This window comes from Erigeron canadensis, chromosome 9, assembly GCF_010389155.1.
Source record: "Erigeron canadensis isolate Cc75 chromosome 9, C_canadensis_v1, whole genome shotgun sequence".
NCBI classification, from domain to species: Eukaryota; Viridiplantae; Streptophyta; class Magnoliopsida; order Asterales; family Asteraceae; genus Erigeron; species Erigeron canadensis.
In genome coordinates this window covers 2,758,694-2,884,322 of record NC_057769.1, presented here as the reverse complement: position 1 = coordinate 2,884,322, position 125,629 = coordinate 2,758,694, and the positions used below count along the sequence as shown (strand labels likewise).

The following is a 125,629-nucleotide window of genomic DNA, read 5'->3' as shown; positions in this document are numbered from 1 at the left end:
ATCAATATTAAATCTTCATATATAAAACTCGCTTTTGATTTTTAAGTTAAAGAGACACAGTAAATTGTTTTAATTCAAATATGTTATGAAATAATAAAAAGTAAAATATATGATAAATGGCATTAGAAGCATATATTCTCCTGTATAGTGATTGCTGTTGTGTTTAAGATAAAAGTTGTATATCGATCTATGTTTACGATGTTATTGTGTTTAGGGTAGGATCTAGAGTTGTTTATATTAGATATTAAATTATATACTTATATCTATAAATATCTATATATAATGTATATATTTTAATTAATATTGTGTAGGAACCGATATGGATTAGGATACACATGGTAAGTATCAATTTTTTATTTTAATATTTTCTAATAATGTGATATTTATCTTAAGGTTTTTTAATTTTAATAGCATCATGGTCGACATTTATGTGTTTTTTTTATTATATATAATAATAAAAGTCAATAAAAGTCAAAATTAAAATTTAAAAAATTGATAAATATGATTGGTTGATAAGTTATTAGAGCAACTGTGTTTTAGTATAAAAAGATGGATTCTATTCTTGTAATAATGTTGACTCAAGTCATGCGCTTATGCGAAGTGTTGCATAATCCATTGACGAAAGTCATATTGTTATAAAGATAAAATATATAACTTTGGCTAAAATTTTGTAAATAGTGACTAAGACACAAGGGAAAAAAGAAAAATAACATGTTATTACCGAATACTAGTAATCTAATGATTTTTTTTTTTAATTCATCTATCCATTTATTATTATATTATTGTTGTTATGGTTATGTTATTTATGTATCAATTTCATTGTTTACATCAGACAAATATCTTTACTTAATTATAATAATTATTTGTCTTTCTTTTTATGGAAATACTTTTTAAAAAACAAGACATTGTAAGGCGAATTGGAGTGAGACTTACGCCTCAAAAGTACGCCCAAAAAGTGTACACCGCCCCAAGGGAGTTACGCTCCAAAATATTTGCTCTCCCGTTCATAATTGGACGCCCGCTCACTCCTTGAACTTGGCACCCACTGCTATTAGACCACCCCCAACGCTACTTTTGATTTTCTCTTTTTTTAACGTTTATTCTTATATATCCGACATATATTTTACACATTCACACACGTACATTTATATACACACATACGAACACGCATACTACCTGAAAATTTTAGAATTTTTGTCATTCTCATCATCAAGCGACACTGAGTCTTATGGATTGGACGATTATGATGATGTTGCTGAGTGTGCAGTTGCTATGACTGTTAATTTAGTAAAATATGGGTGCTATATAAAATAATAAATTAATTTGTCTTTTAGAAATATTGTAAAAATAAATTATTATATCCTATATAAAGAGAATTCGCGTGAACAGTGAAGCAGCTTAGCTGGCTGCTGGAGGCTGCTTGTTTTTTTTAGTTCATGTGGTTTGTAGATATCAACTTGCCTTCTTTTGGTTTCTATTTTTTTTTTTGACTTATATCATATTTGCTTCTTTAGGCTTCTATATATATATATAGGAGAGAGATCAAATAACAAGGTGTGTTAAGGAGAGAAGGTTATATTAACCAATCAGTGTGAAACGTCGTTTTTTTAAAAAATTGCACGGTGGCATTTTTGTAAATAAATCAAACTTTTGGTCAGCCTGGGTTCCGGGTCAGCTTGGGTTCTGGGTCAGCTTGGTCAGCCCAGGTTCTGGGTCAGCTTGGTTGGTCAGCTTGGTCAACCCCAAGCTAACCCACCCCAACCCCAAGCTAACCTAACCCAACCCCAACCTAACCCAGAACCTAAGCTGATTCAACCTGACATAGACCCGAAGCTGACCCAACGTGACCCAAGCTGACCCAAAACCTATAATCTACATTTGTGTAGATTATGTGTAAATTGTATCAAGCTAACCCAACCCCAAGCTGAGCCAACCTGACCAGACCCCAAGCTGACCCAACCCAGAACCTAAGCTGACCCAAAACTCATAATCTACACAAATGTAGATTATGTGTAAATTGTGTCAAGCTAACCCAACCCCAAGCTGACCCAACCTGACCAGACCCCAAGCTAACCCAACCTAACCCAAGCTGATCCAACCTAGAACCCAAGCTGACCTAACCCAGAACCCAAGCTGACCCAAAACCCATAATCTACATTTATGTAGATTGTGTGTCAAGCTGACCCAACCCTGACCCAGACCCCAAACTGACCCAACCCAAGCTGACCTGACCTAACCTGACCTGACCCCAAGCTGACCCAAAACCCTAATCTACATTTGTGTAGATTGTGTGTCAAGCTGACCCAATCCTGACCCAGACCCCAAACTGACCCAACCCCAAGCTGACCTGACCTAACCTGACCTGACCCCAAGCTGACCCAAAACCCATAATCTACATTTGTGTAGATTATGTGTAAATTGTGTCAAGCTGACCCAACCTGACCAGACCCCAAACTAACCCGACCCAGGGCCCAAGCTGACCCAACCATGACCAAGATGACCCAGACCCCAACTGACCAACCCCAAGCTGACCCAAGCTGGCCTAAACCTGACATGACCCCAAGCTGACCCAGACCCAAGCTGACTGATCAAACTGAACCAAACAAAACTGATCCAACTCAAGCTGACCCAACCCACTGAGATCCCAAGCTGACCAAGCTTCACAAAACTTTCATTTATTTACAAAATTGTCACCATGCTTTTTTTAAAATTTTGCCATATGTCGCGTTCTGATTAGCTAATAGGACATTTTCTCCCTTCTCTCCTTAAGACACCTTCTTCCAGAATCTTCACCCTATTATATATATTTTAATATTTGCCTTCTTTAAGGTTTTATCTTTTATTTTTGACTTATATCATTAATTGCCTTCTTTAGGTTTCCATTTTTGACTTGTATCATTATTTTTAGGGTGATAACGTTTTAGTGTTTCGTACTTTAACCACTAAATCTTTTAAAACTTTCTTTTTACCTTTAAAGTTTTATGTTTAAAAATTCACAGTGATGCAATGTTAGTCTTTTTATTTTCACCGTCAAAGTTTTTAACTTCTTATTTATACCTTTCAAGACAGTTTGCAATTTTTTATTTCGCAACAAAGGTTTTTTGTCCTAAGAACTACATTGTAATGTTTAACGATGTGGTTGACATACTAAAATTAAAGACTTGGATTCAATTGTATGTCTGGTTGTTATCCTCGGCTAACGGCCGGGTATAACACTAGTTAATTTAAAAAAGTACTCCGTATTAGGTAACCTCTAACGTATGTATTTTGAATAACGGGATCACAACAAAACTTCTTAAAATTTCAAACAGCCCCTCTCTATAACGGCCATAATTCTCTTTTTCAATTCCCTGATCCTCTCTACTTCTCTCTCCCTCTCTCTCTACTTTATTTTATTTTATTATTTTATATTTTAACCACCCAAAATAATATAAATATATAATAAAAACTTCTTTTTATATTTGTACACTAAATCTAAATTCACTTCACAACAATTTTCAACACCAACAAATTCCATTCAGGTTTTCTTTTCTTTCATATTTCATATATTATATTATTTATTTTTCAGCTCAATTTGTTAATTTACTGTTTTATTATTAATTTTCAGATTTATTTTTGTTTTTCCGTTTCACCTGCATTTTCTGTTACATACTACAATATTTATTACTGTTTTTTAGTAGTACTAATTGACTCAGCTCAATGAGTCAAACTTGGTATCTATAAATTTTGTATCTTTTTAATGTTCCAAGTCAATGTATTATGAATCTTGATCTGGGTCATTGTTATTTTGTTTGATTTGTGTGTGTGGTATATATATACACACACACACATATACAATTTGATATATATGTAACTTTTTATTGATTTAAGTTTATTTGAAGATTTAATCTGTATATATATATATATGATGAACATTGATGTATATGAACATTTAAGGCTTGTAATTTGTTATGATTTAAGTTACTTGCCTGTGATTTGAAGATGCAATCTGTATATATATGATGAACATTTTTAAGATAAATATATATACAATATATATAAAAAGATTAATGATTTTTTTTTTTTTCAGATTTGAAATTAGTTGATTGTGATTTGAAAAAGTACAGAAATGGAAAGGAAAGGAGGAAATACGATACCGAGTTCACCGTCACACACGCCGAGGTCTACGGACAAGGCAGTAAGAGATCTAAGGCATACAGATGGAAATCTGAATGGTAAATATGATAGTACTAATAATAATAATAATAATAAAGAAAAAGGTGTTAACATTCAGGTGGTTGTTAGATGCAGGTGTGTTACTCTTTTACTTTTTTTTTTTTTCCATAGCTATTAATGATAATAAATGAGTACTATTTGAACATTTGATTATGATTTTTTTTTGTTTTGTGAAAATGTCTAGACCGATGAATGGAGACGAGGAGAAACTGCATACACCGATGGTTATTACATGTGCCGAAAACAAAAGGGAAGTTTGTGCTGTTCAGACTATTGCTAATAAGCAGATTGACAGGTCTTTTGTGTTTGATAAGGTTGTTTTCTTTGTTTTATTTCGTTTGTGTTTTGTTCTTAGCTACAAATGGTTAATCTTTATCACAAAGCCGTCTTCTTTATTGTTTGAAGAAAACAATCTTTACGAAATTTTTGGGTGTATTCATGTACTGCAGATGTTTGAAAGATAACTTGGATTAAATTTATCTGTTTGAAACTGTTGAGTTCTTCTTTGTGCTAATATGGTAAAGTATATAGGTATTTGGTCCAAAATCCCAACAAAGGGATTTGTATCACTCAGCTGTATCTCCGATAGTTTTGAAGTTCTCGAGGGATATAACTGCACTATATTTGCTTACGGGCAGACAGGAACTGGAAAAACGTACACCATGGAAGGAGGAGGGAGGAAAAAGGTATAATTTTGGATCATAATGTAACGGACCCTTTACCCTTTACGTTTTGGCCTTTCAATGCATTGTGATAATGATAACTGTTATTGTGTTCAGAATGGGGAATTCCCGAGTGATGCAGGTGTAATTCCCAGGGCTGTTAGACAGATATTTGATATATTAGAAGCTCAAAGTGCAGAGTATAGTATGAAAGTTACGTTTCTAGAGCTGTACAATGAGGAAATAACAGATCTTTTGGCTCCTGAAGAAGCTTCAAAATTTCCGGAAGATAAATCCAAGAAGCCGATAGCACTTATGGAGGATGGAAAGGGAGGTGTACTTGTTAGAGGCTTGGAAGAGGAGTTAGTTTCCACTGCTGATGAAATATACAGAATATTGGAGAAAGGCTCTGCTAAAAGGCGTACAGCAGAAACCCTTATGAATAAACAAAGTAGTCGTTCTCACTCGATATTCTCTATCACAATCCACATTAAGGAGCGTACTCCAGAGGGCGAAGAGATAATTAGATGTGGAAAGCTCAACCTAGTTGATCTTGCTGGTTCTGAGAATATATCGAGGTCTGGTGCAAAAGAGGTATGAAGTAGCACATGTCAGCAAGCTTGAACTATTTTGATCATTTTAAATCTCTTGTTTTTTTCCACTTATAGTGTATGGGTGTATTCACTATCGGATGTTTTACATATTATAAAGATGAACAATAACTTTTTCTCTGAAGTCCTCATAAAGTTCAATTGTTGCAGGGCAGAGCAAGGGAAGCTGGTGAGATAAACAAAAGCTTGCTTACACTTGGCCGAGTCATAAATACATTAGTCGAGCGTTCAGGACATATACCATATAGGTATTATTCTATTTACAGTGGATATTCTTATTAGATATATCAGATATTACATATTTGTACAAACCTATAGATGGAAAATGTCAACAATTTCGAGTTTGTTTCTGATGATAGGGATAGTAAATTAACAAGATTGTTGAGAGATTCACTGGGAGGGAAAACTAAGACATGTATTATTGCTACAATCTCCCCCTCTATCCATTCTTTGGAAGAGACACTCAGTACATTAGATTATGCTCACCGTGCGAAAAATATCAAGAACAAGCCTGAGGTTCGTGGAGATAAGTTTAGTTTGTTTGAGTATTGAAAAACTTCTCCTATTTTAGCAGATGACGGTGACTTGACATTTTCTTTTTGGTGTTTCAGATTAATCAAAAGTTGATGAAATCTGCAATGATGAAGGACTTGTATTCAGAAATTGAAAGACTTAAACAAGGTTTTGAAACTACTTAATTACTCGTTCATCCAAGTTCTAATAAGATAGCCCATAATTAACACACTGTTATGCTTAACCAGAGGTCTATGCTGCTAGAGAGAAAAACGGGATCTACGTACCAAAAGAAAGATATCTTCAGGAAGAAGAGGAGAAGAAGGTACTTCTCATGAAATTGCACATTATTTTCCATGAACTTGCATCATTTTAGTAGGTTTATTTTATCTTTATTATTTAAACCAGGCAATGGCTGAAAAAATAGAGCGAATGGAACTTGATAACGAATCCCGGGGAAAGGTACAATCAAAAACATACAATTGTCATTATTTTCTGATTTTTGTTAGCACCTGATTTTCTATCTCGATAAACAGCAAATGATGGAGCTTCAGGAACTATATAACTCTCAGCAGCTTATAACCGCAAACTTAACTGATAAGCTTGGGAAGACCGAGGTATGATGTTTTTCATAATCCAAGATCCATGATCAGCTTGCAGCTTTAGTTCTCTGAAATTAGAGAATCACACTTTCTATTTTTGCCTTCAGATAAAGCTGCAAGAAACTGAGCATTCATTGTTCACTCTTGAAGAAAAGCATAGACAAGCAAATGTAACAATTAAAGAAAAAGAATATCTTATCTCCAACCTTCTCAAATCTGGTAAGTTATCCGACCTGCCCATTTTCCCACCTCTCGCAAGTTTTTATTTGGGAAAAGTGGTCGAACTTGTTTATGACAATGGTCATTTTAATAAATTTACAGAAAAAGCACTTCTTGAGCGGGCATTTGACCTTCGTGGGGAACTTGAGAATGCAGCATCAGACGTAACTAGTCTATTCACCAAGATTGGTAAAAACCTTGAGATATAATTTGTATGAATATCCTTTGGTGCAAGGGGCCAGAATTGATATTGATTTCCTTATTATGTTCACTGCTCCAGAGCGCAAGGACAAACTTGAAGATGAAAACAGAATTCTTGTCCAGCAATTCCAATCTCAATTAACCAAACAGCTTGACACTTTGCATAAGACTATAGCAGCCTCTGTAACTCAACAAGAGCAACAACTGAAAGGCATGGAGGAAGATATGCAATCCTTTGTATCTACCAAGACCCAGGTAAATAATGAGGTAGAAAAGTGTGTGGGTCAGGTAACAGGGCGGGATGGCTTGATCTGAAACACCTTTTGCACGTGATTTAACTTTTTAGTAATATGATTTATGAAGTTTTATGCATTTAAATTACTCTTTGGGCGACTTTCCACCTGTTTGGCCTGTACACATTTTAGAGATAATGTAACTGCATTGACCCATTTGTAAGTAAAGGGGTGGAAAATTGCCACCTCTATGTAGAATCTAGTAAGTGGATTCCAAGGCATGAACAAATGAATAATAAATCTACTACGTGGGGAGTGTAGGCAACTGAAGAACTTCGTGCTGCCCTGGAGAAGTTAAAAACAATGTATGGTTCTGGTGTTAAAGCTTTGGATGATATTGCGGATGAACTTCATGGGAATTCACAATCAACATTCGGAGATTTAAATTCTCAAGTCTCGATGAATTCTTCAGCTCTTGGAGAGGTATCTATATTTCAATTCTGATTTATATTATTAATCATTTTTGTAAGTATATAATCTAATCTAGCTTTATTACTGTCCAGCTTTTCAAGGGTATTGCATCAGAAGCTGAGAAATTGCTTGGTGATCTTGAAAATATTCTCTACAGCCAGGAAAAGAAACTAACGGCATTTGCACAACAACAACGAGAGGTTAGATTTCAAACTGCCATGATGTATTTTGACAACTTTCATTGTAGAAAAAAAGTTCAATCATTATTTTATTTTTTTATACATGGAATACAACGAGAGGTTAGATTTCAAACCAGCATGATGGATATTCACAACTTTCATTGGAAAAAACAAGTTCAAATCATTCTTTTGTTTATACATGGATTAAAATATCCCCTTTACCATGTAATCTGCAGGCGCATTCTAGAGCAGTTGAAACATCACGATCAATATCTACCACTACAATGAGCTTCTTTGATAAACTAGACGTGCATGCAACAAAATTGACCAAAATTGTTGAAGAGGGTCAGACAGTCAATGACCGAAAACTATTGGAACTTGAAAGAAAGTTTGAGGTATTAGAATCTGTCTATTACTCATTAATTCTTTCTACTATTAAAACATGTATCACTCGTCTCACTTAATCTGTTTTTAGGAATGCACTGCAAATGAAGAAAAACAACTTCTAGAGAAAGTGGCGGAGTTACTTGCAGTTTCAAATGCTAGGAAAAAAGAATTGGTAGGGCCAACATGCAGATTGTTGATGTTCTATTTTTTGTGGCGGTGTTTGGATTTGTGTTTCGAAGCTGACTATTTAATTATATTCGCATAGTTTTTCAAGTTTGGATCAACGATATAGATTCTAAAAGTAGAATGACCTATTGCGCCTGACTTTACTCGCATTTCGTACACTATCTCTCATTTTCTTCGCATAAATGTCATTTTTTGGTCCTTTTTTCTTATTAATTTCATACATAATCACCGTTTATAAACACTCTAAACATAATAACATATAGATAATTTAATTGTTAGAAGCACATTCAAACACTGTCTCAAATTTTATTTGTTTAAATTTTTATTCTGAAAGACTAATTAATAAATTATAATGATACTATATAGGTTAAAACCGCGGTGGATGGTCTACGTGAGAGTGCAGCTAGTAAAGCCAACAGATTTGATCAAGAAATGTCAACAATGAAAGATTCAAGCTCTTGCATAAGGAATGAGTGGACAAGCTATGCTAAAAAGGCTGAAAACCACTATCTTGAAGATATTGCAGCAGTTGAATGTGGAAAGAAAGACATGGACGGTGTCCTTCAGAATTGGTATGTGCATTTCATACAAATATCCATGATTTCTCTTTAACTGTCAATTTTGCTTATTTTAGTTAAATATGTAAATATGTTACAGTTTACAAAAGGCGAAAATCGGGTCACAGCAATGGAATAACGCTCAGGAATCCTTGCTCAGCTTAGAGAAAAGCAATGTTGCATCTGTGGAAGAAATAGTCAGGTAAAAGAAATAGTACAGTTTAATTAAAAGATAATTTGTAACTGCTGCGTCTTATTAACCTTCTCACCTTTTTTATAGGGAGGGATTGGAAGCCAATCAAAGTTTGCGCACACGATATTCAGCTGCTGTGTCGTCTGCACTTGATGATACAAATGTTGCAAGCAATAACCTCCTTTCCTCAATTGACCGTGAGTATCTAGTTTACAAATCAATAATTAAAGTTTGAATATTTTGGTGTCATATAATTTACCCTATATGAAACAAATGAATTGCAGATTCGTTACAACTGGACCATGATGCACGCGAAAACCTTGATTCCATAATCGTTCCTTGTTGTGGAGAACTGAGAGAACTAAAGGGTGGACACTATCATAAGATCATAGAGATTACTGAAAATGCTGGAAAAACTCTATTAAATGACTACACGGTTAGTTTTCTCACTCACTCAACCCATGTATATTTTAAATATTGTATCCATTTGCCCATTAAATTTTATGCCCTGAGAACAAGACATGGGCCAGGTAACGGGTCAATAAGAGTTTGGGTGATTCCACAAACACATTGTACCCATTTATATAATTAATTAGAGCTGTTATTAAGATTACAAAAATATAGTCTCAGTAATAACCTTAAGTTTCAAATAAATTTTAATTTAGGAGTTTGTGTGTATCAAAAGTCTGACTTTTGATTGATGACTTTCAACTATACTTGTCCATGAGTCCAGTCATAAGTGAAAACTGAGGATTTCTTCGAGTAGTTAAATTTTGTTACAAATAATTTCAGGTTGATGAGCCATCATGTTCAACACCGAAAAAGAGGCCATTTAATTTACCAACGATTACATCGATTGAAGAACTACAAACTCCATCTTTTGAGGAGCTACTAAAGCATTTCTGGGATTCAAAATCTTCCTCAAAGCTACCAAATGGAGAAATGAAGCACCTCGAGACTGCTGCACAGTCGCCCAGAGATTCTCGACTGCCCCTCACTGCTATTAACTAAAAAATAACTAGAAACTTGTACAGGGTCATCTTTGGTTACCAGATTCAAAGTTAGGTTTTGAATCTGGGGTAATTTTTTCATTCTTGGTGATCTCATATTATTAGAGTTCATAATTGTGTTGGTGTACGAATGTTGCTATATCATATTTCTTGTATATGTAACAAGCCACATTATCCCGTTACTAGGTAAACTTGGTGTTTGTTGAGGTTTTATATAAGAGTAATGCTATATTCTCTCTTTTTTATAGAACCAATACCAGCATATACCCCAGCACTTGGTTGTTAAACTCTATTTTGGCGACGATACTATAGGTAACATCCTGTGGAATAATGAAATGTGACTCCATTAAAAACTATCATTTTCGTTAATTTAGAGGGCCTTGTTCGTATTTCATTCCAGGGGAAATTAATTTTATATTCTTGTAAAAGGGAATGATTTTGGAACTAAAAGTAAATGAAAATGAATAAAATTTATTTCCTATTCCTTCCGGTATACCATAAGTTTTTTACTCTAAACGAAACTACGATGAACTGGAATGTTTAAGCTAGGATGGTTGCAGCTTGAGTGACTATGGCAATCTCCGTTTTAAAAATCAAGCAGAACATATTTTTTTTTTGGACAGCAATTAAGCAGAGAACAATATTTAGATACAGCGTCTCATTTAAAAAGTCTCATTTAAAAAGCTTAGACTGACAAAATGGTTGGAGTCTCTCCAAAAAGAAAAGACTCTCCAAAAATAGGCGTATGCCACTTGAAAGCAGCGAGCACACGGTATTCTTTAGTAAAAGGCGAAAGAATAGTTCGCTTTGTGCTCACTACATGGCTGCGTGAGGATCCATGTTCCCATCTCTTTTCATTTTATAACCACTACCACCCTTCTTCTTTTCGTCACCAGCCGATGTGGGATAAGCTCAAACCCCAACTTTCATTTCTTAATTAAATATAACTTACATCTACATTGCATACATATATTTAATCCAACTGATTTAATCCGTGTCACCTTCCATCATAAAATATTTTTACTTTACAACGCTGAGTGAATTATCTCAAGAAGCTAGAAGGAAAACTTCACGAGTACATGTATTTTTGGATTTCGTTATCCATGTCCTTCGAGAAGAAGTTGCATAGGCAGTATTGTTTTGAGTATATTTATTCCTATTACAGTTTGTTAACTGGTGAGCTTAGTGAATTTAAGGCGAATTGTGTGTTGCTTTTGATATATATAATCACTTTAGTTAAATTAGATGTAACATGACCCTAAGATTTAACAAAAAATCTGTCAATTGTGGTTGCGGTTTTAACTATAACTGCAAAATGATATTGGTAGAGATCCCATGGGCTTTCTCCCCAAAATTAATACTTCGTAAAGATCATGAATCTTTGAGATTAAAGATCTTTGTGACCCACATTATCATAAGATATAGAATGGGTTACAAATAAAAAGAGGTAGACCGAACTTTTTTTCTCAACTCGTCCTGAGGCTTATAATAAAATAGTCATAAAAATCCAAGCTTAATATGAATTCGACTCGTTTAATAGATGAATTTTTGTTAATATATATTTTTCATATAAACATATTTTTTACTTATAGTTTAATCATAAAAATACATACATTTTAATAAACCCAACATACTGATGCAACACTCGCTTGTACAATCTATTGTGAAAATTGTACAATATGGTAATATAATCAAAATCAATGATACATTTATCCTCTCTGATATACTATGTTACATTTCGGTACATATATAATACGTAACTATGTAATAATATATTACATTTTATATATATACATGTAAACAAAAAGCTTGTAAGCCTAATCGAGGTTGGTGTCTAAAGCTCGCGCTCGCTTATTTGAACAAGATTTAAATAAGGCTCGAACTGTATAAGCTCGTCTTGAATCGAGCTTTTAATAAGTTGAGTTCGAGCTCATTTGTTAAAACCATAAGATGTGATAGTGCCATGTCAGCAGATTTAGTTGCTGTTTTTTCCTTTTCAGAAAGCCACATCCTAAGAAACAAGAATAATATCATAAAGGGAAGAATCAACTTGACGTAAAGCATTTAGTGTCATGATTTTAATAAAAGGATATTGGTTATGCTAAAATGGATTTCCAGATATTTATAACCTGTAATAGCATGCTATAAAATGTATACATCTCATAAATACTGCTGATATGCCAAAAGGCAAAAACATTAGTTCAACATTTTATCCAACCCTTAACATGGATAACGCCATATCAACAACAAAGGGAGAAAAAAAAAATGTGCTTTTAATGGGACCTATATATACCAAGCTACATATTGAAAGTTAAGACTTCAAGCATGCGAACCTTGTACTCTTCTATGTCAAAAATCCATCCGTTTCTGTGCATTTTATTATCACACGGCTCACAAATCATGTCTCGAGTTGATTTCATACCTTGGGACACGAATAGTTATTGACTGTTATATTTCTCAAAAAAAGAAAAGACTACTATCTGAGAGTGCAACGTAAGTAGTAATCGAGACATTACCTTAGGAAAATTAATCAAGATACACTCGTGTTCAGGAGCTCAACAACATCTGCCTCATGGCCATCATCATTGTCTTGATCAGTAGAATTCTTTTGACATGATAACACGTTATCCAACCCATGAGCTTCATTGATGCCAGAAGGTTCAACATTCAGGTCAGAACTCAAATCTACGCCATTAGCTTCGTTGATGCCCGGCGGTTCAATATTCAGGTCAGAACTCAAATCCAACCCACGAGTTTCACTAAGGCCAGACGGTTCAACACTCCTGACAGAACTTAAATTCAACCCACAAGCTTCACTTATACCAGACGGTCCAACGTTCAGTTTAGAACTCAGATCTAACCCACGAGCATCATTGATGCCAGAAGGTTCAGCATTCAGATCAGAACGCAAATCCAACCCACAAGCATCATTGATGCCAGAAGGTTCAGCATTCAGGTCAGAACGCAAATCCAACCCACGAGCATCATTGATGCCAGGTAGTTCATTGTTCTGGTCAGAACTCAAATCAAACCCACTTTGCTCACCGGTTCCTTGACAAGCCAAAGTAACCACACCGGGATCAGATGGCTCAACTGGTTCTTTTTTTTGTCGTTTCCATTTTTTAGTGGACGAAGTTCCATCATCCTCAAAATCTTCTTCTTCTCTGTCCCTATGCAAATACACCCATAACTTCCTTTCCCCGTCAAACTGAACACATGGATCCCGTTCATAATGCAAACGGTCCAATGCACCACTAACCACTTGATTAACTTGAGCATCAGACACGTCTTCTACTATATATTGGGAGTCCCGAATTAACGTACAAACATCTGCCCGTGTCCCAATATTCCCAGGTAGCCGTGCAGCCGCGTCTCGAACCAGGCAAAGAATGGTCACATGGGGCGGTCGATCCTTTTTCAGCATAAAATGGTCACGTGCTTTGGAAGTCGGTTTTCCTGCACCCTTTCTTGATGGAGCAACAGTTGACTTTTTACCATCAACTGCTGTATATGCAAAAGCCCGGTCAGGTATTAGATATCTAAGAACTTCTTCTTTTCGGAAATAATCTCGAACCTCATCAGAGCTTGGGCTTATCGTGTTGAGACTTTTCTGCGCTCGCAAGTCTCGAAATCGCTCTTTTTCGTCCAAATTTTGTTGCATTAAAGCTAAAGGAGGAGGAGGAAGACTCCCGATTTGCTGCAGCGTTTCTTGACCACTTTTAAGCCAATTAGCAAACGAGTCCACCAATTTCACAAGCGTTTTGTGAGGAAGACCCCAAGATTCTGGAGATGTTACCTCCTCAACAATCTCGTGATCTGATGAAATCTGAGAAACAGGCCCAACCCACGAATAGCTTTTACTTGACTTATTATATAACACAAGTGCCTTCCATGCCTTTGCTCCCAAAGGAGCGGTTTTTGAAGAAAATATCTTCAGAACCCCTCTCACCAGATCTTGAAGTGGTTCTTGTGTTTCAAGAATACACGGGTCTCCAGGGTTTGACCTCACACGGTTGACTACATCCTTAACTGTCAAAGAAGGGACTTTTGGGTTTGCAATAGCATCAGAAGTAGTTACACCTTGATCTCCATTAGCAACTTCTTGTTTATTATCATCATTTCCGGTATCTTCCGGAAGCAGAGTGACCATTGCCATTCTTACAGCCGACAGTAGGTGTATAATCGAGAAAGAAAAACCTGTGTGAACAGTGGGTGTTATTAAAATGAATGGTTTTTTATGTGTTTTGATTTCCAACTCTGCATCTTCCTCTGTTGTGTCCATAACAGGTGCCTCAGAAATTACACTTTCAAAAGGAATCTCCTCTGCCCATTTCCTTTTCCCAGCACTTTTCACATACCCGCCATCATCATATTGACCTTGACCATGACCTTGGTAATCGTAATCATCCAAGTATATTAATTCATCTTTTACTTTACGCTTCTTGGATCCCAAATTGCACCCTAACAATCTTACATCCACCATTTCATGACGACCTTGACCATATGCTTCCCTCATTTGACTTTTTTTAGAAAACTTTCCAGGTTCATCAGGAACATAACTGTTTATGTGTGTTGGTGGAAGGGCAAAATAGTCATGCACGAATTCCCCTTTCTGCTTCTTCCCACTGGGATATGTATTTCTCAAGGGTGCTTGAAACATACCTTCAATATGACCATCACCATTAAAATCATTCACTAAAATGCTACCATGTGTTTTACCCTTCTGTTTGTCACGAAAATCACCATTTATTCTTGAACTTTGAGCTGACCCGTCAAACTCTTTATTGGTCTTGTAATTCTTCTTACCACCAACTTTGGATTTTTTATTATTTGGGGCAGATTTCCCAGATACACCACTAGGGTAAGCCCACTTGCTTCTCATTAAAGGATTATCATCATCATCTTCAGCATATTGCTCAGATGAATCCGACTCTGTTTCCTCACCTTTTGCTAACATTTTCATTCCTTCTGCAGCGATCACCACTCGTCCTCCGTTTTGTGTAGAAACATGCCTGCCTTTCTTCATCCCCGGCCTACACTCCATATAAAATAAAGTCGTTGAATTACAAATCAACGTTTTAAAAGGGATTATGCAACTTTGATTGGAGGCAGATAAAAAATAGGTTGTAGGAGGTAATGTTTGGTTATCCACTTGCTTTCTTAAGTTGTAGAAATCAGATGGTAAATCGTTTGATTTGCAAGAAAATTTTTGACTATTTAAGAAAGTAAATGACTAACAACAAATTCTTGTGAAGAAAGATACATTATGAGATATATATCGTACAAGTCTCTCATATGAGGTAAAAGAAAGGGTGATTAAATAATGTTCCACCATCGTATCAGTTTCGATGCAACTTGAACTGAACTAATATTCAATCCTTCTATAATCAGAAGACAAATCCAAACACTCCAAAACTATCTTTTATGTATAACTATTGAATATTCAACATACCTGTACGGAACATCTATGGGTTCTCCTTGTAATTGATTGTGCCAAATTGGTTCACCAGCGGGATACATATCTTGTTGGTTATCTATCTGTGAAAGATTTATGCCTCCTGGATTCCTGTACTTGAATGCATCACCTACACCAATTTTCTGAATATTCTCTGGGCGTTTGACCTTCTTGCCATAATCATACTGATATCTTGAGTTGGATGGTTTTGCAGTCAACACTTTAATGTCTGACAACTGATTTACAGTCCGATTCCTACCAAAAGTATGTATATCAGTCTGCAACGGCACAGGCAAACCAATGAATGATTCAGGATATTCTTCACCTCTAAACCCTTTATACTTCTTCCCCATTTTATCTATCATATTAAAATCTCGATGAACAGTAGCATCATACATTGATTTTTCTTCATAATCTCTCGTCTGTTTATGATTAAACGGTGATGAGCCTGAAGGCCCGGATTTTATTTCAATAGAAGAATATGGGCCTTGTTCTTTGGTTATAGACATTTTTGAGCCTGCAACCTTTAGGGTTCCTTTCGAATTTGGCTTCCCAAAATTCACAGGTTCAAAAGCTAATGTTTGACCAGTATGATATCCGGGATAATGAGCCCGGCCCTGTCCCTGAAGCTGACCCTGGCCCTGACCCAGCTTCTGTTGATGATCTTTTATTTTCTTATTGCTCCACACACCATCTGCGGATTCTTCTGAAGAATCAGTTTCCAATTCTTCCATTTTTTCATACATCAAGCTCTTTTGACTTTTCATGATATTCAAAACACGAAGCTTTTCCTCAATACTATAACCACGACACTTTGACCAAGCATCCCGTATCTGAACTAGGTTATTAACCATGGTGTTCTGATGCTTTCTTATTACATGATAATGTCGTTGTTTCTGAAAAAACCCAAGCCCTTGTCGGTAAAGTGAAACTCGTGGTTCACATAAACCTCCTTTCAACATCTCGAAAAGCTTATTTACCGGAACCCCAAAATGAAAATTACTCCCCGTGAAAAGCTCCTTCATCGTTCTCATAAAATGTTCCTGGTCCATATCAGGAAGATACTTCGTCAGACCTAACCGTTCATCTTCTGTCAAAATGTCGTTCCAAACATCCATCGACAAAATATCGTCTAACCCTGAAAGATCATACAACTCAAAAGGAATGCTACACGTTTGATCCCCGATTTGACAAAACTCCTCGCCCGTCTCACCCAACTCAAGCAAATCGAAATCATCCGAACCCGCACCCGAATCACAATCATCAAAATCATCATCTTCCTCATCTAACTCTCTTTTACCAAACTCAACGACATCCTCACTAGACATACTTTCTTCCTTAGTTCGATACGAAAACTCGGAATCTAATCTACTACTTAACACAGCTTTAAAACTATTCTTTTCAATCGCCATCCAAAAATCCAAGATTTTTATCAAGATTTCCTCAATTCATCACACAAACCCTAAATCAACAAAATTTACAAACACCCATCATTCCAAATAACAAATTATATACTAAAATCATAAAAACAAATACACCAACATAAAAAAAAAATTCAAAAAATATGGAAAAAAAAAAATACAAATTCTTGAAAAATATATAATAAAAAATTAGAGGAATGAAATTAGATACATTATTTACCTTAATTAAGCTAAACCCACAAATCTGAAGCTCAAAAGATGAGTAAAATCCAATCAATTTGTTTAATTTTTCATGAATTTTGAGTGTGTGAGGAAAACCCTAGAAAAGGGATCTTATAATAAGGAAATCAAATTGTGTTGATGACGATGAGTGATTGAAACGTGGAGAGATATGGGCTGTTGGATATTAATTGAAAAGGAATTAAAAAAAAAAAGGGGCAGTTTTTATTTTAGGGTTATAAAGATATAAAGATAGAAGCGTGTAAGTAATATTGCAGAAAAGAAAAGAAAGAAAGATAGATGGAAAGAAGGAAGATGGTGAATTTTGGTGGTTTGTGTTTTGGGGTTGGAGAGGGAGAGAGTGAGTGAGTGAGTGTGACTCACTCGAGTTATTGTTTTTTTTTTAGTGTTTTGAGAATTTTGTTTAACGTAATTTAGCATTGTCAAAATTGGTGTTTATGTTTTTCTATTAATTTTTTTGAATATATATATGTCCCCTATTTTTAGGGATTCTTTGAATTCTTAATTGTGACTTGTGACAAGGGTTTGTGAATGTATGTGACATGAATTTATAATTGGATATGATTTACTGTCGTATTTTGGTTCGAATGTTAGCTCCGTTATGGGGGAGACGTCAACGTTATATAATTCGATACTCGATTGCAAGTGTTGGCTAAATGAAAGTAGTGAGCTAGTAAAGTTAAAAAAGAAGAAGAAGGTAAGTAAGCTAGTTAGGTACGAGAGAGATTTAAATTGTTTTTAAGTTTGATTTAGCCTTGAGTCGACTATCCAGAGTTAAGATTGCTAAATATATATATGATAGACAAGTTTTCTTCTTTTATAAAGATAATTATTCACCTATAAACACAAAATTCACACATGATTAGACCCGTTCGCCATAAAGTTAGAAATCACTCCATATAGAGGACGGATTACCTTAAACGTAAAAAGACCACTCTTGAGGTCTAATTGTCAGTTTAGGAGTCAAGCTTTGATTCTCTTGTGTCGCGTTTTTCTCAACGTAGATTGGAGCACATGCTATTATTAAAAATATATGTGTTTGAAAGATTTTGGTACTCTTGAATCTTGATCTCTTAGCTAAACCAATTTATGTCTGACTTATCCTTTGGGGCTGGCCCAACTAAATGACTAATTGGCGCTTCCCAATTGGGCCAATTTTTATATTATCTGGATGGATTACAGTCCAACAACATAACATGTGAATATGTGATAATCTTTTTCCCTTTACGCGTATATATTTATCATTATTGTTTATTATGACCTAGATTCGATCATCGGTATATTTAACCACAATTTATTTCATACTTACAAGTTATGTATGAGACATATTTGAATTTCTTTATAATACAATCTATTTAACTATTGTACATCGTACGTGTATTAGAACTAGTATTATTACAAAAAAGGAGTGTTATGCTACTCTGTGGATGTAAGAGCAACAGATGGAACGAAATAGTACATGTTAATAGATCTCTTATATAAATAAAACAGGATTGTGATGACATCAATATTTTTTAAGAAAATCTTATTTGACATCACTAGACTTTTTCTTATTAATTATTTATTTTATATCTAAATAATTATGACATCATCTATGAATTTTAATTTTTAGTCTCATCATTTAAAAGTTTTTAAAACTATCAAGCCTATTGTAAAATAAGCCTAATGTACAATAACTTTTTTTTTATGATGTAGTAAAGGTTGAATCTTCTCTTTTTATTATAACAACATTGATAACTTGCCATTAAAAATATAGACATCTTTACCTTACGGGTTTTTCTATGCTTCATTATGATAATAGACATGTATTTACGAAACTTGTTTAGAATATCCGGATTGAACCCGAGCTAATTAGCTAGTAGATAAAATAAAAGTTGTTTGTTTTCAACGTTGGCATGATTAATCGTAAAAAAAAATCCCACTCATTTAAAATTTTAGGTTAGGTTTGTTATCTAAAATCGAAAGATAATTAAATATATTTGACTCTTTTAGATACTCATCCTTTCCTCATTTCCCCCCATTTCATATAGGAATGGGAGTTTTATATCCAAACCTCTCCGTGGTCAAGTTGAATCACTTTGTATTATATTCATTTATTTGATTTGATATTTTGATTCAATTTTATTTCATTGAGCAACCAAACATAACAATGGAATTGTAATAGTTTTCATTCCATTAACTATTACCCACAATTGCACAAGGAAATAAACAAATGTTGCTTCCTCATCATCATTATCGTCTCCAAATTTTGTCGTTATGTTGTTCAATACAACCAATATATATATATACAAGGGATAAAGAATGTGAGACTATTAGGCATCTAAGTTGGGTGAAAAATCTCTCACATGTTATTTTTAAACCATAAAAAACATGGGGCCCCAACATTTATTAAAAATATTAAAAAATTAGTGTGTGAGGGGTTTTTCACCTAAGTTAGGTGCATAACAGTCTCATATATTAAAGTAAAATAAATAGAACGAGATCTTGACCCTTAGATCATGGTTAAATTGTTGCATGAAGATTTATGAAGCAATTGATGTACGATGATTTTCATAATGCACAGTGATTTTCCGTGAATAAAACCTATTGTTTTATTTGTTTTACTTTAATACTTGTTTTATTTTACCTAAAACTTATATATATATATATATAGAGAGAGAGAGAGAGAAGAGAATATATGGTTATTAGATATTTAAACTTAAGTATAGAAGTATATATGAAACCTTACTATTTTTTTAATATTTATTATATAATAGTAAATGATTAGGCCCCATGATTTTTATGAATTAAAAAGTCAAAATGTGAAGATTTTTACACTCAGGTTTAGGTATCTAACAGTTATATATTTACATAATTCACATAGAGTCAGGATATTGCGAAAACCAAAAAATTGTCGAGAACCATGAAAATTATTCTAAACCTATTTATTAGGATTTTTTCTTTCTACCTCTATTATTTCAAAAATCAAATGCATATATGGTTTTGAACCTTTTGGTATTTGATATTTTATCCCCTCCACGTTCCAACATCCTAACAAAATACTTATAGGTACATTATAATATAAGAACACATAAAGCTTATTTAAATAATGAAAATCATAATAACAGATTAAGGGTTGTCATTAACAGCTTATTACATGCATAAAAAATAATACTTTATATATCAATAACTGTCCCCTAAATTTTCGCAAGACAAAGTACAAGTTTTAATGCATCAAATTAATTAAGGGCGTGTTGTCCTTAACAAAACTCTTTAAATAATTATAATGATGGAAAGATTACACTAATATATAATCAATTATGTATATGAAAAAAATACGCAAAATTATAATATTTAGAAAGTGTAAACATTCAGAAAAAAGAGTTGGTACACATATGTACACTTAAAATTTTTTAATAAAATTTCTTTGATGGAATACATGTGTACATTTGAATAATTCAGTAACACCCCGAGCTAGGGCTCGAAATATTACGAAAATTATATAGCACACAGTGGAATTAGCGTAGAACATAAACTACATGAAATAAAGGGATTCAGTGAACCCAAACCAACATTTAAGGTGCCAAATGCAAGGTAAACAAAAAGTCAAAAAAATAGATTCAAGACAAGACAACTGAATTCATAAGGTCCTAAGCATAATCGCTAGATGGACAAACGGATCACGGATCCATGAAAGTCTCAGTCCCAACTCTAGCAAGCTCAATAAAAGTCATCAAAGCTCCAACTTCACACTAATACCTGAAAAGTGCACTAAACAAGGTCAACACTAGGTTGGTGAGTTCGTAGTTATGGATCACATGGAACCATCGTCAACAATCACGATATGTATAAGGAAAAGTAAGTAATGTCTTACAAGTAGCCTTTATAAGGCACAAGGTCAACCAGTATATGTAAACTGATAGTAAACCTCGACACATAACAAGCCAATAATGTATCAACAATGATGATGAATATAATGTATTTCACAATTATGCATAAGTGATGTCCATATCAAAAAAATATGTGTGACAATAAGGATGTATGAAGTAAACGGACATGAGATATGACCAAGCAATGTATGAGTGTATATCATGTGTGTTTCAACAATCATCAAATGCAACAACTAACGTAAGCTTGTGTGTGAACCACACAATAAAAGTATGTTTGTGTGTAACGCGCGTAAATAAGTATAATTGCACGTAAAGCGCAACGGTATGTATAGTTGCGTGTAAAACGCGATAGACCGACAATATGTATAGTTGCGTGTAAAACGCGATAGACCAACAGTATGTATAGTTGCGTGTAAAGGGCGACAGTATGTATAGTTGCGTGTAAAGGGCGACAGTATGTATAGTTGCGTGTAAAGGGCGACAGTATGTATAGTTGCGTGTAAAGCGCGACAGTATGTATAGTTGCGTGTAAAGCGCGACAGTATGTATAGTTGCGTGTAAAGCGCGACAGTATGTATAGTTGCGTGTAAAGCGCGAAAGTATGTATAGTTGCGTGTAAAGCGCGACAGTATGTATAGTTGCGTGTAAAGCGCGACGGTATGTATAGTTGCGTGTAAAGCGCGACAGTATGAATAGTTGCTTGTAAAGCGCGACAGTATGTATAGTTCAATCCAAACACGATCCAATAACCAATCATTCCACAACACAACCCGTACCTACACTTTAGAGGATTATGCTTTCATCAAGTCCTCGATGCTTATATATAGGGTCACCCGCAGCCTTCCCACCACATCTAAAACCCTTTGAAAAGCATAATCGACTTTCATGTAGGCACAACTATCCTAAACAATCATAATATCACAACCATGCACAAAACCAACCAAGTAATGGATAAACCGCCAAACAAATCAATAAGACAATAAAATAAGCATGTATGTGTACACTTTTCAGCCCGAATCTCAATTGAGCACCTTGATCAGCAAAAGCAAGCTAATATCGGGTTAGATCTGAGTTATAAACGCTCAACAACCGCCACATAACCACCACCTATCAAAGTATATCATAATATCATCAAAGTCAACTCTATAATACTAAACAAATCGGTCTAGTTAGTTTAAGTCATGCCATGATTCCTAAGAAGGTTTGAATAAGTTCCCGTAACTCATTGACTCCCACAAATCAAGTACGAAAGTTAAACGAAGAAAAAAAGTTAGACTCCGGATAGTGAGCCTCACCAAAAAGTTGGTGGGGCGCACTAGAATGATACCTGATCAAAATCAGCAGCTAGTGAGCCTTACCATAAATTTGGTGGGGCGCACTAGAATGTGCCTGATCACAAAAATGAAGCGAGTGGGTAGCACCAGAAGTGGGTGGGCCTCACTAACCCAGATTTAACCAAAAATGGGTTTTGACATCAAAATCGACCGAAAACTCATTTTCAAGGTTGAATAGACAAAATTTAACATAAACAAACATAACCCAGTATATAATTTCCGTAATATTTCGAGCCCTGGCTCGGGGTGTTACAAAATCATATTTTTTTCAAGTTACATTTTATGTAAGTCTATGAATATATTGGATTTTAAATATGTATAAGTGAACATTAGTTTCTATATATTAATTTCGATTTACATGAGTGAAAAGAAAATATGAACAATTATGATCACGTGTGAATATTAATTGCATACACATATAAACAAATATGAAAGAAATTTATTATGATTACACATATGGACTACATCATTTTAAAATGTTCATTGCCGTCACTTTTTCTTCTATACTATTCGTTTGAAGGTGTGCATGAGTGCACAATCTATATATACATGCAAACAAATATAACTTTTTTAATACATTAGCATTTGAGGTGTGAAAATATGAGTTGAAGATTTTGTTTTTTCACTTTTGATATTAGTTAACTTTGCAAAATTATATGTGAATTTGTGCACATATAACAAAAAATAATATAAGTTATACACATACGAACTTTTAATAGAATTTATTTGATGAAGTGTGCATGTGTACATTTTAACAAATCATATTTATTTACAGGTTATACTTTTATGTAATATATTGGGTTTTAGTCGTGATAAGTGAACATTCAATTTCTTCAAAACCGAAAGTCTTTAGCGTATATATACTAATTCCAATTAGCATATGTGAACGAATATGATCACATGTGAACATCAATTGCATACTTATGACTTCAAATTAATGAAACTCTAAATATTTCGCGGAATCGAACGTCCTAAGAGGAAGATTTCATTTACTTTCTGTTTCGTGACATTATTCTCATAGCAGGGAAACATGTGTAACATACAAGAACCCACCGATGCACCAATCAATTATTTCTTAAAAATCAATTATAGGCATTTTCTATATGCAGCCAAACTTATTGATCAAATTATTGTTATCAAGATAATGATGACTACGATTTCGTTAATAATAGAAAAAAAATTAGTCTTGAAAAAATTATGTATATATGGATATTACTAATTAATGTAATAATGTAACATGCATAATTGATTATTTAACGATATTTAGTTTTGAATTTGATAGAAGGAATGATGATAAAAAAAAAGATTCGGATTGATTCTAGATTATGTTCTTTCCGATGAACTCTAGATTGTACTTTACCTTTGATCCCTAGCTCCTCGCTAGTGGTCATTAATAATATAATTTATTCAAGTGGTAATAATTATAAGAGAAAAAGGTAACATATGCATCTAAATCGCGAGTCAAAGAGAGAAAAATAACATGTAATGGTTACTACACTTTTTATGGAACGACATTCCTTAACTACCCTATTCCTATAGCAAAATAGTGTATTAAATTCTTTTTAATTAATTAAAAGTCATGATTAATTGTAACCATTGATTTATTTATTTAATGGTAAAGATTGGTTCTCATAGTTCTCGACATATTTTTAGTTCTCGATTTATCTTTTTAGAGTATATATATATATAATACTAGCTAACTATTCCGGGTTTAAAACGAGATTTTTAATAAAAGTTTTATAAATAATGTTTATTAAAAATAACTAAAGGTTTTTTTATGTTTAATGGAATTTTAGTATGAATAAGAATGAATGAATGCAATAATAATCAAACACTATAAATTAAATACTAAATTTACGATAATCTTATGTGACTTATTGATATATTTTGTTGTATATAGTTATATTTTTTTCTTTTATACTTAAGAAACAATATAATATATTCAGTTATCTATTTAATGATATATATCTTTCTTAAGTTAATTATAATATATAATGTTTAAGGTTAAATAATAAAATTATAAAAAGTAAAAAAAGAAATAACAAATATAATGTCACAGTTTTTAAAAACACTTGTAGGAAGGGACATGAGCTTGCCACATTGGAAAAAAAAGTTTCTAGAAACAATTCTCTTTTATTAATATAAGAGATTTCACCACTTTTTTAAAATTTTTTTCAATTAGCTAATTAATTCGGATTCAACCCAGATATATTAATAAAAGTTTTATAAAAACGTTCTCAACTGAAGTTGACACAATCCAACGGTACTGATCATGACCTCGAAATAGTATACTTTATAATTAGCTTATTAATTAAGCTGCATAATATGTGGATAATTTAAAATTATGTTATTACAAAATTAGTTAGATGATGAACTTAAAGATCATGGATAAATTATTAGAGGTTTTGAAAGAAATTAAAACATTTCTTTAAAAAATAACATCATAAAAAACAAAAATAAAAATACAAATTTAAAAAAAGGAAATAGGTTTGTGACATCATAAATTAGATGATGAACTTAAGATAAGGATAAATTATTAGAGATTAAAAAAAATTAAAACATTTCTTTAAAAAAATAACATCATAAAAAACAAAAATATAAAAATACAATATTTTTTTTTAAAAAAAAGAAAGAGTTTATGACATCATAAGTAAATTAAATAAAAAAATCTAAATATTAAGAAAGAATTGGGAGGTGACAAATAAACTATTTTTATAAAATGATGATTGTTTTTACAATCCTTATCTATCTATATCTATAATCTATAATCTATATCTATAATCATTTATAAAAGAAATTAAACATATTTTTTCTTCCCAAAATACCTCTACTAAAATTAACATAAAACCTTTGTATATCATCTTTTCCCCATTCTCAGCTCTCTAATCATTACACACTCTCATCGATCTTCTATCACCCTCCACCGTCTCCCACTTTCTCCACTGTCTTCCTCGATCTCCACCACCACTTTCCTTTTATATTATCTTCACCTTCTAGCTGCCACAACATGCGGACACTATGCTCATTTATTTAATATAAAGATTAATTCCATACACACTTCAAGATAGAATTCTCAAATATATATCCCTGTAATCCCTATACAATCTCAATTTATGAGAAATTAATTGTCATTTTTTTTCATTCCATTCATTCATGTATATACACACACACAGTAGGTTTGTACTCGTGCGATACATGACTCGATTTGTTATGATAATATATAGTCGATAAAGTATATATACAATACTATAAATTGAATGAAGAATAAAATTAAGATTGGAGTAGTGTAGATAGAAAGAAATTGATCCTTTAAATAGATATAGAGATATCTATATTTTGTGATATGAAAATATGGTAAAGTTAACTATATACAAATGACGTACATGTTAGATGAAAATTTTAAAATGACGTACATGATGTAGAATTGTACAGAAGTAGAAAATTATGAGTGTACTAAATTCGGGTTGTAACAAAAAATTCTCCTTATGCTAAATAAAAATGCTTTAAATGGTCATACCCTACAAAGAAAAAAAATTATATATCTATTTATTTAATACACTAGTTAGATGAAAATATGTAATTTCATTAGATATATGAGTTTTTCTCTTTCTTAGACACACTTAATAACTACGTACACACCTACAATAAGGTTACTTTTCCACCCAACCTCCAATTTTTTTAACCGTTTTTCTCTCCTAGTGCGTGACACATATTTCTCGTCGAGCGGCTTCAAAATCAGGAAGGCCATCAACGAAGAGCCCATCGACGGCTGCTAGCATTAGCTTCTTCTTTGACGAGATTGTCGAAGAGGCGCCGACAAGGATTACTAAGAGTGGCCTAGCTAGCTTAGTTTAGTATATATATCATCGACATTATGTCTTGATCGGTTGATCTGCCTAGCTTCTAGAATGGAGCGCCCTTCACATTTACATTGCGTAAATAAAGTTTGTTGGTTGTCGTTTGGTGAATATTTTATGGTCCTCAAGAAAAGAAAAAGAATAATGAACAAGCACTACGACTAGCTACGTAGTATGAATATTAGATGCATTAAGTTGATATATTATTACTCTTATTAGATATTAAGGTTAAGATTATGTTACAGAAACTCGGATAGTTTATGATTATGTGACAGAAAGCGTGAGTATTAATGCAATGATGTATTTGTGTATTTGATTTATATTTTAGGTAAAAGGAGTACTCGGACAGTTGCTAATTAATTTCTTATGGTTTGGCCCAGTTATTCATTTTTAGTCCCTACTTTTTAAAAACTACTCTGTAATTCCCGATGTATATAATGTTGGAACCATGTTAGTGTGACCGTCACTGATCATGTATTATTCTTGATATGATAATTGACGATAATTGAAATCCCTATGTCTAGTAAATATATAATGGGCTTATTTACTCTTAGAGATGTAGTATAGGGTTTCCAGTTAGGTAATTGTAACTTAGAGGACTAATGGTACACACATTAAACACCAAAGGGGTTTAAAGTGTAAATACTTTCCTTATATATAGAGAGTCATTAACCCTAAGTTAAGGTTAATCCCTACACACATAATACCCTAATTTTCGTGTATCTCTCCTCTCTAAATTCGTGCATCATGTTCCAGCCGAATTACTCATCCCATTATTACTCAATCACCTTGTTATGGGAACCTGAAATCAATAGCAATTATGCTTTAATGCTCTTATAGATTCCACAGGACGATTGAGGATGTTTTATCACTCGAATCGAATTATGTTTATTCCAACATATAAGGCCTTTGCCAACGCCTCCGCATGGACCTCGGCATGACATATGCCTCAACTCTTCCTGGGTTGGCACGCCGCTCTTCTTTGCTCTTCCTCCCATTGCCGAGTGAGGAAGAGCCATGCGGGCCAGGTTTCAACTTAAAAAAAAACCGTTTTGGTTTATATACTATTTTTTTTGTGAGGAAGAGATGAGTAAGAGGTAGGGTCGGTAGTGAGTGAGGAAAAGGTGATTTTGGAGAGAGAAAAGCTGATGTGTCAGTGAAGAAGAGGGAGGAAGAGCTTTAGGGTTGACAGAGGCCTAAGAACCTTCACTACGGCCGGTCTCACTGGGATGAAATTGGGGAAAACAATGACGATTACGAGGAGTAATTTTTTTTATTGATGTCAATTTTTCTATTTCAATTCATGTAATTATCATTTTTTTAATATATGTTTTTAATTTTTTTTAATATACAGTTTTAATTAACTTATCGTATTTGTTAACCGATAACAGAAAAAATGTAAAATAACGAAAGAGGCAAAGTGGTATTTTGATATGAGTGTGCCAGTTAAAAAATGTTGTCATGAAGCTAATGTAATAAAAATGATAAAATAAGTAATATGGCCTATATATATACTATATTATTGGGAGTGGTCTTAATTATATGATGAGTCACATATTTTTCTTACCCATAATTGAAAATACTCAAGTTGATCAAAGTACACATATACATCGTTAGGGGTGGACGTATATGTACACCATAAGGTGTACAATTAACTTGCAGATCCTATAACCACTCTTAATAGTGATAAATAAAAAAATTTCAAAGGCTTTTATAGTTTGATTACTTAATACACACTAAAAAAAAAGGTAGATGCACATCCATTAAAAAAAAAGAAAGAAAATAAAAAGAGATCAATAGCAATCAAGGAAATTGAAACAATCAATGTGTGAAGTAACATATATATATATATTATAATATATATATATCTTTCTTAGTGTATTGTAACTTGTAAGTGATGAAGATATGCATATACCTATGAATTTGATCATCAATTATATATACATACTATATATTATCTCTCTTCTCTTTCTTCTCTTTTTTCATTGTGATTGTTGATTGATGGCTACTAGCTAGAACAAAGGTTACAACACTTTACCATAAGATTATTCTTGTGAATTTTCAAAGAGTTTAAGTTTTTTTTTTCTTTTTAACTTCTTTGTTTTTCTAGCAACAATTGAGGAAAAAATAAGAAAAAATGGTAGCGTCCGAAAAATAAAATGAGAATTTTCCTAATGTTTGTATGTGGATAAGTGAAAATATACTTCACTCACTTTTTTAATTTTTAACCAATTGAGCTTGTATGTTATTATTATATATATGAACTTAAATATAGTAATTCTTCTGAACCCAGGAAAACAATAGTATTTTAGGTTAGAAACAAATACTCTATATATATTTAAAAATACTATTAACAAAGGATTTTATAATGCATGAAAATTAGATAAATTTTCATCCCAACTAGTTAAAAGTATAGGTAAGATTTTTGACTTTTATAAAATCCATTTAAGTTTGAGTCTCATTCTCTTAATTTATGAAAAGAGATTATTAAGAAATTTTTTTTAGATATTTTAAGTTATATACTAGACATTTTGTGTAATTTAGTTGTAAGGGTAAGGAAATATATGCGATTTTATGATTTGGGTAGAATGTTGATAAAAAAAATCCGGCCGGAACCCAAAACCCCCCCAAATATTCGTCAGATTTTACACTTAATTATGCATACCCCGTTAAATTTCTAAATCCGCACCTCTACATTGTATATAATTATATGTACGTATATCAGAGTTATGTTTATGAGTATACGAGAGAAAGTTATTCGCGTGTTGCGGCGGTGATGGAGGTGGCGACGGGGTGATGATGTAATGGCGGCGGAGATGGTGGCGGTGACGGGTGGTGGTGGGGATCGGCGGTGGTGGCGGCAGAGATTGGTGGTCGTTGGGGTGGTGCCGGTGAGTAATAGAAGTTATTGATATAATGTGACTATGAAGTATGGTATATCATGTATTAAAATGTATACATTGTTGAAACTTAAAATTAATATTAAAATTTTAAGTTCAATGTTGAAAATTAAAATGCATCTATGGTTTTTCCCACAGGTATTGGGTTCAATTCTTACACTGTATTCCTGAGTTTTTATTAAAAGAAAAGAAAGAAAAAGATTGGATAGGGAAGAAAGGATAGAAAATTACATAAAAAAGAGGCATTCTCGAGTTGAAAGAAAAGAAAAAAAAGTTGAGAGTTGAATGTATTCTTGAGTTAGAAGTGAAGGAAAAGAAAGGATAAAAAGATACAATTTTACATTTATAGCCTTGTAATAATTAAAATCTTTATATAAGTTTGAGGGGTATAATAATAATTTCACCATTTTTCTTTCTAAATCTTGCCAAAAGTGGTAGGAAAGTTTTGGGATCAAAACACCCTCTTTTTTCCTTTCTTTCCCTTCCTTTTCTTTTAAAACAAAAACTCAAGAATACAAAAACTAAAAGTCTCTTACTCTTTCTTTTCCTATCCTCTCAAAATAAAACTCAAGAATGGAGCTTTAGGAGTGACAAGTCTTTGGATTCTTTCCCTGAATCACCTGTAACGGTTTATGGTCTATAGATATATTATAGTTTAGAATGTGTGTAGGATTTCACCATTATGCGGTGAGATGTTCTTTGATGTCGAATACCGACTAACTGTTAAAAAAAAAAAACGAGATTTGTTTTATAATGTAATATTGAAGTATAGAGATAGTGGCATTTGCATGATTGCATCCGATAAGAATTGGCTTTACTTTGCTGCTACGTACACTCTTGTATATAAGAGAAGTAAATTAATAATACTGACTTAATAAAGACACGTCTATGCCAAATCATAAAAGACTTGATGACCATCTGAAACTTTGCCACCAACCTTGGGTACTATATGTTTGTATGTCTCCTTATTATCTTGTTTATTGTGTCTAGTGATCTTAAAATTACAAACAATACACAAACACACAAACAAACAAGTTTTGCCAATCCCACTGCATATTCCATGATCATGAAATAGACACTTTATTAAAATTTTCATCTATTCTATAAAAACATACTGAATGCTAGTTTATAATTAGGCAATTCAGATCTTTCATCTTTCTTTATATGTAGTACTTAGTTGCCCTGCCATGCAAAGGTCTAGTGACATAACAGAAACCCACTACTTATTTTTAACACCTAGCTAGCTACACGTACTCTAACTTACTTTTTATCTTTTACTACTACTACTACTACTATTTATAACAACATATATATATTAGAATTGAACCAGGATTGACTTTGAAACATGCATGGGTTGGTTAGAGTAGCTAGTCTCCTACACTTGAAGCTAGATTAGCAAAAAAGTCAAAGTAGCTAGTTTAGGGTTTGAAGGTGCATGGTGGACTTGTCATCATCTTCTTTGAGATTTGTGGTAGTGAGTGGAAAGAGTTGTAGTGTTTTTGGTGGCAGTCTTGTGCAATATGGAGATGTACCATCCATCTTCATTATTGGCATAAGTGGGCAATCACACATGAGTTTGCAGGTTTGATTAGATGGGAGATCCACTGCCTTCCAGCTGTTGATCATTGCTTGATATGTTGATACATCTTTAACTACTTCATCAACCTACACATATCATATATTATACACACGTGAAATTATTAGGGGAATTTATGTGAAAGTTAATACATGCCTTAAATGATACTCTATCTTGAATTCTTCCCAAAAATAATTATCTACATGAAGGATGCAAAATGTTTTAGAAGATGTCTAATTATTACATAGGGTTTTGTCGATGACAGCCTTATGTGTTATTATTAATCAACGGTGCATAAATTAGTTATATTTCTATCATGCAGTTTAGAGGTTGAGCTTTGTTATAAAAGTTACATGTTTCTTTTGCAGATTATTGATTTGAAAGATCCAATTCTGGTAGTAAGATCATAGTAGTATCTTTACTTTTTACATAGACTTCTATAAATTAGTTTTTAAAAATGTTATATCAAGGATAAAATGGTGAAATTAACATTATATTTTTGGAATTGGACACTTATTTTATGACATATCAAAAAAGATATGTAGACACTTATTTTGATGCGGATGAAGTAATAAATATGTATTGAAAGCTAACATCATGTATACACAAAACAGGTTTTGCTAAATTAAGTTTTAGGGCGGTAATTAAAATGCATTAAATAGTTATATATTTATCATAAAATTTATAGTTGAGTTTTTGATACGGAAGACACAATTTAGCACTAAAAATTTTGAGAAAAATAGTTATACGTACACTTATCATAAAATTTATGGGCATTTTTTCTATAATAATAATATAATTCAAAAATATTCCTCCACGGCTCTACTCATAAACCTTTACGGGAAAAACGGGCTATATATGTAAAACAAACAAATTCACTTGTATGCATGTCTACTTAAGAAGTGAATAAAAAAAAATCTAACAACTTTTATAACAAACTTAGGGTACGCATTTGTCTTAATCATCGTGGTAATTAACCCGGAGGTCTTAGAAGAGACCCGAGTTCAAAACCTCTCTGAAAATGAGATTTTAATTTAGTTGCATTAGCCTCTTTTGCTTCCCTTTGGTACCGCCCTGCTTGATTATATGGTGAAAATGAGTGTGTCCAAGTCTTTCGTATTGTTTTTTGTAGTTAACTTTAGCCAAAAGTCAAGGATCCAAAAACATGATTATACGTACAACCCTAACTAACGATTAATATGAAGCTGGATAGGAATTGAATTCTACCTGATTTTGAGAAAGGGCATATGGATGATGAGTAGGCGGGTAAAGTTGATGTTGTTGATACAATGCCATTAGTTTCTTTCTAAGCTTTTGCCTATCACGAGCTTTATGATTTTGAAACCAATAGAATACATTTTTCCCTTGAACTTTTCCGTAGACAGATAATCTTGCTGTGATTTGTTGTATTTGAGTTGCCGTTGGTGTTTTAAGGCCACCTCTATACATACCCTCCAACAACATCACTTGCTCCGGTGTTGGACACCACCTGCTTCCACCACCAACGCCGCTCGTTGCTACTTTCACCGGGTGTGATGCCATCTTCATTGTAGTATATAATATTATTTTTTGGATACTTTTTTAGTTTGAGTTTTTGTGTGTGTTCATGCGAGATATGAATAGGGATGTGACTTGAAGTGCTATTTATAGAAGGGTGATCGGGGGTTGAATGAGTGAAGTGATAAATAATTGAGTAGATATGATGATGTAATGTTCATCTATATATATGTACCAATATGATATGTATATATGTTTATACTTTTTGACACACAAATAAATTAAAATTATTGATGGAACAATTAATGGATGTACGTGGCCATGCAAAGTTTTAAATTTTGGAATCTTTCGGTACCATTTATGTTATCTACAATGTTTCTATGGAGTTACTTTAGGTAAATGCGACGTCTAATATATGATGATGACCAATTACCAGTTTAATTAACCGATCGATTAATTAACTTGAATTTTTAGGTGTCGATCAAACGTACTTTCGAAATCTGTATCATTATATATAGGTAATGAATTTTCAAACATATTAATTATAGGTAGTAAACTTTCAAGTTTATTCCGATATATATGAATAATATATATTGTTAGTCTCGCGTACTAACCATATATACATATATTAAAATTTTATCCAATAAAAAAGTTAATGAATAATATTGTGTGTCGCTATTAACATATAAAGTTCATATTTGTATATTGTAGAGTATATTAACCACCTTAAGATAAAGGGTTTAAGGTCTCAAAATATAATTACTAGACATGAATAATGTTTATATATGTATATTGTAAAGAAGGGTAACACTCCGGTGAGAACAACCTTAAAATAAGAATGGTGAGAATACTTAAAAAACATCATTTTGATGCATTAAAAGTACATAAAACTAACATAGTGCATAACTAATTATCATCATTTAAATGTTTAACAACACATTGATCCGTTAAAATCGAAAAAATCATGTTTTTTGGTGGATGCATCATTTTGAAGAATATGCATCCATCTATCCAAGATGGATGCACAAAACAAAAAATATGATTTTCTTGATTTTGACAGGCCAATGTGTTGCTATACACTTAAATAATGATAATTAGTTATGCACTATGTTAGTTTTATGGACTTTTAATGCATCAACATGATGTTTTTAAAATGTTCTCACCGTTCTTATTTTAAGACTGTTCTTATTTGATTGTCCCTCTTGTAATGAATTACTCAGGTGTCTACTTTATGTTGTGAACTTTTAAATCCCGGCCAGTTATTGTGTGTACCAACGTAATGTAGCAACTGTAAAAGCTGTCACGTCCAATATCATGTTCTCAGTTCACATATTTTTGATTGGTCCGATATATCTAATAACTGAAATTTGAAGGTTCATTACATGAAATAAACAAAATTTATTACTTATATATATATTCAAAGCCATTTACTTATTTGTAGAAACATATATCGATGGTGTTGTTTTGAGTAGGGAAAATTCCATAAAAAGTTAACCTATTTACATGAAATTCCTATTAAAGGCAACCTATTTTGTTTTCGTCTATTTAAAGGATCTTATTTTCAAAAAATTCCTAATAAAGGGTATATCGTTAGTTTTTGACAGACGAAACTCGTTAAGTGCCACATCCCCGATGCCACGTCATCAGTTTTGATGACGTGGCACTTGACTTTGACTGACTCATATATATATCGAAATTAGGCCAGTCAAAGTTAAGTGCCACGTCATCAAAACTGATGACGTGACATTGGTGACGTGGCATTTAATGATCTCCGTCTGTCAAAAACTAATGATATACCCTTTATTATGAATTTTTGAAAATATGATCCTTTAAATAGACGAAAACAAAATAGGTTACCTTTAATAGGAATTTCAATTAAATAGGTTACCTTTTTATAAAATAAACCCTTTTGAATAAGGATGAAAGTTGAACTATTATTAACTATCATTCATTAATTCTCATTTTGGGTACTACAATACACAATTATTCGTCAAAGTCAGATAAAATAAAAACTAATAGTAGTTACATATTTTTCAATCAAATCCATATTTTGGTTGATATTTATGTATTAAACATGAAAATGCAAGTTAACGGTATTTTGAATTGAATAAAATGTACATACTATAAAAGGTGACATAAAATAATAATGCATTATTGTTATACGTAATATAATTCATACAGGTCACCACTTAATTATAAACGTGTCGTCATCGTATGACCACATGTACCTATATATATGATTTCTACTACCATTACCGTTTTTCTCATACATGCATGACAACGTTATATTTTATATCTATACTTGCATATAACCTAACATTAATGATGCATATGATCAATATATTTAAGTTTAAACATGCATGTATAAAAAGAAGATAAATATACATAAAGAAAATAAACAATTCTATTCATATATCATTAATTAAAATAGTTAATACTCCGTAATGTTTATACTTGTGAATTTGAAGTTACTGATGATAATAATTAAATGAAAAGGATTGTTTGTTTGGACTTTGGTCTTTGGGGTAAAACATATTGATTATCAGACTATCTCCGATGTTAAGGACGTTCATCTTTGGGCTGCCACACCATATCCTTACAAATCCCTATACATCCTTACAAATCCTTCAAATCTTATAATTTTATCTCCAACCATACAAACATCCTTACATATCCTTTTACCTCCACTAAAAACAAAAATATATTAGGTAAGAACAAATAAGGACATGCTCTTAGGTAAGGGCATCCTTAAAAAAATCCTTAATTTTGAATAAATTTAAACGGCAAAAGATATCCAAAGGCAACTAATGACACTTCCATTCGAGCCTTATGGAAATAACATAAATTATAGAAAGTCAATACGTACTAAACAAAACTCAGAAAAGTTAAAAGACTCTGATTGGTAATTGATGTATCATAGTCCTATGGCAGGGGGTGGATTACTAGAAATTTACCTCGCCTGTAGAGTCATTCTATTTCGCAGTTTCTGGCTTTCAGCTGATACATACCATATGCCTATCTTCGCTTACCACAGCTACTATACCCAACCTACACACCGAAATTGAATTCTCAAAAAGTAAAAACAAACTATACACCTTAATTTACACGTTTTTTTATTGGTTAAACCTCTTTTAAAGTAAAAACAAACTATACCCAATACACTATAGTTAATATGCAAAATGGAGACTTACACGATAATTATGAAAATCTATATTAAAAAATATGAACTTTTAATTCTGCACATTTTTTAGTGTAGATAAATTTTTTTACATTTTTAGTTTTACATATTTTTATACACATAAAAGAATGATAAAAATTTTAAATTTTTCATACTAACTAAAAATGTGGACTAATATACAGTATACAACATTATTTTTAGTTAAAGTCACGTGAGGGATACTTTTGCCTTATTACCCATCTTCATCTTCCCTAAACAACAAAGCCATAAATCTTTTAGAGTTAACTCTTGGTTTGTTATTTAACAGTTTTCATCCTCGCCGTTAACAAATGCATGACAACTTTTCATCCTCAACTTTCAAACAAGAATTTAATCTAAAAACAAAACAAACTTAAATCAAAAACCTATATATACATACATATAAGGATCTAGTCGGTCACCTTAAAATGCAAACACCTAAATATGAGGATCTGGTCATTTTTCCCATTTTAACTTGCATTGGAATATGAAGTGAGTTTTTGAACATAAAACTAAGTTAAAATTGGGAAGATAACCGGATCTTTAATTCATATATAGGTATTTGCATTTGAAGGTGATCGACTGGCTGGATCTTTATATGTAGGTATATATAGGTTTTTTTTATTAGAGTTTGTTTCATTACAAGAAATATGTTGATTAGTGACGAAAAATATTTGGTCACTAATTTATCACAATGACCAAATATTCGTCACTAACAATCAAAATTTGGTCGCTATTGTGGTTAATTACCAAATTTTGAGTGGTTATTTTTCATCACTAAAGGTTCGTCATTAACTTCGATTAGAGACCAAAAAATGTTACTATTTTTTACCCACTAATTTTGTCTAATGACTAAATTCAGTGACAATTTTTTTTAATGGTAAATAATTAATGTTATTAGTGACTAAATTTTAGTTGTCACTAAGGAAAATGATCACTAATCCACATTTTTTTGTAGTGTTTTGTTTATGGATTATATGCTTGTTTGGAGGTAGAAGATGAAAAGTTCTCCTGGTTTTGTTAACAGCAATGATGAAAACTGCAAAAACGAAAAACCACATGGATGATTTTTTCACTTAACTCAGAAAGACTTATGACTATGTTGTTTGGGGAAGATGAAGATGGGTGAAAATACATAAATGTCCCTCACGTACCTTAAGTTAATGGATCCAGAGACGAAATGCAAATCACGGGATGATTTTGGTTAAAAAATAACGGCGAAAATAAAAACTGTAAAAAAGGCGAACCATCTAGACGGTTTTTGCACTTAATTACTCTATAGAAAAACCTGGCCTAAAAAAACCAAACGGTACACTTTCCGAAATCCGCTCGAACCAAATTTTTAATAAAAATTTAAAAAGCCAACAAGAACCTACTCAATGATGATATTAGACTGAATATTATCATGTTAATTACATACGAGTAATGATTTCTATTAAATATCTTTGGTAAGGCAATAAAAACAATCGAAGCTAGCTAGGAGGACAAAAATTGATATGTGCAGTGAGAGACCCTACGCACCATATTTGTCCAACCACCGTATCTATTGTAGTAAAATTCTATACGTACATATAGGTTTTTTTGTTCAATTCCTTTCAAGTTTTTGTTTCATTTCCAATACATAGTCGAGTATTCTAGTCCAATCTTCTAAGAAATGTTACAACAAAAAAATAATAACCAATTCAACGAGGAGAAAATGAAGATACAGTTAGAAAACATCTATACTATATTATAAAAGAGATAGTCCATTTTATTTATGAAAATGTTGAAAATATGTAATATTTTCACTTAACATCTCTTAAAATATTTCAACATACACTACCGCATAACATTAATGATTAATTTACACTACCAATCATTTATTCTTTAATGTAGTTTCATTAACCATTTACTATCAATTATCCACACAACTCGACGTCGTCTCCACCACCAACACTCGCCCCCCCACAACAACGGCATTGTCACGACTACCGCCGCATTGCGCGGGTAACGTGCTAGTTTTTTTTAATGTAAATGTATTGTTTTCTCGTATAATGTATAAAGTAGTTTATTGGATATTTACAGGTAAACTATTCGCGTTTTATTTTTAAAATTAAAGATGATTACTCGTAATAAAATATCTTTAGAAATTATTTAAGATAAATAAAAACGTACACAAGATAACTTTTGAACGTAAACAAAGGTGTAAAACACGGTTTCAATTCTTTGACTCTGCTTAACTCTTTAACCCTTTTGGAACACGAGACTAATCAAATCTGTGACTCTAGAGACCCCATACAAAGTTGTAAGTATACAAATAAACATTATTATTAGTATTATTTTTTTTCGTTCAAACCACGCCAACTCTTTGGATGGGGGTTGGCATGGGTCACATTTCATGTGAATTTTGATTCGTTTTTAGATACCAAATCTAATAAGTAGATAGATATTCTTCAAGATCTCAAAACTGTTCTATGGCGAGGATGCATATTGGACCACAGGTTTTAGTGTTCAATGTTCATACATCCCCCAACAAAACAAGGACCCGTTTGCCTATATTAATATATGGATGTCAAAAGGGCCTACTTCAACAAAGTCTTCCATTTGGGCCCATTTTAAATGTTAAACACTAGCTACCACTTTTACTATTACTATTATATATGTTGCTCTACTTACGGTAGATTTTTTACTTTTAAATTTTAACATGAGTTTTTGACTTTTAAATGTTTACCATAAAACTTTTTAATTTTGTGCTTTCATCACAAACTTTCAAAAACTATAGTGACTTTTTACCACAACTTCTTACCATAATAATTTTTCTCAGCTTTCATATTTTTACCACAACTTTTTTGACTATCTTACTTTTAACATAAAACTTTTGAATTTTATGTTAGCCACAAACTCCAATTTATTTTTTTTAAATTTAATAATACAATAACCACTAACTTTTGGATTTTCTAACTTTGACCACCAATTGTTTGGATAATGTTAGATTTATGTTTACACAATGTGATGACGATAGTGGTAGCTGTGGTGGTGTAGTGATGACAATGACGCGGAGTGATGTTGGTTATTAATGTAAAGTTAGTTGATGTAATAAATGTTAGTATAATTATTTTAAGAGTTGATTTGTATCTTTTAAATAGATTTTTGCATCACTTTTTATTTTATTGTACGTGTTGTACTTTTTTACATTTATTATGGTATACTTTTGTAATATACGTTAATCGTTTATATGTGTCAACCACCTTATACGGGTTACAAATTTTACATATTGTTAAGTTTTGCCCGGATAAAAAACTAGGTGTACATATAGACAAATGCCCGTTCAATGTAACAGTGTGACGATGACGAAAACAAGTGATAGTAGTAGTGGTAGTGGTGGTGACGGATGGTGACAGTAGCGGTGGTGGGAGTAGTATACCACAAAACACTCATTCAATTGACACAAAAAAAAACACTTATCCATATAACAACAAAAGAAACAAGTCAAAAAACTCAAGTTGTAAATTAATGGACCTTTCTCTTCACTTTTTGTTGGCACCTATATGAAATGTAAACAATTGCTGCACACGAACATGAAGAGAAAATACAAAGATAGCACGTAACACGTTGGCAATTTCAGTTTTTAGTAATTAGAAAGGCATAAACGTTACGTGTTAATATTATATTATTATATGACATCAAGGAGGCCAGCCTTGATACATTTTGCAACGTAACATAAATTTAATTGTTGCATAATACATGTTTTGAAAACACCTCATTCAGGTTATGTTTTTACAGGGACCGACAATCATATAATTCCATAGCATGCTACCCGCGTAATGTGGTGATAGTCATGACGGCGACAGTGTGGTGGTGGGAGCGAGTGTTGGTGGAAGAGGCAGTTCTGAGTTGTGTAAATAATTGATATAGAAGTAATTGATGTAAAAGGTTAATTGAGATATTTTAAAGATAAAAAGCTGATAGTATAATTTAATGATCAGGGACATTTTAGACAATTACAATCATGTAACTTTTAACAAGAGAATGTCTTTTTTATAATATAGTATAGTTACTTGCCTATAAATCGTCTACATATGAAAAAAAAAAAATCACAATAGATGGATGCATTTGGATCTTAAATAATCATCGATGCAAGAACTAATGATCATGTGCTTCATGAGGTAAGCTATCTAATGACTTCAATGAAAGTTAAAGATCTTATGTTCAAGTCACACGTGTATATAACCAATATGGGTTTTTTTTCCACCTATGGTGGCTATCTATTTATTGGATGGAGATGATCGGGTGGTTTAGTGATCCGTCAATGAACCTTATTTGTCGTTCATATTAAAAGAAAATATTTTAAAAAAAGGGGAAAAAACTGAAACATTGAAAAAAGTGAAAACTTCTCAAAACTCATTAATGATAATAGATAGATGTCCGTCAATGAGGCAGGCAAAAGGTGATGATAGACAGTGTGCGAGATGCTTGAATTTGTTTATTTCAAACAAAATTGTGTAAAAAATTGATAATATAGTGCCATAGTTATTGATAAAACTATAGAAGAAAGCGAATAAAGAACTCTTTTTTTTTAATCATAAATTTAATTAATAAGTTTAATAAATTAAATTGACAATTTATTAATGTAATTGTATATAAATGGAAATTTGACAAAACGAATAAAGAAAGCGTAGTTAATAGATTAATTGGGATGTTAAGTATATCAAATATACGGTAAATTTTGGGATTTTCTAAACATTGCCTCCAAGTCAATGGTTTAGTCTTCTATATATGGATAATATTCTTAACCATTAACTTTAATGTTATATATCTAGCATTAATTTACTTACTATTAGATTCAACAATTGAAATGTTCAATATTCAAGCATTAATTATAGAATTAATTTACCAGTGAAACTATAATTATAAGACATACTAAATTAAGGGATTGAAAAACGAATGAGCATATCTTTTATTATACTATAGCACAGTTACTTTAATAACTTATCGACCAATCATAACTCTCGATTTCTTTCTCAATGACTATTGTTTTCAATTTTGAATTTAATTTACACTTTTTTGTTTTCTATCATAAATTTACACTTTTTACCTGATAACTTTAATATTATAAATAAATAATAATAGCTAATATATCCAATAGAATAATATATATTTATCTAATAAAATAATAATTAATATATATCCAATAATATGTTCAATCATATATATATATATATAATTAATTAATTAAAAATAAATTATATTTTATGTAAATATGTTAAGTTTTTAATAGTAAAAACAGTTAAACTAATGATTTATTGACCAATCATATCGCCCGATTTCATCAAATTGACTATCGTTGATGTCATCTTTTAGTTTTTTACATCATTTTATGTAATTAATACAAAACAAATAACTAAAATAACTATTTTTACAATGTTATTAAAATTGGTTTCTATCTACAAAGTCCAGTTTCACACACGAACAATTGTACATATATTACAGTATCTCGAGTTAAGTCGAGAAAGGGCTTTAAGTTGTTAATATGTGACAAATATGAGAAGACAAAAAACACTACAACAAATTTCATTCATGATAGAAATCTTTCAAATGATCAAGGAGGGTAGATGTTTCCAATGTTCTTTTATTACATTAGTTTTTTTTTATTAACTTAATATTTTAATTTGACATTTGAATTGAATACTTAGTATCTACTTATATCTTCAACTTTGAATTCATAAGCTTTTATGAGTTACATGTAGTAATGTCTAATATTAATAATGTCGTAAGTCTCGTGTCCAGTGTTGGACACGGGTATAAAATCTAGTAGTGTAACTAATTACCAGTAATTACTATGAGGAGAAAAACTTGAAACATCAACTCTAATTGAAGATATATTTTGTTCAAATCCTGCTTCATAATAAATAAATTTGTTAATAAAATTCAAAAGAAATAATCAAACTAAAACCTTTTGAGACTCAAATTTGTTTAAGTGGTTTTTTTATCTCCCCGATGACAATACAAATCAGTATAACAATTTTATCATTTTTTTTAATAAATCGATCTTGGCAGATGCCGGATAGAAAAACTATATTTTTGAAGGCATAGTTTTTATAGAAAATATGTGTCTCTTCAAAGATGGAGAAAGTTTGTCCAATAAAATGTTCACAACCAACTAAAATTTCATCAACTTACTCAATTGGAGGTTTGTTCAAATCCCAATTTATCGTGATTACTAAATATTTTGCAATAGCAAATTCATAAATATTGTGATACTAAATAAACATTTTAGAAATTCTTAAGAATCATTAAATTTCATTTTAAAAAAACTAAATAAACAAAAAGCTAAATTGTTACCTATAGACAATAAATGTCACACTATGAAGATGACATCTTTCCGTTCATGTTCATCCTTTGAAATGCAAAATGAATTTTTCTTTTGTATTTTTAAATGTCACACTATGAAGCTGATGACCTTTCGGTTCATGTTCATCCTTTGAAATGCAAAATGAATTTTTCTTTTGTATTTTTTTGGTAAAGATGAACACATATAACACTTTAAGAATCTAAGGACAAATTTGTGTAATATTTGATATTTACAGAATTGATTTGATCGATCATATATCTTGACTATCATAGAAATTAGTGATTTTAATTAGGTAAGTTAATGCTAAAATTAATGTTAAAATATATTAATTATTAAATGATGAAGACTATCCATAAATAAAGAATATTTTTGAAATAATGAATAATGATGAGAGGCAATATGGGCACATCAACTATGTAAATAGTAATTAGTGAATAACGATTATTGTGTAATTGAAATGAAATAATATAACATAACTAGTTTATCAACACGGGTAATACCCGGACATTATTATGATAATTTTTTATAAGCTTTAAAATATATAATTGTTATTAACGTCAATTAATTGAATAAAGTGATAAACTAAATGTCAAAAATCTTAAATATAAAACAAATATTAGATTATATACTAATTAAATTAAGTCTTTAGCTAATTGACCAACTCCATTTAGGTGGGTTGGTTAAGGGTATCCTTTAAATTCACTATGTGGGCCATAGAGGTGAGTTTTTCCCCAAGGTCCCGAGTTCGAGTCTGGGGTTCGAGTCTTAAAGTATTTTCCATGAGTTGGAGTTGAAGGTACAACAAATCGCTAGTTAAAATTTTCTCATATACGTTTGATTCGAAACTAACTATATTTATAAAATGTTGATGTCATTACAACTTTGTTTTATTTAATATAAAGATTGATACGGCTTTATATCGTAATAAACTTTAAATATTTTTTCATTATCTTAGTTTTGATATAAGTTCACTTTCAATTAAATTTTTTTTTTTATTCTTTTCTTAACTTTTGGTATGAATATCAATTTGTTATTTTAGTACCACTTTCACATATATTTTGAATCTTAAATTGGTAAATATATAAGTTTAACTTCACTGATTTTTTTTTCTCACGTTTTTGTATGTTTTGTTAACGAGAATGATACTGACGCAATACGGCGGTAGTCATGACGATGATACTGTGGTGGGGTGACTGTTGGTGGTAGAGGCGTCTTCGAGTACGTGTTGTAGATAATTGATGTAAAAGTAATTGATTTAAATGGTTAATGGAGATATTTAAAAAAAATAAAAGACTAACTTAATCATTAAGGGTATTTTAGACAATTTTTCTCATGTAACTTTCAACATTGTGCTATATCTTTTATAATACTAGCATGGTACCCACATGTTACGGGGATACAATTGACACCACATGCATCATGATGATTTTTTTTTGAACGTCATGATGATTACCGTCAATAGTATTATGTGTTGTGTTTTTCTTAGAGAAAACGATACTATTTGTTTTGTGTGTGTGCTCGTTTCTAGGTAGTGGGTTGTGTGTGTTCAATGGTAGGGAATAAGAAGGGTATAAGTGATATGTGTAATTTTTAATATTTAGGAGAGAAAGTGTTATTTTTTTTGTAAAGAAGTATAAATAGTACAGATAATAGATATAGATGAGTATTTTCTTATTTGCACTTTATAGTCATGGTAAATTAGTTTCCAGTTTCATTATTATTGCCTGGCCACAAACAAACAAGTTATATTTTAAGATTCATGTATTAATTTTTAACAAAATTTATAATATATACGATTCATGTAGATGCTTAATTTCTAATCTCTTATAGATTTAAAATAATTGTTTTTGTTTTTCTAAATAAACTTTTGTCATAACATATACGAATTAATATGTGTTATCTGTAATTAGTTTTACAAAGTTGATATGAAAACGTATTCAAACCCTAATAATAGTAATTAGTTATCTGTGGTGGCTTCTAACCGGTGTAGCTAGCTAGAGAAGGCATTTAACTGTTTCTGTATTTTGTACAAATATTTGCAGTTGAAGGAATTTCAATCCTTTTTTTTTTCCCTCTCAATTATTCCATAATATTTCTCCTTTGTTACTCGAATAAAACATTTAATTTGGAGAAGCAGGATGCTTTTGAATCATTTTAATTATGTGTGTAGCTAGCTCCCTTCAATACTAAAGAAAAAAGAAATTATATCCTTATCATTTCTAAAAATCTATTATTTATATTTGTCAAATTAAGTACAATATTATCAAACAGAAATATTAAAATAATTTTTTACAAGTTTATTTGCATAATACGTGATATAATAATCTTGTTTGTGTAAATTAAAAGTACAAAACTTAAAATATTTGAATGTTTTAAAAGACTTCTCGCGCGGATGTTTAAATGAGCCAACCAATTAATATATATTAAAGTTTTTGTCATTAACATATTTAACAACTCAATGTAAAACATATCGATAAATTCAGTAGATGACTTACAATAATACCCATGTCCTCGTATCTGAAACATGTCAGTCAAGTGCAAGCTACACCTACATGGTACATATATACTAATATACAGTTTTCCCTTTTTACTATACTCGTAGTGTGAAAGGTTCCAATAGTGGGTATTAATCAGTAATTACATGAAGGATTTGGCAGCCATTCATAATCATATGGGACTTGATAGAAGGAGGTAAAAAGATTTTTAAGAATATTGTTAATTTGTTATGGTGGTGTGTTAGAGTATATAAAAGGCAAGGAACGAATTGAATATAAGTTTTCAGAGACGGATATAAGTGTTGGAAAGATTATTTTTTGTATAAGTTCAATGTTTTTTTATGATACACTAGTAGAACTAGAGTTGTCATGAGAGAATTGGTGTAAATTTAACATAAATTAATTGTTTTGTAATGTTTTAACCCGCAAGTTTTGACGGGATATGTTAATAACCTTAAATAAAAAATTAAAAGCTCTACTCCTACTTCCTAGCACGATTTATTTATGTACGTAAAATGATTAATTCTTTTTTTCATTTATCTAAAAGAGTTAACTTGCTCATTTTTAGTTAACTGATAAAGCATATGCATATCATCTCCCTTCAACTTATATAGTTAATGGAAAAAAGTTAACCTTTATCATTGTTTGAAATCTTAACCATTTTCATTTTGATAGTACCTATAAGTATTTTTATTAATTTACAAATTATACGTTTTTTTACTTCTTTAGTCAAATCCACTTCTTACACAACGAGGGTTGGTACGTACCCGCACGTTGCAACGGTTAAACGATGATAATAATACAAAACAATGGGGGAGGAATTGATATGCGTGTGTGTAAATAGGAAATACAGAAAAAAGTGACTATGTGTTAGATCTTGGTAGAATGGTAGATCATTTGTTTGATTGTGTTTAGAGATATAAATTTAAAGGTAATATGTGAATTAAGGGCAATATGAGGATATTGAAAAAAGTGCTTAAATTACTTAAAACGAGAGCAACTACCCGCGCGTTGCGGCGATGAGATGATGGGGTGATAGGTCATAGAGTGTGATAGCTAGATGCCTTAGCCGTACGGGTTCCGCCCTCGGATTTAAAAATTTGTTGAAAGTATATCGAATGACATCTCTAATGAAAGAGCATGAAATTTTAAGAACACCCATATAACTTTTATAATTTATCGATGTACGGTTTTTGAGATAAAAGATTTTGAATGAATTGGATGAATAAATGATTTATGGAGGAGAGAGAAAACAAATGATTGGTTGAGATTTGAGGAGAGAGAAATGGTGTTAGGTAAATATAGAATTGAAATATGGGCATTTTGGGAAAGTAAATGTTGAAACTTAAAATGTAAACAGGGGAGATCTGCTTTATAATATAGTATAGATGGAGTTTCAATATGTTTTTATAAAGGTTTATAGATATAGATTAACTTATTGCCCTTAAGTGAATTTATTACAGAAAAACCCTAAAGTTGGTCATTTTTTCACTTTTCAATCCATGACTAACAACCGTCTATTAGGTCTGTTAAGTGAGGGGTAAATTCATCATTTCACCATGATCCTTTATTTTTCTTCTTCCAAACGTAAACACAAACCCAGATTCGTCAAGTTTCGCAGAAAACGAAATGTCAACTGAAATCACGACGGCCGGAAATTTGAAAATCTTGCCGGAAAAATTAAATTTAGATTTATCTCTTGTTTCTTCGAATCATGACACGAAAAAAGTTGCAATCGACTCAAAAATCAATCGCGCACGAACCCTAGCCAAAATAAATCTGATCTAGACTTCTCCGGAAAAACTTGACTCGCCAAAAAAACTTGTTTGAATTGAAAAGAAAGACAAACTAAACAAAGCAATTGCAATTCGAATCCAACCAAATCTAGACAAAACCGATCCGATCCAAGCAATTCCAAATCAAAAAACCCTTGTTTCCAATCTCAGATGTGTGTGTTTGTGTGTGTTTCCGAGTGTGTGTGTGTGTGTATGTGTGTGTGTGCCCAGTATGTATTATTCGGTTACCATTTCATTTTTCGACCACCTTGATTTTCAAAATCTGGGTTTGTGTTTGAGTTTGGAATAAGAAGAAGAAGGAATTACGGTGAAATAATGAATTCGCCTCACTTAACGGACCTAATAGACAGTTGTTAGTTAGGGAGTAAAAAGTGAAAATATTGACTAGTTTCAGGGTTTTTTCTGTAATTAATTCACTTAAGAGCAGTAACTGAAAATCTTGCCAACTTTAAGGACCAAAAAAGTAATTTTCTCTAGTTGATTTTATTTGTCGTTTCTTTGCAATCAACCCTTAACAAAACAAAACTATTGCAAATTTTTTTTAAACAACATATATTATTACAATTACGAAGCTAAATCTAACAACATCCCTTTTTAGTTCTCCCAAAGAAAAGAAGGGTAAGTACAGAACACTAAACCCAATAGCCATATACTTAGTCTCATACTTAACAAGTTTACATTGTGCCGCATAAATCACCACACAACCAGACACAAAATCCGCCATCTTAGTTTGCGTCAAAATAATGACCCGTTTAAATCAACACAAACATCGAGCTCTCTATCCAAAAATAAAGTAACATGCCGTTGGACTGGGTTTGTCACGTCCACCACCAAACTCAATCATAACTTTTTTACTAACTAAAATTCCAGACAAATGTCAAATGTCTACAAGGGTATCACCCACAACATTTTGTCAAAATATAATATTAACAAAGGATTATGACCTGGGAATGTAATTAACTATGCCAAAATATTTATATTATATAAATAACTACAAAAACGTTTATGTAATATAACAAACTACCTGTTTTCGTATATAGTATGTAAATTACCGGTTACCATTGGAAACTAACTGGTTGTGTAAAATACGATAATATAAACTGCATATATATATTAACATTCTCCATTATATAGACTGCGTGTATATTGTATTGCATAAGATACACTGCATGATTATCTGCAAATACCATCTGTCACTTGTTAATTATATGGACCAGACTACACGTATATAACCAACCTCCATATAATCAACTCTGCCTGCTAAATATAAGAGGGACACTGTATCAAAGTAACCAGTAATCCAGGTTTATAAGCACAACCGGTTAGTTTCCAATGGTAACTGGTAATTTACATACTATAGACGAAAACATGTAGTTTGTTACATTGCATAAACGTTTTTGTAGTTAGTTACATAACATACACATTTTGACATACCTAGCTACATTCCCGGGTCATAATGGTGACCGGCTACATGTTCAACCGGTCATCCTATACATACTATAGACAAAAACAGATAGTTTGTTACATTACATAAACATTTTTGTAGTTAGTTACATAACATAAACATTTTGGCATAGTTAGTTACATTCCCAGGTCATAATCTCTACTAACAATATCAACTAAGGTTGGAGAACTCGTGATTTGGACTCGACTTGGCGGAGGGAGAAGTTTTTGGAGACTTGGACTCGACTCGCAGAGAACTCGGATTAGAATTTTATATAGAAACATAAGTATTTTTGAAACTATATATATATAATAGACCTTTAAAAATATATTCCAAACTTCAAATTTTTAAAAACAATAACATAATAATTCAAAACTTGAAAATTATACACAAGATTAGTTGATAGATTCACGCATCATCATGTTGTTCATATTGAGGTTGGGGAACTCATAACTCAAACTCGACTCGGCGAAGTGGAAAGTCAGAAGTTTATTTTGGGTACTCCGTACTCGGCCGACTCAGATAGTTTTACAACCTTGATAACCCACCATACAACATGGTTGCTATAAATATCCCCAACAAAGACGTTCCTGGAGGAGGCTAAACAAGACTTCGAGACAGATTACAAGGGGATACATAATCGGTAGCATAAAACACATATATAACTATACAAGTCATCCACCCATGTGCTAATCTTGGGTTTGATCCCTTCTGCCTTCAAAACTTTTCGAAGTAACTTCAAAGTTGAACCAGACCATATTTAAAAAAACCTGTCCACCAGGCCAATTCATTGTACGACCAGTTAGACCGGCAAGTCCGGTTTTCAAAACAGTGGTTTTACCCATTAAAATGAACCGAACTTTGTCGAGCTTAAACTACTGAAGCCCAGAAGTCGAAATTGAAATAATTATTGCGTCGAGACGTCGAGTTCGAGCTTATAAATGCACGTACGTCGTCAGATATGAAAATTTAATTACTTAAATAAAGCCATACTCCGTATTTTTTTATTTTATTTTTTATAGGTACTTATTACTACAACTTTTGCCATATTTTTGCCTCTAAGGTGATAGCCTAGTGGTTAGGGAGTTTTCAACTTTGTGATTTCTTTTTAAGGGTCATGGGTTTTAATCTTGCCACATGCAAATGTGGTGAGGGGCCTTAGCAATGTTATATCCATCTACACATGGGAGAGCAAACCCTTTAGGGCATTGTCAAGATTCGAACCCAGCATGGGTGCATTAAAGTTGAGGATGTTAGTCATTTATCCACTATGCCTTTAATAAAAAGTAACTAAAATTTTTGGTAACTTTTATTCTTATTAGACCTGATTAGATTGGATTTTGACTTAAATGCCTATTTATGTATGTTATGTTTTTTTTTCAAAGTATTTAAATTAAACTAGTTTTTTAACCCCGGACGTTGCCCCGAGAAACATAACGATATGTAAAAATTGCAATGTGTATAAGATGGGTGATACATACTTAAAAATAAGCGCACATTGTATCATAAATTTAAAAAAACAACATGAATAATAAAAAGTAGTCAAAAGTACTATTTAAAAAAATACTGCATCATAGTATCACGTGGTTATTTAGTCGTTGGTCATGGAAATATATCAAACTATTTTATTATTTAAAAAACCCTTGAAACGCCCGTACAAACTAATATATTAGTAAATGAATAAAGAACAAATAAAAGGTAAACGTTATAATCGTTAGTCGGGGATTACCTGAACATTGACCGAAGAAATATTAGTTTTTTTTTGTTAGAAAGACTTTTTATAAAAATAATTACAAATTAATATACTACTAAATGAGTGAAAAAATAAATGAAAGATTGGCGTTAGGTAAAGGAATGACAAAAAAGGCTAAAAAGATATAAATAAAGTAGGATATGCAACAACATATCAGTTAGAAGATAAGATGGAAGACGATTTAACAAAACTTTACAGGATATTACGTGGACGAATAGTAACTCGCTACGTAGGTGAGTTACTATTCACGTTGCCATTCCCTTTAGTAAAATTCGAATGAAAGTTTTCAAAGTATTAGGTGAAACCATAAAGAAGAAAATGTGCAAAAACCAAATAATGGTACATAACGTTACTGGATATGACCATAATAAAGTTCCAATATACTGTTTGGAAACTCAAATGGAAAAAAAGGATGAAAAAAACAATAAGTAACCTGTAATATATGCCCAAACGGGATGAGATGTGGCAAAATCCAGATAACGGTAAATATAGGCATAATAAAGTTGCAATATATTGTTTGAGAACCCAAAAAGAAAAAGAGTATGCAAAAAACCAATAAGTAATTCGTAAAAAAGGATCAGACTGAAGATGATTTAACAAAACTTTATAGGATATTACGTGGACGAATAGTAACTCGCCACGTAGGCGAGTTACTATTTATGTTGCCATTCCCTTTAATATTATATATAATATAACAAAAAGTAATTACAAAAAAATCAATAATTACCTCGTAGTTTGATGCCCAGACAGGATGCGATGTGACAAAATCTTAATGGTATAGGTGTAACGTGGACGAATCATAACTCACCACGCAAGCGAGTTTCTATTCATAAGGTACATAATGGTGCAGGACTTGGACAAAAAAAAATAGTCGAAATATATTGGTTGGAAACTTTAAAGAAAAAAAATGTGAAAAAAACCAATAACTATCTCGTAGTTGAAAATCCAAACGAGATACGATATGACAAAATTTAAATAATACTTTGAAATGCACCGCGGACGAATAGTAACTCGCCACGCATAAATATAGTTTCAAGCTTTTGGAGTTGAACCCAAATCTCCGATGAATATCATTCGACTAGAGTTTGCATTTCTATGATGAAACTCGATTGATTAATTGAGCCGTGCTTGACCTTAATTACTGGCTTACTATAAGTTTCTTGAGTCGAATTTTATCATTGTCAAGCACTCAAGCTCAAGCTCGTTTCAGCTGATTAATAGCCCTAATTACCACATAGGTAACAACCAAAGAGAGACTAATTAACTATTCCCTCGTGGTTGATTTCTAAATCGAATCATCATCATACAAACAAAATCCAAAAAACAAACAAACGGGAGACATAATAAATAGGTAAAATAAATTTTATTGAACAACTGAAATAATGTATTCTACCATTTTATGCTTTTTAGACCCATATGAATTATGATGCTGAATTATTTGTGAAATTTTTATTATTATAAATATTTTAATAGGACAGACAGCATGACATTACGTTATTGAAAGATTTACAGAAATGAAATGAATGAAATTAACGATCCACTTTAATTACATCCATTATCATGTCTTATTTTTTACTTTATTTTTAGCCAATGAGTATATTTCAGAAAATTTAAAGAAAGGTTTTTTCCCCATTTACCCAACAATAGTACTTAATATATTAGTTATGTATATACACACAGTTAAATTAAAATAATGATGTATAAATTAACACGGTACCCTCGCAAATGTGGTAACGATGGCGGTGGTGGTGGTTTAGGGGTGGTGATGGCAGCAAATATTGATGGTGATGACATCGAGTGGTCTAGGTTAATGTAAAGATGATAGTGAAAATATTTTAAAAGATAAAGACATAGAGTGTGAATAATTAAGATAACAATTTAGGATGTAACTTAAACATTTTAAAAGCTTTTAGTTTAAAATAAAAAGCTAAAGCTCATGAAAAGCTTTCGAAAAGCTTGTGCCAAACATAACCTAAGAGTAAATTGAGTAATTTCTGATAACTCTTTTCATAGATGGCGTTTATTAAGAGTTTTCGTAATTTCACAACTAACTATTGTGTAACCATCTTTAAAAATAAGAGTAAAATGATTTTTATCAAAGAATAGAGATATATAGATTTTCAAAAGATTTTTAAAAACCTATTATACATCAAAAATAAACTCCTAAATAAATGGAAATACAAACATAAAATCTTAAAAACTTTCGGCAGAATATTATTAAAGTAAAAATCAACATACAAAATATTTGATAATATAAATAAGTATAATTATTATTACATTATCTAGTAAAAAAAAGAAGAAAACATGAAGTGATAAAACAGCAAGGGATTCTTAGATATCTCTTAAGACCTAAACGACAAAGATTGCAAAAGGATCAAAAAACTCACGCCAAATACTACAAGCGAGATACCAAAAAAACATCACCCATAGAGGTCGAACTACCGATTTTTACTCTGTAGTGTTTTCGATACGATCTTAAATAGGCCCCAAGGAAAGGCGAACAAAGCTTACAAAAAAATTGAGTGGGTTTTGAAACCATCATCCCATGTAATACAAAGCTTTCTACATCTATTCACAAAGCTTTCTAATCTATTCGCTATGTAGCACCGAAACGGATACGGCAAAGGGGCACGGGAACGGGAACGGCAAAACCAAAAAATTTAGAATACGGTTACGGCAAAGATACGACGATTAAAATATAAAAAATAAAAATATGTTTGATTTATATAGAGAGAGACTTGAGACTTGAGAGATTAAGTATAATTATATATGCATAATTTTATAATATATGTTTAATGGTGACTGATGATTATGGATTAAATTTTTACTAATCAATTTTGGAATAGCTAAAGCCTGATGGTGATCTCAATTGTATATTTAGTTGGTTTGTGTTTAGGGTATGCATAGTCGCAAGATGACAGTCGTTTTGTAATATAATAAACTCATTGAAACCCTAATATTAATTAGATACGGTATGAAAACTTCATAGAAACGTTTCGGTATATACGGAAACTTTATAGAAACGTTTCGGTATATACGAAAACTTCAAGGAAACGTTTCGTACGCGTTTCGTATGAGTTTCCGTTCCCATAGAGTTTCCGAAACGGGTACGACTACCTATTTGGAGTATAGTCTATTCGTAGCCCACAAATAGGATTGAGCCACAATACAATCAAACAAAAAGCCCGTATGATTCTAACCTAGGAGAGAAAACTTGTCATTCAAATATATCCAAATATGTATAGCTTCAATACATGACATCTTCTTGATGGATTTAATGTGCATGTCTTCAATACGTTGGAAAACACCTAAACTTGAAATATCAAAAGGTTGAAGCTCAAGCCATGTAAATATCAATCTCCACAGTTTGCTTGCAATTATGCAATTCAAAAATAGATGAAAAGTAGTTTCCAGACCATTCAAAGACAAAGGACAAATAACCGGAGGAATATCAATACCTTTCAAAGATAAGTTTATTCAGGAAGGAATACGATCTAAAAGCACTCTCCAAACTAGAATAGTTACCTTTCTAGGAACCAAACAACTCCAACAAGTGGAAAGTCCATCAGGTAGCGTATGTCAACATGTTCACGAACATCTTTAATAACAAAGTCTGAAGAGTTTGATAAATTCCAATGCCATCTATCGACACTTTCATTCAAGTGATTTAACACAACAATATTGAGAGACGCGACTAATATCATCCATTCACTTTCCAAACACTATCTGAATAACAATCGGGTTAACAGATAGGGATATAACACAAAGCCTACCTTTACAGCTGGACTGAGGATTAAATCACCAATAACCCAAACTCCATTTGCAGGATGGCAAATCAGCATTAACTTTTACCTTTACGGGAACCGGACTAAAGATTGTGAACAGCTTGCCGAATGGGAGCTTGGTTTAAGAAGGCGATAGGCGCACAAAAGAACATGACTTATTTGTAACTGATAAGCATACATATAGGTTATATATATTTAGTTCTTATAAACATAAGTAAACTTTCTTACTAAACTAATACTTAAAGGTACACCATCTACTTGCTACTTATTATCTCCAAAAAGGATCCTACAAAAATCAAGAAAATGGAATAACAAGTTACATAAATCATGTAAATAAGCAAAAAAAAAAGAAAAAGGCAAATGTCCAGGAACCCTTTAGCTCTGTAGAAGAATTTTTCCTCTCAAGCTAGCGACCATACCTCTTCATATGTACATACTAGCGCTTCGAATATATGTATATATATATTTTTTGAACGGTTGAACTAATCATTTGCTTTACCCTAGAGCTTCGAATACTAACACAAAGTTTGTAAGCCATAATCAACTAGGGTAATCACACACGGTTATCTGCAACTGGGGTTCAGCCACTGGCTGCCTGACAAAAGCCCGCCTCCACCAAATCTCAAAAGCTCTCTGTATATTTGGACAATCGTCACCTTTTTCAAGAAACCGATCAAACCAACTCATCAAGAGAGCCTGTTGTTGAGACAATGGTAATGTAAGAATAATCTGGCTAAGCCCCTCTTCAATTAACCTCCGGTCAATCATTTTTGACCCACGTTTGATCCAACCAAAATCATCATATAGAGCTTCCAACCATGTCGAAAGCAGAGCCAATCGAGTCTCTTTTGGCACCAAAACATTCCCTCTACCGATTGCAATACACAGTTGTGCAGTGATCCTGCTGATTTTATGCCTATACATTATTGGAACCTTTGCATGAAGCAAAGCAACCTCATTTTGATCAGACCATAGCTTCACAAATTCTTCACAAATCCTTTTTTCAATCAAGATATCAACAACCCATTCAAGATTATCAGCTTCTCGGGCTATGTCACTCATCATCCCCCTGTTTTCATTAGAAGATGTTGCTTCAGATAAGCAAAGTATAAGCGAAGTGAGACATTTGTGACATATAGTATACAGAGTGTCTTTGGAGATTTCAAGTTTATTGTGAGAATAACTATAATCTGAACTCGATTGCTCTTCTTTAAGTAATCTTGACACTAGTGCTTTCATTTCTTTACGGGCTTTTTCATCTTTCCCTTGTAAAACACCAGTGAATAAGCTCAAAAAAACGTCATCAATTTTTGAAGAAGACGATGGCTCCGAAGCTACTCTTTGTAAAACTTCATGATCATTATGAAGGTGAAGTTCATTAAGGTTCAAGATTACTCGCTCTTCATCTTCTTCTGACCAAGGAATCGCTTCTAAATACTCTAAACATGATGTTATCCCATCATCAAACTTCAATGCATCACACACCTACAAACAGGAAGAATAATACAAATGTCAAGGGTTGGCCTTAATCTGAGATGGTAATTCTCCAAACACAAGTACGATAATCAAATGACTGACTAAAAAAAAGGACCTAACATGCAATCCTATAACTAGTCTACTGGAACCGATAATAATCGGCTACTCATCCACTAGCACAAAAGTAAGGATCCTAATTTTGACAGAGTAACTTCTGGATCTGCTCCATTGACCCATCCGTGTCTAATTCGACCCGTTTCTTTCTGTTTCGAGAATAGTTAACATAGGATATTTATCAATTTTGGGCCCAAAAGTCGACTTGTCCTCAAGTTGAAAGGAAGGAAAATGCTGTGACAAGAGATCATAATTTCCCATGTAGCTTCTTCATTCGGATGGGTTGCCCATGTGATTAATACTTCCAAAACCAACTTATCAGCCTCGTGAACCCAGCAATGATCGAGAAAAAGCTGAGGTTGAATGTCCAGCACCCAATCTTTAGTGATCGGTAAAGATACTGGTGGGGTCGAAGGAATTTGGCCCACATCTGGTTTCAACATCAACATATGAAACACAAAGTGGATTTGGGACTGATACGAACCCATCCCATAATAGGCTCGTATCATGCTACAAGCTAGGTGTAGAACTCACTCCCAAAAGCTAGCTCAAAGGAGGAGGGGACACCTAGGCTTATAAACCACCAACCAATCCCATACTTGGCCGATGTGGGATCATATCAATACCCCACCCTTTGAAGAGCCAACATCCTCGTTGGTCACGGCTATGTTGGTCACGGTTGGCACCCTTCCCTTGGGTCCAAGCCACCACTCCATAGGCCACCACTCCGAGCGTTAGAACCTCGAAAGGTAGGGCTAGCTCTGATACCAATTGATACGAACCCATCCCATAATAGGCTCGTATCATGCTACAAGCTAGGTGTAGAACTCACTCCCAAAAGCTAGCTCAAAGGAGGAGGGGACACCTAGGCTTATAAACCACCAACCAATCCCATACTTGGCCGATGTGGGATCATATCAGGGACTCTGGTGGTAATTCCAATTCATAAGGAACAAAATCCATTCCATCCAATCGGCTTGGATGGTATACAATGTGGCTAACCATTGAATACCCCAAACCAAATCAGCCACTCCAATAGAAAACAAATAAAACTCCTGCATCGCCTTTAATCAGCTATTTGTACTGAGACATGTTTGCAGATTTGACCACAACGGATAATGTCTCCGTTACTGATTTGTACCCCGAACGGTTATACTATGCTGGTGATCAACTTGAGCTCATTTACCAGGACATCAAAATAACATTGTGGGTTGATCCCCATTATTCAGAATAAGTACTTCAGTTGACTGTAACATGCCTTGTACTTTCATTGTAGTCGGCTGGGAATTCCCTAAAATAGCATGTAAGCTGATTTTCCGCATATCATCCCCCTGTTCTGTGTGTTGACTGTTGAGTACTTTCAGAGTGCTGCTATTTGGGAAATTTCATCCGTTCCAAGTACCTTTAAGGTGACGGTTTTGCATCGGTGCCCCAGGCCATACTTGTCCGCGCATCAGAAGCATTCTCCTTTAAGATACCGAGCTTGCCTATTTGTACCGGAGATCCAAAGAGGTAGTTTGTTTGCCACAGTTATGATCGGTTTGTCTTCAGGTTGGTAAATGTTGGGTTAGGGGTGTCCAGGTCGTTTGCTTCACAGGTCGTGCGTGGCTAAATTTGAATACAACTCAAAGGCTATGCTCATGGCCTTATAGACCGTCCTCGGTTTCTGGATTCGGACGTTCGCCTTGAGTTCTTTTAAACTGTTAAGAAACATACCCAATAACCAATGCTCTGGCTAATTGGTGACCCAAGAAGATTGCCTGGCCAATCCCAACCTATAAGTCCCAGTTTGTCGAATACTGCATAAGTGTTCGTGTCTGTGTTTTAAAATTCAGCTGAACTGAAATTCTTTAGCATGTCCGGAACCGGTTCCTCCCAAAACTTGATAGTCTGATACTCTGATCGGCGGATAACCACAAATAAAAACCCGATGTATCCCCTTCCACGTGCAGGGACGCCACATCAACCTTTCCGTCTTTTGGAATGTGGTAGTAACAAAAGGACTTCTCAGCCTTGAGGATCAGAGTCTCCATCGCTGGAAGTGCAGAGATGCCACCTTTTGGCGAAGATGACTCGCCAACGTCATTTTTTCCAGAGACATTATGTGATTTTCTTTCGATTGAGATTTTTTAGTTGGTCTACATCTCCCTCCATGGAATCGAGTTTTGCCATAAACGCTGCAAACTGAGTGGTTACCTAACATTTGATCCTATAACTACGCTACCAGAACAAATAATAGCGTCCCACTCAGCCACATTTTTGACCGAGTAACTTCTGGGTCTAATTGGACCCGTTTCTCTCTTTTTCGAGAAAAGACTAACATAGAATATTAATCAGTTTCACTGTCATTCAACTCAAGTCACTCGCATTTTCTTGTTCCAAAATTATCACTCAATTTTTTAGATCAATTATCGTTTTATAATGTTAAAACTTTTTGTTAAAAAGACGATATGCAAACCTGGTTATATGTTCTCACATGGCACACCCTTTGTGTAATAAGTTCATACAAAACTCATGACTTATGACACCAGATCAGACAATATATACAATTGGCATGCCACATCAACATTTATAACTGGTAATATACGTGGTTGGTCAAATTTTCACATAACTGAAACAAAATGGAAGCTTGATTGGTCAGATTAGTGGTATTGGCCCAAGAATGATGCAACCTCGTTGGACTCTAAGGTTCAAAAGGACCATGTTTTGAAATTTGAATCTATAATTAGCATGAACCTTAAACTTACTTATCTAACACTTTTGTTAATGGCAGTATAACTATAGAAGGGTTTAGAGCATCAAAAGATAAGAAACTATCCATGAATGTACATTGTGTGTAACCAACTTCAATTTTGTTCATTTTATGTATATAACTTGTTTTTTTATCCAATTCGTGTAACATTTTACCAGCTAAATAGTTAGTCGGTTACCAATTGACTTTTGTTGAATTAAACCTTTGGGATTAGTGTTTCATAATGTAAGAAACTATCCACAAATATAATTGTGTGTAACAAATTATGCACAAATATTCCTTTGTATGTGGCATCGACCGGATTTAGCCGGTTTATTACACGAAAAAATGTTACAATGAACAAAATTGAAGTTGGTTAATTTAGAATCTAACATACCTACTACATGTTTGCACCAAAATGAGACAAATCCACATCAATATATACAAAACTATAGCAAAATCTCAAAAAAAAAAAAAAATCACAAATGCATGTATGTATAGATATATATATACCTTGAGCAAGCCCAAGATCTTAGAAACAGATTCACCAGCCATCTTTTTTTTAGGATCATCACAATACATTAAAACCAAAGTCTCAATATAAACCTCAACATCATCACACTCACAAATCTCAACCGAATGATGGGCCCCACTTCTCCGACCCAACTTATCCTTAAAAAACCGGCTCCGACCCATCAACACTTCCTTATGAACATCCATTTCCACACTATACCCATCACGTGCCGTGACCGTGAGCTTCACATCACCAAAACCCAAACCACACACACCCGGGTTTCTAAACGGGGCTTCGGATAAGACCCGGTTGACCCGTTCTTCTATTCGGGTACGGGTCGGGTCAATGGGTTGGGAATGTGGGTTGGTGGTGGTGTTATTATGGGCTTGTTCTTCTGACATCATTTCGAAAAGGGTCGGGCTGGGTGAAGATGTGGGTCGGGTCGGGTTGTCTGATGGTGGGGAAAGGAAGTAGTCTGAGATGAAGCCTTGTTTGAGCATTGTGGAAACTTGGTTTTTGGATTTGGATAGATCGGATAATGATGCCATTTTGATGTAAAATGACAGCCAACAATTTTGTTCGACTGTTTGGTTTTTTCAGTACTGTTTTTGAAAGTGAAAGAAAGTGGAATCCTATGATCACTGAAATTGTAGGTTTGCTTTATTGAAGTGTGTGAAAGATGATAATATGGGGTTACTTCATATATGGTCAAAATAATTGTCTCAGAGACTTAAAACATATTCCGTTGTAGTCTAGTTGGTTAGGATACTCGGCTCTCACCCGAGAGACCCGGGTTCAAGTCCCGGCAACGGAATTAACTTTTGTTTTGGAATTTTTAATTTTTTAAAGGTGTGAAAAAAAAAGTTGTTGTGATCAAGCTATACATTTTTGGTTTTAGTGATCATCAAAAACTACAATACTAAGTTAATCAAGTTGAAGAACATCGACACAATCAGCTATTTCAATAATGTTCATGAAAAGGGAAGTGTAATAAGGATCTCGCGAACCAGCAACAACGGAAATTAAAACCAACAAAATTTTGTCTCTGGAAACAACAACACAATTAGCACTGTAAATATTGATGTAACCCAAGTATTATGTCACAAAATTGATAGATTCAGTTTTTTTCATTAACAACTAATTTGGATCATCGCCGATAGACTATAGATTTAAGTTGATTTTTAAGTTCATGTTAGAAACTATCGAAATTATAGTCATACTCACCAACTAAAATAAGGTGGCATTATATATGCTACTTATAGCAACGCATTGTTAGATTGTTTGCTACCCACTTTGTGAATGGTTGCAATTTTTGACAACTTACCTACTATGATCTTCTACTCAACAAAATTTGTTCATGATATCTTCTTCCATATCTTGATCCATTTTCACAACTAAAAAAGATTTACTCAACCTATTGCCATGATTTCACATTTCTATTTTGCAACAAATAAATGGAATCCATTTACAGTGTGAACATAAATTGTAAAATGGAAGTTACTAAAGCTCACATAAAACAAAATTTACAAAATGTAAATAACACAAATAATGTTAATTATCATTTATTTCTTTAAGCTATAATTCCATAACAAAAAGTACTTGAAATCCCTTTTTTACACCCTTTGACTGAAAATCATAAACTAAATTAACAAAAAAACACACACAAAATGGCAAAATGTTTCCACAACTTTTAGAAAACATTATTCTCCAAATCTTTAAGTCCAGGGTCAACCTCTTTGATGTTTTGATCTGCATTTGCTCCAAATACTGGAGTCTCCAGCTTAGGAGGATTCTGTAAGAATCATAGAAACAACATGAATGTTTTTTATCCAAACACCGGCGACAAGGATAAGATACTGAAAAAGAGATTCAAGGAGAAATTTTTTGTTAATAATTTTACCTGACATCGAATTAAAGCCCAGTTGATACCACGAAAGAATGGGTGTCGTTTCACCTCACTTGCACCTTCGTGTGAACCCAACCGGTTCTTTGGATCTCTATGCAACAATCTATAAATCAACTGCTTGGCTGGAAGGCTTACCTGTATTATTACATTCATGTTCTTGTTGGTTTCTTGATCTTATGATATCTTATGATGTAGAAACATGAAAAAACACGAGTGGACTATAGGTGGCAAAATGGATGGGTAGAATGGTTTGAAAATGGTTGGACTGGCGTGCAAACACATTTTTCTCTTTAAACTATTGAACATTATAATTAAGTAATGTGTTAGATATCATCCAAAAAAACCTATATTACTAAGATAATAATGTTAGTTTTCTTCTAAAAAACACTATCAGGTTTTCTACTAAGATAATAATGTTAGTTTTCTTCTAAAAAACACTATCAGGTTTTCTACATTCTGAATACACTCTGGATAACTTTTAACCCGTTTGTTCAGATTCAACTTTAGCTTAGTCTTTAAATTTACCCATTTCACCTTTCGAAGAAAAAACAAAACCAAAACTGACTAAAAAATGCACTTATAAGAAACGCACCGCTATGCTACCAGGAAACTTGAGATCTTTATGAAGAACATTGGCAAATGTTCTTTGCCTCGTCTTTCCTCTAAATGGTGTGTACCCGTAAAACATTTCATATAGAAGAATACCTATAAATTTAACCAGAAAGCCTTAGATTTCTCAGAACCAGACGATTCTCTATATAGCAACTTATAAAAAATAAAAAGTATTACCAAGCGCCCACCAATCCACTGCGCTAGAATGCCCGGCTCCACTTATAATCTCCTAAAGATTTCAGAAAACATCAGATAATATTCCAAGAGTTGAGGTAAATGTAAGTGATAGGGAACTAAACAAACCGGAGCTATATACTCTTCTGTTCCAACAAAAGAATTGGAAGCCCGCACTGGCTCAGCCATGAAAATGGGATTCTGATGACCTTTATGATGCTTCTTCTTCTTCTTTTCACTTATTTCTGGAATCAAAAGCTGAATCACGAAGTTAAAAACTTACATTAGCATACAAATTAACCTAGCTAGAGCATAATCTAGACATATTACATTAAATTGCAAATTATGAAACTATTGAAGCTTTCGGTTATTACTGTTTGTAAATCTTATGAAATTCTAGATTCTCATTAATATTTCGTTATTTTATGTAGATTTTAACTGTAGCTTTAAATATTCACTTTAGGCCGAATTGAACCTGCAAATATTGTCGTCTTGTATAAAGAACCCATAGTATATTGGAGTATGTATGTAATTGATCGTCTGTAAAGTAGTTGTGTTGCTATCATTTACTAAAAAATACATAAAGAAGTGAACGAGAATGTAGAGATACCTGAGGCTTGCAAGATGTCAAGCAAGAAAGGTCAAAATCTGTCAAAGCTACATGTCCGGTGCTTTGTATCAATACATTTTCTGGCTTCAGATCTCTGTATATAATACCTGCACCACCAATTTACGACAGTTCATTTCTGATGACGAGAGATATATATCGGTTCAGTTAAAGTGACAGTTGAGTAATATATCAGATAATTAACTGGTGTTGAGAGGATCTAATTATTCAGGCACATTTCTATTAAAAGTTAAAATGAAGATTCAGATAGATACTTTCAGATGTCAGAACAGACATACACTACTTAGTCGCTATAAGGAAAGGATCGTTAATATGGTAGTTCATCTGCTAATAATTGGAAAATATGGTGTACCTTGACAATGAAGGTATTCTAACGCCACAAGCACCTCTGCAGCATAGAATCTGCAAGGATAAACATACGTGTCACATTTAGCTCAATTTTATGTTATTACAATCAAGATGTGTGACTAAGATTAGTGACAGCCATCAATTTGGTGACTTGAACAGCTAGTGACTACCCAAGTTTGGTTAATTATTAGATGGCAACCTTTTGCAATTGGTCACTTAGGAGAATCACTATGGCAGCTAGTGAAGGCCAAACTTTCCATTACCATATTTTAGTGACTACAATTCTACCTAGATTGACCAATGAATAGGATAATTACAAGTTTGATTTTCATTGTATACCTGACGGCATCTTCCTTCAAGACCTTCATCGGTTGTCTATCTAAAAGCATAAAAAGTTCCCCGCCAGGACAGTAGTCAGTGATCAAACAAACATGAGTTGGAGTCTGCAAAGATTTTCATTTGACTATAATTACTTTCTGGAAGCTAATTACACAATATAACGACTTGTAAAAGATGACAGTATGAAACAGTTGCAATAAGTAACCTGAAATGATGCATATAATGCTGGAAGAAAAGGATGGTCTAAGACGTCTAAGATATCTCTTTCTGCGCAAGCTCTATGCACCTAGTTCGTTTGAAATAGTATACAGTGTTTGTCACTAATAACGACGACAAAAAGTTTATAGCACAAATGGAAGGAAGCTACACGAGGGAATATTGTCATAAAAAAAAGTTTAATGCTCTTACTTTGTTACGGTTGATCATGACACCTTTATCCATTGCTTTCATAGCAAAAAGTTCACTAGTTCCACATAACTCAACCAAATGAACACTACCCGTATCACCAGATCCTAGAGGCTTTATCGGCTTAAAATGCTTCAGTCCTAGCTTTTCTCCACTCTCCATAACCTACAAAAACAACAAACAGATAATATATCAGTATCGATCACATAAAGTTCTAAGGACCACTAGACATTTTACTGTAACAGTACCTTTAAAATAGCTTTCCAAGCTGATGTATCCTTTCTATGAGGCTTCGGGTGAACTGTATTCGAATGTTTTGCCCATAGATCTTCTGGGGTCTGTGTAAATATGGTCAAGAAACTTTAACGTGTATTCTACAATTTAATAGAGCTAGGAATATTCTTTTAAATAACTAGTGTCTTACCATATTAGCATCTGGAAGTTCTCGTACTGCTACATCAACATTTTCTGCAGTTTCTTTCACCTGAAATGGCAGCAGATACTTAGCAAACACTAAAAATGTACACGCTGACTTCAAATTGTGATTGTAGTCTGGCAATTATCATATTGTGATTACCAGAAGTGCGCCATCTTTAGCAGTAGTTTCAGGGATACAATTGTGAAGTGGCTCAACATGCTGACTTCCGTCTAATTGCACTCCTATGAAGTATTGTACTTCTCCCTACAAAAAAAAAGAGAGAATAAAAGAGATAACATTATATATTTGTTTGTAACGTTTTGTTGAGTAAGTAGGAAACTTGTGCGTGTATCAGATAGTTGCACCTTTTGATCACGCATAGGCTGAAGATGAAACAGGTTCCAGAATTTTTTGCCTGATTGATTGCCAAGAAAGGAAAGGGTTTAGAAACATATAAATAGACTTGTTTTTCTTTAAGACCTATAGGATTCACGCAAACATATAAATCATGTAGAATGTATTTAGGTGTTGTTGGGAAGAAATTCCCATTAAAAAATGTAATTATAATTGTGCTCATGGTATGTAGTCCAGTGAATATAATGTTGATCTTGTGATTAAACAGTTAATGCTTGAAGACATGTCATACTTGCTAAAGTGGGATTAGCTATCATGTCACCGAATCAACACAAGACAACCGAAGTTGGTCAGAGATTTTTGACAAATCACTTGTTGACCCAATGTACTCATTGACAACATCACAAGTGTCTGTCACTTGTCCATAGGAGGGAAATGTTAAATTGCAGGTTGGGCAGTAAAAAGGTTTCTGCAAGGTAGAACATGTGTGATACAACAAAAGTAGTATGGATAGTTGTCTCGAGCCTTGACCATAACAAACCCTTTTAGTAAAAGTTGGTGGGGAAAAAAAAAAACCTTTTAAGGGAATGTTTGTGTAAGTACAAGGAAAGCATTGAATGTTCTAGTACGATTCCTTAGGATGTGTGACACATTGAATGTCTACTTATATATAGAGAAAGTTTGTCAAAGGTTTAAGGTATCGAATCACATCTGTATTCTAGCCTATGTAACGTGAGTCGTTATTATACTCCGTATAATAGTGATCAGTGAGCATCTTATCTTGAAGAGAGTGTATAGTGTTCTATCTTAAACATTTAAAGTGTGTCTTGTGTTTAAGAATATGAGTATCTTATTTGTCATTCAATCAAGTGTATTTTATGAGTTGTACATTAAAAAGTAATACTTTGTGTTTTGTATTCTATTATGTTCCTCTTTATTTATGAAACTTGGAACTAACAGGTATGCAGCTTCCAAAATAAAGGATAAAATGATCTATACCAGTTTTCGTATAATTGATGAGTTGTACAGTAACCTCTCTTTGGTTATCAATTGCTTCTCTTATTTTCTTGACAGTTGATGGATCAGTTTCAGGCCCTTGAAGAAACCTTCAGTAAATAAAAAAAATGACAGATACACATTATAACCCGTTGCGAAGACTTAGTCATATTTGAGTCATTACTACTGAAAACTTGTGCTAAATGAGCTGTTTATTAGAGAATAAAGGTTAGTTCTAAACATTTGTTTCAAATACCTGCAATTTCTTCCCAGAATCTCTTCACGACTATACTCAGTTAACTCTAAGAAGCTATCTGATGCGAAAATCTAGAAAGCAAGATCGATCATGTAACTGATAATTAGAGGATTTGACTTCACTTGTGTAACAATTAATAGGATCATATGATTTATAGATAGTTATAAACATCCATATTTTATAGGGGTAAAGACAATACAAAACCATTAATTAACAGATTTTACTGAATATTTGAATTAATCCACCCAAACCAAATTATCCGGTGTAATTAACCAATGTTAATTTTGGTTTTAATTAAAGATAGCCCTTAACACACAGGAAAGTACAGTTGTACTTCCAAACACTCCTACTTAAGTTAGAAGACTTACAATGGGATTATCGGGAAGTCTTGGATCTGTAATGACAAAGTTTTTCTCTATACGTTCAAGTGTTGTCGCTAAATCAATACCCTTTCTCATTTCCTTCTTTCGTACTTTGTCGTCTAAACTTTCAGGCCTTGAATCGTCCCTTTGAGGCTCAAAAGCATCATCATCATCATCACCCTCACCATCAGTATCTTGAATATTAATGTCCCCGTCGAATCCATCATCAAACTCATCACTACTTTTACGGTTTTTCTTCTTAATCCTATATATCATGAACAAGTTCAGTCAAAATATTGTTTAAACCGTCCTCGGTAAGGTGATGATATGTAGACCACCATTTTTTAGCCGTAGATCACCAAACATGTTGTATAAGTGTTGTATTGTACAATCATATAAAACATGTTTGATGGTGTACAGCTAAAAAATGGTGGTGTATAGATCAAATCCAATAATAATATTATTGTACTAATCAACTATATATTTAAGATATTGTTACGTACCCCATGAAAGAAATCCGCTTTGATTTTTTCTGCTTCTTTTCTGGTACTTCATGGATTGACTGCATGGTGGTGATTGTTCTGACTCCAGCATGTGAATTCCGGCGATGAGGAGGTGGCGGTGGAGGAAACATAGTCTCAGCAGATTTTCTCCGACCAAAACTTAACACGTCATTTTTCTCTTGGTTGGTTTTGTTTCTTGAATCCATCGCAAATGGGTGACGATTGGTTGACTCACTTACTGATCTTGGTCGTTTCACTGCCTCCACCAACTCGGTCACTGAACTCGTTGCCATATCTTTTTGCCTTGCTACAAGAGTTCCACCAAATCACAAAATTAGTATAAACATTACAACTAATTTAAAAGTTGTGCATATTTTTGTTAGATTTTCTTTTTTCGCCACATTTGTAAATAAGAAAAGATTGAAATGAGTACCATCATATCGAATTAATGATTCAGGCAACCCGTTTGGGCGTAGTGTTTTCTCTTTCGTCCCTTCTGTATGCTTGGACACCTCCACTTGCATTCTGTGTATAATCAAGATGAAAACCGAATGTAACCAAACAAATTAATCGGTGACAGAAATCAAATGTACAATAGTTTCCACCTACAATACAACTTAACACACTTAAGATCGTAGTTAAGAACACTATAATAGCTTAAAGTCCATATGCTTGTCACAACTAGCTACACTAACAATTAAACGTTATGCTTTAATTAGTTTTTTTAAAGTTCCTTTTTGTTTTTGCTTTTTTTGACTGGATATGTAGCTTAATATGTGCAAAACTTCCACACCATAGTAAAGTGCTAAGTGTGTAACAACAAAGAGTTTGCGGTTACAAATCCCGAAAACAGAGTTTAGTTGCAACTAGTGGGGTTACAGAGCCAATCTAACCATAAAGAATGATGTTTTTTTTTGTTGCAGTTGACAATCCAGCTGTGGGAGAGCAGTTCAGGTTTTGCATGTTCTGGTTAGCTGGAAAGGACTAGTTTCTTGACTCAGATGTACACACCCTAACCAGGATAATTATGTTACCGTTTTCAAACTCTTTCCCTGGCCATCCAGATCAATGTTTAGTTACGGAGGTTCGGGCCTGATATCTTTTGTAAGGACATCAAAACACCTTACCACTAGGCCACCTTGGAGGTGTTTAAATCCTAAATTCCATATCAATGCAGTCACTAAATTGGGTTGGTGCCTAAAACATAGCTAAATTAGTCCATATCATAGTTTCCTCACTAATTGTAATTTAAGTCTACGACAAGTTAGTACAGCAGTCAAGATTGGCCTCTAGAGCGACCGTAACAAGTCGAGTCTAAAATTTTGGACCATTTGATGATCAACATCAATGAGCATGTGAAAGCCATCCGCTGAACTTTGGACTGTTTGTGTTCAAATAAAATACTTGATAAGATAAATCATATAAGTCAGATTAGAGCATTATTGAGAAGTTGGATTAATTTAAAGAAAGGTGGACCAGAGTCATACATATAGATAACAAAGACTAGACCTTTAAGACCCATCACCTCACAATGTGGTGCCCATGGCTCTAAATTGACCATGTCCCTCCCTCATCCCCTTACCTAATGACTCCAAATACAGAATTAAATGAAACAACTATATTTGTGGATATTTTTGGCTATGAATATTGTAAGAAAATGTATGTATCGTGTTCATCGCCCGAACACTCATATGGTTCTTGACAAAAAGATCTATGAAGGCAAGTTAAATACTTATCTAATAGATTTAGATGGTCTTATAATGAAAACTAAATGTCAAAATTGTACAAGTCATGTGGGGCTTGCTTTGAATGGAGCTCACATTTAGGCTTGAGAAAGAATTTTTTTCTGTAGATATATATATGGTTGAAAATGAAGTATCAAGATGCGTGTCAACATCATATAGACATATACGACCATACAGGTTCAGATACAAAATTATCATTTTTAACGACCTCAACCGATATAAAATCTCCAAAAGAAACATAACCTTGAAGGCATAATACACATAGATGTGCCAAATTGGCAACTAAATGTATATTAGCTCATGCCCGAAAAAAACGTATCATTACTCATAATCTAATTATACGAATACAATCATAGAACATTGATGCTTGAGACTGCTATACATTTCGGATTAATAATGCATCTAGCCAATATAAATATTTAACATGTGCATTAGTGATTTTCTCTTTTTCTCATATAAGTTGAGTGCTCCACTTTGTGTTAATTTTTTATGCATGTGTCTATATATATATCTTCTATGGTATATACACACTTTTTGATTGTCATGTATTATATAAACACATGACAACTAATTAACTTTATGTTTGTCTCTAACTAAGTTGCATTCAAAGCAAAAAAAATATATAGCTAGAACTTTATACAAACTTCTTTACAAGTTGAAATACCAACACAAAACATTTATTTACATAATAAATATAATCAGCTTATCGATAAGTAAAACACTTAGTGACCTTAAAGTAAAAAAAATAATTACTTTAATTTATCAATTAAGCCTAGACTCACATGTGAAGTTTTAAAGATGTGGTTTCAATCATTTGGGGTGTCCAGATCATGTGGAATTATGATTGAGGTATTGTACCGGAATCATATGACTCATACATGAGGTATTAATACTCTTTTATAAGATATAATTTTTTTAATTTATGATTTATCCACGTATGAGATAAAAGTTTCCTAAGACTAATATTAATGGTACTATTTAAGAAGAAGAGGCGAAGATTAAGTAATAAGATTGAAAAAACTAAATAATTACCCGATGAATTTGAGGGTCTTGCCAGATTCATCCTTGATGGGTGAAACGGTGAGAAGGTTCCAAAAAGGGGACCCATCTTTCTTGTAGTTGAGTAGTCTGCCGCAGTATGTCGTACCCTTTGACAGCGCATCCCTGATTTTAGCCACATCTTCCGGGTCCGTGTCTGCACCCTGTAAGAACCGGCTGCAACCCAACCCAAACCCATTCTTTTCAATCAAATCCTTTTCTTTCGAATAATAATTATTCAAACATATAGTTTAAAAGCTTCATTTAGAGTTAAGTTAAACATATTTAACCGACTCAACCATTTCACTTTCAATGTTACATGGGTGTTGATCATATTTAGACTTGTGAATTTAATAAATTTATGTCTGAACATTCCTAATTGACTTATAACGAATTAAGTAATTTTTTTTTCCCGTTAAGCCTAGCTATTAGGTTCTAAATAAACAACGTTATAATTACGCGATATGTACGTACCAGTTTCGGCCGATAACTTCTTTAGAAGTATAACCAGTCATTTTGAAGAATCCGGCACTTGCATATAAAATGGGATAGTCGGGTTTTGTGGCATCAGAGACCACAAATGTTTGTTGAAATGTCGATAACGCATCCTTCAAATCCTCCGATACCCTTGGGAATCCTCTTTCTTTACCTACATATATATATATATCATTAATTAATTGTTACATTGATGATCAATTAGGAAGCTAGTCTATACAAAAATAATTACTAATGGTAAATATAAACGATCAAATTATTTGCAATTTTAATCAAACAGTAGTAATAACTTACTCGATGTCAAAATGTTTGGAAATGAACATCAAAATAGTATGATTTTAATTTATTCATACTCATTTTGGTAACAAACAGCAGCTTTTTAAAAGATACTATATATATCTTTAAATCCAGACTTTATAAATAACAGTCACTAAACTTAGAATAGTGACTCTTTTCATATATCACTTAAACGACTTGTTTTTTTTTCTTCTCTAAAAAAGTGAAGTTATTCTGATATTACAATTACTCACAATACATTTTGGAAACGAATCATAGATTCTAATTGTAGTAAGTAATCAAGTAATAATCAATACTCACCTAATCCATCATCTGATATATCACTAGAGCTCTGAACCGAATTACCCGAATCCCTCCTATTCGAACCCGGTTTAGCATTCGAATCCTCACCAGAAGTTCTTACTTTCACTCCTTGAGGCTTACCGGTCTCAGTATCTTTTTGTAAAACCAGACCCCATTCAGCCGCCCTTTGTTCTGCGGCACCCATTACACCCCCTGGTGACTGTGGTGCCGCAGCAGCAAAGGACGGCAGCTGGGGCGGATAAGGATCTTTAAGGGCCATCCATGACTTATTTATCTCATCAGCTGGCAATCTGCCTGAATGAGAAGCTGTTAGGCCCACATTATGATCATTAATAATTATATCTGCCGATGGTGGTGGCGGCGACGGTGGTGGTGGTTCTGGGTTGTTTTGTGGCGACTCCGCCCATGATCGCCATGCGGGTTGTGACCGAAACGGTGCAGTAGTTTCATGTGATGATGGGTTGAATACTTCAAGTGAGCCACGAACGTCTCTTTGAGCTAGTTGGAATAATGGTGTTGGCTTGTTTTGTGCATGTTCTTTTTGCTCCATTTTCTTTTATCTATTTGATCAACATGCAAAATATTATATATCACATCTATATCTATATATAACTACATATACTTAAATGGAATAGGAAAGTAAAAGGAAATAAAGAATATGTAATACAAACTTTAGAGAAAAGAAAGATGAGATAAGGAAGATATATAAGTGGTTAGTGGTGTGAATGAACAGTATAAAGAATTGAAGAACAAAATACATGCCCATATGGTAGGATATTTTCTAGTGTTGATGTTACATTTGATAGTAACATGAAATGAAGTAAGTGGTCGATATTTAATATGCAAGGGTAATATTGTCTCTTAGTTAATATAGTTTTGGTGAAGTGTAACTTAATGACCACAAGAATTTGGAAAGGAAAAAGGTGGTTTGGAAAATATGTGTTAGGAAGACAAATATACCCTTAACAATATGTTCTATCATCATTAATTTAGCTTTTTGTGGGACTTAAATTACTTATATTGGTGATATACAAAAATGCTTTTTAAATAAGAAATAAAAATGTAGAGGTGTCAACATTGTATGTTAATTCCTTTTATTTATTAGGAAGATCATATGTATTAAAACAGAAAAAGACACTCATGTTTGGTATCAACTTAAAAACATAGCTATTTGTTTAAGTATCTAACTGTTGTATCTACATAATGACTTAAAGGGTGAGAGCTTATTTTTTCTCTTTTCATTTCTAGAATATGGAACTAAGCTTGCATTTGATTGCAAAATTAGTAATCAAAGTTTTCAGCTTCTTAAGTTGTTCTATATATTGTTTTAAAAAACAAACAAATAATATATGAATTATTTACAATTAATCCACATAAAAGACCTTTTACGTACATTTTCCTTAAAAAACAAAAAAACAAAAGGAAAAGGAAAAAAGGTCCAAAGAAACACAATTTACGACATCAATAAAAACAAAACTTTCAATCTAAATATAACTTTATTCAAAAAGAAAATATATATCATATTATCCTGATATCTTTTGGCAAACCAAAAATGAGCACTCTTATAACATTGTGTCCAATAAAGTTGTTATGGACCATGTGTGTATGCTAGCCAATGAGATTGGTGGAGGTTATGTTGTGACATGGGGGTTGGAAGGACATTTATTTGTTGAAAAGAGCAGAAAACCGAATCCAATATTTAAACAATATTGTACTCCGTATTACACCATAAATATCATGATAAGTTACATTTAATTACTTGCATTATTCTTGTTCATTTTTTTAGAACGGCTATTATATTCTTGTTCTTAATTTTATATTATTCGACAATCAATCAAAAAGTTACCCATCATATACATGAAATTTAAGGTAAAAGCAATAGTGTGATAGAAAAGGATTATTTGTTAAACTTTATTTTGAATGGTATGGTTCGCCTTAATGATATTGACTCTTCATATAATTAATCTTCAAAACCGAAAGAAACATCATTATTTTAAGAAAAAACTTTTATTTTCAAACTGAGTAGCATTTTACTCAAAACTTGATATTGAACTCAAAACATTAAAGTCTCAAGTCCGATAAATATCAGTCCATCTATTGATAATTGATTGATGGATTATTTGTTATATAACTTATCTAATATGTATAGAAACTCTTAGAAGTAAAATGTATGATAAAGATGTATATTAGAGTCAAACTAATGGATAAATTTGTTTATGGCTTCACATGATATTCCAAAATCGTCGAGGTAATGGATTAATTTGTTTATGGCCTCATATGATATTTCAATTTCAAAATCATCTAATAGTAATCACCTGCATGGCTACATTATTAATCCATGCATTGTATAATAAGATATCTTGTACAAGTAATTAACTAATATATAATACGCTATTACTTAATTAGCTTGATTGTATTCATAAACAAATTCTATTGCTATAATTGTATGGTTTGTTTATATTAATTTGTCTAGCAATTAATTAAATTGCTTGCTTGCCGTGAAAAGAAAGTAGCGTAAAAGAAAAGTACGTGTGATCGAATTGAACAAATAAATGTCGATAAACACAAATGTACGTGTACGTGTTAGTAAAGAAACCAACTAAAAAGTAGGATTTACCTTTTTTTAGAAATGAAACTTGCTGATCGATCGAGCTTCAAGTGAAGTTTGACTACACTTAGTCACTCACTTTTGTATTGAGTAGTCAATTTTCGGTCAGGTAGTATCTATGATCCCTTATTAAAAAGACTGGTCATATATTTATATACATAAATGGCGAAAAGGATGAGACAGATGAAAGCAAAATGGTGGCATAGCGCCCATGCTCGATAATGCCCCATCACATACAAATTCACATGCTTCTTACACCATTTCCAACCAACCCATGCCATCATCAATCACACACACTAGCTTATCTTCCACCCTAATATATATTATCAACTATAATTATATATGCCATGATCGATTATATGTACACATATAACGGCAATCTTTGTTTTTCCACGATTATCTTTAAAATGTATCGGCCCACTTTTAGTAGCTAGTTTAATTAATTTAGAACGTTAAGTGAGTCTATCATTTAATTTTGAACACGTTAAGAGGCATATCTATTAATTAAGTCGATGATAATCATCCTACCTAGAATTAATAACGGTCGTAAGGGGTGTTAATGCCCCCCTTTTGGGGTTCTAGATAGCACCCCGACCTTATGTATGACGAAATCCTGACTATAATTAGCATGATTTGGATGCTTCAGAGTATTACTGGGAGTGATTTTTATATAACAAAATTTAGTCATTTATAACAAAAGTACAAACTGTATTATGCAATAGTTGTTGTAACTGACTAAAATTTGTTGTAGCAACATCACTTTCCGAGTATTATAGAGATTATATCATTAGTGATTTAGTGAGTCAAAGGACTAAGTAGCATATCGCCCTTAGATTTATGTGGGTCAAGTTCAAGTCGAGAGCTATAAATGGTTCTCCCTAAATTGGAAATTGGTTCTCCCCTAAATTGGAAATTAAGGTTGGAGTTGTTTTGATGTAGCTATTGGTGTCATTGAGTCATTAAATGCTTAGTGTATGAAGTGATTGAATGTATAAATAATATTTGTATATATCTATACTACTAATTAAAGAAAATACCCTCCATGTTGGAAGTTACATGGGGTGAAATGTTTAAAATGTTCTCCCATGTAATATTTTCATCTACCATCCTTAAAATGTTTAATATTTTCACTTACACTACCCTTAACATTAATGATTAAATTACACTATCAATCCTTTATTTTTGAAAATATCTTCATTAACCATTTACATCAATAATTTACATCAATTCACGCTTCATCTACCACCAACAATCGCCTGTACAATTACATCATCGTTGCCACGACCACCGCTGCATTGCGCGAGTAACGTGCTAGTTAAATAAAAAATAGATACTGACAGTTATTTTTATTTATTAAATAAAAAAAACATATAGTTTGACTGAATGTATTTTAGCTATTAACTTTGAAGTCTATTAAGTATAAAAGAATTGAAACAATTCTTATGTAGCTTATGACTTTTTTTTCTAGAACTGCTAAAGAAATTTATTATTAAACGACAAACTAGCAAGGTGATAGTCACCAAAAATACAATTACAAATACACATTCAATCTGGAAACGAAATGAAAAACAACAATCTCTAGATTCATCCCGAATATTGATTCTTATGTAGCTTATGGCTCTAGCAACTTTCTAGTACGTTATGTATAAAAATAATTATTGGCCGATAAAAAATTGACTAACTTGAACAATCAATATTCTTGTTAGAACGTGATGTTGGAGTAAACATGATTCGATTCGAGTTGATAAAACATCACAAATCGTATTGTAGAACCTGTAAAAGCATTAAGCATGATTGTTATTGATTTCGGGTTCCCAAAACAAAATAACTGAGTACTAATGGGATAAAGATTCGGCTGTAACGTGATGCACGAATCTGATGAGGAAGACACACGAATTTAAGGAGGGATTTAGGTGTGTTATGTGTGATTATTCGTTCTTCCATTAACCTTAATTTAGGGTTAATAACTCTCTATTTATAATGAGAGTATTTACACATTCAACTTCTCTGATGTTTGATGTGTTTAACATTAGTTTTCATAGTTTAAACCATCTAATGGGAAACTATGTAGTATATCTTTAAGAGTAAATACGTCAATTATATATTTACTAGATCGACATGGGGATTTCAGTTATTGTCAATTATCATATCATGAATGATAGATGATCAATGTCGTTTACACTAGCGTGGTTCCAACAAGTGACTCACTTTTATCTAACCAACCATTTGGATTTTTTAAAACTACTACTGTATTAATAAATGTTTCTAAACACATAACAGTACATTTACCCAGTTAGGTATCCGTTGTTATTGAATAACTTATGTTAGAGTTTATTGTTGGAGTGTGATCATTTTATTATAAATAGCATGTCCGGAAATAATTAAGACTACGGGGTCACACGAAGACACGGTAACTCTATATTATTAATTGATATATTAAAGTAATATATTAATTAGTTTGATTACGAAATGATTAATTAAACATAATTAAATGGTTAATTGTATTTAATTAATTAAAGAGGGAGATTAAAATGTGAAATTTAGAAATTGGTGTTGGACACTAAAATTAAAGGGGGGCGGGTTTTGATTAAGGCTTTGTAAGCCTTAATCTAACTTGTTTTCCAAGCTAAGATAATTTAAGGGTTTTTCTCATTCTTTCACAAAGCAAATTCTCTCTTCTCTCCCTCTTTCTTTAGGTTCGGCCGAACCCTCTTCCAAAGGGTGTTTCGGTTCTAAGTTTTAGGGTTTTAAATAAAGGGTTGATTGGTTCGTGATCGGGTACTAGCATACATTATACGGGGTGTCTAGTGTGCGATCGTAGAGGAGTTTTGCTTTAAACCCTATTTAATAATAATATCATTATTATTATATTTTATTGGAGCTTTGCATAAAGTACACATCTCAATTCTATTCTTTATTAAATAATTTGATTACATATTTGTTTTGATTCTTCCATTACTCGTGATTATATGTTTATATATACATATTCTAAACATTTATAAACTTGAGTCACCCAAGATTATATATATGAATGAATGAAGCATAGGTGAATTGGATAAGTTATAATAAGAGTGGAATGATTTAATGTAGATTTCCTTTTTCTAAATATTTTTCTCTTATCTTAATACACATATCTATCTGGATTTTGATCCGTTATTTTATTATATTTTCTACATCCACCGAAAGGTATATATATAGATGAAAGAAATGGGGCCATGCCACGTGAAGTCGTGAACACACATATTTTAGGATTTCTTCATAAAATTTTATTTGAATGTTTTCTTGAGTCATTATTTTCTGTATATTAAACGTGTGTATATAGTCTTCTTTTTCAGTTTTAGATATAGTACGTTGATCATAAAACAATAAATAAAAAAAATTCCATGAATTTACTTATACTTGTAGGCAGGTTAAAGGGCCATTTTATTGACTAAAGCTCTCATTTTAAAGTTTTTGTCCTTAACTTTTGTATACTGTCTTTCTACGATTTCAATTAATTTACAATCTCTTTTAATTTATGAATCATTTTCTATTAGATCTAAAAACCTACACACTATGCAAGATTATAATACATAATTATTTTTTATATGTATAGATAGATATCGTGATGATATTTGTATAGAACTATAGATAAATGAAAGTTATTTGCCATGGGGATGATCAGATAAATCCCTCCAGCATAAGCCATGCTGGATTGCTGGCCCTTTATGTTGCTTCCTTTTCGAATTACCCCACATCCACCTCACTTCCCTTTCTTGTTTTTAAATGTGAAATATGTGATTTTCATTCTTAGATTTATCATGGAAAAAAAAAAACATAAGCTGGGGTAGAATCCATTTTTCTACACCCCTACAGTCACTGTAGTAAACTAGACATGGCTTGGAGCCATTCAATTGTAAACTCAATAAAACTTTGTTCCCACACCAGTTTGAAAGTTTTATTTTCTTTTCAAACTTGTACCAAGCAAACCAACTTTTGCGCTATACTGGGATGGAAAAGAAAGGAGAGTAGAATGAAAATCAAAAAATTCATTCTTAAGAATTTTTTAAATGTAAAAAGGAAAGATGTTGAGACGATAGGAGGGAAAAATATCTAGTTATTTTTGTTTTAAATTAAACTTTTCTTCTCATTTTTGATGTGATTAAGAAAGAAAACTTCATCTCCCTTTTCTTTCCTTTCCACCCCTGCACAACATATTTTGACCATACAAAACAATATATGCATCAAACAGTTATACAATACAACAGCAACTGTACAACTGTTTGATGTATATGTTGTTGTAGGGTAAGGTTCATGTGAAAACTATTCACATATGAACATATGTGATTTCAATTATAATTTGATTTGTTCATATGTGACAAATTTGTTCACAAACATCATTCACATATGAACATCAAGTTATAATTTAGAGGTTCTCATGCTTCTTTTAATTCAAATGGTTCTCACATGAATCTTTTCTTATTGTTGTATATGTTAAGTTTATGTTGTGTATGGATCATTTTTCTTAAGTTAACTAAACAATACAATATTAGATTTTTATCACGTTTATCTTAACTCGGTTTTGACATTTATCAAAGGCTACAAAATACATTAACATATACATGACATATGTCACGGGATCTTATATATGTTTTTAACTTTTAAGACCTTTTTATCATTGAAGTGGAAAAGATTCACTAGCCAAGATGCATTGACTAGTCAAGATTTAATTTTCACCTCTTTTTTTCTTTTTCCCCTCAATTTATGTGTCGGTCTACTTGGCATAATTGAATTGAAAGTTATGGGAATATCTGGTTATTAAAACTTAAAAGGTATGCATATATTGACATTGATATAATTATAAAGACATGCATAATGGATTATATAAATTGATGAGATTTTGGATGTGGGTTAATGTTTACTGTTTAGTTTCTTCAATCCAACCAGCAAACATACGCAGATCACCCACAAGAACCCAAAGATATTAAAACATTTAAATGGAATACTACAAATCAAATGCTTTGTGTAGGAAGGTTGTTAAACGCATGTTTGATACACAGATTTTTTTTTGCAAGGAATGGAATCGATTGTCAGAAGAATTAAAATCTAAAAAATGTTTTCTGAAAATTAAGAAAGTAAATGAATATATTACTTCTCAAGCGGCCAAACCCCTAAAGAATGAAAATTTCATTCAATCGTACTGATATTTTTTCATTAATTTGACAACCAAACATAATACAGATCGACATGCAATTCCATTTTCATCATAAACGTGACCTAAGCGTTAACGATGTTCCAAAAATATTATCTCAAGATCAAAGGGATTAACCCTCTTACCAATAAAAATGATGATAAGTTGATAAAAGAAAAGAGGCAGAAATGATAGTTGACGATTGATGATGATTATGGCTAATCCGAAGGGAAGATTATATATATTTTTTTGAACGGCGACAATTTTATTAAATAACAACCATCTAACAAGATGTTAGAGGCCGGAATACAAATAAAATTAAGAAGACATCATGCTAAGAATCTAAAGTGCAAGGAAGCTAGAAAACCAACAAGCTACAAATACTAAAAAGTAGCGTGTTGTTACAAGAATTCCATGGGGACATAACAATCTGAAAGTAGCGATCCATAGATGAAGGAGCAGCATATCATATTCCAAGTAAAGATCTCCATCACAATTAGTGTGCAGGACAACAGATATACCATCAAATAAGATCGAATTCATTCATCTGCTCTATCACGACTCGGGCCATGAGAAACCAAAAGACGATTTTTAATCCAGTCCCCCCAATCTATTTTTCTTTTCTTGTACCTGTTGTTGAACCACAAAAATGAATAATGAACAATAGCATCGACGAGATCGAAGTCTCGTTTCTTGGTGGGATTGAACACAGCATGGTTTCGAAACTTCCATAGTTCCCACCAGGTGACGAAAATAATGGAAGTGATAATATGATTCCCTTGCATTCAATTCGGACACAGTTACCATCCAAAGAGTCGAGAACGTCTATCGGTTCCATGTGAGCCTGAATATCAAAGTCCAGCCACTTACTGATCGCCGCCCACACCTCCCTGGCAACTCTACAGTGTGCCGGAATGTGGTGGAGAGTTTCCAACCCGTTACCACAAATAGGGCAGATGATGGAGGTAGTCTTAATGCCACGAAACCAAAGGTTGCAACGAGTAGGAAGACAATTTCTGAGAGCACGCCATACATGTGTATGTTAACCTTACGAGGCAGAATTTTATTCCACCTAGTACTGATGTGATGAGATGGAAGCATGATATCATCAAGCTGCTTACGAAGGCCATTAACATTAAAGTCAAGATTATATACTTCTTCAAATATACATTGCCATCTTATAGCTAGTATATATTATACTCCTGTGTTCCACATTAGCTCCAAGCACTTTGCATAAAAATGACTTATAATATTTGTTGGTTTTAGTCCCTTGGGTCAATTAACAATTTAAACTTGACAATTTAACAGTTGGCTTGCCCATAAGTTTAGCTTAGTATCCCTAAAATCTGATGATCCAGTACATCTATAACTCTAAGCTATAAAAAGTTTCCAAAATTGGTGATTATATTTTATTGGAAAATGATCCATATGAATTTACCTATTTTAGGTATTGTCATGTTAAAAAAAATTACAAATTAAACCTTTGAATTTGCTAATATACATACCCCTCAATTTTACATAATCTCCCCCTGAAATACACAAGTTTTACCTAAGATAGGTATTGTATGTTTTACCTATGCTTCTAGTAGCATGTATTATACATGCTTTCTCCACACAATTTTTTAAAAATTTAAACATTGATTTCAATCACATGGCTTAAGTTTAATCTTTTTTAAATGATTTGTGAGAGGAGAAGAAAGCATGTATGATATATACTTGAATACTTCTATTATATATGATTTTTTCCTTGATGCGAAAATTTTATCGGATGTTCTAATGTTCTTTCTAATTTTTATTTGAATGACGGATCTTTATATACTTATCATTATCAACAATTATTACAAAATATGTGACTAGCATGTATATTCTACTAAATATATTCCTCAAATGCAAGATGATAAGTTGATAACTAATAATTCTAGTACAAATCGAAACTAAGGTAAAAAATGTAATGTTGACTCTAAAGTCTAAACAAATGTTTGTGCATTCTGGCTTTTTAACTAACAAGCATTTCCTATATCTTTTCAAACTAAAATTCTTATGACCATCAAAGTTTTCGTATTTTTTTTTTATCCATTCCATCTTCTGGTATTGCTCAAGAGATCAAAAAATCTGTATTTCTCCTAATCGGGTACATGCACGACATGCATTTTGTTTTTTTTACTGCTTTTATGTCTTGGATCATGAGATCTAGTGGCTCTAATGCCAAAAATATTAAGCATCTATAAAAGAGAAAAATAACTCGTATAGACTCAACCTTTTATCTTTTTGTCATTTTAGTCACCTATCTTTTACTTTTGTTAAAATAGGATGCAACCTTTACTTTTTTTTACCACTATAAGCACTCACTTTTTATCTTTGTTAAAATAGGATGCAACTTTTCACCTTTTAACATTTTAGTTACCCAACTTTTATTTTTATTAAAATGATAACTAATATTTTATCCATTGTCTATTCTCTTTAACATAAAATCAATACCTATTTTAATTTTAGCTTTAATTATTGGATTCATAAAAATAATATATAAAATATATATGATGTATAACATAAGATAAATCATTTATTCATTAATTAAAGTTAAAAAAATATTATATAAACAACAACGACAATGACTTTATATACAAAGATATTTACAAGGTTTTCGATTCCTTTAGTTACAAAAAAGTTTTTGGTTAAAAAAAAGAAACGGTAAATAGGTATGGATGGATTTAATAATGGTGTTGATGTGTCATCCTAAGTTTTGATGACAAAGTAGTTGTTTTAAGTGATATGATAAGCTACGTGGAAACTAAGATGTACTCTTTATAAGTTACCTAACTACATGTTGATGTTCAAGTATACTTTAATACCATTTTTCAAAAAAAAATTATAATGTGAGATTTTAATGTAAAAACTTATCTAAAGGTTAGATCCCATTTTAAAAAAAATAAAAGTTGAGTGACTAAAGTGGTAACAAAGTAAAAGATAATTGACAAGTGGTAAAAAAGTGAAAAATTGCATCTCATTCTAACAAAAATAAAAGGTAGGTGATCAAAGTGACAAAAAATTGAAAGGTTGAGTCTATATGGGTAATTAGAGCCTAAACATATATTAAGTTTAAATGACTTGTGAATGACTGGATACGAAATCTGTGAGGAAAAAACATCTTAGAAAAGTTACATGTATTCAAGGGCATATTCACTCATTGACGACAATTGTGTGTTGTTGGATGAGGATCTTCTAAAATTGCTTTCAACTTTATAGTAAAGTTGAAAACATCTTGACCTTTTGATTGAAATCAAATGTCATAAATAATCTTGACCCTTGAATTTAATTCAAAGGTTAGGATTAACAACTTTACCAATAAAGTTATAGATAACTTTAGAGGATCCCAATCCGTATTTGTTTTGTACATAGAAAAATTCGAGGATATTAATGAGATTCATGAAAGAACGATGATGAATAAATGATATGTATCGAAGATTATTAGTATTATGCTTATTAGTACCAGTCGCCACTTTCCAGGAGAAATCCTGGATTCGAGTCTTGCCAAAGGCAAACTTGAGATAATCAGGGGATTATTAAGTGGTTGAGATTCACCTGGATACTAGCCTAGCTAGGGGATTAGTGGGTACAAAATGATACATGAGATTATGAGGCTCCCATCCAATTATCCTTTTTTTTTAATTATGTTTATTAGTGGTTTGCTCCTCATGATATCACAGTTTTGAACATCTATATGAGTGACGATCATTTTATCGTACCAAAGTATATATAATACTTAGGGTATGTTTGTTTTTTTATGTAACTGAATAAATAAATAATATTTATATGAATTAAGTTAATATAATTATTTTTTATTAAGTTAAAAAACAAACACTTTTAATGATTTAATGAATTAAGTATTTTTATTAAGTCATGTCTTATTTATTAAGTTAATGAACAAACACCACCTTAGTAATCAAATAAACATTTTATACCATGATGATACAAACTAAAAAGCACTTACTTTGACCACTAGAGGCAAAATTCACCCATATTCTCTTTTGAAATCAAGGCTGGTGTACCAACTATAATCAACTGCTCGCTTATTGCTTATGTGTTTATAATGGCTAGAGATTTCCTCAAGTTACAAATAACTTGATAGATCAAGTTATAAGAACCTTAACCCTTGATTTTAAATCAAGGGTCAAAATATACCCAGTCAAATTGGATAACTTGAGACAATCCCTTCCATTTATAATAGGTTATTATTTCCAAATATCTTTATTATATAAACATATTGTGATTATTTATGTCATAAACTTTCAAATATTGGTTATTAGATGTACTTAAGTATATGTAGCAACTATATAACACATGTAAATCTAAATGTGTGTTTAATAAGAAATGATCAACAAAATATCAAAATCAATGCTAATATTAAGCAAGATAAAATGTGTATCTTTGTGTCTAACAATTGAATTAATTAGACATATTTTTAGACTATTGTTTAAGTCTATTTATCATTACTCATTTTAATTTTAAATGGTTATGTTCTTATAAGAGGTGTTTTGCATTGCGATTTCAAAAAGGATTTTTGTTTTTAAAAGTGTGGTTCGAAAAAATACGACTCTATCTGCTTTTTCAAAATCACGTTTTCTCTTTAATTATACAAATGTAAATAATACTTGTAGCTTTTACATTCATATATTTTATCTGATTATTTATATTCTACAGACACAATAATAATAATTAAATAATTTTTCTAAGCGCAATTATTGTTATTCAAATAGCAAATTTTCTTCCACAGTTATAGTTTCCGTTTTTATTGTCGCGCATTGTATATATAGAATTAAAATCCGTGCAAGCATTTTCGTGTCATCTCATATTCTTTTATTTTTTTGTTAATTTGGTGGGACCCACATGCTTCTTAAAGTTTTGTCCCTTTTCCTCTATTCTTTTTACTGCTTTTAGTAGGACCCACAATCTTCCTTTCCTTTTTTTACTTTTTCGTTGCTTCTTAGGGGAGTGGGAGTGGTTACCCTAAACCCAATCTTTACCTCAAACTTTACCAATTCACCCCAAATCACCCCAAAATGGTGGCGCCACTCACCCCACCCCAATTTCCACATCATCTTTTTTATTTTCATTTATTTTTACTCCACAATAAAATCACAAACTATATTAAATTAAAAAATATATTAATAAATAAAAACATACACATATATTGTTGAAAGAAAAACTAAAAAAAAGAGGGAAGGACTAAACCGTAAACAATAATAAATACATGTAATAAGTTTTCATATGTCAAAACTATAGGGTCAAAACTATAAGGGCTAAATATATAAATAAATAATTATAAAAAATTTAAAAAAATTGGAAGTGGTGTACCCCTGCCCCTTGCCCACTGTCTCCTACATATGTATATACATATACATATATCATGTATATATATGTATGAAACTGCAAACTAGTCTATATATATTAATAAAAATTTTAAAGAATAGTAAAAAGAGAAGGAAATCACCGTTGCAGGCCCACACTCGCGTTTCTCTCTTCTCAGTGAGACCACCCCAAAATTCATCCCTTTCACCCCACCCCGAGCTACCGGCGGCGGTGTGCCCGCGCGGTGCCGGGGTTCCCCGCACACTTCCCCGCAACCACTCCCACCCCTCTTAAGGTTCTTCTTTTCCTCTATTCTTAACTATATCGTTGCTGTTTTTTTCAAAACACACAACCTTTTCTACTTTAATGCTTTTGTGGGTCTCACTTTGAGGTTTTTTTTGTCTCTTACATTTTTTGATAAGGAAAGTGAATTATACTAAATAATAATATTTTGATGTATCTACTAATATTTTGATATATTTATTATACTGGAAATACACGTTACTATACAGTATAGTAAATATTTTATTGTATATGTTTATAATATTTATCTTTCTACTTTTTGTCATATAACTTACGTTTCTTTCATTTTTTTGTGCGAAAGTTTGATTTTATTTACTTTTTGTACTTTTATTTTTTCTAGCGTTTGGCGCGAAATTTTCATTATCTTACTTTTCACTACATAACTTTGTTTTCTTTACTTTTGCCAACCAGTAACTTTTTGACTCTTTCTATTTCCGCCACGAAATTTTTTAACTTTTTAAATTTTGTCACTTAACTTTAATTCTTTTACTTTAAGCACTAAGCCTGTGTTCTCGAGTTTATATGTAAAAGATAAGGGAAAAAAGAGAAGAGGGATGAATAAAAGAGAAGGGGTGGAGTTTCCTTCCTTCCAAATCATCCCAAAAGTGAGAGGAAAATATCTTTAACAAATTCTATAGAATTCTCTTTCCAAATCTTTTCTCTTCTTCCCTTAAATAAAACTCAAGAACCCAAATATTTTTAAAATCCTTTACAATCTTTTCCTTTCCTTTTAAAACAAAATTCAAGAACATACCCTAAAGTTTTGTTTTATTTAGTTTTTAAACTTTTAACTTTCTAATTTTTACCACGAAAGTTTTATTCTTTTAATTTTTTATCACAGAAAATCTTTAATAACCATGAGATATAAATTTTACGTGTTATTATCTTTCCCGGGGCAACGCCCGGGTTTAAAAACTAGTTTGTAATAATGACTAACAAAATCAACATCAAAAACAACTTTCTTTTTTAACCAAAGCAAAATAAATAAAAATTAAAATTAACAAAACCCCTCTTTTTGACCCAACCCCTTTTGTTCTCTACAATGGACATCACTGCAAAAGCTATGGCGCAGCTACATTTTGGTTCATCCTATTTCCTCTCAGGTTTCTTCTTTCAACTCTTAAACACAAACCCATTTGCCCCGTTATATTATATATGTATATATATACACACACACACACAAAATGCTCCCACTAGTTGTTTATTGCTTTATTTACTCTGTTAGCTTTCTACTTTCTTGCTTTATTTTGTTCAATGTTTACTTATGTTAGTAATGTCACATTTGGGTTCTTTTTTTTTTTTTTTTTTTTTGCATTTTGTTTAGTTTAAGCTGCAAAGTTATTAACTTTATGTGCTAAGATTTGTGGGTTTTAAGTGTTTGTGGATATTATGTTATTGGGGTTTTATAATTTGTTAAGTTGTGAGAGTTTAAGAATCAAGTTTGTGATTTTTTTTTTCTGTAGGTAACCAATATTGGTAGATAGTTATATTTGGTTTTCTACGAAGTTATTTTCCGGATTTAAAGCTATGGCAACATGTGTATCAACGTTTTTAGTACTGTTAGAAGCTCGAGATTCAATGAGGGGGGTAAATGTGTTTGGAAGAAGGGTATCAACCTTGAAGGTGAACAATGGGAGACATAACAATGTTGTGTTGTATACACCGAAGATAACATGTTCTGCGGTTAATAATTACAATAACAAAGATTCATTTCTCAATTTAAGGCCTGAGGTTTATTTGCTTAGAGGTGAAGGAAACAAAACAGTAATTAGTCCAGGACATGATGATAAGATTACGGAAAGTTTGAAAGATTCAACAAGGCCTGTTAATTACAATGAGGCTAAGATTAAGGTGATTGGTGTTGGAGGAGGTGGGTCAAATGCGGTCAACCGGATGATTGAGAATGCAATGAAGGGTGTGGACTTTTGGATTGTTAATACGGATGTTCAAGCTATGAGAATGTCGCCTGTTTTCCCTAATCAACGGTTGCAAATCGGTCAAGAGTTGACCCGTGGACTCGGTGCTGGTGGTAACCCTGATGTCGGTATGAATGCTGCTCAAGAAAGTAGACAATCCATTGAAGAAGCTCTTGAGGGTTCGGATATGGTTTTTGTCACTGTAAGTTTTGTTCTTGTAATCCATTGCTGTGTAGCGTTCACCTATTGGTCATTTATCTGTCAATCTCATAACTTTATAGAATTTCGCAAACACTCGAAAACATCGGATATCTGATTATTACAACTTCAAACAACATAAGGATTATCAACTTTGATATTGTACAACCCATTATTTTTACATTTTAACTTAACTTCAAATACTATAAATGTGTGCAGGCGGGAATGGGTGGAGGAACAGGTACAGGTGCGGCTCCAGTCATTGCAGGGGTTGCAAAGTCAATGGGAATATTGACTGTTGGTATTGTGACAACTCCTTTCTCTTTTGAGGGTCGGCGAAGAGCAGTTCAAGCTCAAGAAGGAATTGCATCTTTGAGAGAAAATGTTGACACTTTAATTGTTATTCCAAATGACAAATTATTAACTGCAATTTCCCCGTCTACACCTGTAACAGAAGCCTTTAATCTAGCCGATGATATTCTTCGACAAGGGGTTCGTGGCATCTCTGATATAATTACGGTATGAAATTTACAAGAGGGGTAAAAAGTTAAATTCTATAGTACATTCTGATGGTAAAATGGGCGGGTCAGGTAATGGCCAAAAAGAGGAACTATTGGAAGGGTTAAAATAGGTTTCACTGGGTTGTCCAGATTCCAGAAGTTATTTTTGCCCCAAATTGATACTTCCTTGCTATAATTATTCGGTGTGTGAAATATGATTTCCAAGAATTATAGCATTTCTATAATATTTTTTTACGAATTGGTTTGTTGCAACAAATTACACCTTTTGAAACTTTTGACCAGTTTCTGTTTAAGCCAATTATTTTATTTTACATACCTTTTAAAGATGAAATGTAAGCTAAATCAAAAGGCCCATAAATAAACGGGTCAAATTGCCACCTCTAGTATTTCATATTATGTGTTTTTAACTAAATTTGGCATTTCAGTGGCTTTTAAATGATGATGGAATACTTTCTAGTTTTATATATGCAAGCTTCTGAGCTTCTCCAAACAGTTGATTTATCAGTTCAAATTAGTCGTATGGAGTGGTTTCCACACACACAAAAAAACAGATCAATAAAATTAAATGTAAATTCATTAAATGATGTCAATCACTTTCTTGCAGCTAAATATCTGATTGTGATTCTTAAAAATCATAATAATCGCTTTAGAAATGCTTATCCAAGCATCCCCTTGACTAATTTAAGTGCATTGTTCACTATAAGCATGACTAGCTTCGTGGTTGATACATGTTCCGTATGTTTGATGTTTACTTATTTGGATTATGAAGATAGTGTCTTTCACTTGGGGTTCTTGTTTTAACCTTTTTGATATACTCACACGTATACGCAGACTTCTTTATTATCTTACATTTATCTAACCAAATCTAAGAACCTTTTTTTATACTTACGACATGAGTTACTTGAAATTGCAGATACCAGGTCTGGTTAATGTGGATTTTGCTGACATTCGAGCCATTATGGCAAATGCAGGCTCATCATTAATGGGGATAGGAACTGCAACGGGTAAGTAGAAACTTGAAAGCACTACTTGCTTGAACATAATTGGACTGCATTTTGTTTCTCCACGAAGTTTGATGAGTATCATAGAACTTTATTACTTTTTACCTGTTCAAAATAGATGAATGGATTGTCAACATGCAACATCATCCTAGCAAAGCTCCCATTGTCGATTATTTATTTGATTTTGACCCAGAGAGGAGAACAGTATAAAAAAATAGAATAGTGAAAACCCGATAAGTGTATATAAGAAAAATATTGTTCGAGTTCCTACTAAAGCTTTTTGGGTGAATAATTAAAAGCCAAATTCATCACTGACAGTCAACAAATACAGTTTATAATGATCGGTCACCTGTCTATTGGATTGTCTATTTGATCTCCAGATGATGCTTTTTTTTTTTGTTTTGTTGAATCACATAGCCATATCATATTTGTAGGCTCACTAGAAGGGTGTGGGGGTGAATAGTTAACCTTTGTGTTAGTGACCTCTGTTTAAGATCCCTACTTGTTAACAAAGTATTGGTATTATGAAAGCTCTACGTGCTTTACGCAAATAAGTAAGATGCAGGATATATAAATGAAAAAATGTAAAGAGGGAGGGTAAGAAAAATAAACCCGTGTATGTTGAATTCCATGTGTGTGCACACCTTTTTTTAACCAAAAATGGATATTCGAAGAGTCAGTTCACCGATATAATTTCAGATATTTGCACCGAGCATCCGAGATTTGAAAGGGAAATAACATGATGGAAAACATGGGCATAAACAAAAGCAACTCGGTAGTCAGTTATAGTTCTAAAAACGAAAGAACTTTTGACAATATTATCACTGGATTGCTACTAGCATAGGCTATAGGCATGCCGCTAGGGAATTATTATCAGTGTCTTGCTAGTAGCATAAGCATGCCATTGGGTCTCACCTTGATCTGGCTTCAATCTTGTTAGTGCACAATCACATATCTAATAATGCACTCCTGTTATTTTGATGACAGTAAATAATGAACATGTTGCATCTAATGATATGTTTTTTAGTTAAGGTATCTGATTTATTTATACAACACTCGATATTTCTGTTCTCATGTGTTTGTCTTGCTTTAACTTAAAAATTGTTACAATATCTTTTTTTTTCAACTTTGAAGTTGATATAGATATATTTCGTTACAGGAAAGACTAGAGCAAGAGATGCTGCATTTAATGCTATTCAATCACCTTTGCTAGACATTGGTATAGAAAGGGCTACTGGAATTGTTTGGAATATAACGGGTGGGGCCGATCTAACATTGCTTGAGGTCTCTCTCTCTTTAAAAGTTCTGTTATTATTTTATAATTTTTAGTGCCAATACTCTTTATATTTATAACTTCTATTCTATTGTATATTTTTAAATCTAATTATTCTTAAAGGGTGCATATATCAGTTATATACTTAAAGTTGTCTGTTTGAAAGTTAAAGTCAGCGTATAGTATAAGGCTTTAAGCATCATGCAGGTCATCGATAGTCCTATAGTGGAACTTTCGTAATCTTAACTGATTAAGTTAATGGTCAATTAGAAGTTTCTATCAGCATATTGTATTTTCGTGTCGTTTGACTTTTGTGGTCATACGCTCATGCCTATCACTAACTTCACCTCGCGAGAATTGTAACATTTTTTGGGGGAGCCCCACGAGTTTTCAAATTTCCATTTTAAAGTCAAACGATCTTTTGCACATGTGTGGATTATGCGGTTGTTTATTTAATAAGCCTATCTTTTTATTGTCCCTATAAAAACACATTGAAATTTCTGCAAGACAAATATGCTACTTGGTGAATATTTTTCTAAACTTTTGTTCAGATTAAAACTCAATATCCTTGGGGACATTGTAGGTAAATACTGCAGCCGAAGTCATATATGATCTTGTGGACCCCACTGCAAACTTAATCTTTGGAGCCGTCATTGATCCATCTATGAGTGGTCAAGTAAGCTCAATATATACTTCTATACCACTGATGAATAATAGTGAAGCTTTTAAGGGCTTTTCTATTGAAGTTTGATTTTCTTTCCTTGGGTCAATGCAGGTCAGTATCACTCTAATAGCAACTGGATTCAAGCGACAAGAAATTGATGACCCACCTCCTCAGGTACAATTAGCACTTGATCTTTATAATTGAGGTTTAATCAAGAACCTGTAATTTATAGGCTGTACAAATTTGGTGGGTGAGGGCAGGTCTGGTAACTTGTCGAAGCATGTAGAAAATGGGTTGGTTTTGGTAGATCAAAATACTTTCTCCAAAGTTTAAATAGCTATTCTGCCAAACATGATATGAAAAATTGCTAATGATTATTTAAGTTTTCCATATAGTGATATAAGTCTTATGCAATTTTTCATATGCTATACTCAGTCTACTTACAATCCATTTGACCCGACTCCTTATTGTCGTTATTGCTTGGCCCGTTCATTTGGAAATGGGTGTATACTGGTATGACTTGTTTGCATTATGATTTTGTTGTAAATCAGGCAAATGTAGCTGGAATGAACAGACGGGCAACAACTTTCACAGAAGGAAGCTCAGTAGAAATTCCAGAGTTCTTGAGGAAGAAAGGGCGTTCACGCTACCCACGGGTATAGTATATAACGGCAATATGCTTTTAGTTTAAAAATTAATCAAAGAAATTGTACGACATGCTTTTTACCCAATGATGGATGATATTTGTTAAGTACTATTTGGCAAAGTAGGGAAAGGGATTAAAGCTGTACAGGATGCTTGTTTTGTTTACATATTGATTATATCTTGATCGACTCAAGTGGCACTATGTTTTGATCAAATTTTGCATATTTAACTGAACAAAAAGAAGAGAAATATCATATATAATTTCATTATTCCTCTAAACCTTTCTATCCTAAATCAAGAAAACTCAAAAGTTTTTGTCACAACTCGTTACGGTGCCAAAAAATACACCGAACGCCCTTTTCATATGAACACGACAAAACTAAGCCTCCAACTTTACATGTCGGGTTTTTTCTCATCAGTGGATCTTTGTCCACGGGAAGACCTCCGGGAATTTTGAACAGGGTTGGTTAACGGGTCATATTTTTGGGAAGCTAGATAATTGAGAGCAGTGACAACATCAGCAATGAGTGGTCTCATATTAGGTTGTTCTTGGACACACATTGCAGCTATTGCTAATGCCTGGTATAGTCCTCTCACAGGATATTCACCTTCTAGCACCGGATCTGCCATCTGCCAAAACTTCCTCCTATCTTTAAATAATGGTCGTGCCTATACACAAAAAAAAAATCATAAATTATTCTGTTTCTAGAAAGTCTTGTCAATTAAAATGGAACATGATACACAAGTATAAGACTCAAAATGCAACTAAAGATCATATTTGCCCTTAATTAGCAAATAACTCTACTTTTCAGCCTTGGTTTATTGTCATCTAGAATAAACCCAGTGGATTTATATGTAATTTGTAAATGAGCACAATGTATAATTTCTAGTTGACTCGCCTTTAAGGTTTCCAGAGCCACCACTCACAGTAGATGGCGATTTCAACCCCATTTATCTACAGACGGGTCAAAATCTCTAAAGAGTAAAATAGTTAACACATAATTTAACTAGATCTGGAACAAGCTAAGCAGGTCGATAGTCTTCTAGAATGTATTCAGATATATAAAGAGAGGCAAGGGAAGCATTGGCTTAATGATAACACCAAAAGATGGAACAAGGCATCAGATCCTTCGTATATGTGGGCCCAAAATCCCCACAAAATTGAAAGTGAGATATTTGGATTGTAGATGACTCCCTTAAAAGCAATACATCATAAAAGAAGATTCTCAATCTAAAAAAAACTTTATATCAACTTCGTCCACTAAAGTTAAATCTAAAAGCTATATGTTCATAATTATAGTTTAAGAAAAATCAAACTTGTGTAATTATTTATGCGGTTATATATTTCTAGATCCACAACAAGTTCCATTAATTTTGAACCTAAAAAAAACGATCTTTTTATTCTATCATAGTCAAAGACTAAGCTCCAATGGTAGTATTTCCTTCAAATAGGCATCGTCTTTGTACCATGACAGTAAGAGTACTAAAGAATCAACTAAAAAGAACTTACCCACGCAACAAGATTTTGCTCTGCTGCAGATCTTGTATTATCTATTGCTTTTCTACCCGTAATGAGCTCCAATAATACGACCCCGAAGCTATAAATATCTGATTTAAATGTAAGTTGGCCCGTCATAGCATAATCAGGAGCACAATACCCATAAGTGCCCATTACTCGGGTTGAAACATGAGTTTTGTCTCCAAGTGGACCCACTTTTGCTAGTCCGAAATCAGACAATTTGGTATGGAAATCCTCTCCTAGCAAAATGTTAGAACCTTTCAAGTCTCTATATATAACAGGTGGATTCATCTTGTCATGCAAATACTCTAACCCTCTAGCTGCACCAGCCGCAATTTTCATTCTAGTGTTCCAATCAAGCCGTTTTCTGTGGGGCCGGCGATCTACCATAAAAATACAAACTTTTAAGCATAAATGATTGATTCACATACTAAAAGAATTAGAAAGTAGAGATTCGATTTATGCGAAATGGGGGATTAAAATCTAAATGTCATCTTCTCCCTCATACTTTAACTTTAAGAGTCAAACAAACTACTTCAATTTCAAAGCATAAAATGTTATGTAAAACAACCATAGATAACTATAAAGCACATTAAACTTACTGTTAACGGATTTGCACTTCCGGAAACTAGCTAGTAGTTCGGCACTTGCATTGCATAGAAAAGGAATTTAACAATAGAAAGAAAGAAAAATAATTTAAAAGGATGGGATCAGTACATACCATGCAAATGATCTTCTAAAGAACCTAATGGCATGTACTCATAGACCAATAATCTTTGCTCTCCTTCAGCACAATAGCCGATTAATTTTACAAGATTAGGATGATCCGCCATGCTTAATGTCAAAACTTCAACAACGAATTCCCTAATTCCTTGCAACCCATCACGATCCAACTGCTTTATAGCGACAATCTGCACTTTTTTGTAATTAACAGAAACGTTGAAAGACTTGAGTATATAAAAATTAAATAAAGAATGTTTGCCCCCCAAAGATAGTTATCTTTTAGCTTAAAATAAAGAATGTTTGCCTCCCAAAGATAGACATCTTCGGGCTACTGTGGGTATCCTCCCTTTTCATTATGCAAATTCTTGGATTTCGCAAATTCGCACTAGATACAGAAAAATGGTATGAGTTACTAGTAAAAAAATGCTTTTAAAGAATGGGTCGGACTGGTTTAACCTGCAAATATTTATCCATCCAATTTTATATCTATAAGTGAGGTGTCATTTAAATCACAAAAACTATAATATTACTATAACGATAATCGTAATCTTTATATAAAATGATTTGTGAGATTATATCCCCTACTGAATAAATTACAGACTTCGGGCAACTTTCAAAGCTTTAACCCATGTGTTATGTTCCCTTTTGTTAGTATCAGCTTTTCTTTGGCCAGTTTAAGATTTAACACAACCCAAATGAACCATAAAAATATATCAACGAACACCAACCTGATCAGAATCCTCAAGTTTTCCTTTGTAGACTTTACCAAATCCACCCTCACCCAAGAAATAAGCAGCTTTAAAATTATCGGTTGCACTCACTAATTGCGCATATGTGAACGTTCTAGCTTTACTCATAGAGCCTCCCTCTTCTGGGGGCTTATTCTTCTCAACAGACTCGTTTGAAACCGGTGGTTGAATGACATTTTGTACATTTTCCTTCTTCACTTCATTAGCCCGTTCGACTTTTATTGTATCTAAATCATATAAAAAAAATTATATTAGCATAATGCTCTAAGTACAAACATCAAAAATCAATATTTGTGAAACAAGGACACAAGAAGACTTTTATAGCACAAAAGGTTAAAACTTCATCATGATTTTTGGAAGAGAACAAAGGGGTCATAATAGTAATCAACATTTCAAATGTAAACAAAAGATAAGAAAATTAGACAACTTGGTTTTCAATTCGCCAATCAAAATTAAAATAAATCCCATGAAACAGTGTTTGGATGTGCATTTTGAAAGCGACTTAATTTAATAAAACACAGTCCATGAGTTGTTGTTTGGACATGCTTCTGCTACATGAGCTTGCATTAGTAACTCCTCACAATCGAGCATTCGACAAACTCTAATTAACTTAAGATACACCAATATTTCGTAACTAACTATCCTCTCCTTTTGATAATCAAATACTTGTAACCAAATAGTAGACTAGACAAAATTTACCCAAAAATATAGTAGACTATGCAAACACTAGAAGTTGATCAGATAGTCGGTCATTTGCGCAACCAAATACCACCCTTAATCTTGTACTATTCAACAATGCTCTTTAGATTAAATAAACAAGACTTTTGACCTCTCGATATCATTATAACTAATATTCAAACACAAACTGATATGGACCCTAATTTTTTTACTAAATAAAAATTCTTAACTTGATTAGCAATTGCTAGCTGTTAAAAATAGTTTAAATTAACAAGCTATTAAAAAACTAATATTTCTGTCATAAATAGGTTCAAAAATCAAAAGCTCCAAAAAGCTTTTATCACTTGATGAGATCACTAATCAAAAAATAGAAAGTTCATTACAAGATTCTAACTAACATTTAACACAAGTAAACACCCAACAACAACAATACCCAATCCCGGCAAGGTCACAGTGCAGAGGAGGTGAGCTGTAAACAGTCATACTCTAACCAAGGTAGAAAGGTTGCTTCCAAGCAGACAACCAAGTTAATACCCAACAACTTAATTATATCAAACTACATACAAAAAGTTACATCTAATTTCACTATTAATACAAACTTAACATCATCAAACAACAAATAGAAACCACCAAAATTAACAAATTTTCACAATCAATGACCAAAAACTCATAACAAAAAAATACCCAAATAAAAATAATTAAAATTTAATAAAACCCATATCCCCAAATTGAATTTAGAACACATGCATGTATATAAACAAGAAAAACAGCCCAAATTCAAGAAACATAACGCTTGAAACTTTATACATAAAAATTGAAACTTTATACATACCAGAAGCTTTGGTATTTGATTGATCCTTTCGGGTGTTATTATTTCTATTTTTCTTTGATGATGATTTTTTTGTTGAAGAATCTCCCCCTGCACAAGGGAAACAACCCATTCCTTTTTTTCTGTATCTATATATATATATATATATATGGATATTTATTGATTATATTGTTTAAAAATGAAAATAAATTGTAAAAAAAATGATTATATTATAATTTTTTTTACAGAAAACCCAAAATTTAAACCAATCAGAATGAACACAGGAGAGAGAAGAAAAGAAAGGCAGAGTTTATTTTGCAGGTTTATAAAGAGAGAAAGATGGGAATGAAAAGCCCATTATATATCTTTGATGACTTATGATATAAGTTCACCCCTTCTAGTTTTCAAGGTAACTATTAAGTCCTTTAAATTTTTTTAAAAAGTGGTAGGTTTATCCTTTTCTTATTTCCTAATGACATTTTTATTAAAATTTGATTACACAGATTACAGATAAGAGCAATAAGAGCATTAGATGACACACAACAAATTAAAGGACCATGTCAGGTTTCCTAACATGGTTATTAAATCAAGCTAAAAAAACCTTTGGGTTGGTTGCTCTAAGGTTTATAGTTTTATACTAAATTAATTGTGTGTTATCTATGATTTTATTAGTGTATAAGGTTGTTGAGAAGTAGACAGTATTAATTTAATCTAGGTTGATGGGCTACTTCCAATTCTATCTATTTAAATGATTATAAAAAGATATTCGGCTTTTGCATGAGATAATAATCAAACTCTTAACCTATGTTTTCAAAAGCAAAGATGTTAACAATTTGATTTAACCATGCTATGTCAAAAAGTTTTAACTTTACATCATTCTCTTCACAATCATTTTAGTAGAAGACATGTAGATGTAGTGTAGTATATAGTTCAATTGTATAGTTAAATTATATTATAGCAATATATTGTAATAATTATTAAGGTTGATAGCCTAATTGGTGTATTATTATGATTGTAGTTTATTTTTTAGAAGTTTTTTGTTTACATGAGGAACCCAATTTTAATAAGAGGGAAATGGATTAAATAGTTACATTTATGTAGCATAAGATGGGAAGTCACAACAAAGTATGCAAAATTTCTTTATTTTTTAATTTTCTTTTTGTCTACATGATGAACACAATTTTAATAAGGGGGAAATGGATTAAATAGTTACACTTATGTAGCATAAGATGGGAAAGTCACAACAAAGTATGCAAATTTTCTTTGTCAAAGTTGATAAAAGAAAAGGTTGACAATTTTACTTTTTTTTTTATTTATTGATGAGTTTTTAAGCTGGTTGTCGTTTCTTTAATAATATTTAACATATTCATAAACCCTATTAACCAAATAGCCTAATAATTCTCCTAAAATATTAAGAAGGTGGACATGTGGTATCCACTAATTCTCTTTTCTAATCTTGCCTCCTGGTTTTTTCACATGTCATCATCGCATGATTAAGAGGATTATTAGGCTATTTGGTTATAATGATTAATCATTTTCCCATTCATAAAGCAATACAACTAAACAAATGGTATTAAAGGCAAGCATGTATAAAGAATGCTATGTCAAACACTAAACTAGTCATAATAAAAATTATTAAATAATAAATTGTATATTGACTAACCTATATTCGTAGAAAATAAGACTATCATATATGACTAAGTCATTAAATATAGATCATTGATAGAAAAGAAAAAAGAAATTGTTCATCGCATGAAAGTTCATAATACATTCACTTTGTTCAAGAACCCACATAATCTCTTACCGGTAATTCTATAGGGGTACATCTTGGTGTAATTGTATAAGTTAAAGGGGAGAATGTAAGCTTTTATTATTATATCAGTGAAAAATAGAAATACCGAGTGGGGATTTTGAGATTTTCTGGTGTAATACGGCAGAAAATAATGTTTACAGGTAACCAACATTTATTTGCCACGTCATTAAAAATATATAAATGTCGGTCAAATAGTTGACTCTTGGGCCAAGTATCACTCCACACGTACGCGTATTTGTTGAGAAAGATCCTGCCTACGTGGCATGTATAAGTTTTTTCCTATAAATATTGTGATGTCGAACTACATTTCATGACACATGTATATACCCGTTGTTCTAACCTCATATTATGATTTCGTTTATATCATATCCTAAGTATTATCATCTTCATCTTAATCTTAATCTATACTATAAAATAGTTAAACTAATGACTTATTAACCAATCAAATCGTTTAATTTTATTAAATAAACTCTCGCTTATGTCATCATTTAGATTAATAATAAATTAAAAATCTTAATAATCATTATCCAAATATATGATTATATTAGTTTTTATATTATTTTGTAGAAAAAGTCTCATAATTTACATTTTTTTATTTTTCATCAACAATTTACATTTTTTAGCCCTAAATACTTGATTTATATTTATTTTTAGCCATCTGAGAGATTTTTTTAAAATTTATAATCATTTAATTAGTTAAAAAAAAAATTCAACATATTAAATATTGTCTATAAAAAATTATTTCAAAACCTAATGACTTATTAACAAATATTAAATTAGATTTTTATAAATTATAAATATTAATATTTAGTTTAATATATAATATAAACACAATTTGAACTCTGGAACATATCCAAAACATAATAGCAGATGACGATATACAACATCTTTATCACAAACACAATAGGAATCACAGAACATGAGACGATCACAAAACAAAGCACGATTTATGACAGAGGGTTACTTGAATATTAAATCCACATCAATATGAACCCCATTCAAGATTCATTATATTTCTCAATCAAAAAAGTACATAACTTTCTCCTCTTTTTATATATTAGGTTTGCGTATTAATGTTTAAAGTTACAATTGTCACTTAAATCAACAGTCCTAATTGTTATCAAAGAATATGAAAAAAATCTTAATTGTTATTTAATTCTCATAGGACATATGATTGAAGATAAATCTATGTGTGTACAAGATCACAAGTATGTTTATATTTTAATTTTTAATTATCTTTAATAATAATATCACATTATGAGTACAACTGGTGTCAAAAAGTTCTATAATAGTGAAATTAACATGTGCCTTGTGAAATGAATACGACAAACAATTTCATCAATATGTCTGAGCTAATGATGACAGTGACTAACCTATGATTTTTGTACTATAACTTGCAAAGTATAACACTTATAACCGTATATCTTCAAAATTATAAGCTTTATGACTTAAATGTATAAAAATTTAATATTGATAATATTGTAAATCTCGTGTTCAGTGTTGGACACGGGTCTAAAATATAGTATAATCTATATAGATAAGATAAATTATAATCACAAGTTGTAAAATTAATTATCAAATTTTTTTATTTGTAAAAGAAACATGTTCTAAGTATTTTTGGTGGGCTGAAATGGTAAATTGGTATGTACTTTCAAATTTTTTGTTTAAGTTATCTGAAAACGTTGGATTTTTAGGTTCATTTTATGCAATTTAACCATGATAACTTTGTGACGTTTTTCTAATACATTTCATGGTCACCTCCAAAATATATTAAACCTAAGGAGTGTTTGATATATGAGTACGAAAATAATGATATGACTTCATTCCTATTGAACATGTATAATTAATAAGGGTGATATTTGTACCACAATATTTAATTTATTTATCACAAACATGTTTTATTGATTTACACAATACTCTTTAATAGTTGTATTGTGTGGTAAATATATCAAGTTTTGTAGTACGAATATCAATACTCTTAATTAATAGTATTGGACTTCTTTGAAACAAAAGGAATTGAACCCATCAATATAAATGCTTATTCAAAGGGAAGTGATCTGTACATCATCCGATTTTGACCGTCACCACCAAACATGCTATATAGTATTGTAATATACAACACTTTAAAACATATTTGGTGGTATATGGTCAAAACCAGGTGATGTACATATCATCACCTTTATTCGAAAGTTTTGAATCTCATTGCAAAAGTATTATACCCATTGTGATTCATGTGCTCATCAAACGGTTAGTGACAATTGTATATTTATGTTGAATTTAACTATTTATATTTTTTTAGAACAGCGAAAGGCCAGACTATGGGTATCCGGACTAAATACCGTGGGCCTACCCGGTCTCCTCCGCCCCCCCCCCCCCGCCCGCCCCACTCGGTAAGTTCAACTCGTCCCGCCAAATAAATCTGACCAGCCACAACACTCAAGATGTGATTCGAACTTGTGATTCTTGCTCCAATTTCCGGAGTATCTTACCACTGCGCTAGCAAGTAAAGGACACCCGAAAGTCTTTACAAGAAGTGTTTTCAGTAATATCAAATCATATAGTCATTTATCAAAAGGATCAAACAAACCAAAGTACTTTAATTGTATTTCAAAATATATTACTTTCTTAGCACTTTTCAGATTGTTTATGTAAAACTGCAAATGTATTTTAAAATAATAATTTTACTATTATAACATAACTATCCATCTCTTTATTTTTATAAATACTTACACAAAAGTTAGTTTCAAAATAACACAATTGTGCTTAAATAATCCATCTCTGGAAAGTGTTATAAAAAATTACTCAATTTGTACTTAATGAACTAATTTATACATTCAACCATTTTTTTTTTATTAATTTACATCTTAAGTTGATACCTTTAAATATATCCTAGCTATCACCTTTTAGATTTACACCACCTAAACCACTCGACGTTGTCACCATCACTGCATTGCGTAGGTAACGTGTTATATTAGTTTAGAAAGATGATGAGTAATTTTTTTTATTCTAGGAAACAAATAATCGTTGTATATCAACCTAATTTACAAGACTAGTTAGTTTTTAAATTTGAATCAAACTTAACATGCAAAACATATCACTAGTTATATATTCTAATAAGTGAATATTATATTATATACTCTAATAATTGAATACTTTGTGAATAGTAACTCGCATGCGTTGCGTGGCGAACTACTATTCGTCCATGTTACAGCCCGCACCATCATTCGGATTTATAATACGAGTTACTTCCTAATCCTTTTCATATGTTTTTTCTTTCGGGTTTTCAAATAATTATATTTACGTTTATTTTTTTTGTAACAATATTCATATTTTACCACATTAGATCCTTTTCAGGTTTAAAATTACGGGTTACGGCTTGTTTTTTTACAATATTTTTTCTTTAGGGTTTTCAAATAATATATCAAAACTACTTTTTTGTAATTATATTGAAAACATTTTTTTTTTTAACAATATTCAGATTTTGGCACATTAGATCCCTTTGAGGTTTAAAATTATGAGTTGCTTGTTGGATTCTTACATTTTTTTTTGGGGGGGGGGGGGGGGGTGGTTCAAATAATATATCAAAACTACATTTTTTTTTGTGTTTTTGCCTTTGAATAAGTATATATATTTTATATGTCAAAGTTTTTAGAAACATAAATCATCAATGACAAAAAATAATCGAACTAATTGAAACCATGCAACACGCAGACGAAAACTATTGTGGTTTAACCTATTTATGACAAATGGTTGTTCATTCAATGCAAGTATACTAGATAATACAATCATTTCAACACGACAATTAATGTTCCGCTACACGGGCCGAAAAGTTCCTAGTTTTTAATAATGAAGGGTTAAACAATTATAAAGAATACAAACACACCAATTTTAACTTTTTAACTACTCATTCATTGTATATCAACCTAACTAATAAAACATACCATTAATTTTTAATGACAAATGGTTAAAATAATTATAGAGAGTACAAACATACCCGTTTTAACTATTCATAATTTTCTCCACATGATCATCACACACATATGTGTATGCATGTGTACCCCCTCTACCTTTTTCTCACGAGGCGGTACTAATATAGAATCTCAAAAGGAACAAATTCAAAAATCTATGAATAACAAATTTAAAATAGGGCAAAATGTTAAAATTTTACACAAAAATTTTAAAAATCCATGAAATTTTGAAAAGGAAAAAATTCATAAAAAGGTAATCTATTTACACAAATTTCCTATTAAAGGTAACTTATTTAGTTTTCGTTTATTTAAAGGACCTTATTTTCAAAATTTTCCGAATAAAAGGTATCTCGTTAGTTTTTGACAGACGACACACCTTAAGGCTTAAGTGCCACATCACCGATGCCACATCATCAGATTTGCTGAGATGACAGTTGACTTTGACTAATTTATATATATATATATATATTTGGTATTTATATATAAAAAACATATTTCTTTTTTCTTTTTCTCTCTCCCCGTCTTATTGTTTCCCCTTTTTTATTTCTCCCAAAACCAAGAACCTTAATTGTTGAATGGGTTCATCTTTATGAACAAATGGGTTTGAACGAATTTTGGAGGGGTAATTTTAGGTATAAAACAATATCGGATGAGTTAAAGGTATGGTTGAAATCAAGAATCAATGCTTTTAGTAATGCCAAAGATGACTAATAGGTAAATATATATTGACCAAAGGGCATAAAACGACCGACTTGAGGTGTATGTAGGAAAATAGTAATGCTAACGAGAGGATTCATATTTTATAAAGAAAAAAAAGTTTTTGCTTTTTGAGAAAAAATAGCCTAAGTAGATTGATTGTGAAAAGAAAAGGGGGAACAAATAAGGTGGGGGAGAGAAAAAGAAAAAAAAGACATAATGTTTTTTGATGTATAAAAACCGATATATATATATATATATATAGATTTTAAGTAAAATAAAACAACTATTAAAGTAAAACAAATAAAACAATATGTTTTTCTTTAGTGATAATCACTGTGCATCATGAGAATTATCGTACATCAATTGTTTCGTGAATCTTCGTGTATCAATTTAACCATGATCTAAGGGTCAAGATCTTGTCTTATTTGTTTTACTTTAATACTTGTTTTACAATATCCAACCCCTATATATATATATGTTAGTCAAAGTCAACTGCTACGCCAGCAAATCTGATGACGTGGCACTTAACGGACGTTGTCTGTTAAAAATTAACGAGATACCCTTTATTACAAATTTTTTGAAAATAGGGTCCTTTAAATAAACGAAAACAAAATAGGTTACCTTTAATAGAAAATTTGTGTAATTAGGTTACATTTTTATGGATTTTTCCCTTTTAAAAATACATGATAAAATTTAAAATTCGAGGGGATGTCCCCCCCCCCCCCCCCCCCCCGCCCCCGCTCTTCCCAAACTCTCTACCAACCATAGATCTTTTTACTTATTTTTCAAATATTTTATAATTTCTACTCGTCACCCCTAGCCCCACCACCCGGCCTATCGTTGACGTTGTATGCACGAACACCCCGACCACGATGCGGCCACAACACCACGCTAACATCAACGTCGTCTCACAACGTGACTCACGAATACCCCAAAACATATGGTTGGGAACGGCGCTACATACATCTTGATATATGTGCTAGCTTTATGTTAATAGACTAAGGGTCTGTTTGTATTTTTAACTATTAAGTGACTGAATGAATAAGTAATGTCTGTATGGATTAAGTCAATACAGTTGTTTTTTGTTTATTAAGTAAAAGAAACAAACACTTTTGATGACTTAATGAATTAAGTACTTTTGATTAAGTCACAACTTAATTTATTAAGTCGAAAACAAACGCCACCTAAGAATAATAAATACAAAATGGCTACCTAACTGATCCAACTTTGTTAACCATTCAATTTGTAGTTAGTTTTTTATTCACTCTTCTAGTCTGTTGCGAGTCTAGACTTGTGACTAATAACTTCTTCGAAATATTAATTATTACGTACGTGTCACGTACATGTGGTCGTCGTGCAATAATGTACACTATCTATATCTATACTATATTAATAAACAAACTACTCTTCCCTATTTTCAACGAAAATACCCAAAATAACCTTAATTTTCAACATATTTTTAACTCATATACCAAATCTACCCAATATATCCTTAAAATATTTTGCACTCATATTTATCCAAACTATCTATCTCCTTTATTAATTAATTTTAAATATTTATACCTAATATCTATATAATATTCTTAATAAAGTTATTTATAAAAGATACATCTCTTAACCATAAAATAACTACACTACCATTTACGTCAGATACTTTTAGATTTTATATCAACATCGTTACCACCACCGTCACTAGCACCACCTGTTGCTGCCACCGCCGCCGCATTGCACGGATACCCATCTCGTATATATATATTGAGCAGCTGTTTCGGCCACATTATTTCTTTTACTGATAAAAGTATTTAGCATGGAATGGTTGAAAATTTAAACGAACCATAAAAGTTATGTAATGGCGAAGTCAGCCATCATTGACATAATCAGGCATCCACTTTTCTTAAAATTAACGTATGAGCAGGGCCTAGGATATTTAAAATTTATGGGCCTAGCTATAAAAGTTATTTAAATATAACCATAAATACTATACATGGAAAAATTCCCGAATGATATAGCGGCTTTTAATCTTGAAGGCGCTTTTATACTAGCGTTGTATAAACTAGTTCGATCAGTGGATGACTTTTGATCGATAAATAGTAGATAAAAACCACCGTTTGACATACATAATTAAACACATGAGTTATATAGTACACATTGGTATCATGAAATTTTATAACGCTCATCTCATATTTATATATACTCTTAGCTACGGGAAATCTTACGAACATTGGAAGATCCAAACTGCGGTCTTTACATTCCAAATGGAGGAGGGTATCACATGGAGAAAATTTAAGGAGGGATGTGTGGCAATAATACTTTCAGTACATATCATTTTCCCATACTATTAATAAGATGCATTGTAAATGCTTTATAAAACAGAGTGATTATTCATACTAGCACGGTATCCGCGCAATGCGGTGGTGGTTGTGGTGGCACCGGTGTGGTGGTGGGGGCGACTGTTAGTGGTGGAGCCGACATTAAGTGGTATAGATAAATGATGTAAAGATGATTGATGTAAAAGATTAATAGAGATATTCTGGATAAATGACTGATATTGTAATTTAATCATTAATGGTTTCATAACTTTTAAAGAAAGAGTTGTTTTATTTATTAAATAGTATAAAAGTATAGATTAGGTGTATAGGAAAATTAAAATTAAAAAATAAAGATATTTTAGGTATAAAAAAGTGTTAAATATCTTAAAATAAGAGAGTCAATATGTTTTATAAGGGTTATAGATATAGATATAGTTCATGAACCATTTGTTTTTTGGGTTCATATATAATGATAAACACGCACAATTGTACAAATCCAAATAAAAGTTTAAAAATATAATATTCATATCAAACTTTTTCCTTATAAACGCATACACATGCTTTATTAGAAGAAGAAATATGAGACATGTCTCTCATAATATATGTAGAGTTATGTCATTGTTTGAATAATAATTAAAACAATCATAACAAAAAGTGCATATAGTTAGGTTTGGAACAAATAGTATTTCTAGATAGACCACCAAGACTATGATTATTGAGCTTCCATTTTTAATGAAACAATGGAGTTCATTAGGAAATTAAAGTAAGCTAGAGGTATACTAGCTAAACGAATTTTTCCAATAAAGTAATACAGAGTAACATAAAATCTTGTTAATAGAAGGGGTGGTCTTCCACATACATCGTGTGGCTTTTTCTAAACAAGTAACCTTTATAATCTTATCTTTCATTACAACAACAACAACAACTGTACCCAATCCTTGTGTGGGATATGGGGGAGGTGAGCTATAGACAGTCATACCTCTACCCAAAGGTAGAGAGACTGCTTCCATAAAGACCTCCAGCCAAGCATATGTAAAAACCGTAAAAAGAGTAAAGTGTTTATATCTGTCTCCCGAGAAAATGCCAAGACGGTATACCTGTCCGTTGGGTATGGCTACCTTAATAGTAGGGAATAGTAGCAAACGTACTGCCTAAAAGTACCTAAGCACATTACGTACAATCTAGGAACCATAATACGCAAATAACAACATAGAATGTAGGAACATAATACACAAAGTTTTCAGCAAGGAGCTCAAACAAAAGGGACATAAACCACCAGGACAACCATACCTATACGTAAGAAATGATTAAACACTAAGGGGATTAAACTATTCCTAAACAACCTACGTAGCGAAGTACCTTAGGCCGCAAAGCCAAACTAATCCTAGTATACTCGCTAAAACGCTCCAAAACGACAAAGGTAACCTATACACCTAGTCCTCTAGACACCATCTACTGAGAACACCCGAGAACAAAAAAAGAAAAGTAGCATCAAATGACCTAAATAACTAAAAGCACTCATCAAAACACATATAATAACAACCATGTAGCACGTAGACAAATTTAAAAGTGTTTCAGCATAAATCCCAAACCTACCTACATATAAGGAATTAACTAAGAAATCCTAGTGCCCGATAAGTCGAAGGAAAATAACGGGTGGTGCGCAACCTATGAAACACACTAACTAAGCCGCCTAGCTAGACATTAACTTAGACTAAACCTAGCCTTCTCCCAAGCTCCCAAACCCCTAAACTAGTCCTAGTCCTCTAATAAACTCTCATCGGTCATGTCCTCCAACGGGCAAAGCATTTAGGGGCAGCCAAGAGTAACCTCCCCCCTCGATTTTGGCCTCCCTCTACTCAGGCCAAAACCACTACGGAGGTCACTGCTAACCAAAGTCTAAGGAAAAAAAGGTATACAAAAAGTATCTTTCATTAGACAATGTTAAAAAAAAAAGCAATTATGAATAGAAAAATGTTAAATACTCTTAAGATTATACTAGCACGTTACCCGCACAATGCGGCGGTGATCGTGGCGGCGACAATGTGGTGGCAGATGCGACGGTTGATGACAGATGAGACATCGATTGGTGTAGATTATTGATATAAATGGTTAATGGAGATATTTTAAAAGATAAAGGATTGATAGTGTAACGTTATCATTAATGTTAAGGGGTAGTGTAACTGAAAATATCTGAGTGCTAAGTGAAAATATTATATATTTTAAGGGTAGTAGATTAAAATATTACATGGAATGACATTTTAAACATTTCCCCATGTAACTTTCAACATGGAGGTATTTTCTTTAATAAGTAGTATAAATGTAGCTACTGCCTACTTGAATAATTATAGTGTTAAAAGTCTATGCATGTAATTATTGGGTTTGATGAAAAAGAATTACCTATGAACACGTACAACTCCGATTAGGTGATTATAATTCTCATATTTAGAAGAAAAGTAACAAAGTTTTAAAAACTAACATACATATTGCAAACTACAATTATTATTTTCTTGAAATAACGTGTTTCAAATAACCTACAACTCACGTACTCATATAAAGTTAAGACCATCTAGTGTAAACTACATTATTCTAATCGATCATGCATTATATACAGCGGAATGAATTTTCAAAAAAAAAAAAAAAAAAAACCCACCAGAATCTTGTTAACCATAAGATTCAAACTTGAATTCTTGGGGCAAAATTTCATGCTTTTGACCAACTAGGCTAGCCGTCATTGGCCATATACTACAGTTACTTAGATAAATATTTCTTTATACTTGATTTTTATTTTTATTTTTTTTAAACGTTTTTTAGATTATCCCTTTTCATATTGATATTTGAAGACTTGCTAATTTCTATTCGTAGCGTGTATAAATGGCGAGCATGAATAAATTAGTGTTTCCAATAGTAACTTTAGAAATAGTAGAATAGAGAGGAAAAACAAGCTAAAAGTCAAACATATCAAGGCAAATTATTTAAAAACGAATTATGCTTAAAAAAAATGATTTGATCAGATATGTAAATATGTTACATATTAGTATATTACGATAACTGGTGATGTGTACTTAAAAACTCAATAAAGTAATTATTTTAGTAAGTTCTCAAAAATTAAGACATACCACGTACCTGAAGTTTTAAAGTATGACATATACAATAACTTTAACAAATTATTATATATGTATATTTGTTGTATATCATAATAAGGAATGTGATATAACTACCATCATTTTACATTCATATATTATATAGAATTTATATATTGTGATAAATAAATAAATAAATATTAATGGAACATATATCAGGTACCTCTCATATTGTAAAGTTTAGAAAAATCATATACCTTCTAATTTTTCTAACAAACTCATCAATGCATTATGACATTTGATAAAATTAATTAAAGAACGAAATTTTAAAAAATAGATAAAACACTACTGGATTATAGCTGATGTAATTAATTTATTAAAAAGATTAAGACTTTTTTTAAAAAGAATATATCAGCTAGGCTTACTGTTTACCTCATGGGTCCGAACGCAACAAGTTTACAACTTTACATGCACCAATAATGTAGGGAAACAAAGTATACTCTGATAGCAACATTGCCATTATTGTTTATGTTTATATGACACAAATAGGTGTGGAGCCACAACTACTCTAGTACCTAGTAACTATATAACTCATGTAACTCATTCAAATCTATCGATCGAAGTAATGATCCTATCTACCGATATAAGAAAAAAACAAGTATACTACTTGTATGTGGCCACATCAGCCTACCTTTATTCAACTTTGTGTAGCGAATTTAAACTTTGTGAATTTATTCGACCAATAGGTTTACCCAAAAAGTCTATCTAAATTATCATTCAATAGATGAGTTATATAGATACATTAATGTTGAGGTTGAGATTCTTTCAAGCTAAAAATAACTTAATTGATTACATCAAATTAGAAATAACTTAAGAGGTAAAGTTAGATGATCTCAACCAAAATCAATGGTTTAGATTTAAAAAATGATAATTGAGCTTGACCACTGATTTTAATCCAACGGTCATTAACTTTCTAACTTTATCGCTTAAGTTACTTTTAACTTGAGAGAATCCCAATATTTTCCTTAAAAGATGATATATGAAAAACATGTAAGTCATGAATTCATCATACCATGTCTCGTTAACCATGGCATTAACTATTAAGATTTACCAATTTATGTTGATTATGAGACAATTTTTTAATATGCGGAACTTGAACTACGCATGTCTAAGATGAAATCTATAACCCCAACACACACCACCCACACGCCCGCTCCAAATGTATATCTTTCTGCTTTTCATCCCACAATAAAAAATAACTAAGCATAGATTGATTAGTTATAGTTTTTTTTTTTTATTATTAATTTTAGTTAAGACGGTGATCAAAAGATTTTAAAATATACTAGAGTCGATTTTTCTTTCTAAAATGATTATATATATATAAATTGGGAAAATGATTTATGATGTTAACATCATCTTTGTTAGATGATGTTGCTCTCATAAACTCACTAAAATCAATTTCTACACATATCAAAAAGCCCCCCATAATTTTAATGGTTTGTGAGAACAACATCATCCAACCAAAATAATGTTAACATCATCCAAGTTATCTCGTATAAATTTTATTTGAACATCACCAAATTTTGAGCACGTAAGTGGGTGTAACTTTAGTCAACGACCCACTCATTTACGGCTTATGTTTTTTGTATTCTTAATTCCATTTTTATAAATAAAAAATTCTTTTAGAAAGCTTCTGTTATTCCCAACTGTCGGCTGGTGTCGTGCTCAACACAAATTCTAACACGTGCAGATAAACACAATTATCTAAAACATTATTTTATTCTTATATATATTTCTTAAAATCTTGCACACTTCTACTCTACTTTTTTTTAGTCAAATATTATGGCATACAATATAAGTTTAAGGACTATAGCTATAACTTTAAGAAATGTAAATAGATTTACATGTTTAAATTGAGCAAAACAAACCACATTATTATTTTTAGAGTAACCAACTATCAATACAATAATTGATAATTGGGTAATCGAAAAATTAAGCTTTTAAGTTCGGATTCAAGTGTGAGCAAAAATTCTTCGAGTTAGAGACAAAATTTTGTTGGAAATAACTAGGTATTTTTTGAAATTAAAGTTAGATATATGGGAAAAAAATGTTACTGAAACTATATTGAACATATAAAAAAAACCTTGTTCTCATACCACTTATTGAGATCGTTTCAATCAAATATAAAATCAAATCCTTTTCATTCTAAAATCATATAATGTAAAAAAAAAAAAAACTTTGTAAACTTATATACATATTGGAAATATTTTTTTTTCAATGAGATGCATAGCATTTCTAGCTAAACTATATCTTTGGACTTACTAAAATAAAGTTACTAAAATAAAGTTATTGATAATATATCTAAAATCAAGTTTATTTTATTTTATTTTTATTTTTACATCTTAGTGGTTGAATACCAGCTTTACATGCTGGAGGTCTCGATTTCAAGACATGAGAATCACACTTTATGAATTTTTACAAATAAAGTCTTCTAGTTAAGTATGAGATGAAAGTTGCTGAAATATACAATGAAGGAAGGTGGAATTGGCCAACTGAGTGGAGTGAGAGGTTTCCTTGTCTCGGGAATATTAACATTCCAACTTGACAGAATAATAAAGAAGACAAAGTGCAATGGATGGCTAAGAAAAACCTAATTATGGGGTTCAATACAAAACAGGCTTGGGTGGATTTAAGAGATAATAGCCCAAATGTTGTTTGGAAGAGTGTTATCTCATTTACTTAAATGATACCCATGCAAACATTCATTTTATGGCTGACTGTATAGGGGAGCTTGATGACACATGATAAAATGAAAAGTGGCAGCATGATGGTGTTTTTCATTGTGTTTTCTGTCAAGGAGATGCTGATAACCATGATCATCTGTTCTTTCAATGTTCTTATACAATGAAAATCTAGGAGGATATGTAGAGAATGACTCATTTAATGGCTAATGGGTCAAGCAATAAGGACTTTGTTAAGGAAATTGCAGTTAAGAAGGGCCAAAATAGCATTGGTTGTGAATAAACTTGTTTTGGCTGCAACTATGTACTATATTTGGCAGGAAAAGAACCTGAGAATTTTCAAAAAGGAGCAGAGAAATGGGGATGTTGTATGCAGACTAATAAAGGATAATGTAATGCACAAGCTGTTAGCATTAAAAGTGAATAAAACAAGGAATGTTTTGTGTGAGGCTGCAAGATGGAATTTATGCTAGAGGAATAATACATTGGTTGCTAGTTAAAGGTTTAGTTGGATGTGTTTGCAGAAGGTTTTGGTAAATGTATTTCTGGATTTGGGTAGTGTATGCAAATGGGAATAAAGAAATATGTAACATGACGTTTCTTGGTCCCATTCTGACACTAATTTAGGTGGATTTATATGGGGAGCATTTTCAGATGTATATAGGATAGACTCTTTTTATTGGAATGTTGCTGATAGATATGAAAATGCTCATAGAATTAGATATGAAGATTGTATAGTACAAGGATATGTCCTGTGTACTTATATTTTTCTTGTAAATTTCTTTGTTAATATAATTCACCTTTAAAGTTAAAAACAAAATCCTCCAGTTAAGCAGATTTTATCCCAACTATATGTCGTGCTTTCGGGCGGTTTAGTTAGGGGGGCATTGAAGGTGAAGGGGCTCTTTATCACGAACCCGATTAAGACAACGTAAGCTAGATCCCCTTTACGAGCAAATGTTATACACATTTAATACACACACAGATATATATATATATATATATAATATATATAGTGAAAATTTATTTTGAGAACCTTTTTTTTGCGAGAACCTTTGAAAATTTTTCAAATCAAGCCCAACCGATGATTATTCTTTACATAAAAATTGTTTATTGATTGTTTTCTGAATAACTTATGTGTAATTTTAAAGTTTATAATTGTGTGGGGACATAGATTATCATCCGTTATACAATTATGTGGAGATTTGGATTCTTGATCACATGTGCACGAATATTGCTATGATTACATATGATCGACTTGCATACATGTGATCATAGCAATATTCGTGCACATGTGATCAAAAATCTAAATCTTCACATAATTGTATAACGGATGATAATCCATGCCTCCACACAATTATAAACTTAAAACTTACACATAAGTTATTTAGAAAACAGTCAAAAAAAATAATTTTCATGTAAAGAATAATCATCGGTTGGGCTTGATTTGAAAAGTTCTCAAAGGTTCTCGCAAAAAAAAGGGTTCTCAAAATAACTATATATATATATATATAGTAAGACTTATTTAAGAACCTACCAATAAAAAAGAACTCAATAATCATTCTGGACCACACATTCTTTCCATCTTTCTCTCTCTTCAATTAAATAATAAAATTCATCCAAATCATTCAAAATGTTTTATCTCACAAACCGTAAATCGTTAGACGAAACAAAAAGCATAGGTAATCTTAAAATTTCGTCCTCTTTTATTAGAGATCCAATTCGATATGCTTTTGATGACTTTTTAATTATTCGTTTCTTTTGTACTTGTCTACCTACAAATGTGTAGGATCATTGTTTTCACATGTAAATTAGTAAATGAACATATGTACACAACAATGAAGGTTAAGGGCGGAACCCGTCAATCCATGGCGGAGCCATGGTGGCCAAGGGCGGAGCCCGTCAGTCCATGGCGGAGCCATAGCGGCTAAGGGCGAAGCCCGTTAGGTAGATCACCCATCACCGATCACCCCCTATGACCTATCACCTTTTATAACCTATCACACTGATGTGTCATATTTTATGCCATTTTGCCACGTGACTTTAGAACCAATTATTCGTCATTTTGATAGTTTTATATCCAACTTTCGATGCTTTGAAGGTGTGTTGAGTGTTTTCAGGTTGGAAATTGATTAGACGAATGAATTGGTCGATTTTGATGAGTTAAGGAAGAAACGGGAGAAAGATTCGGGTGAAATCGAGCGAAAGACGAAGAAAACGAATTCTGGAAGTTGTAACTGCCGTTAGCCCAGTAACGGCCGTTACATAGGTGGTTTGTGGTTTCTCCTGTAACTGGCAGTTAAAGAACTAATGGCCGTTAGAAATCAACTAAAGAGTAACGGCCGTTACCCCAGTAACCCCCGTTAGACCTCAAGTATAATACTAACGACCGTTAGCCCACTAACGGCCGTTACACGCGTGTTTTGTACAAAGGATTAGTTAGGGTTCTGCACTTTTGGACGATTTCATAACACAATTTTGATAGTTTTTCATATACTTAGGAATACTTTGGAGCAACCAAGTGATTAGGGTTTCGATTATTTTCAGCTTTTGATTGTAATCATCATTGCTACCGGATTATCATCATTCATTTGGTATAATATGATTTCCTCTCTATTTGTTTGTTCTTGGATTTCTAATATGAATAGCTAAATCTTTAGCACCCGCTTGGGTAGTAAGCATGTCATAGGGGTCGAATTGATGTTGCTTGCAAATGTTGAACAAGGTTTATATGTTTAATCGAAGATCCACATTTATTTGGATTTAAATATTGTTTTCAACTTTTATATTAATTGATTGATAATTGTAATTAGAAGTTCGGGAGAAATCTATGTCATTGTCAATTGATTTATGAAATGGTTAATCGGTCTGTAATTAACCTGAAATCGTTGGAGTTCGGGAGAAATCAACGATGAAGATTAAAACAATTAAATTCATTTCGAATGTGTAAACGTCTATGATAGAGGGATCTGATTAGGCGAATAAGCAGTTCGGGAGAAAGCTTTCAAAAGATTAAATCATAAAATCAACTCAGGATTTAATGCTTAACTGTTTAGAGGAGAAATTACGTGCGGGAGCAATAATTATCTATTTAGCAGTTAAAGTTTCAAGTATAACGGGAGTTCATCTTGTCTACTTTTTGAGTCGTTCAACAAATGCAAGTAATATTTAGACCCGATGATTGGCATGTGAGCTGATCCAAGTAGGTGTTCATTTTTAAATCTGTGTTAAGATTCAACCAATCAAATACTCTTTGCGATTAATCCTACGGGATTGCTGACTTTCTTCACTAACTTTGCAACGTGACAATTCGGTCACAAAACCCCCTTTTTAATCTGAATCACTTTACTGTGACAATTGCTTATTAAGTCCTTGTGTTTGACCTCGGTTTACCAAGTCAACTATATTGCATACGAACGGGTTCACTGTCCGCAAGTGTGTAGTAGTCAGTAGCTAGGTATTTCGTGTTCATAAATTTAAGACTAGAAAATACACATCAAGTTTTTGGCGCCGCTGCCGGGGACTTGAATTAAGTAATTGTTAGTTTTGTGATTCGATCCTCCCTTGCATTCAATTGTGAGGAAGTTAACTGTTTTTCATAATTAGATTTTATTTTTTTTTGTTTCAGTTTTATTTTGTTAGTTTCTGGTGCGGTTAACGTTTTCTTGTGGTGTTTGTGCAGGTGCTTTGTAGTTGATGAACACAAGAACCTCTAGTAGACCTTTGCTTAGTCCTCAATCTAATCCAGGGAAAGCCAGACGACGCTTAATCAGATCAAACAACACGGAGCCTTCAAACACAGAAAACCGCGACCACCCGGACGTAGATTTGGATAAATATTACTCAAAGGAAGGTTCAACGTCCGGGGTGCACTTAAGTCCTATATTCTCCGAAGGTAGTAGTTTGTTCAAAACTGGTGATAGTTCAGGGGAAGAAGATAATCGGGATAAGACTGATCAACAGGATTTAACCGAGATTCCTAGAGAAAATCCTCAGCCAACTCAACCAGTCAGAGCCAGGAGAATGGGTGATAGAGAGCCGGAAAACCCCAATAACCGTCTTTACGGTGACCGTAGGAGAAATATCCCTACTAATAGGGGCACTCCTATTCGCCTTCCAACCACCGGAGTAAACTTTTCTCTTAAAGGAAGTCATTTGAAAAGTGTGGAGGAGGAGAAGTTCGATGGGGTGACGAATAATGATCCATATGGGCATTTGGAAAGGTTCGAGAAGATTTGTAGGTTTTATCACTATGGTGCGAACCAAGATGACAATGTGAAGCTTGAGCTTTTTCCACTCACTTTATGTGGAGGAGCTAAAGCATGGTTAAAGGAGCAGCCAGATGATCTGTACACAACTTGGGATGAGCTTCGTGTTGGTTTCATTGATGAGTTCTACTCTATAAGGACTCAAAGACAGTTGGAGAATAAGATCCGATCATTCACTCAAGATCCGGGGGAAGATGTAGTAGATGCCTGGAAGCGATATAAGGAGATGATCAGGAATTGCCCAGGAAACAATCTGAACACGGAAGCAGTGGTTGAGATCTTCTACGATGGGTTGCTAAAGAGAACTAGAAGGGAATTAGCCGGGGCATTTGGAGGTAGTTTGAATAATGTCACCCCGGCTGAAGGATACAAAATCTTGGATGATATGGCCAAGGAATTCTCTGATCGCGATGAAGTTGTAAGCAAGAGAACGAGTGGAAAGACTGTAGCGAAGTTGGAGAGTAGTGAAGAGTCAAGCTTGGTTGCTGAAGTCAAAGCCCTCACAAAGCAGATGAACGAGAGGTTTGACAACCAAGATGTGAGATTCAGAAGCATTGAAAGGGATGTTAAGGTGATTGCTGATGGATGTGACTACTGTGGGGACATGCATTATTCAGAAGATTGTCCGGATAAGTCAGCTCAGGAAGTTAACTATGTCCAGAATCAGCAAGGGAACTTCAATCAGGGTACCGGTTATCAAAATCGGTCATCAGGTACTTCTTATCCTTCGTCTAATTTTAATGCTAACAATTCTGGTTTTAGTGGAAGCAGGTTTAGCAGGTTCAACAGTCAGCAAAATGCGAATTCGGAATTGAGAGACATCATGAAGGATTTGGTAGGCGCTCAGAAAGCTACCAGTGAGAAGATGGCCTCTCAATGGGATGCTATGACTACTAGGTTGGATGGATTGGCAAATAAGCTTGAGCAAAGTTCGAAGAGTACTCAAGCAACGTTTCAGGATATCGAGGCTAAGCTTGAAAGGCTAGGAACATCAAATAGGCAGCCCGGTACATTACCGAGCAATACCCAACAGAATCCTAAGCCTCAGCAGAATAGCCAAGGATCAGGAGCCAAGTATAGCCACCCAAACGCTCGAAACGAGCAAGTCAACGCAATCACAACAAGAGCAGGTAACATTTACAATTCTGCAAACCCATGGCCTAATGATGTTACTCCTCTTGTGCAGGTTGATGCCGATGGAACCGTTGATGATGAGGTTGAGATAGAACCGGAACCCGCCGTGAAGACACCGGCCGTTCCCTCCAAGATTGCTGAGAAGACTCCTGTTGAGAAACCACCAGTTAAACCGTATCAACCAAAGATACCTTTTCCTCAACGATTGAGGAAAGCGAAGATAAAGGAAAATTTTAAAAAGTTTGTTGATTTAATTCAAAATGTTAACATAACTGTTCCTTTAGTTGATCTTCTAGTAGGTATGCCGAATTACGCAAAGTTTCTCAAAGATCTTGTTTCGGACAGGAAGAAGTTAGAAGAGGCACAGACAACTGTACTGAGTGCTGAGGTGTCAGCCATCATCAAGAATGAGATTCCTCCTAAGCTAGAAGACCCAGGGAGTTTTCTTATCTCGTGTGCTTTTGGTGCTGTCTTGTATAAGGCATTAGCTGATTTAGGGGCTAGCATAAATCTAATGCCTTATTCTGTGTACAAAAGGTTGTCTTTAGGTGATTTGACCCCTACCCGCATGAGCATTAGGCTAGCGGATCGTTCGGTCCAATATCCCATGGGGATAGCGGAAAATTTGCAAATTAGGGTAGGTCATATGATATTCCCGGTAGATTTTGTTGTTCTAGAAATGGAGGCGGATATTAATGTCCCTCTAATTCTTGGCCGACCGTTCCTCATGACCGCGGATGCTATCATCCGTGTTAAAGCTAAGGAGATTTCCTTAGGGGTTGGCGATGACCGGGTTGTTTTTAATATTGATAGGGCTCTTAAGCATCCTTACTCATGCGATGAATCTTGTTTCAGGATCGATGTAGTCAAGAAGGAAGATGTTTTGGAAAAGGAGCTCATGGATTTTCTGGATATGGAGGGAGATGAAGCATTTCTAGCTTGTAGTGAAGAAGAACAAGAAATGGTTGGTGAAATGGTGCAGGAAATCATGGCGTCAAGTGTTGATGAAATGCCACCGGAAGATGACACTTTTGAAGAGATCACCGGTAATGATAGAAGACGAGTGCTAACTTCGGTGGAGAATCCTCCTACCGATTTGGAACTCAAACCACTTCCGGACCATCTAGAGTATGCTTATCTCGAAGGTACGTCTTTCTTGCCCGTTGTCATTTCCTCCTCACTTTTGGAGGATGAAAAGTCTAGACTTATGACCGTCCTGAAGGCCCATAAAAAGGCCTTTGCATGGAAAATTTCCGATATCCCGGGTATAAGTCCAGAATTTTGTAAGCACACCATAAATTTTATTGATGATTTTAAACCGGTTGTGCAAAGGCAACGTAGATTGAACCCGAACATGAAAGATGTGGTAAAAAAGGAGATAATTAAATTACTTGATGCGGGAATCATATTCCCCATTTCGGATAGTTCATGGGTAAGTCCGGTGCATTGTGTGCCGAAAAAGGGTGGGATGACCGTAGTTTTGAATGAAAAGAACGAATTGATTCCTACTAGAACTGTCACGGGGTGGAGGGTATGCATTGATTATCGGAAATTGAATGATGCAACCCGCAAAGATCACTTTCCTTTACCCTTTATTGATCAAATGCTCGAACGGTTAGCCGGAAACGAGTATTTTTGCTTTTTGGATGGGTTCTCCGGGTACTTCCAAATACCCATTGACCCCAAGGACCAAGAAAAGACTACCTTTACTTGTCCCTATGGCACTTATGCTTATAGGAGGATGCCATTTGGTCTTTGCAATGCTCCCGGAAATTTTCAAAGATGTATGATTGCCATTTTTCAAGACATGATCGAAACCTCCATGGAAGTTTTCATGGATGATTTTTCTGTTTTTGGTAGTTTGTTTGAGAGTTGTCTAGAAAGTCTTGACAAAACGCTTGAAAGATGTGAAAAGGCACATTTGGTGCTAAATTGGGAGAAATGCCATTTTATGGTAAAGGAAGGGATTGTGTTGGGACACAAAGTTTCTAAAGCAGGTCTAGAGGTTGATAAAGCAAAAATTGATGTTATCGCTAAGTTACCTCCACCTACTAATGTCAAGTCAATTAGAAGCTTTTTGGGTCATGCCGGATTTTATCGTAGGTTCATAAAAGATTTCTCAAAAATCACCCAGCCAATGACCAAGTTGTTGGAAAAAGATGTCCCTTTTGTGTTTGATGATGATTGTCTTAACGCATTTAACTTGTTAAAGAAAGAGTTGATTAATGCACCAATTATGATTTCACCCGATTGGTCATTACCTTTTGAGTTAATGTGTGATGCTAGTGATTTTGCTTTAGGGGCCGTTTTAGGCCAAAGGGAGGATAAACATTTCCGTCCCATTTCTTATGCTAGCAAGACTTTGAATCCGGCCCAACAAAATTACACCGTGACCGAGAAAGAATTGTTGGCCGTTGTGTATGCTTTTGATAAATTTCGTCCCTACTTGGTTTTGAATAAGACCATTGTTTACACCGACCATTCCGCATTGAGGTACTTGTTTTCCAAACAAGATGCCAAACCCCATCTCATTCGTTGGGTTTTGCTTTTGCAAGAATTCGACATTGAGATCAAGGATAAAAATGGGGCGGAAGATGTGGCGGCTGACCATTTGAGTAGGCTCGAAAACCCTCGCCTTGAGGAGATTCAAGAGCATGAGATTAATGATTATTTTCCTGATGAGGATTTGATGCAGGTGCAAGGAGAAGAAGAACCATGGCTTGCAGACATTGCTAATTATCTTTGTGCTAACATTATTCCCGAAGAAATGACATCTCAACAAAAGAAGAAATTCTTTTCTGAGATTAAGCATTATTTTTGGGAGGAACCGTATTTGTTTAGAATGTGTGCAGATGGGATGATCAGGAGATGTGTTGCCGGTGCTGAAACCCGTGTGATTTTGGATGCATGCCACCATGGTCCTACCGGTGGTCATTACGGGCCATCTGTGACGGGTAAGAAGGTATATGATGCAGGGTTCTATTGGCCCACCATTTTCAAGGAAGCAAAAACACTGGTGGAAGTTTGCGATGCATGTCAACGTCAAGGTAATATCACTAAGAAAGACGAAATGCCTCAACAAATGATACAGGTATGTGAGGTTTTTGATGTATGGGGGATTGACTTTATGGGTCCTTTTCCTCCGTCACATAAGTTTCTTTATATTTTGGTAGCTGTTGATTATGTGTCCAAGTGGGCCGAAGCTAAAGCCCTACCGACTAATGATGCTAAAGTTGTAATTGAATTCTTGAAAAAGTTGTTTAGTCGTTTTGGTGTACCAAAGGCCTTAATTAGTGATCGCGGGTCCCATTTCGCGAATCACCAGCTTGCTAAGGTTTTAAAGAGGTATGGGGTCACCCATAGGTTCTCCACCTCTTATCACCCTCAAACAAGCGGCCAAGTGGAAAACACGAATAGGGCTTTGAAAAGGATCCTTGAAAAGACCGTGCAAGATAACCCAAAAATTTGGGCCAAGAGGCTTGATGATGCCTTGTGGGCGTTTCGAACCGCCTACAAGACTCCAATTGGTACTACCGCTTATAAGCTTCTTTATGGAAAAACTTGTCACCTCCCAATTGAGATTGAACACAAAGCCTATTGGGCGTTGCAAAATTGTAATATGGATCTAATCTTGGCTGGTGAGAAAAGGTTTTTGCAGTTGCACGAGTTGGATGAAATGAGGTTGCAAGCTTATGACAACTCCATGTTATACAAGGAGCGTACAAAAGCTTGGCATGATAAGAAGATCAGGAGGAAGGAATTTAAAGCCGGTGACAAGGTACTTTTGTTTCAATCAAAGTACAAAATCAAAGCACTGAAGCTCAAGACGAGATGGATTGGACCGTATGTGGTGAAAAGAAGTTATTCGTCTGGATATGTGGAGTTGTATGGCAATGATGAGAGCTTCATTGTAAATGGACAACGCTTGAAGCATTATCATGAAGAAGATGAAGAAAATGCGGAGGTGTTCGAAATTGGCTTTTATGCCATCAACAAGTGAAAGTAAAAGGTGATCGAGTCAAGCTAAGGACTCGTTAATAAATTAAGCGCTTTCTCGGGAGGCAACCCGAGTTTGTTTCATTTTATGTTTCATTTTTATCTTGTCATTTTCTTTTCCTAAAATCGAAAAAATCCATAAAAATGTAAAAGTTTTAAAAAGCCAAAAAGATTTTGTTTATTTCCTTTAGTTTAAATCATTTTTCAGCTTTTAATGTTTTCTGTATCAAGAATTGCAGGTCCGTAGGTCATCGTGGGCGTCGAGGTAAGTCAGGTGCAAAAGGTAAGTAGAAGTGTCGTTAGTAAGCTGTCACTTCAGGTCCTGTCATCCGTTAAGTGTCACAAGTTCGTTAGATTTTGACTTTGCTGGACGCGTGTAACGCCCGTTACCCCTCTAACGGCCGTTAGAGGGGGATTTTGTTTTCCTGCTGTAACGGCCAGTTAGGGCCTTAACGCCCGTTACTCCTATAACGGCCGTTAGTCTTTACGTTGTTTTGTAACGCCCGTTATGCCAGTAACGGCCGTTACACGCGAAAAGTCTGGATAGATAAGGTCGATTATTGTCAGGAAAATCTCAAAAATCCAATCTCAAACACATCCACGCACACACGACAGCTGAAAAAAAAATGGGGGAGGGGTTCATTTGCTTCAATCTTTTTGTTTCTTCCTTTTTCTCACATTAATCTCCAAATTCCTTGTTCAATCATCAAATTCTTCAGATGGCTACCAAGAGACAGCGTGACATGCAAAGGGCTGCCGCTTCAGCTGAAGCTTCCGCCTCAAGAGCTAGACAACCTGTAGCTCGAGCACCCGTCATCCGTACTCCCGAGGAGGTACCCGCAAAGTACCAACCTAAGATAACTCTAGATGCTGTGAGGCGTAAGCCTATTATTGCTAATCGCAGGTTAGATTTCGATAACCTGGGGGAGTTAGGGGTAAATGTTGAGGAGTTGAACGGATTGTTGACACCCCCTTGGAGGGCCTTGTTCTCCATTAACACCAACATCTGGAGACACTTGTGCAATGAATTCTTTAGTTCGTTTAGGTTGAATACGGACGAGGGAAGTTGTAAGAAAACAGTTATGACATTCCACCTAGGAGGTCAAATTCATTGTATGTCCTACCAAGAGTTCGGGGTCCATTTAGGGTTTTATAGTGAGGATGATGTTCAGAGGGTGTCTTTTACAAAGGGGATTGTTCAATGGCCCGCATCCATGACTGCAGCTAGGTTTTGGGAGGAGGAGAATTTGAGTGACCAAGAATTCCACTATAATGTCAAACAATCTGCTGTTCGGAACCCGGTTTACAAGCTACTTTTAAGAATGATAGCCGAGACCATCTCCAATAGGCATAGTTGTTCAAATAATGCTACTAGCACTGATTTATTTTTCTTGTATTGCATGGTTCGGAAGGTCTCTTGCAATCTAGCTAGGGCTGTGGCTTTATATTTGTATGAAAAAGGGCATGGTAAAGCCAAGGGTCATGTAGCCGGTGGTTTCTTTGTTTGTCATTTGGCAAGGAGGATAGGTTTGGTCCAGACGGATCAATTTGGTCTTTTACCGGGTTTTCAAGCGTATTGTCGTAGTGGGGTACTTGATAGGGCGACAATGATTAGAATGGGTATGGTTAGCCAGAATGAGGACTCGGAGGATGAAGGAGACGATATGGACGCTGAGGATGATGAGGATGAGATGGATGAGGAGCCGGATGCTGGTGTTGGTGCTTCTGCACCAACTAGAGGTGCCACCTCTAGCTCACATTCTTTTGATTTTTCAGGTTTAGGGCAGCGTGTGGACGAGATCTTTCATGGGCTCACTGGGATTCACGAGCGATTGGACCGCCAGGATGATTGGTCGCGTTTTGTCGGTAGTCAGGTTAACCGCATGGCGTATCAGCAGGAGTACTTCCAGCCTTACATGCAGAGTTGGATTGCTTCAGGGTCTCCCCCACAGGTGCCTTCTGTACCATCACAGGTACCTCCCCAGCAGTTCCCTCCTCAGCAGCCGTTTATGCCACCATCAATTTATCCCATCAGCCAGAACGCTTTTGATCATTACTATCCCCAGTACGGTCAGGCAGCCCCATCGGATGCCGGTACCAGTAGTTCTCAACCGCCTCCCTACAGTGGTGATAGGTACTCTGGTAATGCCTTTGATTTCTATGGTATATTTGGTGGGCGACGTGATGGTGACGGCGATGGCGCTCCTTCAGCCTGAGCTTTGAGCATGGATGGTTTTGCTTATTATCATTGATACATTTTTACATTTTCAGTTTCTCTTTAGATGTGTATTTAATTGTGTATATCCACCTTCCAGAGGTGATGAACATATTTTCTTTCGCTCGCATTTTGGTTTGATTGCATAGAATTTTACATTCAGGTTGTTTTCTCTTTGCATATACATTAACGTTTTATTGTGTGTTCGTGGTGATAGCACGTTGATTATCATATGCATATGCTGGCAGTAAGTTCAGCGCTCATGTTTCTTGTTGGCATCATTCACGCATGGAACACCTTTCATACCCGGCAAGTTTTTCTTATTCCTTATTTTTGCTTCTTAGTTTACCTTTCCTATTTCCCTTAGATTGGCTTAGTTATTGGACATTGAGGACAGTGTCCAACTTAAGTGTGGGGGGATGGTAAATAGGAAAAGTCGGGTATTTTAGAGGAATTGTGAAACTTTTGCTTGCTTGTCCTTGTAGTTAATTGCTTTTGTCACCTAATTATACATATAATTGAGCAATGTAACTACACCCTTGGCAAAAAAATTTAATGTGTGGAATGTATTTGACTGATTAACGTGGCACTCCTTCTGGATTAATAACATTACTAGCATGCTTATAGCACCAAAACACCAAAATGGTGAGTTATTATTGATTCATTGCTAGATATGATAGGTGTTACGGTTTTGGAACCTTTAACCTTGTAAATTTGTCCCTCTCTTAGGCTTTTGGATTTATCCGGAAGTAAGGGTCTCTTTTAGAGCTCTGAACTAAGATGTGCAAGTTTGAGGTTGATTTTCCATTTCCGAGTTATTTCATTTGCTATGAGTGTGCCGGTGGTTGCGTTGATTCTAGAACTTGTCCTTGTTGATCGTTTCGTTATCTTGCTAGATGAAAAAGAGGCAAATTTAGGATAAAACCTTTGTTCTTTGTTCATTCACCTTTTGTTTCGTAAAAATTTGTTATGTGCATGTTTTGTAATGTGCTTAGTAGCTAACTACTCTGGTTAGTGAACCACCCGTTAAAAGCCCGTATGTTGCACTCACTTTTAGTGCAAGAAACAATAGAAAACTTGTTGTCACTAGCCTGTTCTTTGTTATTAAATCTACCTAAAAATAAACCTTTCCTCGCCATACCGATAGTCAAAGTCCTGGTGGGTCATTGGTTGCCTTTGCTAGATTGGATGGTTTGGGTTTTGCCTTATTATGTCGGTCGAGATATTCTCATCTTATGGGGGTAGTTTGATTTCGTCATGGTTTTTGGAAAAGTCTAGACTGTTAATCTTGGCATCTTTTGTAATGATTTGTCACTGTTTCTTAAATTTTGTAAGAGAATACCAATTAGTCAGAGTAAAAGTAGCTCACAAAAAAAAAATATATATATATATATATATAAAAACGAAAGAAGAAGCTTGGGCTGTCAGTTGGTATTTCTCCCTTTTGTCAAATCATTTTATGTAAGTTGGTACGTCGTTTAAAACCAATGAAGTGTTCTTAAATTGATATATTTGATTAGAGTGTTTGAGGTTGGCAAGTTTGTTGAAGTCAACACGGTTAGATTTGGTTGATAGGTTGTTTGATTGTCTTACACCACAATGGTGTCGGTTTTTGGATCATTCTATTGGGGTATGGTCAGGATAACTTATTGGGATGTGGACCGTTGGCAACTAATGACATGGGTTTGTTTGTACTAGACTATATGTGAAAAATTTGTTAAATGTTGTGTTAGTTCTTTGTTTAACACTACTTGTTACCAAAATTTCCATACCTTGTTCAAATACCTTGTTTAGCCTTAAAATGTTACAACCCTTAAAGTCCTATTTTGATAGACGTTATAGGGCGCATGCGCCTTGGCGACTTAGGAACGATCCTTGTACAAGCCTATGGTTAAAAGAATATGCACCACGACTTGGCATTGAGTGATTATTCAAATATTCAGCCCCAAATGAATGTTAGTTGGAGTAGGATAGGCGAGATATCACTTGTTCGTTACATTTGTGCCTAGTCATGTTATTGAGGCTTGTATATCAGTCAAATATTGTCAGACGTTCCGGTTTTCATTTAAGATTAAAACTGCCTAACCATTTATTCACATTCTTGATTGTGGTTGAGCTTCTTTTTGATTACTGAAATGTGGTTCCATGATATGCCAAGGAATTTTATGATTTTCAGTTTGGATTTGCTTGAGGAAAAGCAAAGCTTAAGTGTGGGGGGATTTGATGTGTCATATTTTATACCATTTCCCACGTGACTTTAGAACCAATTATTCGTCATTTTGATAGTTTTATATCCAACTTTCGATGCTTTGAAGGTGTGTTGAGTGTTTTCAGGTTGGAAATTGATTAGACGAATGAATTGGTCGATTTTGATGAGTTAAGGAAGAAACGGGAGAAAGATTCAGGTGAAATCGAGCGAAAGACGAAGAAAACGAATTCTGGAAGTTGTAACTGCCGTTAGCCCAGTAACGGCCGTTACATAGGTGGTTTGTGGTTTCTCCTGTAACTGGCAGTTAAAGAACTAACGGTCGTTAGAAATCAACTAAAGAGTAACGGCCATTACCCTAGTAACCCCCGTTAGACCTCAAGTATAATACTAACGGCCGTTAGCCCACTAACGGCCGTTACACGCGTGTTTTGTACAAAGGATTAGTTAGGGTTCTGCACTTTTGGACGATTTCATAACACAATTTTGATAGTTTTTCATATACTTAGGAATACTTTGGAGCAACCAAGTGATTAGGGTTTCGATTATTTTCAGCTTTTGATTGTAATCATCATTGCTACCGGATTATCATCATTCATTTGGTATAATATGATTTCCTCTCTATTTGTTTGTTCTTGGATTTCTAATATGAATAGCTAAATCTTTAGCACCCGCTTGGGTAGTAAGCATGTCATAGGGGTCGAATTGATGTTGCTTGCAAATGTTGAACAAGGTTTATATGTTTAATCGAATATCCACATTTATTTGGATTTAAATATTGTTTTTAACTTTTATATTAATTGATTGATAATTGTAATTAGAAGTTCGGGAGAAATCTATGTCATTGTCAATTGATTTATGAAATGGTTAATCGGTTTGTAATTAACCTGAAATCGTTGGAGTTCGGGAGAAATCAACGATGAAGATTAAAAACAATTAAATTCATTTCGAATGTGTAAACGTCTATGATAGAAGGATCTGATTAGGCGAATAAGCAGTTCGGGAGAAAGCTTTCAAAAGATTAAATCATAAAATCAACTCAGGATTTAATGCTTAACTGTTTAGAGGAGAAATTACGTGCGGGAGCAATAATTATCTATTTAGCAGTTAAAGTTTCAAGTATAACGGGAGTTCATCTTGTCTACTTTTTGAGTCGTTCAACAAATGCAAGTAATATTTAGACCCGATGATTGGCATGTGAGCTGATCCAAGTAGGTGTTCATTTTTAAATCTGTGTTAAGATTCAACCAATCAAATACTCTTTGCGATTAATCCTACGGGATTGCTGACTTTCTTCACTAACTTCGCAACGTGACAATTCGGTCACAAAACCCCCTTTTTAATCTGAATCACTTTACTGTGACAATTGCTTATTAAGTCCTTGTGTTCGACCTTGGTTTACCAAGTCAACTATATTGCATACGAACGGGTTCACTGCCCGCAAGTGTGTAGTAGTCAGTAGCTAGGTATTTCGTGTTCATAAATTTAAGACTAGAAAATACACATCACACACTATGACCTATCACCCTCAATGACCTATCACCCCCACCAGCTTTGGTTTATGAATATCATTAAGGGCGAAACCCGCTCTGAATCATAATTTTTGTTCAACCTACACATGTGTAAGTTATGTGTAAGTAACAAAAAGAAAAAGAAAATTAAAAAGTCATAAAAAGTATAACGATATGGATCTCTAATGAAAGAGGACGAAATTTTAAGACCATCCATGCTTTTTGTTTCGTCTAACGATTTACGGTTTGTTAGATAAATTATTTTAAATGATTTGGGTGAATTTTATTATTTAATTTAAGAGAGAAAAAGAAAGAATGAATGTGTATTAGTTCTCAAAATAACTCACCTATATATGTGTTTATATATATATATATATACGAGAGCAAGTACCCGCGCATTGCGACGGTAAAATGATGAGGGTGGTAGGTCATAAAGTGTGATAGGTCATAGGAGGTTATATATCATAGAGTGTCATAGCTAAATGCCTTAATCGTACGGGCTCCACCCTCGGATTTAAAAATACGTCAAAAGTATATCGAATGACATCTCTAATGAAAGAGCATGAAATTTTAAGAACACCCATATAATTTTTATAATGTATCGATGTACGGTTTTTGAGATAAAAGATTTTGAAAGAATTAGAGGAATAAAATGATTTATGGAGGAGAGAGAAAGTTGTATGCATTGAATGGTACATCATGCATTAATGTGTATATTGTTGAATTTGAATGTTGAAAGTTGAAAAGTGAATTTGCTTTATAATACTGAAGCAAGTACCCGCGCGTTGCGACGGTGAGATGGTGGGGTGATACCTAGGTCATAGAGTATGATAGGTTATTGGAGTTGATATGTCAAAGAGTATGATAATCAAATGCCTTAGTCGTACGGACTCCGTCCTCGGATTTAAAAATTTGTCAAAAGTATATCGAATGACATCTCTAATAAAAGAGCATGAAATTTTAAGAACACCCATACAATTTTTATAATTTATCGATGTACGGTTTTTGAGATAAAAGATTTTAAATGAATTGGAGGAATAAATGATTTATGGAGGAGAGAGAAAAAAGATGATTGGTTGAGATTTGAGGAGAGAGAAAAGGTATTATAGTTATTTTAGATAAATATAGAATAGATAGGAGGGGCATTTTGGGAAAGTACTTAAAATCAATATTGAAAATTTCAAGTTCAATGTTGAAAATATAGGGAAAATCTGCTTTATAAAACGAGAGCAAATACCTGCGCGTTGCAGCGGTGAGATGATGGGGGTGATAAGTCATAGAGTGTGATAGCCAAATGCCTTAGCCGTATGGGCTCCGCCCTCAGATTTAAAAATTCGTCGAATGTATATCGAATGACATCTCTAATGAAAGAGCATGAAATTTTAAGAACACCCATATAATTTTTATAATTTATCGATGTACAGTTTTTGAGATAAAAGATTTTGAATGAATTGGAAGAATAAATGATTTATGGAGGAGAGAGAAAACAAATGATTGGTTGAGATTTGAGGAGAGAGAAAGGGTGTTAGGTAAATATAGAATTGAAATATGGTCATTTTGGGAAAGTAAATGTTGAAACTTAAAATGTAAACAGGAGAGATCTGCTTTATAATATAGTATAGATACTTAGATAGTATAGATATATATATAATAAAAGTTAGGGTATTTTCGTATAGATATATATATAATAAAAGTTAGGGTATTTTCATAACAAAGGAAACTAGAACATACCATAAACTTGTACCATAAATCCATAACATGTTGACGATTCACTTCAATCCAACTCGACTTATCCAAAGTGAAACTAATTAACGACATAATGAATTCGAGTCCTGGATTCGTCAATAAATCATCTTATTACTATTAAGCCTGGACTCTGTGGAGTAGCCGGCAAAAAAATTTGACAAAAAAAACGAAATACATTTTTTGTGTAGTATGGGCTAATCTGGGCCGAATGAAATATAGATCCAATAAAGAATAAATAACAATGGTATTGTTGAAAACATTAAATCATCTTGGTGGGCTTAGATCCAATAAATCTTAATTAGTACTAAACACTTCTTTCAATTCTATTATAATTGTAGTAAAGAGAAGTTATAAAATGACAAATAAATGTTTACAAATAAAGTTTACAAATTCATGTAAACCAGTTAAACAAGGAGATTGAATACGTAAAACAAAAATGAAAGATCTTTGTATTGGTTTTGATTGGTTCACATGAGTTTGTAAACTTTATAAATATTTGCTACCATTCTAAAAGTTCTCGTACTTTTCAAGTTTTACCTATGGTAGCATTAGGCATTTCGTTATCTATACCGTACTTTTGAAGCCTGACATTCGATGAAATGTATTTTTATAAAGT

At 33.1% G+C, this 125,629-nt stretch overlaps 6 protein-coding genes, 2 non-coding genes and 1 pseudogene across 9 annotated transcripts; 3 read left to right on the top strand and 6 right to left on the bottom strand.

The window, feature by feature from the left end:
* Positions 1–3,459: 3,459 nt before the first annotated feature.
* Positions 3,460–10,452, top strand: LOC122581918 (annotated as a pseudogene).
* A 494-nt stretch (positions 10,453–10,946) lies between these two features.
* LOC122584057 lies at positions 10,947–11,066 on the bottom strand. The gene has a single exon (XR_006321409.1). It is a non-coding gene; the product is annotated as a U5 spliceosomal RNA (small nuclear RNA).
* An 825-nt stretch (positions 11,067–11,891) lies between these two features.
* Positions 11,892–17,721, bottom strand: LOC122581219. Of its 2 annotated transcripts, XR_006320984.1 has the most exons (5): positions 17,336–17,721; positions 15,692–17,156; positions 12,756–15,272; positions 12,573–12,661; positions 11,892–12,250 (listed from the first exon to the last, which is right to left on the bottom strand). XR_006320984.1 is itself a non-coding variant. In XM_043753391.1 (4 exons), the coding sequence occupies exons 2-3, from the start codon at positions 17,104–17,106 to the stop codon at positions 12,770–12,772; spliced, it is 3,918 nt and encodes a 1,305-aa protein (XP_043609326.1). In that variant the 5' UTR covers positions 17,107–17,156; positions 17,336–17,721; the 3' UTR covers positions 12,380–12,661; positions 12,756–12,769. The 2 variants fall into 2 exon arrangements, 1 of the variants encoding a protein (XP_043609326.1); XM_043753391.1 differs by lacking the exon at positions 11,892–12,250 and having other exon boundaries at positions 12,380–12,661.
* A 13,007-nt stretch (positions 17,722–30,728) lies between these two features.
* LOC122581514 (WUSCHEL-related homeobox 3-like) lies at positions 30,729–32,433 on the bottom strand. The gene is made up of 2 exons (XM_043753745.1): positions 32,119–32,433; positions 30,729–30,980 (listed from the first exon to the last, which is right to left on the bottom strand). The coding sequence occupies exons 1-2, from the start codon at positions 32,431–32,433 to the stop codon at positions 30,729–30,731; spliced, it is 567 nt and encodes a 188-aa protein (XP_043609680.1).
* A 20,893-nt stretch (positions 32,434–53,326) lies between these two features.
* Positions 53,327–58,654, bottom strand: LOC122581266 (BTB/POZ domain-containing protein At5g60050). The gene is made up of 2 exons (XM_043753456.1): positions 58,023–58,654; positions 53,327–54,673 (listed from the first exon to the last, which is right to left on the bottom strand). The coding sequence occupies exons 1-2, from the start codon at positions 58,569–58,571 to the stop codon at positions 53,729–53,731; spliced, it is 1,494 nt and encodes a 497-aa protein (XP_043609391.1). The 5' UTR covers positions 58,572–58,654; the 3' UTR covers positions 53,327–53,728.
* A 110-nt stretch (positions 58,655–58,764) lies between these two features.
* TRNAE-CUC lies at positions 58,765–58,837 on the top strand. Its single transcript has one exon. It is a non-coding gene; the product is annotated as a tRNA-Glu (tRNA).
* Positions 58,838–59,560: 723 nt separating this feature from the next.
* LOC122581265 (phototropin-1) lies at positions 59,561–69,960 on the bottom strand. The gene is made up of 22 exons (XM_043753455.1): positions 69,200–69,960; positions 68,582–68,756; positions 68,102–68,284; positions 65,758–65,849; positions 65,325–65,631; positions 64,828–65,086; positions 64,460–64,530; positions 64,207–64,313; positions 63,219–63,268; positions 63,013–63,117; positions 62,860–62,919; positions 62,684–62,773; positions 62,439–62,600; positions 62,236–62,316; positions 62,031–62,134; positions 61,696–61,745; positions 61,326–61,432; positions 60,845–60,973; positions 60,719–60,770; positions 60,522–60,634; positions 59,924–60,064; positions 59,561–59,815 (listed from the first exon to the last, which is right to left on the bottom strand). The coding sequence occupies exons 1-22, from the start codon at positions 69,750–69,752 to the stop codon at positions 59,714–59,716; spliced, it is 3,093 nt and encodes a 1,030-aa protein (XP_043609390.1). The 5' UTR covers positions 69,753–69,960; the 3' UTR covers positions 59,561–59,713.
* A 13,673-nt stretch (positions 69,961–83,633) lies between these two features.
* On the top strand, positions 83,634–89,062 carry LOC122583016 (cell division protein FtsZ homolog 2-1, chloroplastic-like). Its single transcript, XM_043755454.1, has 8 exons — positions 83,634–83,732; positions 84,093–84,747; positions 84,963–85,262; positions 86,178–86,268; positions 87,425–87,549; positions 88,122–88,214; positions 88,314–88,376; positions 88,754–89,062. Exons 2-8 carry the CDS (start codon positions 84,157–84,159, stop codon positions 88,862–88,864), a joined length of 1,374 nt encoding a protein of 457 aa, XP_043611389.1. The 5' UTR covers positions 83,634–83,732; positions 84,093–84,156; the 3' UTR covers positions 88,865–89,062.
* LOC122583017 (probable serine/threonine-protein kinase PBL7) lies at positions 89,052–93,579 on the bottom strand. The gene is made up of 5 exons (XM_043755455.1): positions 93,349–93,579; positions 91,818–92,065; positions 91,088–91,277; positions 90,358–90,749; positions 89,052–89,516 (listed from the first exon to the last, which is right to left on the bottom strand). Exons 1-5 carry the CDS (start codon positions 93,455–93,457, stop codon positions 89,241–89,243), a joined length of 1,215 nt encoding a protein of 404 aa, XP_043611390.1. The 5' UTR covers positions 93,458–93,579; the 3' UTR covers positions 89,052–89,240.
* Positions 93,580–125,629: the final 32,050 nt, after the last annotated feature.

Bases quoted from the DNA above. Each gene is read 5' to 3' on its own strand.
- LOC122581219 (XM_043753391.1), bottom strand. From the start codon at position 17,106: ATGGCGATTGAAAAGAATAGTTTTAAAGCTGTGTTAAGTAGTAGATTA. The intron at 15,273-15,691 runs GTATGTTGAATA...TATGGAGTGTAG, and splicing joins CCCATAGATGTTCCGTACAG to GCCGGGGATGAAGAAAGGCA.
- LOC122581514 (XM_043753745.1), bottom strand. From the start codon at position 32,433: ATGGCATCACACCCGGTGAAAGTAGCAACGAGCGGCGTTGGTGGTGGA. The intron at 30,981-32,118 runs GTAGAATTCAAT...TGATATGTGTAG, and splicing joins ATGCCCTTTCTCAAAATCAG to GTTGATGAAGTAGTTAAAGA.
- LOC122581266 (XM_043753456.1), bottom strand. From the start codon at position 58,571: ATGGCATCATTATCCGATCTATCCAAATCCAAAAACCAAGTTTCCACA. The intron at 54,674-58,022 runs GTATATATATAT...TCCTGTTTGTAG, and splicing joins AGATCTTGGGCTTGCTCAAG to GTGTGTGATGCATTGAAGTT.
- LOC122581265 (XM_043753455.1), bottom strand. From the start codon at position 69,752: ATGGAGCAAAAAGAACATGCACAAAACAAGCCAACACCATTATTCCAA. The intron at 64,314-64,459 runs GTATTTGAAACA...TATTTACTGAAG, and splicing joins ATTCTGGGAAGAAATTGCAG to GTTTCTTCAAGGGCCTGAAA. The intron at 61,433-61,695 runs GTACACCATATT...TTGGTGGTGCAG, and splicing joins AGAATACCTTCATTGTCAAG to GTATTATATACAGAGATCTG.
- LOC122583016 (XM_043755454.1), top strand. From the start codon at position 84,157: ATGGCAACATGTGTATCAACGTTTTTAGTACTGTTAGAAGCTCGAGAT. The intron at 87,550-88,121 runs GTCTCTCTCTCT...GGGACATTGTAG, and splicing joins CCGATCTAACATTGCTTGAG to GTAAATACTGCAGCCGAAGT. The intron at 88,377-88,753 runs GTACAATTAGCA...GTTGTAAATCAG, and splicing joins TTGATGACCCACCTCCTCAG to GCAAATGTAGCTGGAATGAA.
- LOC122583017 (XM_043755455.1), bottom strand. From the start codon at position 93,457: ATGGGTTGTTTCCCTTGTGCAGGGGGAGATTCTTCAACAAAAAAATCA. The intron at 92,066-93,348 runs GTATGTATAAAG...TATATGATTTAG, and splicing joins ATCAAATACCAAAGCTTCTG to ATACAATAAAAGTCGAACGG. The intron at 90,750-91,087 runs GTATGTACTGAT...TTTTTATGGTAG, and splicing joins TTTAGAAGATCATTTGCATG to ATCGCCGGCCCCACAGAAAA.